The sequence below is a fragment of the Bos javanicus genome, chromosome 11, assembly GCF_032452875.1.
Source record: "Bos javanicus breed banteng chromosome 11, ARS-OSU_banteng_1.0, whole genome shotgun sequence".
Taxonomy (NCBI): Eukaryota; Metazoa; Chordata; class Mammalia; order Artiodactyla; family Bovidae; genus Bos; species Bos javanicus.
Genome location: NC_083878.1, coordinates 66,726,125 through 66,870,303, shown reverse-complemented (window position 1 = coordinate 66,870,303; position 144,179 = coordinate 66,726,125). Strand labels below are relative to the sequence as shown.

At 37.4% G+C, this 144,179-nt stretch overlaps 2 protein-coding genes across 7 annotated transcripts; one reads left to right on the top strand and one right to left on the bottom strand.

Moving 5' to 3' along the window:
• Nucleotides 1-26,196: 26,196 nt before the first annotated feature.
• On the bottom strand, nt 26,197-121,865 carry APLF (aprataxin and PNKP like factor). 3 transcript variants are annotated; one of them, XM_061432840.1, is made up of 10 exons: nt 121,745-121,865; nt 106,340-106,411; nt 95,405-95,577; nt 88,682-88,826; nt 88,226-88,352; nt 79,748-79,932; nt 63,496-63,851; nt 57,087-57,212; nt 41,057-41,103; nt 26,197-29,771 (listed from the first exon to the last, which is right to left on the bottom strand). In XM_061432840.1, exons 1-10 carry the CDS (start codon nt 121,775-121,777, stop codon nt 29,569-29,571), a joined length of 1,467 nt encoding a protein of 488 aa, XP_061288824.1. In that variant the 5' UTR covers nt 121,778-121,865; the 3' UTR covers nt 26,197-29,568. The 3 variants fall into 3 exon arrangements, with proteins under 3 accessions (XP_061288824.1, XP_061288825.1, XP_061288823.1); XM_061432839.1 differs by lacking the exon at nt 121,745-121,865 and adding an exon at nt 121,348-121,646 and having other exon boundaries at nt 26,198-29,771; XM_061432841.1 differs by lacking the exons at nt 106,340-106,411; nt 121,745-121,865 and adding an exon at nt 121,348-121,646.
• Nucleotides 121,866-121,881: 16 nt separating this feature from the next.
• FBXO48 (F-box protein 48) lies at nt 121,882-127,544 on the top strand. 4 transcript variants are annotated; one of them, XM_061432842.1, is made up of 4 exons: nt 121,882-121,985; nt 122,666-122,808; nt 123,884-124,225; nt 124,796-127,544. In XM_061432842.1, the coding sequence occupies exons 3-4, from the start codon at nt 123,920-123,922 to the stop codon at nt 124,955-124,957; spliced, it is 468 nt and encodes a 155-aa protein (XP_061288826.1). In that variant the 5' UTR covers nt 121,882-121,985; nt 122,666-122,808; nt 123,884-123,919; the 3' UTR covers nt 124,958-127,544. The 4 variants fall into 4 exon arrangements, with proteins under 4 accessions (XP_061288826.1, XP_061288828.1, XP_061288830.1 ...); XM_061432844.1 differs by having other exon boundaries at nt 121,885-122,133; XM_061432846.1 differs by lacking the exon at nt 121,882-121,985 and adding an exon at nt 122,180-122,331.
• Nucleotides 127,545-144,179: the final 16,635 nt, after the last annotated feature.

The following is a 144,179-nucleotide window of genomic DNA, read 5'->3' as shown; positions in this document are numbered from 1 at the left end:
TGAGTGTCTTGGGTCTTATCTCCCCCAATTTGATGTCATGAGACCCCTTTCCTCCTTGCTTAAAATAATGCAATTTTTTTTTGGCTGCCCTGGGTCTTCATTGCTGCATGCAGGCTCTCTCTAGCTGCAGCAAGTGGGGGCTTCTCTCTAGTTGCGGAGTGAAGGCTTCTCCATGCATGGCTTCTCTTGTTGTGAAGCACAGGCTCTAGGGTGCACAAGCTTGAGCAGCTTAGGTCATGCTAATATTGTAAAAAAGACCCATTGATTTTTATGTGAAAAAGACTGAATTACTGTGTTTCCCTCATTTCTTTCTCTATACAATTATTTATACAAAGAATAAAAGCTTTGTAAAGTTCTAAGTCTATGATCTTTTAAATCTATAATGGGAGTGAGTCCCATACCTCATGGCGAAACCTTAGAAGCAATCCGTTAAAATCAGGAACAAGGTAAGGAATCTGGCTACAAGTTCCCATCATTCAACACTTAATGCAACAAGAAAAATAAGTGAAGTGCCAACATTGGAAAGGAATAAACAAAGCTGCCATAGTTTGTAGATGGTGTCATGGTCAAACTAGAAAATCTCTCAGAATGTGTTAAAAATATTCTAAAACTAATAAGGCTCTCCATTAAATTGGTCTGATAAAAGGCCAGCACAGAAAATGTGGGTTGTTTTCTTATTCACAGCAATAGCCATAACCAATTAGAAAATGCAAGGGAAATATATGTTCCCTTCACAAAGGCAATAATAATTATGAAGTATTTAGAAATAAAGGTGATGAGAAATATATATGCAAGGCATTATTTTAAAAGCTATAATACTAAAGCATATAGAAGAACCAAACAGATGGAGGGACTGGTATGTTTATGGATGACACTGAATTTTGTAAATATATTGCTGCTGCTGTTCAGTCACTCAATTATGTCTGACTCTTAGGGACCTCATAGACTGTAGCCTGCCAGGTTCCATGGGGTTCTTCATGCAAGAATATTGGAGTGAATTGCCATTTCCTTCTCAAGGGGTCTGTAAATATGCATTACCCCATTAAATTATAAATTTTGTGCATTTCCATTAAAAATCAGAATAGAATTCCTTACTAAGTTTGACAAACTGATTCTAAAGTTCATCTGCAAGAATAGCCATGACAACTTTCAAAAAGAACAAGGAGGGCTGTGGAAGGAAGTTTCTAAAGTGACCTCCAGTGACCCCTGCTTCCTAGTATTCATGCCACATGTAACCCCTTCTGCTTAAGCAGGCCAGTCCTAATGCCTCACTTCTAATAAATATAACATAGCGAAAGTGATGACATTACTTCTGAGATCAGGTTTTAAAAGACTGTGACTCTGTATTGGGCACACTCTCTTGCTCCCTCAGTTGATCTAGAGCCAGGAAGCTGTGATGATATGAGCTGCCCTTTGGGGCAACTGTTCATGGAGCAAGAAACTGATGTCTCTGGCCAATGGCCAGTGAAGACATAAGGCCTGACGCTGCATGTGAGGGAGCTTGGGAGCGGACTCTCCCAGCTGAGCCTTGAGATAAACACAACCACATTGGCCACTTTGGTGGCAGTCTTGTGAGAGCTCCTAACCCAGAGGCTCCCAGCTCAGACATGCCTAGATTTCTGACCCATACAAACAGAGAAATAATAAGTGTTCATTGTTCTGGATAATTTTTATACAATAATCAATAATTAACACGCCCATAAATATTCAATGTCCTTAACCACAACTGCCTCAATCTTATTCAACATCCATTAAAACTTAAGACAGAGAACAGATGAGTCACGGGGCTCTGCCATCTCAAGGCTCCTCGGAACTCCTACTCTTATTCCCATGTTGAGGAGTTTTGTGTGGAGCAGCAGGTGCATTCATGGAAAAAATGGCCTGAAGGCTGGCTTACCCTCCCAGGGCAATCTTTAACTCCCTATGTTCACAACCACTCAGCTACAGTCCTCAGCAACCTGATTTTGTGGCCAAATAATAGCTGATCCATCTCTTAAGAGGGCTCATATTAGTCAACCATGAAAGACTGAAGAATAAAATTATTTCCATTTACAAATTTAAAAGGAAAACGAGTGCACACGGAATCATGAGTATACCAGTCCCCATGAATCACCCCTTCTCTCTGGGTAAGTTTCTTGGGCAGCAGTGGAAGATGAATAAAGTCGGGAAGTTGGTTAAAGGAATCAAATTAAACATTAATCATTTTAATTATCGATTGCTACATACAAATCACCCAAACCAAGCAACTTAAAACAACCACTTTGAAACTCTGAAGTGCTTCAGAACCTAAAGTGCTTACGATGGAACCTGGCAGCTCTCAACAAACAGGGGCTATAACAGTCATCCATTATCTCTGTTCTCACCAGGGTTTAGGTACGAGCCAGGCAGCACCGAGTCTTGGACGGAACATGGGCCTTGAAATCAGATAAATCAAGGTCCACATTCCTGCACTGTCATTTATCATCTGTACTTTCTACTTGGACTGCAGGAAAGGGAGCAGCACTTTGCATCTGTCAGAAGTACTTGAGAAAGTTAGTAGATGGATAGAAGAAGTATTTGAGACCATCTCTTGAATTTGTGCATGCTCACTCGTGTCTGACTCTGCAACCTGCTAGGCTCCTTTGTCTATGGAATTCCCCAGGCAAGAAAACTGGAGTGGGTTGCCATTTCCTTCTCCAGGGGATCTTCCCGACCCGGAGATTGAACCCGCATCTCTGGCATCTCCTGCATTGGCAGGTGAATTCTTTACCGCTAGCACTGCCTGGGAAGCCCTAGATACCATCCAGATACAACAAATAGTAAATGAACCTTAGAGATGCAATGCACAGTCTTGTGTGACATATTGCACCATGATTACCAAACTTGCTAAGAGACCATAACTCAACTATTCCAACACTCCTAAAAAGAAAGGAAAACTATGCAACATGATAAAGCTGCTGCTGCTGCCAAGTCGCTTCAGTCGTGTCCGACTCTGTGCGACCCCATGGACTGCAGCCTACCAGGCTTCTCCGTCCATGGGATTCTCCAGGCAAGAACACTGGAGTGGATTGCCATTTCCTTCTCCAATGCATGAAAGTGGAAAGTGAAAGTGAGGTTGCTCAGTCGTGTCTGACTCTTAGCGACCCCATGGACTGCAGCCTACCAGGCTCCTCCATCCATGGGATTTTCCGGGCAACAGTACTGGAGTGGGGTGCCATTGCCTTCTCCCGATAAAGTTGCTAATTTTCACTAAAATGGCAATCAAATCACAATATATAACTGTATCCAATTAACATGTGATCCAAGTCAAATATGTTTCAATAATAAAAAATAAATTAAAAATAAAACCAGATAATATGCTGCTACAAGAAAAAGAAAGCAAAGAAAGAAATCATCTAAAGAAATCCAAGGATGATAAACAAAAATACACCCTTCACAAGACTGAATGGTGAAAGAATTTTAGAACCAGGAGTGCCAAACTCAAACATCTGCCCGGAAGGAAGTCTAAATAGATGATGCGTCCAGGGGCAGATAAAACCAGGTTTGAGAGTCATATAAGTCCTTCAGGTCTTCACCATTTCTGTTCCTGCCAGCTCCTTGGTAAACCAACCAGCTGTGCCATGGTCCATGTGCTGTGGCCTGTGAGATGCCCCAAGCTTCCTGCCACCAGCTGTCAGGGTCCCTGGCAACCAGAAAAAGTGATAGACAGGACTGTGGGAACAGAGGCTGACTTGTCCTGCCTTGGAGTTTATAGAGAGTGGTCTGAATGCTTGTGTTATACTCGTTTCATTATTTTGGGGACAGTGTAAATCCAGATCTGTGTATTTATTTTTGGGTTTGTGTGTTGTAATAATTCTATTACTTAAAATGGATCTTTTGGCTAATCAGTGAACAGACACAGAATAACACCATAGATAGCCATGAATGTGCAAGAGATTTACGATGTTCACAGGTCCTAGAAGAGGTAAAGGCAGCACTATTGCAGGGGCCACACAGGAGGAGTGCCAGGGGAGTGGGCCCACCCAAGCAGGTGGGAAGCCGAGAGAGTGAGGCCCTGCGGACAAGTGCCTGTACTGGGGGTTAAGGTGAAGTACATGAGTAAAAGCTGTGAGTGAATTGCACTGGGGTTATCGGAAGCCACTAGGTCACAGTCAGGGAGGGCAAGAAGGGGAAGATGTGGCAGGGACCAGTCTTATCTCCTGGTCACCTGGGCAGGGTGCTCACAGTCTATTTATGGGAATCTTCAGGCATCAGAAAAACATGAAGTTTTAAAATTTTACAATATGGTTTGGTGCCTTTAAAAAATTATTTTGCAATAAAACCTTTTGGTAGCAATGAAATTACATAAAGGAAAATACTAATTATTTTTTAAGGGAAATTGATAAAAAATGTTTACTATGGGGGCCATAGTGATATCACTGACCACATGAAAACAGGAATATACATATCTCTTGGAAAAGCATCTGTATCTGCTACAAGAGCTAGAGATTAAGATTGTGTCTAATTTGCCATCACCAACTGCAGAAGGTGCATTTACCCATCATTCTGTGAAGTATAACTTTTCATTTAGATCCAATGATCAGTCTTCTAAGTTCTTACTTTCTAAACTAACTCTGCTTTAACTCAAGTTTTTTTGATGTGTAGAAACAAAGTTATGGCTGTTAGTACATAGGCAGGCCCCATTTATCAAAGAAAAAAATTTATGTATTTTACATTGATATCATCAAATGATTCTAATTGAAAATCAGCTGGATTGATTCCAATAATGGTTTGACTACTTTTTTAAAATACTCACAGAATCATAATAAAGCTTTTGGAACTTCATTCTGGCAAAGACAAACATTTGCCATTATATTTAATGCTACTATAGAATGACATAGTAAGTTCAACATTTATGATAAAATTGTTTGAGGGGGATGTGTGTGTTTGTGTGTGTGTGTTAGTAATCTGAATTTCAGTGGAGCACAGTGTTGTAATAAGAGCTATGTTCTTATTAAATGAAAAAACTTATGGGGAGAATTCTATCTCTAGAATTAGTTTTTTGCACACATAATTCATAATTATACTCAAGCTTTCAATATTCTACAAAACCATGTAGGAGCTGCAGTTGACAACATTTATAAATATATGTGGAATAGTACAGAAAATTAAGTTACTGTTAAATACTGAAAAAAAAAAAAAAAAGCCATTTTGGGATTTCCCTGGTGGGCCAGTGGCTAAAACTCCATGCTCCCAATACAAGGGGCCCAGGGTCGATCCCCGGTCAGGGAACTAGATCTTATATAACACAACTAAAGATTCTACGTGCCATGAAAATCAAAGGCCCTGTGTGCCACAACTAAGACACAATACAGCCAAATTAACTAATTAATTTAAAGAAAAACCTTTAGCTTGGCAGAATCTATTGTCTCTATTTTCTATTGTTAAACAGATCTTATAAAACTGGGGCCCTTAAGGAATAATTTTGTAAATTAAAGTGTCTTACAATTGTATTAAATTTTAAAAAATTTTAAATTTGGATGCATTTTAAGCATAAAATAATTTAAAATCTGCAAGTCAAGTGTCACTAACTATAATACCAACATAAGTCAAGTTTTAAAGCTATTAGCAAATTACAATCATTGAAAACAAAGCTTATAAACAGAAACATTGACATTTATTCCTATGTATGCTACAGGACCTTTAAAAATTAAATGAAAATTTTAACTGATATTTTCTAATTGTGCTTTGAAATGTTTCTGCTTATAAGAATTTTCTTTTTAAAAACATTTTTAATGGGGCCTAGTCCCACAGCCAAAATCATTGCAGATGGTAACTGCAGCCATGAAATTAAAAGACGCTTACTCCTTGGAAGAAAAGCTATGACCAACTTATAAAGCATATTAAAAAGCAGAGACATTACTTTGCCAACAAAAGTCTGTCTAGTCAAAGCTATGGTTTTTCCAGTAGTCATGTATAGATGGGAGATTTGAACTATAAAGAAAGTTGAGCGCCAAAGAATTGATGCTTTTGAACTGCGGTGTTGGAGAAGACTCTTGAGAGTCCCTTGGACCGCAAGGAGATCCAACCAGTCCATCCTAAAGGAAATCAGTCCTAAATATTCATTGGAAGGACTGATGTTGAAGATGAAACTCCAATACTTTGGCCACCTGATGTGAAGAATTGGAAAAGACCCTAATGCTGGGAAAGATTGAAGGCGGGAGGAGAAGGGGACAACAGAGGATGAGATGGCTGGATGGCATCACTGACTCAATGGACATGAGTTTGAGTAAGCTCCAGGAGTTGGTGATGGACAGGGAAGCCTGGCGTGCTGCAGTCCATGGGGTCACAAAGAGTCAGACACGACTGAGCGACTGAACTGAACTGAGTCCCAGAGGCTAAAGCAGGTAGTGGCGACTGCGAGTTGGGTTGGGAAGGCTGGTGGATGCTACCATTTGGGAATTTGGGGTTGGTGGGATTGGGGAGGTGGTTGAGAGGGTAGATGAGGTTGTAGTAGTGAGGCAACTGCAGGAAGGTTGATGTAGGGGGCTCCCCAGGCTCCTCTTCTCACCCCTGCCCTCTTTCTTTTCAATTGTGTTAAAAAATACATGTAATGTAATATTTACCATCTTAGTCATTTTAGAGTGAATAGCTCACAGTAATATTAAGTATATTCACATTGTTTTACAAGAAAATCTCAGATCTTTTTTATCTAGCAAAACTGAAATTCTATACCCATGAACAACAATTGCCCACTTTCTGAACCCTACCCCAAACCCCTGGCAAACTGTCTCTATGAATTTGACTCCTCTAATACCTCAAATAAGTGGAATCATAACCCTATTTGTCTTTTTATGACTGGTTTAGTTCGCCGAGCACAGTATCTTCAAGGTTCATCTATGTTGCAGCATGTGTCAGAATTTCCTTCTGTTTTAAAGTTGAAAAATACTCATTGTGTGTGTACAGCACATTTTGTTTATTCATTAATCTGTCAGTGCACATTTGAGTTTCTTCTGCCTTTTGGCTATTGTAAATGACACTGCTATGATCATGGGTATACAAATATATCTGAGTCACTGCTTTCAACTCCTTTGCATGTATACCCAGAAATAAAATTGCTGGATCTCGTGGCAGTCTTATTTTTAATTTTTTAAGGAACCTCTGTACTGTTTTCAACATTGGCTTCATCATCTTTTACCCAACCAACAGTGCACACGTTTGTGTGCAAATTTCTCCATATCACCATCAACATTTGTAATTTTCTGGGTTTTGTTGTGGTAATAGTTTGTTTTTGGAAAGTAACCATCCCAGTGGGTGTGAGGTGATATTTCACTGCAGGTTTTATTTGCATTTCCCTAATGAAAAGTGATGTTGACCATCTTTTTATAAGTCTGTTTGGATTTATCCAAAATAATTATTCTGCTAATGTTATTTTTTAATATTAAAGAAAACCTATAAGGGAATTTTAAATTTTGATCTACTCCATACTCTTATGTATTCAAGTTTTTAAAAAGATTTTTAGTTTTGAAAAATAGTTTTGGATAAAACTCTTTTGCAGGTCTGCCAATACAATGAAACCAATTTTTTGGTTAAGTAAGTATTTTAAAAATAATTTAATTCTGATAATTTTAGCATCTCCATTCACTTTCAGAAGTGTCCCAGTGGGGTAGTATATTATACGGTCACTTTGGCTTTACATAACATGTCTGGACATCCTGTACCCCCACCACAGGCCTCTAAGGTTTATGGGCTTGTCCTTACTCCTCCTTAGACTCAATTCAGATGAGTTCTCAGAAATGGAATCACCCTTTCATTTACAAAGGAGGTTTCTTCCTTGGAGTCAGCTGAGTTCTTGGAGGTGGAATCTTCCAGTATTTGGAGAGGACTGGAGAAATTTCAGGGTAAGGACTAACCAAAGAAAGAGTCCCAGGATGTTCTGAAATAGCTAAACCAATGCTGATAAAGGAGAGAGGGGAGTTTTCACTCAAGAAATTGATTCTCTTTGAAGGATTTGAGAAATGTGCACAATTTTTTTTTTTTAAAAAGGAAGGGAGACCACATACAGCAAGAGAAATCAAGGTCATAAAGAAGACTTTGGATATGTAAGAAAATAGCAGCAGTTACACGGATCCAGCACCTAACCACAACATGTGCCAAGCACTTGCTGGACACATTACATACATGGTTTGACCTCATCCTTTGAATACATCTATGAGATGGCTATTATTCTCTCTTTTACCCTTGAAATCCTGAAATTTACTCTTTAAACCAGAGGGCTCTTTACTGCTGCACCATCAGGTCTTCCCCAGTAGAGGGGTATGGAGAGCAACAGGGAAACAAAGGAAAGACAAGGTGAAGACAGGCAAGAAAACCAAGACTACAGCTTGACAAAACTATTTGATCATATGAACCAGCATGAACAAAGACCTTAGTAAAACATGAAAAATCTAGTGTTCAAAATAAATAGGTTTTGAAGGCTCTTGAGAGCAGTGGTCAGCTAGAGCCTTTATGCATCCAATCAAAAACAAGCATGCCCTCTCTTAGGTAATGAATGTGCAGATAGCCAAAGCTCAGAATTAATTACAGAGAGGCTACAATACCAGTCATCCTCTGGAAGTCTGCTGTGAAGTGGAATGTAGAAATAGCACAGGTAATCAGATCCACGGTTTGCTGGGGATGATGCAAACACATTATTTCCCCCAAATTAAAGCACTCTGTTCATGTCCAGAGCTTGAAGACTCATTTCTCGGTAAAGGTCAAGAAAAGCAAACACTCCTTGAATTTAATTATTAAGCCAGCTGTCAGTCACTGGCAGCGAGAGAGACAGGAAGACATTTCGAGGCAGGAAATTGGCTGAAATTAGCAAGACAGGGTCCCTGCATCTTTAATCAGAAACTCCTCTTTCAGAAATATTTTATTTATCACTGAAAGAATGATGCCAAGTTGGCACCTATTTTATTCTCTTATAGTGCTCATTCTTTTAAGTAGCAAATCTAGCAAACAAGACCTTAGTTCACTAAGAGGATGGATTTCAGTAGGGCTGATAATAGTATTAATCTGCCAATGACTGTCCACATCCTAAAGTAGTGCCCTGAAGCAAGATCAAAGCTTGAGATAAAAACCTGACACTATGGCTTTGTTTTGTTTATAAGATTAGGTGTGAGAGAGTTGGTTCAGGCATCAGGTGAACAAATTCTATCCCTAAACCAATCCACTACTACCTAGAGGGCACTTCAGAAGGTAGAAAGGACTCTAGGCTGGAAGGGAGAACTTGAACTATGTAGAGCGAATGACAAAAAGGCCTAAATCATCTGCCATCCCCTCCTAGAACTACCCTTGCTACTAATTTTTCATTTGTAACTTTGGAGGATTCACTTAACATCTCTAATCTTTAATTTACCAATTGTAAAATGGGAATAGGATACTCTGAAAGAGAGGTAGTAGAGATGGTCCGAGGTGGTGGTGGTGATTATGGGGGCCTTTTATGTTATTCTTTCTGCTTCTTTGTTTTCTGATTCTTTGGAAATAAAATCTTAAGCATATTATACATTTAAATATTATTTGATCTTTACACATTGATATTACTAATATTTCCTTAGGGTGAGGTGACTGCCTCCCTACTGATGAATGTTCTATATTTTCTGATGGCTCTTCACACACAGGGTCATAACAGAGGAAACAAGCTCATCACTGTCTCAAATTATAGTCAACATTCTTCCACAGTCTACGTTGCTTCTCAATAAATTCTCAAGCTTTTTCCAGCAATAAAATTAAATTATAATGATACCTTAACTACTTTCAACCAGTACATATTCTCCAGTCATTACAGTGAAACAGAAACGCTTTCTGGGGTTAATGTCTGGCTGGGAGTTAATGAGCCCTACAGAAAAGTTCAGGAATATTAGCTAACCTCTCATCAATTCAAGAAACTGCTTTACAGAAAGGGCATGATTAGTCACATTTTCAATAGCTTTTAATTTTTTTCCAGCATAATGATGGCCAGAGAAGAAATTATGTTTTTAAGTTAGATTGAATTACAGACAAGACTTAGCAACTGAACAATTGGATAAAAATGATATGAAGGTTTTTCTCTTTTCCTTATGGAGGAAAACAAAAATTCAAATACACACTGAACATCAAAGAAGGTTTTAAGCTTAGTATCTCTTCTACACATATCAACACATGTATAATAATACATGATTTATTAACATGAATAAATATCTCTTATACACATAATACATGTAAAATAATACATGTTTTATTAATATGCATAAAAGCCTATTGTTTTCATTTGAAGTGTTTAAATTTTTAATATTATGAGTGTTATTAATGGTTATAATAGAAATATTCATAAGGTTTCTTGTGTTGTGAATCTATCTTTCTCTCAGATATGGATTTGGATTCTGTTGTTGTTCAGTCACTAAGTCATATTCAACTCTTTGTGACCCTATGGACTGCAGCACTCCAGGCTTCAGCTTCTCTTTTCTTCACCATCTCCCGGAGTTTGCTCAGACTCATGTCCATTGAGTCTGTGATGCCACTCAACCATCTCATCCTCTGTTGTTCCTTTTTCCTCTTGCCCATAAACATTCCCAGCAATGTTTCCCTGATCAGCTCTTCAAATCAGGTGGCCAAAGTATTGGAGCTTCAGCCTGAGTCCTTCCAATGAATTCTGTTGGCTATAGTGCAAGTCACTTTCTGTTCTCGATTATTCATCTCAAAGTCACAAGATCTAAATTCAATTCACTGGAAAAAACACTTAGTGAAAATCAGCTATGTATACAGCAAGGGGCTAAGAAATGCATAAGAAAAAGAGAACATAGTTCTCACCCTCAAGGAAACTGGACCCGCATGACCATCCTTCCCTGCTGGGACTGGGCCTTCAGTTAGAAATAATGGAACTCTGATGAGTTCTGAATGGCCCTGGTAATGTGCTTCCTCTTCCTCTCCTTCAGGACACCACAAAAGACTCAGCTGCCCATAGACAAAGCCTAATTGGAGGCTGCAATTAGAGCTAATTATTTTCCATCAGATCCATCTCATCATGCCCCACAGCCCTGTTTGCTACAGTCAGGTCTAAGATCACTTCTCAACTAGTATCTTATATCAACCTCACCTCAGTTCAGTTCAGTTCAGTCGCTCAGTCGTGTCCAACTCTGCAACCCCATGAATTGCAGCATGCCAGGCCTCCCTGTCCATCACCAACTCCCGGGGTTCACCCAAACTCATGTCCATCGAGTCAGTGATGCCATCCAGCCATCTCATCCTCTGTCATCCCCTTCTCCTCCTGCCCCCAATCCCTCCCAGCATCAGAGTCTTTTCCAATGAGTCAACTCTTCGCATGAGGTGGCCAAAGTACTGGAGTTTCAGCTTTAGCATCATTCCTTCCAAAGAAATCCCAGGGCTGATCTCCTTCAGAATGGACTGGTTGGATCTCCTTGCAGTCCAAGGGACTCTCAAGAGTCTTCTCCAACATCACAGTTCAAAAGCATTAATTCTTCGGTTCTCAGCTTTCTTCACAGTCCAACTCTCACATCCATACATGACCACTGGAAAAACCATAGCCTTGACTAGACGGACCTTTGTTGGCAAAGTAATTTCTCTGCTTTTGAATATGCTATCTAGGTTGGTCATAACTTTCCTGCCAAGGTGTAAGCATCTTTTAATTTCATGGCTGCAATCGCCATTTGCAGTGATTTTGGAGCCCAAAAAGATAAAAAGTCTGACACTGTTTCCACTATTTCCCCATCTATTAAACCTATGTGTTCAACATATATGCAAATCTCAGTTTCTCACTCCTTCCCAACTCCAAAACGTACTCTCTGTAATTCACAGTCTGTCACCTCCCAGATGCCCTAACTGTTCACACCTTCTCTGAACATCCCCATGATCTGGCCCTCCATGATCTGGCTCTGCCCTCTGCTAAAGGGAGAAGTCTCTTACCCCTCCTGGCCTCCCACTCCCCTCAGCCTTGCTCATTCTACCTTAAGCACTCTGGTTTTCTTGATGGTTCTGGAACAACCAAAGCTCCTTCTTGCCTGTGGCCTTTGTACTTGTTACCTCTGTTGGGAACACTCTTCCCCTAGTGACCACTACCTTGCTTCACTCATTTCTTGACTCAAGTATCATTCCTCAAGGACACCTTCTTCTACCAATAATCTGAATGGTTTCACTTATATGTATATACTCAGAGACGATGCAAATATGGCAAAAGTGTTAATTAATGTTGAATTTACATGGTGAGTACCCAGATGGTCATTATACTATTATTTTAACTTTTCTGTGTTTTTTTTTTTTAAACTTTCTTTAAAATCTTAGAATAAAGGCAAATAAAACATGGGGGTAGTTTCTTAAATTACAAAAGAAAGTGATACATAGCTATCCTAGTTAATCTGAAGACAAAAGAATCCTGTTAAAAATATTATTTCAAGCTGACCTCATTCTTTAAATTTTCTGATTTTCTGTTTTACAGTGCATATAATATATTATCATTTTATTATCTTTCCATGAGCCTTAGTTCCAGGAAACACTGCAGCCAGAGCCATAGGGAGCTCAGCTATAGGAAATTTCTTGATCATATTACATAGACTTCAAATTTCCAAGGGGTCAAATAAGTCGTTGAAGACAGAGAAACACAGTCTAGAGAGCTCTCTGCAATTTTGCTTGGTACAGCCATAATTTTAACTTCTGAGGCTTAAGTGAGACACCCCTCACCAAACACTCCCAATCTTGATTGAAGCCCCCTAGCAAATTCTTGCTAATTGATTGCTTACTTTCTGCTCTACAAACCCACAAGCGGGTTATTCTACCTGCCTCGGTAGCAGTTCAAAATTTGACCTGAAAATATGAGTAATTTTAAGCATAGAAGTGGTCTACAAATGTTTTTGATTGCACATTGCATCAACAAGAAGTTTTGAGCATGTATATTTTTTAAATCAAGTATCCACATAAATACTTGACATAAAGTATTTATATGTACCACTATATTAATATATTAATTTTATATGCACTACAAAATACAAAAAATGAAACATTTTAAAGGATGAGATCAACTTGAAATACTCCATATTTTTAACAGAATTCTTCTGTCTTCAGATTGACTAGGACAGAGCTATGCATCAATTTCTTTTGTAATTTAAAAAATCACCTCCATGTTTTATTTTCATTTATTCTGTTCTAAGATTTTTTAATTTACTTTAATTGGAGGCTAATTGCTTTATCATATTGTAGTGTATGGCAAAAACCACTACAATATTCTGTTCTAAGATTTTTAAAGAAAGTTTTTCAAAACACAGAAAAGTTAAAATGATAGTACAATGAACACCAGGATATATATCACCTAAACTCAATATTAATTGACACTTTTGCCATGTTTGCATTATCCAAATGTTGTTCAGTCGCTAAGTCGTCTCCGACTCTGCAAGCCCATGAACTGCAGCACACCTGGCTTCCCTGTCCTTCACTATCTACTGGATCTTGCTCAAACTCATGTCCACTGAGTCAGTGATGCCACCCATCATCTCATCCTCTGTTGCCCCTTCTCCACTTGCCCTCAATCTTTCCCAGCATCGGGGTCTTTTCAAATGAGCCAACTCTTGGCATCAGGTAGCCAAAGTATGGGAAGTTCAGTTTCAGCATCAGTCCTTTCAATGAATATTCAGGGTTGATTTCCTTTAGGATTGACTGGTTCAATCTCCTTGCTGTTCAAGGGACTCTCAAGAATCTTCTCCAGCACCACAGTTCAAAAGGATAAATTCTTCAGCATTCTGCCTTCTTTATGGTCCAACTCTCACATCCATACATGACTACCATGGCTTAAACTATATGGACTTTTGTCGGAAAATGATGTCTCTGCTTTTTAATATGCTGTCTAGGTTTGTCATAGCTTTTCTTCCAAAGAGCAAGTGTCTTTTAATTTCATGGCTACAGTCACCATCCGCAATTAATTTGGAGGCCAAGAAAATGAAATCTGTCATTGTTTCCACATTTTATCCTTCTATTTGCCATGAAGTGATGGGACCAGATGCCACAATCCTAGTTTTTTGAATGTTGAGTTTTAAGCCAGCTTTTTCACTCTCCTCTTTCACCTTCATTAAGAGGTTCTTTAGTTCCTCTTCACTTTCTGCCACTAAATGGTATCTTCCACATATCTGAGGTTGATGATATGTCTTCTGGCAATCTTGAGTCTAGCCTGTGTTTCATTGAGTCCCGCATTTAGCATGATGTCCTCTGTATATAAGTTAAGTAAGCAAGGTGACAATATAGAGCCTTGACATACTCCTTTCCCAATTTTGAACCAGTCCATTGTTCCATGTCCGGTTCTAACTGCTGTTTCTTGACTTGCATACAAATTTCTCAGGAGGCAGGTAAGGTGGTCTGGTATTTCCATCTCTTTAAGAATTTTCCACAGTTTGTTGTGATCCACACAGTCAAAGGCTTTAGTGTAGTCAATGAAGCAGAAGTAGTTTTGGGGGGATTCTCTTGCTTTTTCTATGATCCAGATGTTGGCAATTTGATCTCTGGTTCCTCTTTTTTATATCCAGCTTGTACATCTGGAAAATCTTGGTTCACATGTTGTTGAAGCCTAGCTTGAACAATTATGAGCATAACCTTGCTGGCATGTGAAATGAGCACAACTGTGTGGTAGTTTGAGCATTCTTTGGCATTGCCCTTCTTTGGGATTGGAATGAAAACCGACCTTGTCCAGTCCTGTAGTCACTACTGAGTTTTCCAAATTTGCTGGCATATTGAGTACAGCACTTTCACAGCATCATCTTTTAGGATTTGAAATAGCTCAACTGGAATTCCATCACTTCCACTAGCTTTTTCATAGTAATGCTTCCTGAAGTCCACTTGACTTCACATTCCAGGATGTCTGGCTCTAGGTGCGTGACCACACCATCATGGCTATCCAGTTCATTAAGACCATTTTTGTACAGTTCTTCTGTGTATTTTCACCACTTATTCTCTTCTGCTTCTGTTAGGTCCTTGCCGTTTCTGTCCTTTATTGTGCCCATCTTTGCATGAAATGTTCTTTTGGGATCTCTAATTTTCTTGAAGAGATCTTTAGTCTTTCCCATTCTATTATCTTCCTCTATTTCTTTGCCTTGTTTACTTCACTGTATAAATGGCAAAAAGTATAAATGGAACTGTTTGAAAATAAGCTAAATATTGATATATTATGCCACTTCAGCTATAAATACCTCAGCTTATATCTCCTACAATTAAGAACATTCTTCTTCAGCATCAAAATGTTATTATCACAGCCAAAGGAATTAAGAATTTTCTAATATTCAGGTCATATACCTGGGTCTCCTACATTTCAGGTGGATTCTTTTACAGCCATGCCACCAAGGAAGCCCTCAAATTTCTCCAATAGTCCTTAAAATATCTTTTATAGCTGTTTTTTTCCCCCAAAGAAAGATACAATCCAGATTTGTGCACTGCTTGTGGTGCTCATGACTCTTTATTCTCTTTAAGTCTAGAGTGGTCCCCCGCCAATTGTTTTACAACATTGTCTTTTTTTAAGAGATCAGGTATAATGTCCTACATTTTGTGTTTATCTGACTACTTTATTGTGGTGTCATTTACCATGGTTCTCTATCCACTACATCTTCTGTATCCTGGGAGTTAGTTTCAAAGGCTTTATTAGATTCAGTAAAATATTGTGGTAAAGCACATCACTTCAGGAAGCACATAAGGTCATGCTGCTGGTGACACCTTACCTCCCATTGTAAAGCTATATTCATTCTCTCATTAGTAAGTTCTCTACAGGGTGATACTTTGCAGGATGTGTTGATTGTCCTTGACTGAATCTGTGATTACTTGGCAAGTCAGAAAATGGTGATTTCCTAGTTCTCTCATTTCTTCTCCACGTATCAGCTGGCATTCTACAGTGAAACAAGATTTCCCTCCTCTACTGAGGATGAAATGCAGTTCCTCCTCAAAGGCAGGATAAATGTTGTTTCAAATTTCCAGAGCACAAAGTTAATGAAAATGACTTTCCCTTGTTTTAATTTGCAAAAATATTTATTATTAATATTAGTAACAGTAGTATTTCTATGTAATCATAAATTCATATTTATGTAATGTTTTATTATGAAATAGAGCCACTGTTTTTTTTTTTCCTTCACTTCCAACTTTGGTAGTTTAAAGCTATTCTTAAATCTCTAATCAGGTGAATAAATGCTGGTGTACTGGGGCCTTCCTTTAAAAAGATCCTGTACATATTTGAGCTTAGGAAGCATTGAAATAGCACCTGTATAACAGAATACATTTTGAGACTCATTACTTGACAAAATGCCAAGAAGTTCACCTGAAAGCATTATGTCAGATGTTTTAAAAGACAGACAATATTTTTTTTTCAACATTTCTATCGCAGCCTACCTCTTTAATCACTGACTTTTGAAGAAAATAGAAGAAAGATTGTAACAATGATTAAAATTCCCTTAATTAAATGAAAACTGTAGTTGACTACATAGCTTAATCATAATGTATAGGGTAATAATTAAAAGGGTTTTTTTTTTTCTTCTTGCTGGATGCAGCACACATCAATTCCAGCTAGCTAAAAAAGACCCTGTGGCAGTTCAGTCAAAGGTCTGGAGACCCGCTCTTAAGACAGCCACAGTACCAATGCCCCAGCTCTGACTCTCCTCTCTGTCTTCATCCAGGACAAATTTCCTAGAAGGAGCACCTGATGGGCCTGGTGGGGTCTGAGTTCCCCCTACATCAGTGGCTGAGGTTAGAGAGGTAAGATCATAGAGTTGGGGTGTGGTCCCCTGAATCACTCCTGGACACATTCTCAGAGCCTATAGACCATCACCAGTGGGCAGCCTCCACTAAGAAAACTTCCGATGTTTTTTAAAATGAACCAAGAATGTGTTGAGTAAAAATGTGGGAATTTCATTAACTTTGTCATTCTGATAGAGCTGATAGTTTTGTTTTGTTAAAACATCTTAGGTAACTTGGATTTTTTTAGTATTTAGGGGAATACAGATAGGGTGCCAGTTTGGAAAAAAAGTTTGGGGGGAACAAACATGTGTCATTGATTAGGGAAAATTTATCCAGTCTGCTCATTTCAAACACTATTTCACAGACCAATCAACCTGCTAAGTCATAAAAGAGCCATCTCTTTACCAGGTGGCATGGTTAATATTTAGGCATAGATGATTTGCTCCAGGGGCTTCCCAGGTGGCTCAGTGGTAAAAGAGTCTGCCTGCCAATGCAGGAGACACTGGAGATGCCGGTTCGATCCCTAGATGGGGCGGGGGGGGGGGGGGTGGAATCCCCTGGAGGAGGAAATGGTCAACCCACTTGGGTATTTTTGCCTGGAGAATCCCATGAACAGAAAAGCCTGGTGGGCTACAGTCCATGGGGTCACAAAGAGTTGGGTTAGACTGAGTGAATGAGCACACACACAAGCTAGCATTAATACAATTAGGGAATATTCTGGACTTCTCACTTAAGCACTGGAAAGGGATGGAAATTATTTGGGGTCTTAATTAGGTCACATTCTTCAATGTGCATTTCTTCATCCAATGTTCAGGACCAAGAGGTTAACCCTCCTGGCTTTTCACCTTGCTCTGTGATAATACATAGGATATCAACGATTATGGGTGCATGCTTGCTGACCTAATGATGCTGACACAGTGGAAGAGCTCAAGCACCAAGACATCTAAGAGAATCCAGTCATTCAGTATTTATGATGGATGCTAAACACCATGGAATGCCAAGAGATTGCCAGGAGGAGGGGAAAAGATTCCTTCTAGGATGAGGATATATCACTGAGCTGATTCATCCTGTCACACCTTACGATGCTCCTTCTTCGGTAGCTTCCTCCAAACTCCTCATCCAGGAGTTATATTGGTTAAGTGCTTGGAATTTGGAGGGAACTGGGAAAATTTAGCTTAGTTTTTTTGGTAAAATCTCTCATATTTCTTCATTGTTTGACACCCATGGCATAGAGTATACCTTGAATCTGTAAAAGCTCTTAAATTTCTACTAGTTAAATTGCTTTTATTTGAATTTATATTTTGGTAAAACCTCAGGGGCCATGGGCATAGGAGGGATTTGTCCTGGTCATTAAAATAGCTTTCATTGACAGAAATGTTCTTGACAGCAGCAGAAATAAAGCATGTGTCTGAGGGCTTTATCTTGGGACTGCACCGCTGTCTCTTTCACTTTCACCCATGGGGATCCTCAGTAATGATCTTTTTTTTTTTTGACACAAGTGGTACTTGAATATATTCTTGTTATAATATAATAATATATTCAGGCAATACATCAGTAAGTAGACCGAATTTGACAATCTACCCTTAATCGCCTTCCGTTCCCACATCCATTCCCAATCTCACAGGTAAGTACTATTAACAGTTACCTGTATCCTGGTTTTTTTTTTCTATTCAAATGTACATAAATATACACAGTACTTCTTTGCATAAATGTGGTCATACTGGCCTCATTATTCAATTATTTATTTTTTTGAAATAGCATTTCTTGGCGAGCTCTTCATATTTGTACAAAAGTCAAACACATTCTTCTTCATGGCTGTATAACACTCCATAATATGGTGGCTTCATAATTTATTCAACTATTTCCCTATTGATAGTTGGAAATTAAGGGTTTTTTCCTTTTCTTTTTTTTCTTTCTTATTAGTGACAAAACTGCAATGGACTTTGTGGAATATTCATCTTTACACCTGTTTACATCTTTAAATTTGTTACACAAATGTTTTTGCAGGACCATTTCCTAAAATAGGAATATATTCAAAGGGCATGCATTTTAAATATTTATACTTATAACTACAGCTAAATTGTCTTCCAGAAAGACTTGACCAATGAACCATCCTCCTTATCACTGAAAGCTGTCAACATTTTTAGATTTTAAAACTTGGCAGTCAAGAACTCTTTCATCATATAAAATGATCTTAAAGGATACATCCATCCCAATGCTCATTACAACACTGTTTACAATAGCCAAGGCATGGAAGCAACCTAAATGTCCATTGACAGAGGAATGAATAAAGAAGATGTGGTACATATATACAATGAATGTTACTCAGCCATTACAAAGAATGAAATAATGCCATTTGCAGCAATTTGGATGGACCTAGAAACTGTCATACTGAGTGAAGTAAGTCAGACATAGGAAGAAAAATGTTATATGACGCCACTTACATGTGGAATCTAAAAAGAAATGATACAAATGAACTTACTTACAAAAGAGAAATAGTCTCACAGAGAATGAACTTTAAGTTGCTGGGGGGAAGGATGAGGGGACAGGATAGGGAGTTTGGGATGGATATGTACACACTGCTATATTTAAAATGGATAACCAACAAGGACCTACTGTATAGTACAGGGAACTCTGCTCAATGTTATGTGGCAGCCTGTATGGGAGGGGAGTTTGGGGGAAACGTGTGTATATGTATGGCTGAGTATGTGTGTGTATATATACAAATAAGTATATATATAAACACATGTGTTTATATACATATAAACATGTGTGTGTTTATATACATATAAACATGTATATGTAGAGCCCTTCACTATTCACCTGAAACATGTGTGTATATGTATGGCTGAGTATGTGTATGTATATATACATATAAATATATATATAAACACAACATTTACATGTTTATATACATACACACGTGTACATGTTTATACACACATGTACATGTTTATATACACGTGTGTACATACACACATGCATATGTGCGTATACATATACACATGCATTGTGTGTGTACATATACATATGCATATGTGTGTTTACCTATACCCATGTATATGTTGTATACATATACACATGCATGTGTATATACATATAAACATGTATATGTAGAGCCCTTCACTATTCACCTGAAACTATTACATAATCAGCTATACTCCAATACAAAATAAAAAGTTAAAAGAAAACCTCATTAATTTGCACCCATGTACACTGAGGCTGAATACATTTTCACATACACATTCTAACTTGTTCCTGCATATAGAAAGGGAAGCTGTTAATTTTTGCTGACCTTGTATCTAGCCAATTTTAAAAATATCCTTGTTAATTTTAATAATGTTTCAATTCATGTGTTTCCTAAGTAGCCAAATATGTTGCAAATAGTAACAAGCTTTTTTTTCTAGCCAATACCGAAAACTATTATTTCTCTTCATTTCTATTACCAGGGGTGGAATACTCAGAACATGAAGTTGTAGAGGTGATCATGGAGACCCTTGTCTCATTTCAAACTTCTTCTCTGGGAACACTTCTAATGCTTCCCTATGAACTGGGATATTTGCTGTAAATTTTTAATATTGGGTTAGCAAAAAAGTTTGTCTGGGTTTTTCTGTAACATCTTACAGAAAAAAGTCAGAATGAAATTTTTGGCCAACCCAATAAATACTTTCATCAGTTAAAACAGTTTAATTCTACTCCTAGCTTTCCAACTGTTTTCTTTTTGTTTTCTGAAGAACACTGTTGAATTACCAAGTACTTTTTTTGGATTTTTATGAGATCATAAGTTGTTCCTTTCTTAATGTGATCAGTGATGTTAATGTGATGAATTACATTCATAGATTAACTGACACTGAACTACCCTTATATTCTCAGCATAAATCCTGCTACATCATGATATCTTAATGCACTGTTGAAGACAAGTTGAGTAATAATTTAGGATATTTATGTCTGTGTTCAAATTGAAATAAATCTGTAAGTTTTTCAGTGATGTCTTTGGCTGATTTAAAGAACTGGAGAGTTATCCATGTCTTTCCACACTTTGTAATAGTTCTTATAACAGGAGAACTATTTTCTAAACAAAGATTTAATAGCCCTACTTGTAATCCCCAGCATTTAGTACCATACTAGGAGCAGAATTTTGAATACTTTCTATTTCCTCTAGAGCTATTGATCTACTCAGATTTTAAATCTATTTTAAAGTAAGTTTTGATTATATTTTTCCAGAAAGTCATACATTTATCTAGATTTACAAATTTATTAACAAGAAGTTGTACATATTATATTATAAAAACTTTACATCATTCCTATGTATAGTTCTAACCCTTTTGGTTTCTAATATTTGTCTTTTTTCACAACAGGTCTATTTTATCAATCATTTCAAAGAATTATTTTTGTGTATTATTGACCAAGTCTACTGCTTTTCTGAATCTTTTATTCCAAGTTTTACTTTATTAATTCTGTCCTATTTTCTTTGGGTTTCTTTTGATGCTTTTGTCTTATTTCTTGAGAAAACTCTGTTCATTTTTAGTCTTTTATTTGTAGTCTTTTTCCTAATATGTATGTGCGTGCGTGGCGTGCTAAGTCACTTCAGTTGTGTCTGACTCTTTGCAACCCTATGGACCGTAGCCTGCCAAGCTCCTCAGTCCATGGGATTTTCCAGCAAAGAGTAGTGGAGTGGGTTGCCATGCCCTCCTCCAGGTATCTTCCCAACCCAGGGATTGAACTCTCATTTCTTATGTCTCCAGCATTGTCAGGCAGGCTCTTTACCACTAGCACCAATTAAGGCTACATATAACTATATATTAAGGCTATATATAACAGAAGAATTATACAAAGAAGGTCATCATGACCTAGATAACCACAATGGTATGATCACTCACCTAGAGTCAGACGTCCTGGAATGTGAAGTCAAGTGGTCCTTAGGAAGCATCACTATGAACACAAAGCTAGTGGAGGTGATGGAATTCCAGTGGAGCTATTTCAAATCCTAAAAGATGATGCTGAGAAAGTGCTGCACTCAATATGCCAGCAAATTTGGAAAACTCAGCAGTGGCCACAGGACTGGAAAAGGTCAGTTTTCATTCCAATCCCAAAGAAAGGCAATGCCAAAGAATGCTCAAACTACCACGCAATTGCACTCATCGCACATGCTAGTAATGCTCAAAATTCTCCAAGCCAGGCTTCTTCCCTTTTTCACAGTTTATGTGAACTGTGAACTTGCAGATGTTCAAGCTGGATTTAGAAAAGGCAGAGGAACCAGAGATCAAATTGCCAACATCTGTTGGATCATCAAAAAAGCAAGAGAGTTCCAGAAAAACATCTACTTCTGGTTTATTGACTACGCCAAAGCCTTTGACTTTGTGGATCACAACAAACTGTGGAAAATTCTTCAAGAGATGGGACCACCTGACCTGCCTCCTGAGAAATCTGTATGCATGTCATGAAACAATAGTTAAAATGGACATGGAACAACAGACTGGTTCCAAATCAGAAAGGAGTACGTCAAGGCTGTATATTGTCACTCTGCTTATTTAACTTTTATGCTTATTTAACTTATAAACATCATGTGAAATGCTGGGCTGGATGAAGCACAAGCTGGAATCAAGATGGCCAGGAGAAATATCAATAACCTCAGATATGCAGATGACACCACCCTTATGGCAAAAAGTGAAGAAGTAAAGAGCTTCTTGATGAAAGTGAAAGAGCAGAGTGAAAAAGTTGGCTTAAAGGTCAACATTCAGAAAACTAAGATCATGGCATCCTGTCCCATCACTTCATGGCAAATAGATGGGGAAACAATGGAAACAGTGACAGACTTTATTTTGGGGGCTCCAAAATCACTGCAGATGGTAACTGCAACCATGAAATTAAAAGACACTTGTTCCTTGGAAGAAAAGTTATGACCAATCTAGACAGCATATTAAAAAAGAGACATTACTTTGCCAACAAAGGTCTGTCTAGTCAAAGCTTTGATTTTTCCAGTAGTCATGTATAGATGGGAGAGTTGGACTATAAAGAAAGCTGAGTGCCAAAGAATTGATGCTTTTGAACTGTGGTGTTGGAGAAGACTCTTTAGAGTCCCTTGGACTGCAAGGAGATCCAACTAGTCCATCCTAAAGGAAATCAGTCCTGAATATTCATTGGAAGGACTGATGCTAAAGCTGAAACTCCAATACTGTGGCCACCTGATGTGAAGAACTGATTCATTTGAAAAGACCCTGACGCTGGGAAAGATTGAGGGCAGGAGGAGAAGGGGATGATAGAGGATGAGATGGTTAGATGGCATCACCAACTCAATGGACAGGAGTTTGAGTAAGCTCCGGGAGTTGGTGATGGACAGGGAAGCCTGGCGTGCTGCAGTCCATGGGGTCACAAAGAGTTGGACACGACTGAGAGACTGAACTGAAGTGCATAACTGTAGGATCCAAAGAATGAAGCAGGGAGTCCAAGTTGCCAGCAGTGGAAGTTCAGATATAGAGTCAAATTCTGGATATATTCTGAAAGTAGATCCATCAAGATTTTGCTGAGTGTAGGATAAAGTGGGAGGTCAAGAATAATGTCAAGTTGTTTAGCCTGATCAGGAGAGGAAGATTTGCGGGGGAACAAAAAAGGCAAATAGAATTCAGTCCCAAACATGTAAAATTCGAGATGTCTATCATTCAAGTGGAGATGTTGAATAGACAATTGCATATGTAAGTCTGGAATTTAGAGAAGAGGTCAAGGCTTGAGTTAAAATTTTAGAATTATTGTTAAAACAACAACAAAAAACAGATTACATGAAGCAAATGAATGTAAATAGTAAAATAAAGACGAAGGACTCTGCTTTAGGGTACTCTGAGCATTAAGAGCTCATGAAAAAACTAAACACCCAGCAATGGACACTGGGAGTAAGGTAGAAAAAGCCACAAGATATTCTAATTTCCTAGAAGAAAAATGAAGTGTCTGAAGGAGGTAGGAGTGACTTGTTTCAAACAAGCAGAAAGTTCAAGAAGAATGAGGGTTGAGAATTGATGACAGGATTTAGAGGAGTGATCACAGATGCTCTTGACCACAGCAGTTGCAATGGAGAGGTGATAAGGAAAGCCTGACTTGAAAGACTTTCAAAGGAGGAAAAGCAGTGGTGACACAGGTATAGACAACACACGGGGAATTTTGCTGTTACAGGGAGAAGAGAAACGGAGTAGTGAAGCTGCAGGGAAAAGTGAAACTGGTGGGAAGATTTGTTTTTAGGATGGAAGAAATACTTATATGGTGATGGGAATGGTTCAATATATAGGAAAAAAAGGATGAAATGGGAGCAAAAGGGAAGAATAACCAGTGTGAAATCCATGAGATTGTGTAAGAGGTGCCTGAAAATGGGAGGTTGGCTTTAAATAGGAACACAGACAGTTCATCTGTAATATCTGGAAAGACAACAGAGAATATGGGAATAGCTGGGGGATAGGTAGACACAGGTGAGAGTCTGGGCAAGTTCTCATCTAATAGCCTCAATTATCTCCAAGAAGTAGGAAGTCGAATCTAACCTCAGTACTTGCATTTGTATCCATTCTGCAGCAACTACAATGTTTGCTGCTTTCTCTTTCAACAGTCCTCTACTTTTAGCTTCTGCAGCACAGCAAGTTCCTGACATCCCTCTTTTTCCTCTAATTCCTCTGAAGTCTTCATCTTTCTACTACTTGAATGTTGACACTCAAGATCACGTCTTCAACTCTTTTCCCTATTTATCACTCACCCCTTTAGTGACTATAGACATTACTAGTGTTCACTCTATCTGGTTCTTGTCTTTTTTGGGCACCAAAACTGTATTTTTGAGGCCCCTTTCAGTGGGCAAGGCCATGTGACTTCCTCTGGACAATGGGCTGTGAGCATGAGGGACACTTCTAGCCAGAAGCATTTAATTAACAGGGTCCAACCCTTCACTTTCTCTCTTCCCCCTATAGTCATGATTGGTAGGTTTCATGTTCCAGTGGTGCAACTACAAGATGACAGAGCTTCTGAAATCCTGGAATGATGAGCTGCCAACATGAAAGACAGTGGCCTGAAGATTCACCCAACACAAAATCTTGGCTTAAGAAAACTTTCCTTGTGTTAAGGCGCTGTGATTTGGGGGTTAGCCCATCACAACTAGCCTAACTGAATGGTGGTTGTCGTTCAGTTGCTAAGTCATGTCCAACTCATTGCAACCTCATGAACTCTAGCATACCAGGCTCCTCTGTCCTCCACTATCTCCTGGAGTTTGCTCAAATTCCTGTCCACTGAGCCAGTGATGCTATCTAACCATCTCATCCTCTGCCACCCCTTCCACTTTTGCCTTCAATCTTTCCAACATTAGGGTCTTTTCCAATGAGTCAGCTCTTCACATCAGGTGGCCTAAGTACTAGAGCTTCAGCTTTAACATCAGCATCAGTCCTTTCAATGAATATTCAGGGTTGATTTCCCTTAGGATTGACTGGTTTGATCTCCTCGCTGTCTAAGGGACTCTCAAGAGTCTTCCCCAGCACCACAATTCAAAAGCATCAGTTCTTTGGCACTAAGCCTTCTTTATGGTCCAACTCTAATATCCATACATGACTACTGGAAAAAACATACCTTTGACTAGACAGACCTTTTTTGTTAAAGTAATGTCTCTCTGCTTTTTAATATACTGTCTAGGTTTGTCACAGCTTTCCTTCCAAGGAGCAAGCGTCTTTTAATTTCATAGCTATAGTCACCGTCTGCAGTGACTTTGAAGCCCAAGAAAATAAAATCTGACACTAACTGGTATAGTGACTTAATTAAATGGTTCTCAAAATGTTGAGACTTAAGATTTAACTCATAAAAATTATTGAGGATCCCAAAGAGCTTTTATTTATGAGGGTCATATCTATAGATACTCACCTTTTTTGAAACTGAGAAATTTACTAATGATTTTTAAAATAATCCATTATATATAAACACAATTAATATATTTTATGATAATCTTTTAGTAAAATGAGTGGCACTGCTTCACATTTTTGTAAATTCTTTAATGCGTGGCTTAATAGAAGGCAGCTAGATTCTCATGTCCGCTCTTGTATGTTGTTTTGCTTGAAGTATATAGAGAAAATTAGGGCTTAAAAAGATATGTAATTGGAAAAGAAAGTAGTTTCATATGCTTTTCAGATAATTGTGAATATTATTTTCAATGTGCCACCAAAAATAAATAACAGCTTCTGAAATGTGTTAGGCACAATGTATTATCTGAAGTCACACACTAAGTTTCGTTGGCCTATCTTATGCTTTGAGTGGATCTTTTACCCATGCCTGATTTTATAATATGCGTTGGTCATGCAGAAAACATTGGCTTGCTCAGTTTTCAAGATCTTCCAAATGTTGACACATTTCATTGTATTTTATCACCAACAATATCTCAGAACAGTTTTTAAAATTTTGGAGAGCTAACAAGCTCAGTGACATATAGAAGTTTTCTAAAACTCTAATTTTTGTTTGAAAGCTCAGTTTTACAATTTTAATATATACTGTTTGTTGTTTTCCTTGGGGAAAAAAATAGGCTAAGTTCATTTTTGAGGAAATGCCAGCCACACACTCCATTCTGAATAACTGTAGTATGTCTGCCAGTCATTTTTGAAGATAAAAGTTGTGTTCCATGAAAAAATCTACAAGTTCAGCTTGCAACTCAATCAGACAAAGGCTCTTCCTCAAGAATGAGGCTGTATTTCAATACGCAGCAAGACAGGCCATTTAAATTATACTCCAGCATTCCTTTCTCGGACTATTGCATTTCTACCCATTTTGTTATTTGCATATTTGCCTCACTGCCTTTGCAAGCTCTCTGATTGTAGAAGCTATGTCCTTTTCTTCCTTGTATTCTCCATAGTATTCTGTAGTCACTGTTGAATGAATAAATATTCCTATCTTCCCCAGTAGACTGTAAGGACATTGAAAACAGAAACTCCATGTTATTCTTCTTTGAATCACCAGCACCTAAGACGGGGTCTTGGGCACAACAGAGTACAACTGGGGTTGCTTATGATAATCAAATTTATTGTGTACATTATATCAGGATGGCCAGTAACGATCTTGGCAATAATTATTATCATTTTTCTTTCAATACCTACTGTGGAGGAGCAGCTTTGTAGGTTTGCAGACCGGCAGGAAGAACACACACACACACAGAGACTCTCTTACAGATTCCTCCTCAAGAAAGAGAAAGTAATGGGCACAAGAAGGTGAACTCAAAGAGCAGGGCTAGATGTAGATGCTGGTGTACGGTTTCTGCCTCCATGGGATGTGTTGGTGACACTGAACTTTGCACAGATAAATCAGAGGAAAGTCACTATCCATTTAACTTTACATCACCATTCTGGAAAAAGTATGCTCATAATCTATTTCTTTTCACTATAATGAATGTTTCCAATCATTAAGATCTTCTAATTCTGGAAATAGTATCAACAATGCCATCCTCAAACCTGGGTGAAAAGCAGAATCAATACCCATGTGTCACTGAAAATCTTCATGACTCCAGCTTCCCAAGGTCCCAGAAAACCCACCTCACTTCAAGAAGTCGACAAAAAACATTTGCTTTTCGAATTAAGCACATTAGTGAGAAAAATGTATGTGACCATTCTTAGCTTGAAGGAGGAGGTTAGGATATACTTTAAATTCTATGAATACCATGATAGGGATAGTTGTTTCTCAATCCACTGTTTAGGACAGCAACTAAATCAAGTTTTGTTAGCAATGCTTTTGAGCCCACCAATTTCATCACTTTTGCCTCTATTTTGAAAATCATACACTTAAATATAGTCCAAGTAGGAAATTTTCATTACAATGAAGTTAAATATTTATACATTCGTTATACTCAAAAGTGTCTCCAGGATGTTTATGCAAAGCACATCAAACTATTCTTAAAAATTAACATGAGCTATCACATAACTTCTAAGAAGAATATATTCTGATATTGAATGCCTTTCTTTCTAAAAGGCCAATGTCACCTTTTATATTCTTTATCATAGCCTTCTTGACACATATATAATTCATATGCCATAAAATTCCCCCATAGAAAGTATACAATTCAATGGATTTTAGTATATTTACAGAGTTTTACACCATCACCACTAATTTCAGAACATTTTTATCAATTCAGAAAGATACTCTTCTTCTCTCTAGACCCCGGCAACTACCAACGCACTTTCTGTCTCCACGGGTTTGCCTGTTCTGGCTATTTTATATAATTGAGCTTATACCATTTGTGGCCTTTGTGTCCGACTTCTTTCACTTACCATAATGTTTCCAAGGTTTATCCATGCTGTACCATGTTTCAATCCTTCACTTCTTTTTTTGGCCAAAAAATATTTGGTTGTAAAGATAGACTACATTTTGCTTATCCACATTATCAGCTGATGAGACATTTAGATGTTTCCACTTTTTGACTGTTACAAATGATGTTTCTACGGACACTGTGTACAAGTTTTCATGTGGACACATGTTTTTAATTCCTTTGGGATATATCTATGAATGGATTAAGAAACACTTTAAGGATTAAGTTTGTGCAAAGTGAAAGTAAAAGTAAGTTCAAAGAATTTTTTTCACAGGTTTGTCAAGCCCGGAAGACTAAAGGGACATTAGAAGAGAAAATTAGCTTCTAAATAACAACAGAGAGAAAAATTAGAATAAAAGATAATAGAAAAATATTTATCTTTTCCTTGCTGTAATATAAGTAAATTTTAATATTATGCAATTATTTGAAAACAAACTTAAAAACACTAAGAAAACAATTACAAATCTGTCCTGCTCTTTTAAGATATACATTTTTAGGTCCTCATAGAATATAAAATATTAGTGCTTAATGAGGAACTTTTAGTTTATGATTTACAATTTCAAAGCTATATTTACTGCTGTTTGTACAAACCCATATTAAAGATTGTAAACTATATTTCAAAGATTCTAAGTCATGTAAAATGAAGAGTATTACATAGCCTAAAGGAATTTAAGAACAGAGATGCAGAAATATTATACTACATAAAACTGGAGAAGGGGTTTCTTCTTGAAACAAAAGGCCAGAATCTTGAATGCTGGCAGACAACTTGCTACTGTCATCTGAGGATAAAAGAACTAATATAATTTGAGAAAATTGTGGTTAAAAATAATCCCTATATTCTTAAGAATAGCATATTGAGAGTTAAAAGCATCAGGCAGGACTTGTTTGAAAAAGAAATGGTCAAATTCTTTCAGGTTTTCTACTTTTAAACTCAGACGTATAGTAAATTAGACTTGGGACATAAAATAGCATTCCCTGCATGGTGGACATTTCTGTAGTCTAGTTGAATCTATTTTCAGTATCCATTTTGTACTAATTTCCCCAAGTTTCAAAGAATGAAAGTAGTCAATGAAATTGCAAAGCTCACATCTAGGACATTAGAAAAAATAATAGCCATTATATGATAGCTGGTATTTTTTAAAGTCTGGTTCTGCTTTAAGAATTACTTCAATAGGAATGAAAAGAAGCATGCTTTCCCACCAGTTACGTAATCTGCCTGGTTATATTTGCATAGTATTTTATCTAAAGACAGAATCTTTGGAAAAAAGAAAAAAAGACCTTTTTTTTTTTTGCAACCTATGATGTTTACTTTTTATTATAAAGTACATGGAAAAATATCAATTATTTCTTTTTAACTCTGTCTGCTTATTATTTCCAGATGTTTGAAATAACATAGAAAAAGCAAAGCAACAAATTTCATCCACTACACTGAAGGGTGACATTTCAATGTTTCATTTGTGAAGAGTCAATAGTAAAGTCATAACCATAAAAAGCAGAAAAACAATTATCCCTTAAGTGCTTCCTGAATTATTTTTCCATAAAGAAACAGTAAATATGAGCCATATATTACTGCAGAGGAGTCACTTTTTTCTTTTCATAAATTTTTTTGCTTCTTTCAAAAGCCCTTCCATATCTTCCTTCTCTAGGTCTTCCTTTTCTGGTTCCCAGTCGGAATCTTCGTCTGTTGGCTCGTATTCTTCTTCCTCATCATCTATAAAGCTGTCATTCAGGTTGTATTCATTGGGTTGCCCAACATTGTCATCTTCATCTGAAATGCTTCTCACTGAAAAACAGTTTAGTATGTAGCATGTCAACTGTCACTCAACCTGGGTTTAGAAACCTCTAACTGTAAAATATCCCTGTCAAGAAGATTTTACTTAATACATAGCTAACAATTACAAAATTCTAGAAAGGGGGCTAAAGTTTTTTTTTTTTTTTTTAACATTTGCTTAAATCAAACTTCCCCTACTATGAGGCTTCCAAGATTAAAATGTCCTTAGATTCATCATAATGGTTCCTTAATAATATCATAATCAAGCTACACCACCTTCCATAATGGTAGAATATATTTCTGTCCCAGTTATTCACTGTCCATCCTTGCAATGTGATTCTATTTACCCATTCCCACTGACGTCAGACTTGGCCAAAGAAAAGTGAGTGGAAGTAGTGGCTTCCATGGAGAAGCCTTAAGGGCCTCTGTGATTCTGCTACTGCCATTTCCCCTCTGCTAGGAGAACAGTGTGCCCCAGATAGAGGTTGATCCTTCAGCCTGGATTCAGGATGAGACACATGTGAGACAGGGCAACAGCCAGCATGCAGCTACATGCATATTAACATGAAGGAGAAATGTACCTATTTATTGTTATAAGGCACTGATATTTGAGGACTATTTGTTATCACCACAAAGCTAGCACAATCTGACTGACACACCAGTGTGTGTGTGCTCAGTCGCTCCAGTCATGTCCGACTCTTGTGACCCCATGGGCTATAGCCCACCAGGCTCCTCTGTCCATGGGATTCTCCAGGCAAGAAAACTGGAGTGGGTTGCCATTTCCTTCTCCAGGTGACACACCAGAGTTGAGACCAAATGAGGAGATATAAGCTCACAGACTTTGAAAAATTTAGCTTTACAGATCTTATAGCTCACACTTTGGTAAGACTAGAATTACTATGGTAACAACCATCAGAATTTACAGGTTTCTAAATAATATCATAATAGTAGAATTACAATTCTAAAATTCTTCTGTCTCAAAACTAATTTCTTCCCTCATCCCAGTTTTCTTTTCATAGAGAGCAACAGAGTTGGTTTAAAATAAGGCAGTGAGAGACTCTAGGATGATGTGGAATATTTAAAGGTTAAAAATGTTTGTACTTTTGAATATGCTTCAGCGGGGGTTTCCTCAATGGCTCATCACGTAAAGAATCTGCCTGCAATGCAAAAGACAAAGGAGATGCAGGTTTGATCCCTGGGTCGGGAAGATCCCCTGGAGGAGGAAATGGCAACCCACTACAGTATTCTTGTCTGAAAAATCCCATAGACAAAGGGGCCTTTTGGGCAACAGTCCAAACGGCTGCAAAAAGTTGGGCGCGATTGAGCACACACATATGCTTCAGCTAGCTTCTTCCTAAAACATTTATATGGAACAGATATAAAAAAGAAAGTTAAGAAATTTGATAGGAAAATTTTTCATGGCAGAATGATGACAAAGAAAGTAACTGATTTGTCTTTTTAACTTTCATAGCCCAGACAGTTATTTCTTTCTTAATATCACTACTCATTCCAAGGGGATTTGAGACAGCTTATAATCATGTGCTTACTGTGATTAGTCGCTCAGTCGTGTTTGACTCTCTGCGCCCCCATGGACTGTAACCCCCCAGGCTCCTCTGTCCATGGGATTCTCCAGGCAAGAATACTGGAGTAGGTTGCCAATTCCTGCTCCAGGGGGTGTTCCTAACCCAAGAATCAAACCTATATCCCTTGGTCTCCTGCACAGATTCTTTATCACTAGTGCCACCTGGGAAGCCTGTACTAATATGAGATAACACAAATAAAAGTAGAAATTAAGAACAAAGAAAGCAGAATGTAAGTATATCAACCTCAATTTTTAACGTAATCAATATAGGCAGAGCATCAAATTTCTCCCTAAGTTTCTTGGTAACAAAAAGCCAAAAAGGCTACATAAAAACTTACACAATTCTCATTAGCATAAGAAGCACACCAGTTCCTTGAGGGAAGTCTGAGATTATATTTATTTGTGTACACGTTTTATCTGCCTCTTGAGGGCATGTTTTATGTCTAACTAACCTCAATTCCTCATGTAACTTTTATGATAGAAAACAATTAAAAACCATTTAGAGGACAGTTTGCAGACGGGAAAGGGAGTGAGGAAGAAAGAACAGCAATGATTCTGATCTTGACCATTTTGCTCTTGGAAGTATCTCATATATATAAATAATGCCATCTCAATTAAGAGTCTCGTTTTAGATTCGGAAATTAGCTTAGCAGACTTACAAGGAAAATATATACAAAGCTGAAACTACTTCAGGTTCTCCTACTTTATTGGCGGCTCCTTCTCCATCTTCTTTGCTGGATCTTCCTCATCTTCTCAACCTCTAAATTTTGGAGTGCCCAAATTTAAGGCTGGGACCTCTTCTCTAAGATACTCTTTATGCTGTGTTCAGTCACCCAGTGGTGTCTGACTGCCCACCAGGCTCCTCTGTCCATTGGATTCTCCAGGCAAGAAAAATGGAGCAGGTTTGCCATTTCCTTCTCCAAATATAGTCCTCAGATGATTCCATCTAGTTGTATATCCTAAATCCCCAAATTTATATTTTAAGCTCTGACCACAGCATAAATTCCAGACTCATTTATCTCATTGCCTGTGTACCATCTCTACTTAGTGACTAACAGAAATGTGAAATGCAACACTTCCAGAACATAGCTCTTGAGGTGCTTCACCCAAATGTGGTCATTCTCTTTTCAATCTCGAACATATGTATGACTTCCAACCTTCCGATTGTTTGTTTTTTTTAAATAATTTTATTTACTTTATTTTGGCTATGCTGGGTCTTTGTTCTACGCAGACTTTCTCGAGATGCAGTGAATGGGGGATACTCTCTAGTTGCGGTACAAGAGCTTCTTGTTGCAGTGGCTTTTTCTCATTGCAGAGCACAAGCTCTAGGGTATGTGGGTTTCAGTAGTTGTAGCACATGGGCTCAGAGGCAGCAGATCCCAGGCTCTGGAGCACAGGCTCAGTAGTTGTGGTGCATAGGTTTAGTCGTTCCAAGGCATGTGGGATCTTCCTGGATGAGGGATTGAACCCGTATCTCCTGCATTGGCAGGCAGATTCTTTACCACTGAGCTACCAGGGAAGCCCCTTCCAATTGTTTCGGCAAGAAACCTTGGAGTTATTCTTGAATATCCTCCATAATATTTAATGTCAAAAGATCCTGTTGGCTCTACCATCAAAATATATCCACCACTTCTCACATCCACTCTAACACCCTGGATCCAATACCACCATCTTCTTCCTGGTCTATTCCAATATCCTCCTACCTGGATTCCCTACTTCTACTCTTATCTGTTCACAAAGAAGCCAAAAAATCTCCCAATAGCTTTTTATCTCACTCAGAATAAGATCTGAAGTCCTCAATTGTATCTCTTGGCCTCCAGGACCCTACAAAACTGATTCACTAGCTTTTCTAGTCTCACCTGCCATTCTTCACTTACACTTTGTTCCAATCCTACCCTCTCTTCACTGCTCCTTGAATAAACCAACGGGATCATCTCCAGGGCTTCTGAAGCATCCTTCCCACTGCCTAACATAGCCATCCGTCAGAGAATCACCTGGCTAGCCTTCTGCTCTAATATCAAATTATCAGAGTCCTTCTTTTACTGTCCTATTTGAAATGGGACCTGCCTTCCACCCCCATACACATCCTTGCCCTTCTGTCCTCTTAAGTCGTTCAGTCATGTCTGATTCTTTGTGACGCCATAGACAGTAGACTACCAGGCTCCTCTGTTCATAGGATTTTCCAGACAAGAGTACTGGAGTGGGTTGCCATTCCTTCTCCAGGGGATCTTCCAGACCCAGGGATCGAACCTGGGTCTCCAGGATTGCAGGCAGATGCTTTACCATCTGAGCCACCAGGGAAGCCACAGCTTCCTTCCTTCTATCCTCTTACACAGCTTTATTTTTCTTCTTAGCAGTTATCACTACATGACATCACATAATTGTTAACATGTGCACTGTCCACCTTTGTGAAATTCTACAAGAGCAAGGTTCTGTCTCTACTGTATCCTCAACTTCTTCAACAATGCCTAACACATAAAAGACACTTATAGACTCATATTTGCTAAATACATGAATGAATAAATGAACCATCTGCAAATCAACTGCTGAACACCTTCAGCAATTGATTTGAATAAATCAATAAAGAAATGCTTTATTATAACCTACACTTTTAATCACTAGCCTGCCTGTCAACACAATGAATTATACTACAGACTTTTATTTAAATCCTGATAACTGAATCAGCTTTAAGCTTCAATGAGCCCTGGGAATCTTTAGCAACTTACTGGATAGGTTCATTTGCTGAAGCAATAATGACATATTAATCAGAAGAATCCCACTCATTTCATCAAAAATTTGTTTTTATCTGTAAAATCATAACATCACACTCACATTCTTTTAGCAGGAGGTGTAGAATCTGAAATAACAATATGTAACAGAACTCAGTGTAGCTGGTAGTCAAGTTCTCTCCCCTCTGCTTCATATGAACTGGCACTCTGTGCTTTAAGTGAAAGCACCTGAAGAACTCCTTGACATGAGCAAGCAAGGCAAAGTCATGACAAGGGCAAGTCGGTGCCAGAACTCAGCTCTATGCCCCTTCCTAGTGGTCCCAGGCCCACATTTCACGACAGGATTTTGAATGCTGACATTTTTTGTGGAACCAATTAAATGGACCCTCTTGTAGCAAATTCTGTAGTAGTGACTTCAAATATTCTACAATAGAAATGCCATCTAGATGGGAGGGCTTTTTTTTTTTTTTTTAAGTGCTTAAGGTATAACTGGGCCATAGAGATGATGAAACTTTACTAGAAAATGCTGAATCGGCACACTTGATCTGAATTATTTCATGATTTCCTGAATCAGGGAATATATTACTAGCACATAATTTAGGAATAAAATGTCTGTCTTTACCGTAACAATTAAGTTTTATGCAAAGGGGCATTCACAGAAAGGAGGAATAGACACCCATGCATATATTCCCTGAGCAAGCCGAAGCATGGTATCTGAGTATCTGGATTTAAAGTGATAAAGCCAGTAAAGTTCATATAAACCTTGCTATAACACTGTTTGCTACACAAAAAGTTCAAAGAAACCCTCTCAGACAAGGAAGCATGTTGTTTAGAGAACTCAGTCATGAGGAGTCACATTATAGATGATCCCAAACCAAGACCCCAACACTGTACACAGAACACCACGGTTAGTACAAAGCTTACTGAAGTACAACAGTGAGAGCCTGAGATGGAATAATAGCTGTTTAATATTTTTAAGCAACAGCAAAAAACAATTTTTGTGGCTTTATTTTTTGTAGTTGTGACTTCCAATAGGTTTCCACAGAATTAAACAGTATAATGCCATCTTTGGAAAAATAAGAGCCTACATTTAGCATTTTCTTATATTACAAATACTTTATTTGAAAGCTAATTGTTGAGCATGTCTAAGAAATTAGAAATAAGCATGTTTCTTCCAAGTCAAGGTGAGCTCGTAAACAGTAATTTTTTTCTCTATCTTCACTTAGGTCACTTTTAAGTTTCTAGCTGGCTAGTGACTGTTTATCTGTGATGTTCCATTCCCCTCATCAAATAAGAAGTCTTAAAAAATAACATGGTTTAAGAAAAAGATATATACTAGGAGGCTAGTTTAAAGATCTGTGTCATATATCCCTTGTCAATGAACAAGGCATTTGGTGGAGTTTATCTTTTTATCTGTGAATCAAATGACATTGATTAAATGACTTCAAAGATCCTTTCCAACCCCAAAGTTCTAATTTTAAGAACAAAGCAGGAATCTGCATTTTCTCTACAGGAATATGAAACGTACAGACAGGCTGACAGCTTGACTATTTGAAAGCAGCACAAGAGAAATAAGCTGTCACTTATTTTTAAAAAGTGATGGATAATACTGTTCTACCATAATAATGAAAAATAACAAACTCTAGAAAAAGTAACAAACTCTTTAACATATTTGAAAGAACATGCTATTAACTGTTTGGTATTATCAGGATGTGGTAACTTCTGACTTTCCTTTTTTTGCAGAAGTATTTATAATATTTGTATTATATGAAATTTGTATCTTAACATTTCTTGTACAACTTAAAATTTCACCATCAAGTTCCTAGCCAAAGAACCAAGTCTGCAGAGCTACTAAAGAGTACACTGTGTTATATGCGTGCTGGAAGATGTTTATGTGGAGAAAAAAACCTTTCCAATCTGCTGATTTTCTCCAAATAGTTTTCTGGTAACAGGAAATAAGAAGACAGATGTTTCATAGCAGACTTACAGTTTAACATCAATAATTCTCCGGGTTTTATTTTCCTTTCTTGCCCAGTAAATCTTAGAGTTAGGATATTAATTTTCATTTAAGTGAAAAAATATTTTAGCCCAATATCTCTAAAGATGAAAGTTTACTACATACTATAAGAATAAAGATGTTTAAATGCCTCATTTTACTACAGAAGACTGATCTTTGTAATGAACCAAACTATTAGCTGGGTATTCATATTTTAACTTTGGAAAAGCAGTTTGTGCAGGTCTATCCACTTTATTATATTAATACATTAAGTTTATTTCTTTTTAAAAACACCACTGCATTTGCCTTTTTCATGTTCTAAAATCTCTCAGCTTTTCCCACAGTAAGCAGCAGTTTACAAAATCCCATTTAGCATCACTAACCTTACTTAATAGCTTACTTTCTAGATCTTTTAGTTTCTACTTCTGAAAAGAAAAAAGCCTATATAAGCATATGTATACAGATGATTGGAGAACTAGAGAAATACTGAAATAGTTATCAGATTGGTAGAACATTTTAAATTTCAGCCATGAACAGTACTGATCCCCTCGAATCATGACTGTCACATAATAATAAAAGCCAGAGAGAATGACTCCAATAATCAAGTGATACAACAATGATGATAATTTCTTTCAAATGTCAGCAAATAAGGTAGCTAAGAAAGTTTAAAATAAAAATTTCCTAGCATTGATTACTCTTTTATTCAATATGCTGTGCTAAAACTGTATGTAGCACTCTGAAAAAGTGTGGAAAATTAGTAAAACTTTAATTAGAGAGCTTAATAGTCAAACCTACAAAAATCGAAATATATGGCATAAATTGTTACATGTGTGGGAAAATTTTAGACTGAAGTGTTTTAGAAGTGCTACAAATCAGAAATTAAATGATAAAACTTTCATATAGTTATTTTATATTATAAAATTCTAGAGTAGTTGGTATATAGTATATGGGTCTCTATTATAACTTTTTGGAGAAGGCGATGGCACCCCACTCCAGTACTCTTGCCCGGAAAATCCCATGGATGGAGGAGCCTGGTAGGCTGCAGTCCATGGGGTCGCTGAGTCGGACACGACTGAGCAACTTCACTTTCACTTTTCACTTTCATGCACTGGAGAAGGAAATGGCAACCCACTCCAGTGTTCTTGCCTGGAGAATCCCAGGGACGGGGGAGCTTGGTGGGCTGCCGTCTATGGGGTCGCGCAGAGTCGGACACGACTGAAGCGACGCAGCAGCAGCAGCAGCAGCATTATAGCTTTTATTGTTTTATTATGGATTAATGACACCCCACCTCAAATTTAACATGTATAACTTAAAAAAAAAACCAAACCCACAAACTACCTAGTTTTTCCTTCTGATCTCTAAGCTCCTGATAATTTGTACTTTAATTTTCATTCATTCTTATTTCCTTTGATTCATCCCATCCCCCACACCATGGCCAATCACTTGGAAATTCCTCACCATTCTTCTTTCAGAATCTCATTTGTATCAAATCCTGTTTTTCCATTCTCATGGCAACCTAGTTCTGGTCCTTCATTCACCATAAGGTTTCCTCTACTCTAATTTGGACAGCTCATCATTAGTTATTTGTCACCGCAACCACATCTTTGGTTTAGCTTTCAAGAGCTTCTACAATCTGACCTCAAAGCATTCCTCTAGTATCATCCACAGTCAACAGATGGATCACAGATAAAGCAAGACACTTCCAGAAAAACATCTACTTCTGTTTCATTGACTATGCAAAAGCCTTTGACTGTGTGGACCACAATAAACTGTGGAAACGTCTTAAAGAGATGGGAATACCAGACCACCTTACCTGTCTTCTGAGAAACCTGTTTGCAGGTCACGAAGCAACAATTAGAACTGGACATGGAACAACAGGCTGGTTCAAAATTGGGAAAGGAGTATAACAAGGCTGTATACTGTCATCCTGCTTACTTAACATATATGCAGAGTACATCATAAGAAATGCAGGGCTGGATGAAGAACAAGCAGGAATCAAGATGGTCAGGAGAAATATCAACACTCTCAGATATGAGACGATGTCACCCTAATGGCAGAAAGTGAAGAGGAACTAAAAAGCCTTTTGATGAAGGTAAAAGAGTGAAAAAGCTGACTTAAAACTCAGCATTCAGAATACTAAGATCATGGCATCCAGTACCATCACTTCATGGTAAACAGATGGGACAAAAGTTGAAACAGTGACAGATTTTCTTTTCTTGGGCTCCCAAATCACTGCAGACGGTGACTGTCTGCAGCCACGGAATTAAGAGACACTTGCTCCTTGGAAGAAAAGCTATGACAAACCTAGATGGCATATTCAAAAACAGAGACATCACTTTGCTGACAAAAGTCCTCCTACTCAAAGCTATGGTTTTTCTAGTTAGTCATATACAGATGTGAGAGTTGGACCATAAAGACGGCTGAGCATTGAAGAATGGGTGCTTTAGAACTGTGGTGCTGGGGAAGACTCTTGAGAGTCCCTTGGACTGCAAGGAGATCCAACCAGTCAATCCTAAAGGAAATCAACCCTGAATATTCACTGGAAGGACTGATGCTGAAGCTGAAGCTCCAATACTTCGGCCACATGATGTGAAGAGCCAGTTCATTAGAAAAGACCCTGATGCTGGGAAAGACTGAAGGCAAAAGGAGAAAAGGGTGGCAGAGGATGAGATATTTAAGAGAGCATCACCGACTCAATGGACATGAATTTGAGCAAACTCTGGGAGACAGTAAAGGACAGGGAAGCCTGATGTGCTGCAGTCCATGGGGTCACAAAGAGTCGGACATGACTTAGTGACTGAACAACAAGAGTATCATTCATTCACAGTAACTGCAGAGACTCTCCCTGTCAGTTAAACTGACCCACCTTCGAATTCCAAACACAACTTATTATTTTCTGCCTCAATGTCCTTGACCAACCTATTACTCAATTTGTCTGGGATGTCCTATACCCACCTACCCAAAGCTAAGAAACAAAGATAATTGAAATCCTACCACCTTAAAGACCAACTTTACTTAAAATTCCCTAAGTTACCCTGATAAATCCAAACAAAAAGTACTCCATCTCTTTTCTCCAAGATTGTAGAGCATCTCACCACAAGCACTAGTGGTGAGATGCTAGTTTTCATGTATCTCTGTAGTTCTGTTCACTTGGAAGTCATATAATAAATGAATAAATGCGTGCATAAGTAAATGAATCATTACATAAATGAGCTTAAGATCTGGGTAATGTTAAACTTTAAGGATTTGGGAAATAATAAAAACACATATGTTAGAATTTTATGTCAGATATCACTAAGAAATATAGTGAGACTTATAAAATTTTAAATACCTCAGAGAGTTTAATTTATAGGTTCTATAATAAGAAGAGATATCCTGACTATACTGCCACATGACAACTCTTGAAAGTACATTAAATATATAAGGCTAAACTGTTATGTTAAAATATCCTATTTTTTTAAAAAGTATTTTCAATAAAATAAAAATTTTTCTTAAAAACAGTTAAATGTTCTAAAAATATGTTCTTCATTCAGAAGCTGCTTCAATGATAATTCAAAGAGATTTTTCGAAGAAAATTCAGATACTTTTCAACATGCCATATGATGTATATTGACAGTTTTCAGGTAAAAGGTTCCTAGTTCTACAAAGATAAACAAATCTGTCAAATGCTCTTTCATGGGAAAATGCTAAAATTTGTCAATAAAATAGAGTTTTAATCAAATATTATTATATTATTGTTCAAAATAATATTTTTGAACTTTTGAAAGTTAACTTAACAACCATAAATGCCATAGCTTCAGATACAGCCTCAGTAAGGAAAGTATAACATATAACCTCCATACCATATTAACTGAGATAAAGTAATCATATTTGTGTCTGGAGTATTAAAACACTAAAGTGTGTTTTAATAAGAAAACAGTAAATAGAATTCCCTTGTGGTGAAATTAATTATTTTAATCACTTGGTTTTATCACTTGGTTACAAGTTGGCTGTGTTTATACATATACAAACGCATGTGGGCATAACCTGGATATACAGTTAATTCCCTCACTCTGTGGGCAGAAATACTGATGCATCCAGAAATTTAGGATGCTGAATTGGCCACTGAGTTATATAAATGATATAAAGAAGCCAGAATTTATTAAAGGGAAAAAATATTAGAGTTCAGAAGCAAAGGAAACAGAAGGCAGAACAGGTTGATGTAAGCAGGACTGATGGTCATTCGATAGTTGTTTCTTTGGTGTTTGTCCCCTACTTCTCTTCCCCTAAAACAATAGTTTCTATTGAGGATCTCTGTGGTTTTGAAGAAAGAGACTCTACTTTGGTTCCAAGGGTAGAACAAACTAATTAGTGGTCACAGTGATTCATTCAAGAATAACAATGTGATTTAAACCAGTTTTTTTTTAAAAAGTTAGTTTCATGACTTTTCCTAATAGCAAGAATCAAAGCCATTTTCTCTCTCTCCTTAGGTGTAAACATGGATGCTTATCATCCCAGCTGAATAAGGATGCATATAGTTCCTTGCTGGGGAGAGCAGCCAGTCTTAGGATAAAAATCACTCCTCTAAGGACAGTATGATGGAAGGAAAGTGGGTTATTGGTGACATTATTGACATTATTAATGAGCTGAAGCAACAAATCTTGTCTAATCTAGCCCTATTTCTGGACTTTTCAGTAAAAGAAGTCAATATGCTCTCTTTATCATTCAGGCCAGTTTGAGATTTTGTTTTAAGATACCTGCAAACAAAAGAATTGTTTAACAGATACAAAGAAAAATATATATACACTGTTAGACAATGATTGCAGAAAAAAATCTATATAAAAATTTATCATTTTTAAATCTAAGAAAATCATTAAAATCAATAATTCAACAAATTCACAGAAGCAGAGATTTTAAAATACTATTAAAATAAGTGGCAATTGTCTCTAGGTTTAACAAGAGAATCCATCTGAAGGTTTCATTTTGAGTTTCCTGAAGTAAAATCACTTACCTGGAAATGTACTATGTCTATATTCTATCTTGTGCTGGGGATTCTTCCTAAAAAGAAAGAAAGAAACGAAAGAAAGCAAATATAAGGTCAGGTTTGACAATCACTAAAAATGAATAAGACTATTTAAATTAAACTAGAGCACTCACTAAACTACAAATTAGCAATAAGCCTCTTATTGAAAAACATTTGCTTTGTTACTGCTGTTAACTACAGTCACCATGCTGTACAAAGCATCTGCTTTTTAATTACATTTACTGAGTGCCTATTCCATGCCAGGTATAGTGCTAGATGCGAAGTGTGGTGAACCAAAGTTCTTCCCTCTTGACTTACATTCTACAGAAAGGCAATATGAAACAAATATAATACCATATACTGTATTCTTCAAATGTCACTATCATATATCACATAAAGATATGATGTAAATTAGTATATAAATATATAACTCAAAGTATCAAATTGTGTGTGTGTGTGTGTAATATCTGAAAGGATACTTTTAAGGCTCCTCTAGAATTCAAAACCAAAAGCATACAAGTCATGTCTCTCCAAAGGATACCAATCAACTGTTATGAGAAAATAAGAAAGTCAATATGCATTGAGAAACATATAACAACATATCCCAAAGTCAAACAGAAGCCACTGTTGGAATATCTACTTTTGATTATATATATTGACAATCTCTTCTATCATTTTATTAAACAACTGTTTGGGTACACTGTATACATATAAGACATTCTCCAGATAATGCAAAATTGCCCAGGCAGCAAAACTTCAAAGCATTAACTGGTTCATCATGCTCCACTGGTGGTTACCTTTCTCTCAGGGGACTAACAAAGGAGAGTTGGAAGGGCTGACAACAGACATATGCTGAGATGGACATATGAAGCTGTAGTGAGGATATCTTAAGTTTAAGGGCTTAGGAGGTGGTAAGTAATTAATGCTGGCCATTTGTTCTTTCATCAGTGGTTCAAGAAATAGTCGCAGGGCACTTATTACACGCGAGGCTCTGTGTCAGGTGTCAGTGACATTTCTTATTGCTAATATCTCTTATTTTGGGGTAACTTTTCCTACAATTTGAGCATAAACACAGTACAAGAGTGCAACCACACAATTAATTAGGGTCATAACTTAACAGTTTTGAAAAGTGGAGAAAGATTCACCAAAAGATTGTGTGTTTGGGGTAATTAACCCAAATCTGACCGTTTAATGAAAAAGAAACCTCAAGGTTGAAAGAAATAAACTGGACAACTTAAATGTGATGAAGGGAGCTGCAAAAGAACAAAGCTGCCATGATGCTTTGTGGGAAGATCTTTCCTTACTGAACACTCTGGCACAGGTCATTAACTTGTTTAATTCAATCTTTATTAAAGTACAATTAATGTTGGATATCAGGAGAGGTAGAAAAGAAAAATGAAAGAGATTAATACCAGAGGTAGTTTTCATCAATAATCTGGAAAAAATTGCTGATCCTCTGAGATTATTTTTGGTAATATTCTTAAAATCTTTTTGTTATTATTACTGTGGTAAAATACTGGTAACTTTTTTTTTTTTAATGTCAAACTACTGAAAAGTAGTTGATTGGTACACAGAAATTCCATATATCCTCACTGAAATTCTTCAAGTGTTAACATTCTACACAGATGCCTCATTATTATCTATCTATAGTCATTTGCGATTTAAAGGCTTTTTCTCCTTCCTTTAATACGTTTGCTTTCAGAAAGCAAGCTGAAAGCAGTCCTATCTTTCCCTGCTTTACCCTGAACAGAACAGGATTACTGAGAAGTTCAATGTGATCTTAATTGTTTGCTACTGGAGTCTCCTTCAAAAGCTGCTTTAGAAACTCTCAAGCATCTAAAAACAAGCACAGAAATGAAATCAAGTGAGTTAATAGAGATAAGTACAGTTTGTGTACCAAATACCAGTTAAAAGACTGCTGACATCAGTTCTCAGGCTAGAAAGACTAAAAAGGAAAAGTATCCTTTTTAAAAGGCCAAATGAAGCCTGGTGGGGACAGGGGTAATGGTTCAACCTTGAAGTTACAGAAGGTAACTTGGGACACATCCACAGCTGCACTCACATACCGATCTACATAATCTAACCTCACATTCGACTTAGGAAAAGGCAAGCCCTTTCAGAATAAATAAACAGGGGGAAAGATTTACACTGGTATATTCCAAAAAAGAAGAACAGAAATAAGTGTTATGAAATTTTGTGCTCAGAAAAGGAAATGATTTTCAGCTCCACGTGCAGATTTTCATCTGCCTTAGAGGGGAAAAGGGTGTTTCTCTGAGGTTTCCTTAACAATTTCTATCCTTTTGTAGGAGAACTTGATACTATTTTCATTAAAAGGCAGGTGTAAGACTGCAGTGTAGACCAGAAGAAACTAGATGTGCTGGTGCTTTTCCACATTTAACTTAGAAGTTAAACTTCCAATTTAAAATAAAAGAATTAATATCAATATTCTGCTAGTTATTTCATTGAAAATGGAGAAAAAATATCCTCTGGGACAGGTTCAAAAGTTTCCTGTTCTAGGGTATTTTCAAATATATTTTACTCTTTCTTGATGATATAACTCACAGGATAGATTTTAATAAAAAAATAAGCCAAAGCAGAAACAAAAATGTATCATCACAGGCAAAAGCATATTCAAAATAAAAACAAATTTTAGATGTTTACATAGCAATTTAAATGTAAAAAAAAATTAAGTATTCTGAATGTTAAATTCCTTAAATTATCCTCTTCATGAAGGTCCCTCATAATCTCGGTCTGTACCTTTATTTGCAGCCCAATCCTTCATTTCTTCTTTGGGACAACAGCTTCTAATTTTTTGCCATTGATAGGCACTTGCTCACAGCTGTTTTGCCAAGAATATTCTTCTAAATCTATACTACTTACCTAAGCACCTTCATCAGGAAAACAACTCTGATAATTCCTGGGTATTATCTCCAGAATACATTGCTCATATCTACTATTTAGTACTCACCACATAATTTCTTATACAGTCATTTAAATTTTCAACACAAATGTGAGTGTGTGTGTGTGTGTGTGTGTCTGCATGTGTATGTATTATCTCATCATCTGTCAAATGAGCTGCTGGAGGTCATGGCTTTTTCTTACATTATAAATATCTTTTACAGCTCCTACAAGAGTACCTTATACGAGGTGGCAGTCAACTATACTTTTCATAAATTACCTATTACAATATAATCAACTCTTTCCATTCAAAGAGTTTTTTTAACTGAGCTTTTACATGAGTATCCAAAATGATGAAATATTTTCTATTTAAGAGGGAAAAAAAGACACCTATTTTTGCTACCTTTACTATTATTTCAAAATGATTATTGAATTTGCAAGAATCATTTGCAATACAAACCAAAGTTTAAAATTCTCATTGGCTGGTACAAAAAACAGTTCCAATCATTTCTAGACTGATGAGTTTTCTTATGTTTTTTTTCTTTTTCTAGTAAATTGTAATCTATGGATCCTGATGTTTTTAGAAGAATATCCTTTGAAAGGCAGTTTTTCTGTTGGATACAAGCCTATTCTCATTTTGTTGAAGAGAATGTTCATGTGCTGAAATTGCTCTGTGCTCACACCTACGAAGTTAATAATCAAAGTACTCACGGAACCTTTTTACACAAACCTAGGACTAAAATGTGTTAGAATTTCCTGCCATTAACAATTCATATTACCTCCCCAGGAAACAATGAAAATCTGACAATCACATTAAGCAGACTCCACTGCAAACAGGTTCCTGAGATATTGATTGCTCAGCATCACAGGACACTTAGCTCTAGTCAATCACTCCAGTCAACAGGAACACAGAGTCCTTCACATACGGTTTAGAAACAAATGCCACAGTGACTTGGACCTGTTCTCATCTGGACTGTTAAAGTTTAAATCATCAGCATTATGCTGTAGAAGGAGCTCAAGGTTTCGAGATCAGAAGAACCGAGTCTGAATTCAAAATACATTGTTTACTGGTTTTGTGATTTGGGGCAAATCCTGTGAACAAGTCTCCATTTCCTGATCTGTAAAGCATGGAAAATACTGCCTACCTCACAGAGAGTTGTTTGAAGTATTAAATGAAGTGATGTGCATAAACATTTGTGGACCATTAAGCATTTTACAGGGGTCAGCTATTTTTACAGAAACAAATCAATTTTACTTTAAGATAGGCAACAATGTCTGAAAACTCTATGTAAAAGTTGGCCAGTAAAAGTAACTACCAGCTAATATTAAAGAGCTGAATTTTTTCTTCAATAATACACACAATTACTACCCTTGAATATTTCCCCCACCGCACTTCACATATTTATAGAATATTTTATAACATTTGCCCATGCATATCCTATTTTAAAATTTCAGTTATTAATAATACAGCAGAAAGTCTTTTTCATATTACCCTGGGTTAAAGTTAAGTGGCAATACTGTACAGCTCTTTGGGAACATATGAATATCTGAAATAACTTTCAAGGACAATGTAGCAAAATTCCACTCAGGACTTTTTCCTAATAGTGATTGGAAATACTTAGAGTTCATTCATAAAAAATTTACATCAACCTTTTTCACAAATAGCATTTTTGTAACTCAGCAGGCCTCAAAATCCTGTTGACATTTTTTTTTAATCTTTGGGTTTTTAAACACAGACATATACACTCATAACTACATCAGGTTTTTATGAGCTGCTACATTTTAAAATACACATTTTACAAAGCATTTGTGGTCTTATGAATGATGTGAATAACAAATATAGATCTGAAGGAAAAACATTCAGAAAGAGAAAATAGAAAACGTCTTCAAATTTGCTAAGGTCCTTACGTGGGAACAAGCTAGAGTATGTGGACAAATACAAAAAGCTTGTATAGCTCAACAGGAATGAGGGAGAAGGAAAAGAGTAGGAAATGAAGTCAGAGAAGAACTTGAGCCATGGTAAAGAGTTTTGTGTGAGGCTACTGGACAATTTTGAATAAGAAATCAACATGATATGACATTTTTAGAGAACTGCTCTGATTGCTGTGTGGAAAATGAACTATTTAAAGGCAAGAAAAGAAACAAGGATGTCAGTTAAGAAGCTACTATTGTATGTACACCAGATCAGAGATGACTGCGGCTATGACTAAGATGACTGAGGCAGAGGAATTAAGAAGTGCTCAGGTTCTTAACATATTTTAAAGGCTGAAATGGTAAGAACTATTGATGAGTGATGTGAAGAGAAGAGAAGAATCAAGGTTGCGGTTTGGTTTGGGGCCTTGGTATGAGAATGGTGAAATCATTTACAAAGGTGGAAAACACTTGGGAAAGAGTTGTTTCATGACAAAAATCAACAGTTCTGTGTTGGATATGATAAGTCTGAGCTATTTTACAACCAAGTGGAGGCACTTAAACAAGTGAGTCTGGAGCCACTACACTAAATTAGCTAACCTACGGAGTAAGAGCAGAATAGCAAAGGGAAAGGTTCAGAGAACGGCACCCCGGGGTCCGGCAATAACTACAGGTAGGAAGAAGGAGACAGAAAGAAGGCTGAGGAAGAGCAGCCAGGAATGTTAACTGACCTGACTTTATGAACTGGACTATATTTCTCTCTGTTCTAGATTTCCCTACTATTGAATGGAGGCCCCCAGAGCACAAATGTTTCAACCTTCTTGTTTTCATGAGGAACTAAGGCCCAGGAAAATCAAATGGCATGCAAAGTTTTGCTTCACAATTGGCATTACCATAACTAGAACCTAAGTCTGCTAATGTAAAAACCCATTATCTCTCCATCACAGAGATACCTAAAGATTAATTAGGCAGCGATAAGAACAGAATAATCATTTTTATTTTTACTTCCAAAAATTTGATAACTTAATACTAAACTTACCACTTAAAATTTTCAAATGAACCTAAAGTACTGTTTCACATCAACTTTTATAAAATGGACTTTTATGGAAGTCTTTTATGAAAGACTTTTTTATAAAGCATGTCTGATGCTCAATATTCACTCAATGAGTAAATGATGATACTATGCTTTTGTTTTCATTGCAAAATAATTTATCTTACACTAGTGAAATTCAACATTTATTTTAAAACCTAAAGCAAAAACATGAATCCTATGTTTTCAAATATTTAAGTCTCAAATTTAGGAGAAAAAGGAAAATTAAAAATATGATCTTACTGAAAGAGTAAGCCAACATAAAATAAGAGAAACTAGTCAATCTGCTATTTTAAAATCATTACAATTTTACAATCTCTGAAAATGTGTGTATATATATATATGTGCGTGTGTGTGTGTGTGTGCAATTAACTAAATATAACAAAGAAAAACATTTATTAACGTATAATCAAATAAAGAAGAAAGAAAAACAAAACCACAGAAGACACTCCAGCACATTTTGTCAAGGCTACATGACACATTACATATCAAGTAGCAATGTTGTTACTACAATTTCTGTTTTGATGCTTTTACTGCTACTTCATTTATACTAAATGAAGTTTAAAAAAAAAATTACAGCCATGTCTCCAGGTAAAACTGTGTAACCAGTGATTAACATTTACTCTAAGATACTTTCTTCTAAGACTGTATTCTTAAGAGGAAGAGAACATGTGAACATGGCAGGTTACTTCCTCTATATGCAGGTCCTATAAAAATGGGTGATGTTATCAGCTTTGATTATACTTAACTCGACAGCCTGACATGACTGATTCTGGGAATCTCAACTATGAGGCAATTAGAGTTTCCCTACGAAAACCCATTTATTTTGCCTCAAATAATATAGTATGAATTTATACTAAATACACATGTTCCTATTTTTATTAAGCAGCTTCTAAAAATCAGTATTTTGTAGTTTAAGGTGTACATTTGCATACATGATTAGGATAACACTGCAAAACCAAACAAAAGAAAATACTGCAATAACTTGGAAAACTTTGAAAATAAAAGAGAAAATAGCAAAAGACTTTGTATGATAGTTGGGCTTCCCTGGTGGCTCAGCTGGGAAAGAATCTGCCTACAGTGCAGGAGACCTGGGTTTGATCCCTGGGTTGGGAATATCCCCTGGAGAAGGGAACAGCTACCCACTCCAGGATTCTGGCCTGGAGAATTCTATGGACTGTATAGTCCATGGGTCGCAAAGAGTCAGACATGACTGAGCGACCTTCACTTTCATTTATATGATAGTTAAAAATCTGGATCAGCAAATAACAAAAGATAGTAATTTTAACATCAAATATATCCTTTTTAAAATGAATTATGCTTGTGGCAAAAACATTGTGTTCTTTCACAGCATACAGATCATGTCACAGATTCATTATAATGAGAACACTTCTATGGTGACTGATACACTTCCTTACGTCATCCCTCTTAGAAGGTATTACAATTTTTTTTAAAAAGTGGAGCTTTGGCTTCTGGAAAAATATGAAGGTACCAACACTTTCATTCGTATAATACATGCCTTCCTAAGGTTTTGTAAATCTAAGGCAATATATGTAAGTTTGACTTTACATGTTGATACTAAGCTGGTTGAAGATGGATTCTGCTCATTTTAGTGTATATGTATTTTAAGTTTAGTGCTTAATTTAACAAATAAAAACAGGAGTAATACATTGCATAAAATCCTATTATGCACCAGAGGAAGTGAGTCAGTGGCAAGCACAGCAATCACTGGGTTATCCTGGACAATAAGTGTCTAATTTAGACAAGTACCTTAAACTAATCAAATGCATTAAACTGAACGAGTCTTCTGACAAATTGCAGCAGATAGCACAAAAGGGAAAAAATCAGTTAAATGGGCAAGATATTGAAAATGATACCATGAACTAGTTCCTTCAAATTATCAATTTTCAAGCTGATTTAATTCTGTTATATTTTTAAAAGTACAATGTCAAAGAAAATGTTAATAACGCCTATAGTTTTAGGAAAAAATAAAATTTAACAATTAAGGATGTTTTTTTTCAACATCAACTTCCTATATTATATGGGAATTTTTATTTTTTACTACATAATATATTTATTAACATGTGATCCATATCTGTCTTACTCATTGAATGAAATATCTGAAAATTAAGTACATCCATCTACATACAGTTTTATGTTTTCATATTTGCTCTATAGTGATAAAAACTTTGACCACAGATGACAATACTTGCAAATACAAAACAATACCACATAAATTTAAGTAGCTGATGCAGTATAACATTAAGATTATTTAGTGTAGAATACAACATTTGAGATCACCTAGATTTACCAACAAGAAACTGACTTGGACTCATTCAAGGGATTAGAAGGTAAGACTGAGAAGCAAACAAATTAAAAACCAACCTAATATTTCACTTGAGGGAATACTTGTTTTTTACCTGAGAATAATTCTTATCCTGTTTTGTGAAGGCAAATTTTTAAAGATAAAAAGCAAAGATATTTTAGCTCATGAATTTCACCTCTTTCAAATGTATCAACCATCACAGAGTACAGGCATATTACAACTTTACTTTTAGAACACATATATTGATATATATTTACTTTTCTAAATATAATAATTTCTGGCTGATTTTGTGCTTTATGATCAGTGAGGCTTCAATATTTTTCTTCTGTGGCGACAGGAAAAATCTGACATGCATTTACATAAAAACTCTTTTAAGCAAGCTAAATTAGAACATCTTTCTCATTCTGAGTCAACAGGCTTATAGTCTCACACTGCTGAAATAAACATCTAGACCCAAGATGGAGCTGCTTCTGCCTAGGGTGCCATGCCAGCAAACTGAAAGTTAAGGTAACTTTCAGGTCCCTGTGAATGCTCTGCCTGATCAGAGACATAGTGGGTCCAATCAGCCAATCCCCACAGGCCAAACCAACTCTGGGCTCTATATCTATTTCCTTGTTCCTTCTCACCCCAAACAAGGTTGACTGTGTAGCCCCAGACAGTCAGATATTTTCTCTTTTTCTCTACCTTGTTCTTTATTCTTCATCCTTTAACAGCTTCCTGTCTTCTGCCCTATTCGCACTTCTCCAAACGGAGACTGCTTCATGAAGTGTTAAATAAAGTTAATTTGTATCATCCAAATTGTCTTCTTTAAATCATTTTTTAACAGCATGAAATGTGTGTGTGAGGCCAAAAAAAAACCAATAGTTTATTCTTGCAAATCAAGATTGTTAAAGAACAAACAGTTCATAATACTGTATCAATTTAGTTATCAATTTAGCAATGATACAAAATGAATCTACTAGATCCTGTTTTCTGCCTAACTAAAATTATAATGTAACAAGAAAGGGTATACAAATATATATCATGCTTCTACAATCTGGTTTCTAGGATCTTGTTGATTTGAAAAATTCACAATTTCTTCAATCAAAGTACTTTATCTGGTTTTTTCTTTTTTTCAGCTCCAAAATATTATTTTGCCATTGGGCTAAAAAGACAAAGACTAGCAATACTTTAGAAGCCATGACTAGCCACGGTGGAATCAGGCCACAGCACAGAGAAAGGCTGAACTGGAAGAGAGAAGAGACTTGGTTTTGAGCTCACTAGCTTTGGCATCTTACGCAACTAATTTAACCTTTCTTAGTCTCCATTCCCTTATCTGTAAAACAATAGTCAGAGTAAGTGATAACATCTAACATTCTCCAAGAGTCTCTCTAAACTGTAATTAAAATTAATGAGGGAAAAAAACTTAAGATTTTATCTTCAAGTAGAAACAAGGACACCAAGCAGCTCAACAGCTAAAGAAGAAAAGCACAATGTTCATACATATAAATATATTTAGATACAGACATGAAAGTTTTTGCTATTACATGTGAGTCACTGGCCTCTGAGTAATTTCTCTTGACTACTCCCTACTCTGTCCCCATTTAAAGTGATTGATGAAATAAAGGGTGATGAAAGAAAGACTGCAATTTTTTTACATCATTATTCTTAGCAAGGCTTTGCATTTTGTTTTTATTCTCCTAAAGAATAGGCATACTGCATTCTACTTCTGAAAAGGGTGTAGGACATCATGGCAGACAAATACTCTTGTTTTAACAACCGGGGCAGAGGGGAAACAACCCTGATATATTGTTAAAAAATTATTTATGAGAGAATTGTGGGAACAATGAGAATTTTATATTATCTAAAATTCCAAAGAGAAAAAGTCCTTCTTAGGGGAACTGACAATAACTCGTGCTTCTCTTCCGAAGAGAGCTTTGACAATTCTTAGCACAGGCTAAGGATAAGATTTGGACCAAATGGAGGCACACTATTTGAGGACAGAGAAACCAGTAGAGCTTATCATGGTCTCACGGGGTTGTCACCACAACAGTCTAGAAACTCAGGGAATTCCAAACACAAGGCAGATTTTTCCCATGAAATATTTGCTGAGTTCCTAGGAGCTCTGAGAGGCTTAAGGTCTGAATTTGAATTTTGAAAAATGCAGAGTAAAATTTCTAACCCAGGTAGTATCTCAGAGACAAAGTACCACTAGAAGGAAGAGATCTGTAACAAACACATAACTAGTCTCTAACCAACAATTATTAGGAAATGCAAGGGAATATAATGAATGACAATCTGGTAATGCAGTCAGCTAAATCCTGACTAAGGGATGGATACTCCTCAAAACAAAAGTCAGCTTTCTTCAACAAACGCATTGCAAGGAAAAGAGAAATCTATTAATTAAATAACTTAAGAAAAATGGCCACTTTTTGTCATAGATGGACCTTAACTGGATCCTGATATGGAGAAACAAAAGGAGGGAAAAAATGAGACTATAAGGAAACTGGGATACCTGACAGAATATCTAAGACAACTATGGATAAAATGGGATGAAAAAGATACAATGACTTCAACATAATCTAGGAGTAGGGATAAGATGGAGGGAAAGGTGATATGTATGAAAAAATACTGGCCATGACTTGATAATTATTGAAAATGAGTTACAGCTTCATTGGAACTTATTCTACACTCCCCCCGCCCCACTTGTGTATACATATAAAATCCTGCATTACAAAAGTTTTTTAAAAATGAAAAGGTCTATTATCATAGTGCCACAAATTATGACATGAGTTGTGAAAGCTGTTTTGTTCCAAAATATAGACAGACATAAATGCATTTGTTCTACAAGCAATCTCACTCAACAGTGCTTCATCAGTCCTTGATATTTAATGATTCTTTGGGAAATGTTTGTTGAATAAGTGGGAGCAACGAATTAGTTACTTCAAGGTTGTGTGTGTGTGTCTGTGTGTATGCATGTGTATGCAAGTGTGTGAAACTTCCCTGATTAGTAATGATACTGAGTGTTTTTTCATAAGTTTATTCATTCTAGATGTTCTTTTGGGCAAAAAACCTGTATATGTCACTAAGAGAAAAACAATAGCAATTTATAAGTCTACTTTCAGGATACAGAACAGTAGGATGTAAGTCTGTTGTCAACTATGTCACTGTAAATATCTTTTTCTCACTCTGTGGCTTATTTGTATTTATTAAAAATAAATAAATAATTTTAATTTTAATGCAGTAAATAATTGTTTTCCATTTTAATTACTGACTTTTTATTGAAATTAAGTGATTCAATTTTATATATATATTTTTCAGATTCTTTTCCATTATAGGTTATTATAAGATATTGAATATAGTTATCTGTGCTACACAGTAAATCTTTGTTGTTAGTTACTACTTTATATATCTTGTCTTAGGAAACAACTCCTACTTTGGGATTGTGAAATTATTCTCTTTTATATATCTTTAAAACTTTACTGTTTTCTTTCACATTTAGTTTTATGATCCATCTGGAATTCAGGTTTTGACTATAGTGTGAATTTTCTTTTTTTCGTTAAACACTTGTATCCCAATAAAATTAACTGAAAAAATTCACTCTTTTCTCACTGCCTGAGATGACTCTTTTCATGAACATGTCACCTGTGTATGCAGAGGTTTTTGGGTTCTATTCTGCTCTGGCCTTCTTACTTTATCTTTGAGCATATACTGACCTGTCTTAATTACAGTAACTGTATAACAAGTTCTGCCAACTTTTTTTTTTTTTTTTAATTGGAGGCTAATTACTTTACAATATTCTAGTGATTTCTGCCATACATGGACATGAATCAGCCATGGGTGTACATGTGTTCCCCATCCTGAACCCCCTTCCCCATCCCATCCCTCAGGGTCATCCCAGTGCACCAGCCCTGAGCACCCTGTCTCATGTATTGAACCTGGGCTGTCTGCCAACTTTCTTATTTAATATTGTCTTGGCAATTTTGGGCCCACTGCCTATTCATATAAATTTTAGAATCACATCATAAATTTGTATACAAAAACTTTTGTGATTTTGAATGGCCTTGCATACAAATCACTTTTGGGGGAAATTGCAATTTAAACAATATTGAATCTTCTAATTGTGAAAATTTCAGTCTTTATATATATTAGGCTTTTCTAACAAATTTTTTCTTTCACATCTTTTATTAGATTTATTCCTAGGAACTTGATACTTTTTGATGCTATTATAAATAAAATATTTCAAGTTTATTTTCATAATTGTTGACTGAAATATAAAAATATAATTGGCCTTGTATATTGATATTTATATCAAACAATCTTGCTAAGAACTTATTAATACTTACAATTCATTAGAGACTATTTTGCATTTTCTATCTCTATAATCAAAACTATTTGTCAACAATAAAAGTTTTACTTCTCCTTTCCAATCCTTATCCATTTCCTTTTTTTGGCTCATTATACTATCTTGATCACTAGGAAAACATTGAATAACATTAGTAAGAAAAGGCATTCTTGTCTTATTTCTGTTATCAGAAAGAAATGTTGAATATCTCACTTCTAAGTAGAAATTTGTTGTAAACTTTTTTATAGATAACCTTTTATTATATGAAAGACATTTCCTTCTGTTCCTACTTTAAAATGAATTATCATAAATGAATGGTCAGTTTTTTAAAACACCTACTGAAACAATTATATGATTTTATACTTAGTGTGATATGATTTTCTATTTAGTCTGATGTATAGTAAATTAATTACTTTTTAATATTAAAGCAAGCATTCCTTGAATAAAACCAATTATTTAATTCACTTAATGAATCTGTTTTTTTTTAATTTACATCTAAGATACAACCAGTCCATTCTAATGGAGATCAGTCCTGGGTGTCCTTTGGAAGGAATGATGCTAAAGCTGAAATTCCAGTACTTTGGCCACCTCATGTGAAGAGCTGACTCATTGGAAAAGACTCTGATGCTGGGAGGGATTTGGGAGCAGGAGGAAAAGGGACGACAGAGGATGAGATGGCCGGGTGGCATCACGGACTCAATGGACGTGAGTTTGAGTGAACTCCGGGAGCTGGTGATGGACAGGGAGACCTGGTGTGCTGCGATTCATGGGGCCACAAAGAGTCGGACACGACTGAGTGACTGAACTGAACTGAACTGAAGATCAAAAGTAAGTTTTCATTCTTATATTATTCTTGCTGGGTTTCTGTATCATAATATAAGTTGGGGAATATATTCTCTTTTACCTTTTTTAGAATATTAACACTCTATATAAAAATTGAGTATTTCTTCTTTAAGTGTTTGTGAAAGTGAAAGTGTTACTCGCTCATTCATGTCCAACTCTTTGCAACCCCATGGACTGCAGCCTGCCAGGCTTCTCTATCCATGGAATCCTCTAGGAAAGAACACAGGAGTGGGTTGCCATTCCCTTCTCAGGGGTTCTTCCCAATCCAGGGATTAAACCCAAGTCTCCTGCATCGTATGCTGATTCTTTACCATCTGAGCACCCAGGGAATTAGCCATTAGCTATTAAAGTCATATGGACTTAGAATTTCTTTAATGGAAGCCTGTTATTTTTATATACAATTTTTCTAATGGTACAGGATTATCCCATTTTCTTTCTTTTCTTGTATCTTTTCTACAAGTTGTATTTTCTACAAATTTGGTCATTTCTCCTAAATTTTCATATTTATTGACATAGTTGATGACAACATAGTCATTATTATCTGTAGGATGCTCTGCTGGAATGGAACACTTAATTTTCAAATGGTAAGGTACAAGCTTTTTGATTTTTCTTCCAGCCTCAGAAACTTACTCTGCTTTCTTATTGAAAACCAAGTCACAGAAATAGTAACAATTTCAAAAAGGCCAGCGGGTTCAGTTACCCATATTCGAAAATCACCTAAAAAAAATAGCTATCTAGAATTACAGCTCTCCAAGAATGGAATCCTACTTCTTTCCTTGGTGGTTTCATTTATTTCAAGTTCATTCATTCATTAAACAAAGTTTCAGATAGAAAAGTACTTACTGTCAAGGAACTTACATGGCCTGGAGGAGAAGCCAATCCAGGAAAGAGCCAACATAGCCTCATCAGATAAATTCCACTGTGCATGACACAAACGAGCATAAGACGCTATGGAAGGAGGGGGGGGGGTACTGTTTTCTTTGAGGGTTGAATTTCACATGTTCACAAGAACGGCGGAGTGGTAGGAGTTGAGGGAGCAGAGATAACATCCTGAAATGATTTATGTCAAACTAAGGAGTCACTAGTAAAGTAATGCTCAAAATTCTCCAAGCCAGGCTTCAGCAATACGTGAACTGTGAACTTCCAGATGTTCAAGCTGGTTTTAGAAAAGGCAGAGGAACCAGAGATCAAATTGCCAACATCCGCTGGATCATCGAAAAAGCAAAAGAGTTCCAGAAAAACACATCTATTTCTGCTTTATTGACTATGCCAAAGCCTTTGACTGTGTGGATAACATTAAACTGTGGAAAATTCTGAAAGAGATGGGAATTCCAGACCACCTGACCTGCCTCTTGAGAAACCCGTATGCAGGTCAGGAAGCAACAGTTAGAACTGGACATAGAACAACAGACTGGTTCCAAATAGGAAAAGGAGTACGTCAAGGCTGTATATTGTCACCCTGCTTATTTAACTTCTATGCAGAGTACATCATGAGAAATGCTGGGCTGGAGGAAGCACAAGCTGGAAGAAATATCAATAACCTCAGATATGCAGATGACACCACCCTTATGGCAGAAAGTAAAGAAGCACTAAAGAACCTCTTGATGAAAGTGAAAGAGGAGAGTGGAAAAGTTGGCTTAAAGCTCAACATTCAGAAAACTAAGATCATGGCATCTGGTCCCATCACTTCACAGCAAATAGATGGGGAAACACTGGAAACAGTGGCTGACTTTATTTTGGGGAGCTCAAAAATCACTGCAGATGGTGATTGCAGCCATGAAATTAAGACACTTACTCCTTGGAAGGAAAGTTATGACCAACCTAGACAGCATATTAAAAAGCAGAGACATTACTTTGTCAACAAAGGTCCATCTAGTCAAGGCTATGGTTTTTCCAGTAGTCATGTATGGATGTGAGAGTTGGACTGTGAAGAAAGTTGAGCGCAGAAGAATTGATGCTTTTGAATTGTGGTATTGGAGAAGACTCTTGAGAGTCCCTTGGACTGCAAGGAGAGCCAACCAGTCCATCCTAAAGGAGATCAGTCCTGGGTGTTCATTGGAAGGACTGATGTTGAAGCTGAAACTCTAATACTTTGGCCACCTGATGCGAAGAGCTGACTCATTTGAAAAGACCTTGATGCTGGGAAAGATTGGGGGCAGGAGAAGGGGACAACAGAGGATGAGATGGTTAGATGGCATCACTGATTCAATGGACATTGGTTTGGGTGGACTCTGGGACTTGGTGATGGACAGGGAGGACTGGTGTGCTGTGGTTCATGGGGTTGCAAAGAGTCGGACATGACTGAGCGACTGAACTGAACTGAAGGAGTCTGGATAGAATGTATAATGGGGTAGCATTGACAGTTTTTAAATTATCTGATTTGCAGTGTTAGAAAGTCAGGAAAATTTTCAGGCATTTCTAATGTTAATAATTTCAAAAATTTAGAATTCTCTAAAGGAAATAATATAATTCTACCTAGTAATAAAATAAAAACCTAATACCTATGGAAGCTTAAAAACTAAAAGTTAAAGGCTTGAGATGAGAAGCTTACCTGTAGTTTCTCCTGAGTAAGTTAACAGAGATTAAACAGAAAAGCAATGTAATCAAACATTTCAGGTTTACAAACCTATAACAAGATGCTCCATAGGGACATTCAGGCCGGTCATCAGCTTCATCTTGACACGTGATGTTTACACCTCCATAATCACTATCACCAGGGTGACTGAAGTGTTGAAAATGGACAGGATTTTTCCTATGAGAGTGACAAACATACTGTCAGAAAAAATAATTAATAGGGTATACTAGATTTCTAGATAAACTAGAAAACATAATAGCATATAGCAGAAAATCAAATAATACACATCAGATTATTCCAGAGCATGAACAACTAACATTACATTGTTAAAAATAAAGCTCATGATAACTAGTCAGTGCAGAACCCTAATAATAGCAAAATTAATTTCTGGTGACATGGAAAAAACCATGATTGTCAACAGACAAACTGCAAACATTACTTTAAATAGGATATATATAACAGACTATGTTGACTAATATATATGTAGGATAAAAGTATTATAAGCACATATAGCTTTTAAGGGTTTTCCTGGTGGCTCAGATGCAAGAATCCACCTGCAATGCAGGAGCCCCATGTTCAATCCCTGGGTCAGGAAGATCCCCTGGAGAAGGCATTGGCACCCACTCCTGTATTCTTGCCTGGAAAATCCCAGGGACACAGGAGCCTGATGGGCTACAGTCCATGGGGCTGCAAAGAGTAGGACATGATTGAGTGACTGAGAATATTTAATCTGTTAGAAACTAAAAATGAGAAATTTAAAAAAATATATTCACTTTAAAATAGCAGTAAACCCTTTACACATTATCATAAAAAGCAAATCTTAACATAAATACCTATCTTCCAAAAAAAAAAATTGATGGAGACACTGTTTTATACTTCAGAAATTTCTTTAATATCTGGCTTAACGGAGGGCATTTGGATTCTCCTATCTGCTTCTGCATTCAATCATTAACACAAATCATAAGCCATAAGCCTCTGGGAAATTCTACTGTACACTTGTGAGTGAGAAAATCAGAGTAGAAAGGCATATATGAACAATGGTTATGCATATATGCACAATGGTTATTATGAAAATGGTTTGGCCCAACAGTTTTCCTAAAAGCATCTTGGGGACCAGGCCCTGAAAGGGCCTCTGGACCATACTTTGAGAAGCAATGTTATAAAACAGTATATTAGTTAAAAATCTGCCTGCAATGTGGGAGACACGGGTTTGATCCCTGGGTTGGGAATATTCCCTGGAGGAGGGTATGGCAACCCACTCAAGTATTCTTGCCGGGAGAATCCCATGGACAGCGGAGCCCGGCAGGCTGCAGTCTATGGGGTCACAAAGAGTCGGACATGACTGAAGCGACTAAATACAGCACAGCACAGAATTGAGTGAAGCTAATTTATCAACATAAGTTGGAAAAGTGGTTGGGACAAAAGAATGAAGATGTCTCAGAGGAAGAAACACCAGCAAAAATCTTCACATTAAAGAAATTATCAGAGATATTTCACTATGAAAGATAAAATACTGGAAGCTAAGGAAAACTTCAAAAGGTATATAACAATTTTTTTTTAATTTGTAGCACACCAGGCTCTTCTGTCCATGGGGTTTCCATGGACAAGAATGCAGGAGTGGGTTGCCATTTCCTCCTCCAGGGGCTCTTCCCAACCCAGGAATCAAACCCGAGTCTCCTACTTGGCAGGCAGATTCTTTACAATGAGCCATCTGGGACACCCCAATTAGCTCAGGCATAGAGATGATCTTTGTTTCATATAATAAGTTATGTGAAGAGAATGGGACAAGTACTGTTCAAACTACTCTTGATATATTGTTTTTACAAAGAAATAAAACATCTTAGTTCCAAAAAAAAAAGTATATTAGTTTCATCTGTACTTGAATTAAAATGGAAATATATAGTATGTACTTCTTTGAGAATGACTTTTTATGTTTATATTATTACTCCATACTGTTTCATATAACAACAGTATACGTTTATTACTGTGCAATGGTCCACTGTATGATTTTTTTGTCCATTCAATGAAGATGCCAAGACCATTCTAAAAGGAAAGAATACTCTTTTTGACAAATGGTGCTGGGAAAACAGGATATTCACATGCAAAAGAATGAAGTTGGACCCTTCGCTCACGCTATATACAAAAGCAACTTAAAATGTATCCAAGACATAAAAATATGACCTATATAAAACTTTTAGAAGAAAATGGGAGAAAGCTTCAAGACATTGGATTTGTCAAAGATTTCCTGCCAAATGCAAAGGCAAGAAATGTAAAACTAGGCAAACTGGACTACATCAGAATTTAAATTTTCTTTGCATCTAAGGATGCAATTAATAAAATCAAAAGGCAACCTACAGAATGGGAGAAAATATTTACAAGTCATGTACCTAATGAGTGGTCAATAATTAGAATATATACAAAATTTGTACCACTCAATGACCAAAAAAAAACCTTGAATAACAAATGAGCAAAGGAAAGTCTATAATCCAAAGAAATTTCTATTCAATACACAAATGAGCAATAAGAAAAGATGCTCAAAATCAGTAATCATTATAGAAATGCAAATCAAAATCACAATGTATCATGCTTAATATCCATTAAAATGATCACCACCAAAAACCCAGAAAATAGCAAGTGTTGGTGAGAAAGTGTAACACTTTGAGTATTGTTGGCAGCAAATGTAACAAGTGTGGAGAAACTGTAATGCTTTGTGCACTGCTGGTAGAAATATAAAATGGTATATCTGCTATGGAAGATAGTATGATGGTACCCTGCAAAATTAAAAATAGAATTGATCCAGCAATTTAACTTCTTTATTTATATCCAAAAATAAATGAAAGTAGGATCTCAAAGAGTTGTTTTCATACCAAAGTTCACAGCAGCATTATTCACAACAGTCAAGAAATGGAAGCACCCCAAATGTCCATTGAAAGATGAATGGATAAACAAGGTATATACATAAAATTGAATATGATTCAGCCTTAAAAAGAAGAGAAATTCTGACTCATGTTACAATATAGATAAACTCTGAAGACCTACATAAAGAGTCATGTCTGACTCTTGAGACCTCATGGACTATACAGTCCATGGAATTCTCTAGGCCAGAACATTGGAGTGGGTACCCTTTCCCTTCTCCAGGGTATCTTCTTAACCCAGGGATCAAACCCAGGTCTCCCACATTGCAGGTGGATTCTTTACCAGCTGAGCCACAAGGGAAGCCCAAGAATAATGGAGTGGGTAGCCTATCCCTTCTCCAGCAGATATTCCCAACCCAGGAATTGGACTGGGGTCTCCTGCATTACAGGTGGATTCTTTACCAACTGAGCTATTTATTAGGGAAGCCCACATAAAGTTAAGACAGTCACGAAATAACAAATATGGTATTCTTCCACTTATGTAACTACAGCCAAAATTTACTTGTTTTAATCCCTGACCACTTCGGTACTATTTTCATATATTTTAATTTCACAAATATGTTACATAACACAAAAGTTATTAGTGCTTTATACAGTCATATTCAATTTTATTATGCTTCTATTTTTCCTTCCTGAATGTCTATAACTTCCATACAGGGTCTCTCCTGCTTGGCAAATACTAAACTCCATTGTTGTTGCCTAAGCTCCATGAGACTGCCCAAAGCTCTGCCTGTTCTCTTAGCCCTCAGCATGAAACATTAAAAATTTGTCAAATGTCACAAGGGAAAAAGAAGCCTTAAAGTGTGACTGCCTCTAATGTTCTCAAACACGTGTGTTCAGCTTTGCTAGTTGTTCTCAGTGGGAGGTTTGGTCCTCAGTGAGACACTGCACATGTATTAGAGATAAAAACCTTATTTTATATACTATTAACTCATAATTTTTATGTTCTTATTCAGATAAAACTATTTTAATTAAAGCATTAATTTCTTACATGCTAATAACAGATCTTTCAATTTCTGCCCAATTTTTAAAATAAGTTTACTACTGGAACCATATGCTATTAAACAAAAAAACTACATGACCCCAGAAGAACAAAAGCTTTCAAAACAAGTTTTTTGGAAACAACAGTTTCTACAAAGTTAAATGCTGTTTTGTTGTTTTCAGTTTCTCAAAGGATTGAAAGAAGATGTGACTGCTTTAGACAAGGCTGAACTTGATGTGTCTGTGATATAAACAGTGATTATCTGGATCTAAAATTTAGTACAGAAATCTCAGTTGGAGATACAGACTTGGGAGTTAATAGCATAACATCAAGGGGTTGAATAAGACTTCTCTTGAGCAATAATTTTCTATTATGACAGAACATGTAAATAATCGGTGGTGGTGATGGTGTAGTTGCTAAGTCGTGTCCTACTCTTGTGACCCCATGGACTGCAGCCAGCCAGGTTCCTCTGTCCATGGGATTTTCCAGGTAAGAATACTGGAGTGGATTGCCATTTCCTTCTCCAGGGGATCTTCCTGACCCAGGAATCAAACCCGAGTCTCCTCCAACACAGGCAGATTCTTTACCTAATGAACTATGATATTAAATATCAGATCTAACATCACACATTAGAAACTGTACTAGGAAAAAAGTTGTGTAGGATAGAAGCTGAGCAATGTAGGGAAGAACAGGCATATCAGAAAAGGATGCAAAAAGGAACTGAACGAGTCTTTCAGCAGGACAGAAGGGAGGAAAAGGGATCAGCACATCCAAAGGACACAACAACAGCCTGACGGCATGGTGCATCTGAAGAATCACTGGCAGTTCAGGGCCTTCTGGACTCTGCTAAGAAATCCAGCCTTTAGACACTGAAGGATTCTGTAAAAGAGAGTAATACTGTCAGATTTTTTTCTCTCTTCTTTTTTATCTTTGTTTTTATTTTCTCAGTCAGATCATTCAGTCAAGAATGAGGAAGAAATCTGAACCTGAGGGAAAGTGTGGAGACTTGGGAGATTATTTACTAGCTCCAGAGGAATCATGGCATGAGCTGAAGCAGTGGCATTGAGGCTGGAAAAAAGATACATTTAACTGACTGCTATGATATACATATATAACAAGAACTCAATGTAGGGTTTTTTTTCCCCTTTATTATAAATATAAGTGTTCAGTCTTCCAGATTTCAGTTGCAAATATTTCATGGGTATTAATTATGTATATCAAAATGAATGAAAAAGTAAAAAAATATTCACAAGCTATGACTGATTAATGTGTCATCATCAAGTATGACTGAATTCATTATGATCTTGATAGAACATTAAATCATGTTTAACAAAGATAAATACCAGTTGAACACTGTCACAGACTGAACTGTGTGCCCCACCCTCAAACTTATATATTAAAGCCCTAACCCCTAGTGTGACTATATATGGAGGCAGGGCCTTAAAGAGATAATTCAGATTAAAGAAATTCATAAGGGTAGGTCCTTTAATCCCAAATGACTGATGTCCTGATAAGATGAGGAAGAGACTCCAGGGATGTTTATTCACAGAGAAAGGCCATGTGAGGACACAATGAGAAGGTGGCATCTGTAAGCCAATGAGAGAGACTGCAGGAGGACTCAACCTGCCAACACCCTGATCATAGGTTTCTAGCCTCCTGAACTGTGAGATAATAAATTTCTCCTATTTAAACCACCTAATCTATTTATAAATTATGTTCCATATGCGGGACTAAGGCCATCATAAATAAGACAAAATTGTGAATAAATGCATAAATTATAATCGTTAAAATTGGTTATTCAAATGTTAAAATGGCACTGCACTTTAAAGAGATATGATGAATGAGAAATTAACAGAATATGTGATATACATATGCTATTGCATAGAAGATAAACTATACTAGAATGTATTTATAAGATATTTAGTTTGATAAGTTGCAATAGCAAAGAAAAACTTCTACAATAGGGCTATGAAACATAGAGAAAACACAGTATAAACATACAGCCTAAAACTAATTCACAAAGTATGAAATTAGAAAATATAATACAATATAATCAAATGAAGTAAGTAGAAGAGTTACCAATCAATCCAGAAAATATATATTCAGTTGTTTTAGAAGGCACCATGGTGATTTAAAAACATTTTTAGAAAAATATAAAAGAAAAGGCATAAGTATAATAAGATGCCTAAACACAACTTAGAATTCTGAGAGTTATACTGTATACATAAACTACTTATGAAGCTATCTTTCTAACACCTAAATAAGACATTAATAAGCAGGTATTTAGGTCTGAGTGATCCTGTTTTCAAGTCTGTATTCCCCAGTTTCTTGTAGTAGTCAGCGTATCTACAATGAAACATTTAATTCCCCACTATATTTTAAAAGCCTCTAGAAGGATTTGCAAGAACACATACTGAAAAAGTACAGACCAGCAGAAACACAATAAAGCTCCTAACCTTTAGGCCAATGGGTCTTATTAGTCTTTTAACACATGATAGCATATATTTACATGCTACATGCTATGAAATACTGGAATTATATGCTACCTGTAATTTTGCTTTACCTGTAGCAGTTTGCCCCATACATGCAGGATGTTCTCTGTACCTTGTTTTCTTCAGAACCATATGGAACTGAATCGGTTGCCTTCGCCTGCACACATTCAGGACTGGGCGGATTAGAGCTGGGCTCAGGATGAGATTTTTGAGGCTTGTCACAGAAAGACTTGCTCTGGGTACTGGAATAACTCTCAGAACAACTTCTCGCCATGCTGTCTTCATTTGAACTTCCCTTAGTGATGATTTTATGTTCAGAAACCTTACCAAGTGCCTCTACTGGGACTTTGCTTCTCTGTGGATTAGTCTTAGTGTTATCTATCTCTGTGTTATGTAACGTGGCTGCAGAAAATGACTGTGGCATTTCCTATAAGAAAATCAGGAAATAAATAATAAATAAAAGCATATTTCAAAGGAAATGTGTAAGTTTAAGCATAAATGCATGAAACTGTAAGATTCATGCAATACGTATATTTTAAAACTTTAAGATCCATATTTTAAAGTTATTAAAAATGTCATTGTCTATATCTCTAGTTTAATAACTTTGAAATAATCTACTGTTATTAGAAAAGGAATTTACAGTTATGTCAAACCTTTACAATCATGTCAAACATTCAGTGAAAAATAACCAGAAAAATACAAATGAAACATGATAAAATCCAACATTTGCTCATTTGAATATAGTCTTCCCCTCAAAACCTACTTGGCTCTTAAATTTCCTGTTCAACAATGTGCCACACTCTTCTGCACTGTTCTTATAATTTCTTATAAGTTACTGTAATACTTTATTTCTACCCTCTAAATCAAGATTTTTCCCCCTTCAGCTGAATGATGAAATTGATCCTCCTTCACAGAAAAATTCACATGAAAGCTATCTTATGATTAACTTCGAAAATAAGATTCCTTTGAAGTGGTATGAATAACAGTTTCAGTTTAACGAATTAAAGGTATTTTGAATCAAGTAAGTATTCTCATTAGCATTACAGAACCTTTTTAATATGTACTTACCACAAGTACAAAGAGTAAGCCTAGTCTTATCCTATTAAAAATGACCTCTTAATTACTTATACTTCCTGTGCAGTGCAGACATTGCTCAGATAAACTCCAGTCCTCAGGGTAAGGATGTGATGAAAACATATTAGATACACACGAATGTTCACCCCCACGTATAACAAGAACTCATGTATGCTGGCTGTCTTCTGGAAAAAGCTGGTTTTAATGTTATTTGATATCCAACAGCTCAAATTTCTTGAAGATATTATCAACATGACTTTTTTAGACTAATTCCTTAGGCGTTTCCATAGTTTTTTCATTTTTAAGAAACACAGTAGGCCAACTTTCAAATGTTATCCAAACTGACTAAAGACCTTGCAAAAAGAACCTAGATCAAATCATGGTTCTTGTATAGCAATAGATAACCAGGCGGAGTTGGCCCTCAGTTGATGGCATTTGTACCACATCCTGCCAACATATATACTCTTTCCCAGCAAGCTGCTCAAGTACACCCCAATCTCATCTCCCTTTACTATAGGACCCCAACTAATCAGGACCTACTGTGGGGTGGAAACAGAGCAATTCTGACCCACCTCCTTATCTGCAGTCCTCTACTGGCTCAACTCTCAGCAATTTTCTTTTTCTCTGTTCAGGTAGTGCTGGGATAAGTGAGCAAATCTTTATTGGCTAAGCAGGGCCAGTAAAATTTCAGTCTCTTGTTCCTGTTGGCATCTCAGAACTCCACAATAAACGCTCTCAGAGCACATCTCTTCTCTTAATTTTAGAAAGGGACAAAATAACTTCTTCCACCAAACACAGCACTCTCCCAAATCTTACAACCTTTTTTTGTCTCAGTTCTCTAAGTATAAAGCCTGGGGGAAGGGACAGTGAATTTCTCATCCCTTTCAAAAGATCCCACAGGAAAAAGCCTAGCCCTCACTGATGGGGGCTCCTTTCAAATATGAGATGCTTATAATTAGTACTTCTGCACTGGGTGTTGGGCCTCAGCAACAGTATGGGGACAACAGGGAAAAATATCCCACTCCTGTCATATTTATTATAGGGGAAAAAAGGACACAGGTAGGAAAGGGTTAAATAAAGGAGAATACTTTCTTACCATGAAACACTGGGCAGAGATTGAAAAGAATGAGGTAGATCTCTCTCTATATATATCTCTAAGGATTTTTAAAATTAAAATATATATACATTATATACAAACACACATACACACACACAATGATTCCATCTAGGTTGTAAAAAAAAAAAAAATTCCCTACATATCTATTTCAGTACTTACCTATGTAAATCCAAATGAAAAGATTTAGAAGGGCGTAAACCAATGTATTAGTATGCAATGAGATGGAAGGAAAAGGTGAATCAAAATTTTCATTTTACTTTAACATGTCTGAATGCATTTTTGTCAACAAGCATCTAGTATATTACCATTTAAAAAAATGAAAAGCAAACCAAGTAATACAAGAAAAGATATAAAGTATAAAGCCATCATATTTCAACTCGCTCTACTTTTATGAAATGTAAAGGATTTATTTTTTAAATATCTTTACAAGGAATATGTTTAACATGTTAATTTATTCCAAAAGAGAAAGGAGTAATAAAGTCACAGATATCAATACTATATGGATCAGGGGTTCTCAAATATTTTAAGAGGCATAAAAGCTGGAATTCATAATGTTCATTATGGAACTCCATGAAATATTGATATTCAGTAGGCCCTTGGCATTCAAGAATTTAACATTTGTGGTTTCAATTATTCATAAATGGTCCCAAAAACCCATTACATGCAGTAATTTGTAAGTTTGCTGAGATATAAATTCATACTATGCCAGTTAAAAAGCTCATGAGCCAGAACAAGTCACTGAACTGGCAAATGAGAGAAGAGGAAAGATGGAGGGTGCTGTGTACTTGGAAGAAGTAGGGGAAGGCAGAGAGGTCCATTTTTTATTTTATATCTGAGACCCACATGGCTTATGTCCCAGATTACATGAAAATGTTAAGAATAAAGTGTAGGAGGCTAGAGATTCATGACAGAAGAGACAGATCTCCTACACTCTCTATAAAAATACATGCTATAGACCTCAGGAATTGAGGAGCATGCAGCTGGTGGAAGGTGACCTTGGTGCTTGAAGTTGGCTAAAATGTATTATATTAAGGCTATTTGGGCTTCCCAGGTGGCTCAGTGGTAAAAAAAAAAAAAAAAATCTGCCTGCCAATGCAAGAGACATGGGTTCGATCCCTAGGTCGAGAAGATCCCTTGAAGAAGGAAATGGCAGTTCATTCCAGTAATCTTGCCTGGGAAATCCATGGACAGAGGAGCCTGATGGGCTACAGTACAAGGGGTCACAAAAGAGTCAGACACGACTTAGTGACTGAACAACACACTTAACAACAAGGCTATTAAAGTAGACTGTTAAGTTCCCCCAATAAGTCCTCCCTTATCCCTCAACTCTCTGAAGGTTTCTTTTTCTTTTTCTAGCTTGTGAGATATTAGCTCCTAGACTAGGGATTAAACATGGGCCCACAGCAGTGAAAGCACTGAGTCTTAACCACTGTGTCTAGACCACCAGAGAATTCCCCATCTGAAGTTCTAATATACTTCAAAGGAGAGAATAAAGAACTTCCCCCGAAACAAAGATTCCCTGGAGAAGGAAATGGCAACCTACTCCAGTACTTCTTGCCTTGAAAATCCCATGGATGGAGGAGCTTGGTGCAGGCTACTATCCATGGGGTCGCAAAGAGTTGGGCACGACTGAGCGACTTCACTTCACTTCCTGAAACAAGGTCAATGAAGCAATTTGCTGTTGTCTCCAAGCTGCCCTTGGAAAGAATGTTTGTGCTAATGAATTGTCTTAAAAGTGCTGTATGAATCCATTAGTTCCCACAGGTTAAGGACTAAAAAATTCTAAACTCCAGCCTTAACTTCACTCTTGAACTTCAAACTCATTCATGGCATACATGAACTGTGAACTACCAGATGTTCAAGCTGGATTTAGAAAAGGCAGAGGAACCAGAGATCCAATTGCCAACATCCACTGGATCATTGAAAAACCAAGAGAGTTCCTTGCTTTTATATACTGCTGCTTTATTGACTACGCCAAGGCCTTTGACTGTGTGGATCACAACAAACTGTGGAAAATTCTGAAAGAGATGGGAATACCAGTCCACCTGACTTGCCTCCTGAGAAGTCTGTACGCAGGTCAAGAAGCAACAGTTAGAACTGGACATGGAACAACAGACTGGTTCCAAATAGGAAAAGGAGTACGTCAAGGCTATATATTGTCACCCTGCTTATTTAACTTATATGCAGAGTACATCATTAAAAACACTGGGCTGGATGAAGCATAAGCTGGAATCAAGATTCCCGGGAGAAATATCAATAACCTCAGATATGCAGATGACACCACAACTTATGGCAGAAAGCAAAGAAGAACTAAAGAGCTTCTTGATGAAAGTGAAAGAGGAGAGTGGAAAAAGTTGGCTAAAACTCAACATTCAGAAAACTAAGATCATGGCATCTGGTCCCATCACTTCACGGGAAATAGTTGGGGAAAGAGTGGAAACAGTGGCTGACTTTATTTTTGGGGGCTCCAAAATCACTGCAGATGATTTCATGACTGCAGCCATGAAATTAAAAGATGCTTGCTCCTTGGAAGAAAAATCATGAAAAACATAGACCACATATTAGAAAGCAGAGATATTACTCTGCCAACAAAGGTCCATCTAGTCAAAGCTATGGTTTTTCCAGTAGTCATGTATGGATGTGAGAATTGGACTATAAAGAAAGCTGAGTGCCAAAGAATTGATGCTTTTGAACTGTGGTGTTGGAGGAGACTCTTGAGAGTCCTTTAGACTGCAAGGAGATCCAACCAGTCCATCTTAAAGGAAATCAGTCCTGAATACTCATTGGAAGGACTGATGCTGAAGCTGAAACTCCAATACTTAGGCCATGTAATATAAAGAACTGAATCACTGGAAAAGACCCTGATGCTGGGAAAGACTGAAAGTGGGAGGAGAAGGGGACGACAGAAGATGAGATGGTTGAATGGCATCACCCACTCAATGGACATTGAGTTTGAGTAAACCCCGGGAGTTGGTGATGGACAGGGAGGCCTGGTGTGCTGCAGTCCATGGGATTGCAAAGAGCTGGACACGACTGAGTGACTGAACTGAACTGAACGAGTCCCATTACTTCATGGCAAATAGGTGGGGAAAGAGTGGAAACAGTGACATTAGCGACTGAACAATAAAAACAGCTAGACATTTCTTCCTCAATATTCTATACACCTCACACTCAAAATGTCAAATTCGAAATCCACCCTCTGTATTCTGTACCATAGTTTTGGCCAAAATAATCTAACCCACTTGTTTTAGCCAGAAGATGTGGATAAATTTCTTGGATGACTATCTTTCATTCCTTCTTTACTTCCCCCAGATCTAAACAACAAGTGCTGCAGTGTGTTTCTTAAATATTCCTCTAATTCATCCCTACCATCCTTAATATTAGTGCCTCAGTCAGATCCTCTTCATAACATCGTCAATGACCTTATCCCGCTGTTTTTAATCTTATTCTCTTCCAATTTCTCCTTTGAAGAGCGGATAAGATTATCTCTGGCTGAAAACATTTCAAGGTCCTCCTTCACACTACCGGCTTCATCCTCATCTTGCCCTGCCGCCCAGCTCTGCACCAAGAATGCTAAGAACAATTGTCCGCAGCATAGTCTTTGTATCCTCTCTGCTCTTATACCTGTTGCCTCATCGACCTGGGATGGATTCCTACACCTGGTTCATGCCCGCTGCCCTGAGGATTGGCCCAGGGTCACTTCTTTCAGGAACCCCTCCCTAGAAGCTGGTTTATGGAGTCCTCCTCAAGACTGCCATAAAAATGAATGTGTTGTCACTTTATTTTAGGATTTGAATCATGTGCCCCACGAGACTATTTGCTCCTTATCAACTATGTCTTCTTCATCTTTATGCATTTAACCCCACATTCCAGCATACTGCCTTACATATAACAGAAAGACTGCTTAGTGTAATGATTATTAGAATGGTCTTTGAGCTCAATAAATGGTTTTGGGTAATTTTTCAGCCATTGTTGTTAACATGTATTACTACTATTTGTTTAATGAATGCTTATTAAATGAATGAATGAATAGATGTTTCTGTGGGACTGATCAGAGACATGCTATAAATGGTACAATCCAAATAGCCAATCAGAAGCAAAGGATATAAGATTCCTTGATGTAGTAAACCAACACTAAGGAGCTCTGGGGATACAGTCTTAATTAAGAGAGAGCTATATAAATAAGAGTTATATTCCTTACCTCTCCTGTTATTTTGGTCAGTCAAGGCAAGAATCTAGTGTACTGGAGACAAATGAAGATACTCTTAAAATATCACCTCCCTACCAGCTTTCAGGAATAAACAACCTATTTTTGGTAATGTTTCAAAGATTTTATTGAACATCTACATCTTCTGATATTCCTGATAACTTAATATTTTTCTTTCTGAACAGCCCTGATTACAGCCTTTACAGCTGGCAGAAAAGGCTTGACCTTTCTTAAAAGTTTCACTTGTGATTATCAAACTTTATGTGGTTTAAATAATACTGTATTTATAGTTTAACTACAGTAAGACATGCCTACTACAGATTTTCTTCTGGAAAAAAAATGTCTCTTCTTAGGGAAAAAAAGGGAGTTGTATTGCTATTGTAAAAAATCAATAAAAATAAAACTCAATTAGATAGAAGATGGAGCTCTCATGCCCTGCAATGATAGCAAAGCCCAACAAGAAGAAGACTCCTCATTTTTCCTGGCAATGATTCAGCCAATAAAAGAGCCACAGACTCTTAGTTGACTATAGTCCTGACAACCTCCTTTTCCTCTCTCTAAGAGTTCTCGTAAGAGTTCTCCTTCTCTTACACTGAGGGAGCTTCCAGCAGAGGCTTGCCAAGGTTCAGTTCAGTTCAGTTCAGGCACTCAGTCATGTTCGACTCTTTGCAACCCCATGAACTGCAGCACACCAGGCCTCCCTGTCCATCACCATCTCTCGGAGTTCCCTCAAACTCATGTCCATCGAGTTGGTTATGCCATCCAGCCATCTCATCCTCTGTCGTCCCCTTCTCCTCCTGCCCCCAATCCTTCCCAGCATCAGAGTCTTTTCCAATTAGTCAATTCTTCTCATGAGGTGGCCAAAGTACTGGAGTTTCAGCTTTAGCATCATTCCGTCCAAAGAAATCCCAGGGCTGATCTTCAGAATGGACTGGCTGGATCTCCTTGCAGTCCAAGACACTCTCAAAAGTCTTCTCCAACACCACAGTTCAAAAGCATCAATTCTTCGGTGCTCAGCTTTCTTCACAATCCAACTTTCACATCCATACATGAAAAACCATAGCCTTGACTAGACGGACCTTTGTTGGCAAAGTAATGTCTCTGCTTTTGAATATGCTATCTAGGTTGGTCATAACTTTCCTTCCAAGGAGTAAGCATCTTTTAATTTCATGGCTGCAGTCACCATCTGCAGTGATTTTGGAGCCCAAAAAAATAAGGTCTGACACTGTTTCCACTGTTTCCCCATCTATTTCCCATGAAGTGATGGGACCAGATGCCATGATCTTTGTTTTCTGAATGTTGAGCTTTAAGCCAACTTTTTCACTCTCCACTTTCACTTTCATCAAGAGGCTTTTTAGTTCCTCTTCACTTTCTACCATAAGGATGGTGTCATCTGCATATCTGAGGTTATTGATGTTTCTCCCGGAAATCTTGATTCCAGCTTGTGCTTCTTCCAGCCCAGCATTTCTCATGATGTACTCTGCATAGAAGTTAAATAAGCAGGGTGACAATATACAGCCTTGACGTACTCCTTTTCCTATTTGGAACCAGTCTGTTGTTCCATGTCCAGTTCTAACTGTCGCTTCCTGACTTACATATAGGTTTCTCAAGAGGCAGGTCAAGTGGTCTGGTATGCCCATCTCTTTCAGAATTTTCCACAGTTTAATGTGATCCACACAGTCAAAGGTTTTGGCATAGTCAATAAAGCAGAAATAGATGTTTTTCTGGAACTCTCTTGCTTTTTCGATGATCCAGCAGATGTTGGCAATTTGATCTCTGGTTCCTCTGCCTTTTCAAAACCATCTTGAACATCTGGAAGTTCATGGTTCACATATTGCTGAAGCCTGGCTTGGAGAATTTTGAGCTTTTACTTTACTAGTGTGTGAGATGAGTACAACTATGTGGTAGTTTGAGCATTCTTTGGCATTGCCTTTCTTTGGGATTGGAATGAAAACTGACCTTTTCCAGTCCTGTGGCCACTGCTGAGTTTTCCAAATTTGCTGGCATATTGAGTGCAGCGCTTTCACAGCATCATCTTTCAGGATTTGAAATAGCTCCACTGGAATTCCATCACCTCCACTAGCTTTGTTCATAGTGATGCTTTCTAAGGCCCACTTGACTTCACATTCCAGGATATCTGGCTCTAGGTGAGTGATCACACCATCCTGATTATCTTGGTCGTGAAGATCTTTTTTGTACAGTTCTTCTGTGTATTCTTGCCACCTCTTCTCAATATCTTCTGTTTCTGTTAGGTCCATACCATTTCTGTCCTTTATCGAGCCCATCTTTGCATGAAATGCTCCCTTGGTATCTCTAATTTCTTGAAGAGATCTCTAGTCTTTCCCATTCTGTTGTTTTCCTCTATTTCTTTGCCAAGGTTAAAGACCTCAAATTGCTGATCCCAAATAAACCCATCTTTGCTGGAGAAATATCTGGAAGTCCATTTGTTTCAGGTCAACAGTTTGGTGATCTGTACAGGGATCAGAGAAGACCTTCAACAGCTCCAGGGCTGATGAGCAAACAGGTGCAGCATCCACAATCAAGTCCACTGTGATCACTGATTTTTCTCACAGATCCTGGAGTTTGAAGGTACATGTTTCTCCAGGATGTGAGCCCATACCCTCTTTGCATTTGAAGCTCTCTTGGCTTTGTTTGGAATCTGTTTTGAGTTTTAATCTTCCAGGTTAAGGCCTTATTCTGCATGAGGGTACTCATTTGGCACTTTGGTCTGACTTTGAGATGAGACTGTTTCAACTGAAGCTGGCTAAGAAGCCTTTAGCTTGGCTTTTCCAGGACCAAGTTATTTCTTAGAACTGGCTGTTACTAGGCCTGCAAGTTGTTTGAGTTGTAAGCTGTTTGAATTGAGCTGTTTAAGTTGTAAATTATTTAAGCTGCTTGAAAATTATTATTTTATTATAGAAGAAAACCTCTGAGAAGTAAGATTCCAGTTACCTAAATATTTTGAGGCTACCTCACCCCCCACAATAGATACTTCAACTGATTCTATGCTTAAAATCTAGTCCTTCTTCATGTGCATTTCCAACTGGACTAACCTGACCAAAGGCAATTTAGAATATCAATGGCCATTGTGGGAAACTTTTGAAATCCCCAAATTTAATTCTCTTAAAGCCAAGATGGATTACAGTAACTCAAAAGTTTCTAGGACTGAATGGAATGACGATTTTGATTGATATTTTGAAGCTTCCCAATGTTATCAGAAGTTTAAAATTGCCTCTCTGCAAAATAAGATTTTAAGATTAACTGAGGCAAATGATTAAAGAAAAATAGAATGGTTTCTGAAGCTTCAGGCTCTTCTTCCTTAGCTTCTTTTTCTCAGATTCCACATCTGGTGCCATCTTGCCTCTTCCTTAGCCCCTACGCCTCTGGCACAATCTTCCTCTTCCCTTCGACACTGTCAACACCTCCTCTCTATCCTCAATGACCCCACACTCATTTTCCTGCCAAACTTCCCATTTTCTCTGAAACTCTCCCTACTCTCTTCCTCTGAAACTGCCAGAACCTGTCCCTTTAAAATTAGGCCTTCTGAGAATCCAGATGTTAAACTCTTAGTTTCTTATATTCCTTGGACTAAAGCTGAACTGTGAGCCATAGTCAAAGACCTTCCCAAAGTAACAGAAGATCCTCATTGATTTGCAGAGGAATTTAATATAGTTATTCAAACTTACCAACCTTGTTTCTGACTTATATCATCTAATTTTATACTTGTCAGTGAAGACTGGGCCCAGCACTGGATAAAAACATTTAGTTGGGAAAATCCTGAAAGGTCTCTAGAATTACAGCTCAGTGACCAGACCACTAACTTATTATATGATCATGTGTGCATGCCTAGTCTTTTCTAACTCTTTGCGACTTCATGGACTACAGCTGGCCAGGCTCCTCCATCCATGGGATTATTCCCCCAGGAATACTGAAGTGGGTTGCCATCTCCTACTCCAGGGGATCTTCCAGGCCCAGGGATCGAACCTGTGTTTCCTGTGGCTCCTGCATTGGCAGGTGGATTCTTTACTCCTGAGCCACCTGGGAAGCCCATTATATGATCCACTTCAGCAATAATGAGGCAATTTCATCAGGTGATTTCTATGGCTTTCCCAAAGCCTGTTGATTGGAACAGAATTCAGGCCTGCACACAAAAATCTGATGATCCTATTCATGACTATTACAATCAACTTCAGATTGTTTTAAAGGAAAATTCTACTCTTCTTTCAGATGTTGATTCTACCTGGGTATCTATTAACCCCATGTTTATTAATGGACTGAACTGGGTCCTTTCTTTTCTAGTAAAAAGGACCAGGATAGAATGGGGAACTATGTCCACTCCATATTTAGCTCATCTGGCAAGCCAGCTCACTCAAACTCTAGATGGATCACCCAAAAGGAAGACTACTATCTTCAAACCACCAACTAAAGACTCCAAACAAAACCAAAACCCTCCTAGTTTCTGCTATTATTGCGAAGAGCCAGGACATTCAAAAGAGATGCTACAAATGTACTGTTAAGTACTTCAGATGCCTTCAATCCTCTAACTAGCCTTTCCAACATCTGCCCAATTCTCAATGACAGTACTCTGAGAAACAACAGGGGCTCTTCCCAGTCTCCCCTCTCCGTCAACCTGGAGAAACATTTCTCCAGATTGGGGACAAGTCTGTTTTAGTCCTAACTGACCCTGAAGTCATACTCTCAGTGCTCAACCCCACTACTATAAAGCAGTCTGAACACAGCTCAACTAGTGGGATTTCTAACGAGCCTCAAGAGGTTCCTGTCTCTGAACCTATTTCCTTTCACTTAGGCCCTTTGAGAGATGCATACCCCTTTCTCCTTAGTTCCTCGGCCCCCAACTCATTTATTAGGCTGAGACTTCTTAAAGAAGTGTCATGCTGGAATTTTTTTTTCCCAAAAAGGGGAAATAATTCTAAAATTTGACAACAGTTATCAAAGTAACAAACCAGGTGAATGAAATGATCCTTTGACATCTTTTATTTGGTTTGCCTCTGATAGTACTAGAGCTAATACTGATCTAGAAATATTGATCACTTGTCTGTAGTGAATCAGTTACCACTCCCCTTATGGGTAAAATCTCCAGCTGATACTGGCAAAACTCACAGCACACATCCCAAGATTCAAATAGATCCCTCAAAAACCACTTAACCAGACTTAATTAATATTCTATAAGAAAAGAAAGCCCTGAAAGGCATAAAGACCATAAAAGAACGTTACAAGGCTCAAGGTCTCATTAATCCTTACGCCAGCCAGGTGAATAAAACCTAGGGGCTGAGGGTGGAGGTTCCTCCAGGATCTCTAAGCAGTAAACAACACTGTTATCCCTTGACACTCTGTTGTTCCTAATACCCATAATTACTAACATCCATTCCAGTTGACGAGGCTGACCAATATCCTTCTGCCCTCACTTAGGAAGAAAAGCAATTCATCTGGACAGTAATGACTCAGGGTTTTGCTGAGAATCCTTATTTCTTACAAATACTAAAGGCTGATCTGGATTATGTAAGGTTCCCTAGAGGTTCTACTTTGTTGTAATATGTGTTTCATTTGCTTCTTTGCTCTCCTTCTCAAGCCTCCTCACAAAAAGACAGTATCCACTTGCCAAAGCTTTTAGGAACATATGGTCATCAAAGAAAAATTACAGTTTACTCGAACCCAGGTTTGATACTTAGGGCATCTGATATCAGCACAAAAGCTTTAAGGAGATCCAGATACACTTCATGATATCCTAAGCTTCCGCAAACCCAAGACTACATGCTATATGCTAAGTCTTCTCGGGCTGGTTGGTTATTTCCAAAGCTGAATTTCAAATTTCTCTCTTATGGCCAAACCTATGTATATGCTTTATTAAACAATAACAACCATGACTCAAACTTACAGAAAGAACCAAACAACGCAGCCTTTAAAGCCTGAAAGTTGTGTCTCATGAACCCACCTGCCTTTGAGAATCCCAATTATCAGATTCTCTTTTTTTTTTTTCCTTTTTATATATGAAAAGGAAGAAAATGCCCTTGGGGTACTCACCCAAAACCATGGGTCCACCATCAACCCACATTGCATTACAGCCAGAAACTGGACTCTGTGGTATAGGGATACCTTGCTTGCCTTAAAGCCATTACAGCTACTGCTCCTTTGGATATGGCCACCAACAAAATCATGGGATCCCCTTAAGCAACTCTGTACATCACGCAGTAGAAGCCCTCCTGAATTCTCATCACACTTAGTACTTCTCAGTCAGGTGCCTTACGTCCTAAGAAGTAAGTCCTTTCATTAACTTCTCCTCACATAACTCCTTTATGCTATACCTGCTACTCTTCTCCCCTCTGTCACCAAAGAAGTCCCTAACTGACCACCAAAGAAGACACTGACTGACCACCTCCTGACTCATAATGATTTACAGGAAAGACCTCCTGGTAACACTGACTTCTCAAGGTTCACTGATATTCTTATTTAAAAGGTAACAATGGTAAATATGCCAGGTATGCTTTGCAACTCCTTTTGATGTTGTTGAGGCAGCTTTGGCCAAATAGGCGGAATTATATACTCTCATATGGGCTTGTATTTAAGCCAAGGGCAAAGCTGCCAATATTTATACTGATGGTATACACTTTTACAATATTATACACAAACATAATATTTACACACTATACAGTAGCTTAGGATTTTGTAATACTATGAAGCAACGTGACTTCCTTACTCCCTGCTGAAATAAAATTTTAAGTGACCCTTATGTTTACTGGATGTAATATTTTTATCTGCCACTTTAGGTATTACTAATATTCTGGGACATTCTACACTTGACTCTCTGGAAACTGAGGGAAATAACTTTGATGACACTTCTGCAGGGAATGTTGCCAATAGCAAGGGGCCTATAGCAACGGGGCCAATAGCAAGCTGTTGGTCCAAAGAGAAATTTTCCCAAATGATAACTTAAAAAAACAGACTAAAGAAGCCTAACAGCTGGCTTCAGAAAAGGAAAAACAACATTGGAAATGGAAAAATTGTTGGTTTGATAAAAGAGGAAACTCTGGTTTAGACTAACAACCCAGTCCTCCTGGACACTCTAAAATCCCCATTCTTCAGCACTGTACATGCATTAAACCACTGGTCTACTGAAAAAAAATGATAGCATTCATCAATCAGTGTTGATCTGCAAACATTAACAAGGCCATCAAAAATATCTACCTCACTTGTCCCACTTGTCTGAAATACAACCCAAGAAAGCTTGTTTATAATGCTCCCAGACAATTTAAACAGCCCAATGAACTATTCAAGGTCTCACAACTTGCTCTGGCTCATGGATACAAATATGTTTTAGTAATGGCCTGTGTGTTTTCACATACAGACAGGCATCCCTTGCAGACATGCTACTGCTTCTGTAAAGTCCTTTTAGGAAAGATTATCCCTATCAGGGGAATTCCTCTCAAATTTCATGGCCATCAAGGAACACATCTTATTGGTCAGGTACTACAAGTGGACTTCCCTGGACTTTACCTCAGACGGTAAAGTGTCTGCCTACAATGCGGGAGACCCGGGTTCGATCCCTGGGTCAGGAAGATCCCCTAGAGAAGGAAATGGCAACCCACTCCAATGTTCTTGCCTGGAGAATCCCATGGATGGAGGAGCCTGGTGTACTACAGTCCATGGGGTTGCAAAGAGTCGGACACGACTGAGCGACTTCACTTTCACTTCAACAAGTCTGTGCTATTTGGCCAATTTTCAACACTTTCACTGTGCTGAAAGTGATCCCTGTTTAGTTGAATGCACTAATGGTATTATTACTACTCAGTTGACAAAATTAGTAAAGGCCCTCTAAAAATTTTGGCCAAAATGCCTTGTCATTGGTCATTCTGAATCTCAGATCCACCCCTTTCAGAACTCATAAGCTCTCGCACCTTAAGATAGCCACAGGATGCTCTTGCTTCTTTTGACTCACAACTGGTAAAAGGAGAGATACTCCAATATAGCAAAAGCCTAAATGCTATTAAAAATAACTGTGTTTTGGTAGAGCAATCTGTTCACAGTGTACTCTTGGGGGATGATGACCTAAAATATACCTGACAACCTGGACATTTTGTCTACTGGAAAGAAGCACCTCCAGAAGAACTCTCTTCAACCTCACTGGAAAGGCCCCTATCACGTACTGTTAACCAGCCTTTGTGCCACCAAACCCCAAGGAGACTCTTGGATTCACATGACACATATAAAAATGTACCAAACCCTGACTAGATCTGCACATTATCTGATGACCTGAAAGAGAAGATTTCCCAGAATTGAAGCAGATGACATCTGATGAGACAGCTTTCTGAAGATATCCAGACCAGGCCTGTTGGCAGCTTGTTTGTCAAACCTTTGATGACGACAGAACACTTCAATATCCTCCAATCTCTATGATTTTGATAACATACAAACTTTAGATTAAAAGTGCCTGAAAATTCTTCCTCCTACCTCTCCTTGATACTTGAATGTGACTTCAATAGGTTTCCATCTGTGTACTTTCTCTCCAGTGTGAGATGCCACACCCAGCAAAGGTCCCTCCTGGCACTAAAGGACATAAAGTCACTGAAAACCTGACTCTTGATTAGCAATGCTTTCAGAGAAAAATCCTGACCAAAATGAGGAAGTGTAAAAAGTTAAACAGAGTTGGGAGACCAGAAAGTACAGTTCTCATGCCCTGAGATGACAGCAGGGCACAACTGGAAGACGAAAGAGTCCTCTTCCTTCATGGCAAAGACTCAGCCAATGAAAAACCATGAAATCTGTTTACTATCAGCTATAAAAGTATTCTTTTTCCTCTGCTGTGCAGGAACTTGCACCCATGGCTGAAGACTCCAAAATACAATTCTCTGCTGATCCCAAATAAACTCATCTTTGCTGGAGAAATATCTGGAAATCTATTTCCTTTAGGTCAATAATATGTTTAGAGAGTACAGCAGAGAATATTAGGGCTCAAAATTCACATAAAATTTATAGGTAAGTTTTTATGGTCAATATATGTGAGTTAGAATACATTTTGTTTTCATTTATTAAGCTTGACTCCGTAAGTAAGCAGAAGAGTTGAGCCTATAGTGACTAGACCCTGCTTTCTAGCTGGAAGAAAGGATCCTGTTTCTCACTAGAAAGGAGGCAGGAGTGAGGGGAGAACTATAAAAGACCTGATTCTCTGGAATAGTGGCTGAAATTTCAATCAATCCAGTCCATACAATTCTAAAAGCAATCCTATTCCTTTGGCTCTCCCTGAGACTAAACAGATGGAGACCCACACAGCGTAGCCACAGGACTACAAGGATCATGAAAATGATCTTTTAAAGCCACTCTTCTCCTGAAAGGAAGAATACCTGACCTTTTTGTCCTAGAGTCATATCTCTCCCTTTTTTTCCCCTTTCTTTCTTTTAAAATTCATCCAATAATCTCATTTTCTTAGAGTACCCAGTATCAAAGAATGCTTAAGTCAGCCATACCATTCTAATGAATTAGCAAAAACTGAAAGAGGATAGAAAAGATTTATAAATACTGCAAGTAAACCCAGAAGTAATTATGCAACAGGCTGTTAAGAACTACTCATTAATTGTTCCTCTCTTAATACTTAGCAAGAGCAAAGTAGTGAAAGGCAGCTTGAGAATGACCAAAAACCCAGAGTTTCAAAAGGAAGGTACCAAATTATGACCAGGGTCAAGTGGTCTCCACCTATTTTTCAGTTTGAAAATTTCTAAATTAAATAGCTCTTCTACATTGCAAGTGCTATATTAAAAAGCCAAACAACAAAATCAAACAAAATAACAAATCTTGAGAAACAATGTAAAAAGCATTTTTGGTTTTTCATTGATATATATAGCATATAATTATCTTAACTAGAACACTTGTCAGAGAAAATAAACAACCAAATAATGAATATTTTAAAAATCACCTTGGATGAAATGATAGACTCTTCCTGATCATCATTTTTGCACTTTTTTCCTGTGTCTTGCTCTGCTGATGTACTTTCTGAACTTCCTGATGAAATTAATCGCTTTTTTCCTGGCTGTGTTATGTTTACTTGGGTTTTATCTTTGCAGACTCTTTCTTTTTCACTTTCCCAGGTTACATTATTACCTTAATCATACACAAGCACATAAACACAAGGAAAAAGAAGAAGAAAATTATCTCCCGTACCTTCAAATGTCAATAATTCATACCCCCCCCCAAAAAAAGAAATGAAAGCAAAAATAAAAATGATAAAAGAGCAAAAACTAAAGTTCTATCTATATTAAGGTCAATCTGAAAACACATATTTCCCAATCTCAAGAAGTATTAAGCAGCACCATGGCCAAGAACTCCAGCCCTGAAGATATATATCCAGGCCAAGATGCTAATGTGGACAGGCACCATCCTTTAACTGTTTAACCTTACCTCTCTGAACTTTGGTCTCATCATCTAGAAAAAGGGAATTATAATAACTCATGGAGTTATTAGGAGTAGTAAATCAGGTAAGATACATAAATTATCAGAGTATCACATGTATATTAGTGATATACATATATGGATAGTTTCTTAATTTTAGCAGTGAATTTCTTTAACAGAAAATCTGATCTATAGAAACCAATGAATTTTACACATACTTACTGAGCCCCTACCACCCACAGTGAGAAATGCAACTTAAATTACCTTAAAACAGATTACCTTTAGATACCTTACCTAAAGACAGATTAAAAACCTAAAATAACTGAAAAGGGAAAGCAACCTCTACAAACTTAACTAAGAAAACAAATCTCCAATAACAATGGATACTGCATTGTCATAACCCTTATTTAAGGTTCAGTGTAGTGGAGAAACTTAAGTCAGTATCATATTTTGTTTAAAAATTCATGAACTATCTAATCAGAAAAGAAAAAAGATCTAAAGAAGGAAATCTTCATGGTTGTCTTTCTTCTCTAATTTAAGAGGGCAGAGGCTTCCTGTGCCTTCTTCACTATTCCCTACTTTGTGCCTCCAGTATCTAGACCTGGACCTAACACAAAGTTCAGTTCAGTCGCTCAGTCGTGTCCGACTCTTGGTGACCGCAGCACGCCAGGACTCCCTGTCCATCAACAACTCCCGGAGTCCACCCAAACCCATGTCTAATGAGTCAGTGATGCCATCCAACCAGCTCATCCTCTGTCGTCCCCTTCTCCTCCTGCCCTCAATCTTTCCTAGCATCAGGGTCTTTTCCAATGAGTCAGCTCTTCACATCAGGTGGCCAAAGTATTGGAGTTTCAGCTTCGACATCAGTCCTTCCAATGAACACCCAGGACTGATCTCTTTTAGGATGGACTGGTTGGATCTCCTTGCAGTCCAAAGGACTCTCAAGAGTCTTCTCCAACACCACAGTTCAAAAGCATCAATCCTTCAGTGCTCAGCTTTCTTTATAGTCCAACTCTCACATCCATATATGACCACTGGAAAAACCACAGCCTTGAGTAGATGGACCTTTGTTGACAAACTGATGGCTCTGCTTTTTAATATGCTATCTAGGTTGGTCATAACTTTCCTTCCAAGGAGTAAGCATTTTCTAATTTCATGGCTGCAATCACCATCTGCAGCGATTTTGGAGCCCAGAAAATAATATCTAGAGTTGGAATTTCTGGACCAAAATATGTCTGTCAAATTTTCCCTTATTCTAGGCTTCCCATCATCTTAGCAAAGTCTCCCAGAAGTAATAGAAAAATGTTTCCCCAAATTTTCTTCAAATGCCTTAGTTTCAATTTTTAACACTGGTTATTAATAGTAGAAGCTTATTTATAAATGTGACATGAGCAGTGAGTGCTCTATTATTATTTTCTTCCAGATGGAAATCTAATTCTCCCACGTTGTATTTAACAATGATGCATCCTTTCTCCACCAATTTGAACTGATAATTCCTTGTACATTAAATGTGTGTCATTCTAATTTGCTTTGAGGTGTTTCATTCTTTTTTACTGGTCAACTTAACCTAGTCCTATGGCAGAACTATCAACTACTAGAAGTAGGCACCAGGCCCAGACTGTGATAAAGGAAAGGCACAGAGATGCCAATTTTATCCATTTTTATTTAAAACTTACAGGATCTAACTTATAAAATAAGAAATGCTTTTAAAAGCAATAAATAGATCAGAAGAGCTGAAATTATCATAATTCTATAGATATGACTATACATCTAGAAAATCCAAGAGGCTAAAAACAATCGGAATTAGTTAAACCACTTAACAAGGTTGCTTGAGATAAACAGAATAACTAGTACTTTAAGTAAACACTGAACTATAATCAAACTAAACAACGTCAGTTAAATATTTATCATCTGTATTGTCACAGAGAAAATACTCAGTGTACAAAATTAAATGTAAACCAAACGGTTTGGGGACTATTTACTACTTCAACCTTTATCAGCATCTGTCACTTTTCATTACTTCATGTTGGAGGGTTAGAAGATGGGGAAAGAAGAGTACTAAAGGGTAGCATAAAGCCAGTGAAAATATAAAAGCTCCTTTTAATCTACCAAGAACATCAAACCCTAGGAGTTACACCTTGTCCTGGGCCCTAGAGACCTAAGGAAGCAGACATAAGCAAAGAAAAGGGGAAGCTCTGATAGTCTTTGCCCAAATATACTCACTTACCAATCACTAAGGGACATGGAAACAATTTTAGCTCAGGTCTAAGAAACTCATGATAACATCCAAGGGATAATACCTGGGGACCCAGAAAACTAAATAAACTAGAAGTATATTAGTTGAAAAACAGAAAGGATAGCCTGATCACAGCAAACATTCATGTACATATGTATGGCAAAACCAATACAATATTGTAAAGTAAAAAAAAAATAATAATAATAATAAATACATAAAATAAAAATGGAAAAAAAATTAAAAATAAAAGAGTTAAAACAACAGTTAAACTGAGAAAAGATCTAGAAGAGAATGCAAGGGCATATTAATAAAATAAAAAGCAAAAACAAAACTAAACCTCCAAAACATACAGAGGGTAAATTTAGGTGGCTATAAAGTGATATGGTTCAGAGCATGTGCCTTACAGTCAGGCAGAGCTACATCTCCATTATATCTCTGCCATTTATTATGATCTTAGGTAAGTCAAGTCAGTTAACATCAATTAACATTATTATTTGTCCTGTATTTAAAGACACAGATGGTTCAAAAATATCAAGATGGTTTCAGGTAGTCTACATAAAGATCAATGAACACAATATAGTATTAAAGCTGTAAAAGATTTAAAGTATCCTATACCTAAATGAGCCTAAAATGCATCCTGGAAATTGATTTTTTAAAAATCACTAGCATTGGTCTATTGACCTGGATGATAAACTACTTAAACGAACATAACAACAACAATAAAAACTACAAAGCAGAAAAAGTCAAAGTACTCCAAACTTTAATTAGCTGCATTCAAGTACTAAACTGTTATTTCCTTCTAAATCTGTCTTTAAAAAAGTTAAGTAACCTACCTTTTTTCTTATATTTCCCCAAAGTAGGAATTTATAAGAAATGCTTAAATGCAAAGACTTTATTTTGAAGCTTTAGCTTTGTGCACTATATAATGGGGGCTTCCCAGGTGGAGCTAGTGGTAAAGAACCTGCCTGCCAATGCAGGAGCCATAAGAGATAGGGGTTCCATCCCTGGGTAGGGAAGATCCCCTGGAGGAGGGCATGGCATTCTTGTCTGGAGAATCCCATAGACAGAGGAGCCTGGCAGACTATAGTCCATAGGGTCACAAGGAGTCGGACCTGACTGAAGCAACTTAGCGCACACACACTATTTAATATTCCTGTCTAAAGCAATGTCAAATTACTCTCATTTGTGTTTTCAAGGTGAGATGTCCAAAAAAGTGCTTCATATTTTATATGGTACATTTACCAAGTGAAAATAAATGAATATATTCATAATTGGAAGCAAATATATTTTGGACAATTATAATTAATGTAATAATGATAGTTCAGTTCAGTTCAGTTGCTCAGTCGTGTCGACTCTTTGCAACCCCATGAATCGCAGCACGCCAGGCCTCCCTGTCCATCACCATCTCCCGGAGTTCACTCAGACTCACGTCCATCGAGTCAGTGATGCCATCCAGCCATCTCATCCTCTGTCGTCCCCTTCTCCTCCTGCCCCCAATCCCTCCCAACATCAGAGTCTTTTCCAATGAGTCAACTCTTCACATGAGGTGGCCAAAGTACTGGAGTTTCAGCTTTACCATCATTCCGTCCAAAGAAATCCCAGGGCTGATCTCCTTTAGAATGGCCTGGTTGGATCTCCTTGCAGTCCAAGACACTCTCAAGAGTCTTCTCCAACACCACAGTTCAAAAGCATCAATTCTCAGCTTTCTTCACAGTCCAACTTTCACATCCATACATGACCACTGGAAAAACCATAGCCTTGACTAGACGGACCTTTGTTGGCAAAGTAATGTCTCTGCTTTTGAATATGCTATCTAGGTTGGTCATAACTTTTCTTCCAAGGAGTAAGCGTCTTTTAATTTCATGGCTGCAATCACCATCTGCAGTGATTTGGAGCCGAAAAAATTAAAGTCTGACACCGTTTCCACTATTTCCCCATCTATTTCCCATGAAGTGATGGGACCAGATGCCATGATCTTCGTCTTCTGAATGTTGAGTTTTAAGCCAACTTTTTCACTCTCCACTTTCACTTTCATCAAGAGGCTTTTGAGTTCCTCTTCACTTCTGCCATAATGGTGGTGTCATCTGCATATCCGAGGTTACTGATCTTTCTCCTGGCAATCTTGATTCCAGCTTGTGCTTCTTCCAGCCCAGCCTTACAGAAGCAATTACAGAACAAAACAACTAGGAAAGAAAAGAACTTGCCTGCAAGGAAGAAATTCACACTGGTCAATTTTTGGTTAAGTAGTTATTCTTTCTATATTACAGAAAATGTTCTAATGAGAGGAAGTATCTGCCCCCTCTCCACTACCATCCCCCATTCCCACTCCCTTCCAGCAAAAGGAGAGGACCCACACTTAATGAGAAATGTTACTGATAAAGATATACATGTAATGATGTGGGGAGTAGGGAATTCAAAACCACTGTCCTGGAATAAATAAAACCCTTACCAGGAAATCTTAGATTTAAATGTGAAAATGCTCTGGATTAAATCACATCTCCCTCAACACATAATATATAACCTATTCTTGCCACAAGATCGTTCTGATCCTACTATTATCCAAATTAGCATTTTAAGTAAGGAATATTATGTACAGATCCCTGAGTTGTTAACTGAGAAGGAAAGGAAGGAATGGGTTGACAAACTTAATGAAACTTCCATCAGCTCTGATGCTTCTTTCCTTTCTGGGACAATGTAGACAGAGCTAAAAGGAGTGGCATGGCCTATATGCTGCCCCTTCCACTTCTGCTGCTGCAAAGCTGTGATCGAGGCTTGCAATGAGCTAGGAATAATCCTCACTCACATGAATCTCTGGCTCTTCCATCACTGACTTCATCACACATTATTTTATACCCTGCATTTGTGTAGGTGAAAAATCATATTAAATTTTGAAAATACCTTTTTTAAAGTAAAGCATAAGATTTTCATAATCTTGGTGGGGGGAAAGAAAACAGGAAGAAAATTTCCTATTTTCTATTAGGACAAGTTAACTGACTATTAGAATAAAAATATTTATTCAGAAGGATATAAAATCAAAGTCTCTATACTGTATCATTTATAACATCCAACATCCAATAGCATAACAGGAAAATGTGACCACATAAAGGAAAACAGGCAACCAACAGAAATTAAACCTCAGATGACTGAGAAGTTGCACATGAAATGCTGACTGAATAATACAATGTAGCAAAAAGTTTAATAATCTTTAATCAATGGGAATATCCAGAAGATGACTGTGGTATCTGCCACGACTACAAACTGTGCTAGAACACTGGTCTCATCATCTTTGACTCTTTCAGCACATAATATTGTGTGCTTGTAATTTTTTAATTTAATTTGAAATGTTTTTACTGTGCTTGTCTTTTATCATAGGCATGACCCTAACGGATTAGTTTGAAAATCTATTTAATGACATCTGGAACTAAAATTAGTATAAATCAAAAAACCAGCAGAATTTAAAATAAAATAATAATAATAATTAGCAGAATTTGCAGAGGAACTAGGATTCAATCCCTGTCATTTGGGCTCCAGTGAATTCCCTCACTAATGGGTGTACTACTGCCTCTACATTTACTTTTACTATTTTTCTTACATATATAAATGGCACATATTGTTATGGGTGAAACCTAGAGTTGACAGGAAACAATTTTTCAAAATGGTTTTTTTTCACTGTAGTACAAAGGGAGTATTTTAGTAACATGTCATGATCCTTTAATACTTGTAGTTTCTGATCAAGTAATTTCCTTTCTACAATTTATACCATAATAATAAAATAATGGTAGACATTATTTTAAGACATTTACACAGTTTTTAATCACACTTAATGACACTATAATTTGGGACAGTGACAAAAGTTAAATAATAAGATATTGCTTAAATTATGATATATTAATATGAGGAGAGTGGACAAGTAAAGAGACATTAGTGTGGTCTGCAGAATTCTAAAATGAACCCTCCCCAAGATTTCCTGTCATAATCCCCAGGACTGTGAATGCAATATCATGCCCATGATTGTGTTTGGTTATATGGCAAAATAAATGTTGCACCTATTTTTAAGTTTACATATCAGTTTATCCTGAGTTAATTAACTGGAAGATAATGTACATGGGCCTGATCTAATCAACAAATTCTATAAGCAGAGATTTCTCAGTTGGTCACCAAGGAGAAATTAGATGCAAAGCAGGAGAAAGGTCTGTTGTGCCATGCTAGCCTTGAAGATGAAGTTCAGAACTGAAAAATGCCCTCTAGTAGCTGAGAGTGAGCCCTGACCAATAGTCAGCAGGAAAACAAATCCTCCGACTCAGTCAGTCAGTCAGTCAGTTCAGTCGCTCGGTCGTGTCCGACTCTTTGTGACCCCATGAATCGCAGCACGCCAGGCCTCCCTGTCCATCGCCAACTCCCGGAGTTCACTCAGACTCACGTTCATTGAGTCAGTGATGCCATCCAACCATCTCATCCTCTGTCATCCCCTCTTCCTCCTGCCCCCAATGCCTCCCAGCATCAGAGTCTTTTCCAATGAGTCAACTCTTCGCATGAGGTGGCCAAAGTACTGGAGTTTCAGCTTTAGCATCATTCCGTCCAAAGAAATCCCAGGGCTGATCTCCTTCAGAATGGACTGGTTGGATCTCCTTGCAGTCCAAGGGACTCTCAAGAGTCTTCTCCAACACCACAGTTCAAAAGCATCAATTCTTCGGCGCTCAGCTTTCTTCACAGTTCAACTTTCACATCCATACATGAAAAACCATAGCCTTGACTAGACGGACCTTTGTTGGCAAAGTAATGTCTCTGCTTTTGAATATGCTATCTAGGTTGGTCATAACTTTTCTTCCAAGGAGTAAGCGTCTTTTAATTTCATGGCTGCAGTCACCATCTGCAGTGATTTTGGAGCCCCAAAAAATAAGGTCTGACACTGTTTCCACTGTTTCCCCATCTATTTCCCATGAAGTGATGGGACCAGATGCCATGATCTTAGATTTCTGAATGTTGAGCTTTAAGCCAACTTTTTCACTCTCCTCTCTCACTTTCATCAAGAGGCTTTTTAGTTCCTCTTCACTTTCTGCCATAAGAGTGGTATCATCTGCATATCTGAGATTATTGATCTTTCTCCCGGCAATCTTGATTCCAGCTTGTGCTTCTTCCAGCCCAGCATTTCTCATGATGTACTCTGCATAGAAGTTAAATAAGCAGGGTGACAATATACAGCCTTGACATACTTCTTTTCCTATTTGGAACCAGTCTTGTTCCATGTCCAGTTCTAACTGTTGCTTCCTGACCTGCATATAGGTTTCTCAAGAGGCAGGTCAGGTGCTCTGGTATTCCCATCTCTTTCAGAATTTTCCACAGTTTATTGTGATCCACACAGTCAAAGGCTCCAACTACAAGGAAGCAAATTCTCCATAAAAACTGAAATGACCTTGTAAGTGGATATCCCATGATGCCCAGGTCAGAGCCCAGCTTGACACTTGGATTTGTCTCGTGAAAATCTCAACAGACAATTAAGTCAAATCTTCCCAGACTTTAAAATTGTGAGTTAATAACGGGTATTATTTTAAGCTGCTAAAAGATTAAAAAATTAAAAAATAATAGTAAGTAGTAGAACGGTGTTTGATAAATGGCACAAAATAATAATTTATGATTTAAATTAAACTTCATGAAGACTCCTTCCTAAAGAAATGTTATGCTAAGTTACACACATATATAACTATAATTTTATCTTCACTTGTTCAAAAACTTTCAAATTCTGTCAAATATTTCTGAAACAAAACCTACCTCCACTGATGACTGAAAGGTTCTGATCACTTGAATTTTCTGTTAACATCCATGCTGGGAGGATTCTTTTCCTCTCGGAAGGATTTGGCTGTTGCTTACTCAAGTCTCTACTTTCACCTATGAAAGACTAAAAGGCATCTACGTATTAAGTGCTAAAAATAATCCTGCATCCTTAATGAAACTTCACAATGTTTTACTTTGAAGAAAGCTACCATTAAAAAAACCCATCTGCAGCTGTGGACTGAATTAGTTAAATTTCTCAAAGGAAGAAATTCAACATTTCTATTAGCTGAAGTGTTGGTCTAGTGTGACCTTCTCTAGAGCTTTACTTAAAAACAGGAAAAGCAGATCAATGCTAGCAATTTTGTCAAGATATGTCTAACATCAGTTGTCTTTTCTCTCCTCAATACAACTTAAGTAACGTGTTATAAGTGGGTGAGATCTTAAATTTCTTACCACGTTATTTGCAGCGGCCTGGGGCTTTGCTGTTTCTGTACTTCTTTCCCGCCGTGGGGCACTGGGTGTTTTATCAGGCAAATCAGCTGAGGAAGATTTTGGTATTTCATTCAATATATCATCTTCATCAAGCATTTGACTATTTCTATAAAATACAATTGAAATTCATTTATTAACCATTTAAACTGAAGACACTTCTATTGCCTACCATGACACTATGTGAGTCTCCCAAGTATATCTAACTAATGAGTCATGCTACTTTTATCAGACTTAGGAAGACAAAAGCAGACTATGGTATACCCAAATAAAATACATAGACTAGAATATGTTCTTCATGTTCTGTCCACTGCATCACCATCACATTAATCTTCCCAAAGGATGGGCCTAGAAACCACAGCTATTTATAAAATGGGCAGTAGCCAACTCTATGAAGGATGAAGAGCTACTTACTTATTTAGTAAATAGGCAAATAAGTCCAGGTTGTCTACAAAAGTTAAGATCACCTCTAAGTTTCCAAAGAGAAAATGCAAACTGTAAGAACATCAGCTAAACTACTTAGGCTCTTGAAGAAAAAACAAAACCCTGAGGTCAAGTTCACACACAGCTGCGACTGGGTCCTGGCCATTACAGCCACTTGTGAAATCTCCCAACTTGTAGTCCAACAAAGGAGCATCCAAGGTCATATGTGGAACATACTAGAAGAACTAACTGCCTCCTACTTGCTGCAAAGTGTGGTGAGATTATCCAAAGTTCTAAATCATTATTCTTTATGTATGCATAGACAGGAATCAACAAACTTACTTTTGACAATGTGAAAATGCAGATGGAAATACTACTCAGAAATAAAAAGGAAAAAAGTACTGATTATACAACATCCTGGGAATTTCAAAGGCAGTTTGCTAAGTGAAAGAAGCCAGACACAGAAGTATGTATCACATGAATCCATTATGTGGCATTCTGAAGGCGTAAAGCTGAAAGGACAGAAATCAGATCGGTAGTCTCCAGAAGCTGGGATGGGGGAAGAGGAATGACCACAAACAGGCAAGAGGGAATTTTGGGGGGAAATTAAAATGTTCTATATCTCATTGTGGTGGTTCTTACGTGACTATATAAATTCGTCAAACTACATCGAACTGTACATTTAAAGGGGGTAAATTTTACTACGTGTAAAATGTTTCTCAGTAAAAGGGAAATTTTAAAAATTAAAGATATAAGATTTTTAAAATTTGTCTAGCTGAGAAGAGAATAATTAGTGGCTTATCTTATTTGTTTTGTGTTATCTCCTAGTAATAACCTCCCTCAAAGGCAGACTTGAATTCATAGCAGGAATCAGCCAAAATAAAAACTTAGACCAAGTTTATGTGTAACACCACAGTTTTTGTTCATTCAATAAATATTTTAAAAATACCTAGGGTATGTTAGATACTACACCAGGTATAGGGGATTTGGAATTGAAAACGTATGATTGTTCTACCCATAAAACTGCACTCCCACAAAATATTCAAATCCATTTTACTTACAACACACAGGTGTGCTTCCAAATTCTAATTTTTTCCCTCAAATTTTCTTAACATTTTATTTGAAAAATATTAAGAAACACTCTAGAGAAATGTTATGGCTTTTCACAACTTACACTGTTAGAAATTGAGCAACATCATCCATTCCATTTCTAGTTTTTCTGTTCTGGCATAAATCCACTAATATACATCCTATAGCCATAGGGAAATTTTTTAGTATTTACCAAGAATAAATATGACAAAAAAAAAAAACCCTAACCCCCTCCCCAAAATTCTATTTAACATTTAGTTCCAAATAGGTCAAAATACAAATGACTTTAGTACACTTTTATTTAAATATAAATATTGCCACTGTAATACGAACATCTTCCTATTTTTAGCCTCAAATATTAATACTTCCTCGAGCAATCAACTATCACAGATTTATAATACAGTGAACTAGAATTTGTTAAAAATTAAAAACTTGGAATTTAAATACAAAACAAAGATAAATGAATTCTCCTTTTCTTTGGCAATAGCTATCAAGACATAATTTACATAATCATGAAATTCATGCTTCTAAAGTATAAAATTTAGTAGTTTTCAGTATATTCACAAAGTTGTACAATCATCACCAATATCTAATTTTGGAATGTATTCATTGTCTGAAAAAGAAATTCCATATGCATTAGCAGTCACTTATTCTCTTCTCCAGCCCTGGCAACTGCCATCTACTTTCCATCTCTAGGCATGTACATTTTCTGACACTTCATATAGATAGAATCATACAACTTTTTGTGTACACAGTTGTTTTCAGTTCTGACACTTCATATAGACAGAATCATACAGCTTTTTGTGTATACAGTTGTTTTCAGTTCTTTTGTGTATATTCCTAGGAGTAGAATTACTGGGTCACAAGTAACTCTACATTTAAAATTCTGAGGAACTGCCAGAATGAGTTCCACAGAGGCAGTAGACTTACAACCCCACTACCAAAATATATGAGTTTCAATCTCTCCACAACCTCACCAGCACTTCTTACTATCTGTCTTACTTATCTTATCCTTAACTTACTATCTTATCCTAATGAATGTGAAATGGGAGCTCATTGTGGCTTTCATTTACATATCATGTTGAGCATCTTTTTTCATGTGCTTATCGGCCAGTTGGGTACCTCCTTTGAAGAAATGTCTACTCAAGTCCAGTATGGATTTTGGAAATTGGGTTCTCTTATTACTGAATTGTAAAAGTTCTTTATATATTCTGGATAGAAGTCCCTTATCAGATACATGACTTGCAAATATTCTCTCTCATTCTGAGGGTAATCTTTTTCCATTCTTGATGACATCCTTAGAAGTACAGAAGTTTTTAATTGTGATGAAGTCCAATTTATCTACTTTCTTGCTTGCTTGTGCTTTTGGTGTTATATCTAAGAAATCACTGCCTGATCCAAGTGTTTTTTCCTAAGGATTTCATAGTTTTAGCTCTTTTAGTTAGGTCTCTGATCTATTTTTATATGGTGTGAGGTAGGAGTATTTTGCATTTGTCTCAGCACCATTTGTTATTCTTTTCTCCATTTAATTGTTTAGGCACTCTCATTGAAAATTAATTGGCCATAGTGTAAAGATTTATTTCTGGACTGTGAATTCTATTCCATTGATCCATATGTCTTTCCTACACAAGTATCACACTGTCTCGATTACTGTAGCTTTGAAGCACGTTTTGAAATTGAGAAGTGCGAATCTTCCAACTCTTTTCTTCTTTTTAAAGACTGCTTGGAAGTCCAGTACTTGCGTGCTGCAACTACTGGAGCCTATTCATCTACAGCCCGTGGTCCACAACAAGAGAAGCCACCGCAGCATGAAGACCATGCACTACAACAAACAGCAGCCTGCACTCACCGGAACGAGAGAAAGCCCACACAGCAACAAAGACCCAGTGCAGCCGAAAATAAATACATAAATAAAAATAAAGACTATTTTGGCAATTAAGTTATTTTTAAAAATATAGTCTGTTATATTTAAATATAAGTTATATATTTTGTCTTTAATACAAAATATATTAAGGTGAATGAGCTAGACCTATAAGTTTAAAATAATTATAAATAAATTATAAACATGCATGTTTTCACACTACAATGGCATTTTCATCAACATTTCATTATTTTGTCCAAAATTAAATAGTTATTAAAAGTACCTATTTAAATGGAAACTATTAAGCACTTTAAAAATTTGAAAGAAAAAATAATTTGGTATAAATGATTTACTGTCCTTTCTTCAACAGTGTTTTAAAGAAAACAATCACTCCGGAGAGCTAATGTTGTACTTGCTTATCAGCAATGAGATTCAGATGAGGAAAGTATTATAGAGTATTTCATTCATCTATTCAAGAGACCAAGGAGGAGAAGGTGGCAATAAAAGATGAGATGGTTGGATGTCATCATCAACTCAATGGACGTGAGTTTAAGCAAACTCTGGGAGACAGGGAAGGACAGAGAGGCCTGGAATGCTGCAGTCCATGGGGTCACAAAGAATCGGACACACCTGAGCAACTGAACAATAACAGCAACAAAATGGCTGCTAAGCACCCACTGCTGGGAAGGCAACAGGAATGCAAAATTAATGCTGGTCCTTCTATATGAAATACATCATAATTTAATTAACTAAAATATGAAACTTTTTTTTACTTTCTCTTACTTTGACTTCTGAAAAAAGTACAGCTTTTGGTACAATAATTTCATAGAAACATATACAGAGTGAAAAATGAACACACTAGAGCTAATGTGTATATACCCCTACGCTCTAAGTCAATTATGAATGGGCTTTATTATACAGACTCTAAATACTACATGAAAAGCATGCTGACATGAGTAAAATGAGAACTTGAAGAAACGACAAGCTTTTGCACTGTTATTTTGTTCTTCAAACCTCTTTCTTAAATTCATAGCTGGTTGGAAGAAAAAATTTATAATGAAATCAGGGTCCTCATAACTTACACAAAGCACATAGGTTTTTTATTCTTATTCAAATTTTAAAATATTTCAACATGTATTATAAAAGTATAGAGAGATTAACTGGAGTGAGGTATCCCAGAGGTCCACATCTCCACACCCAACTGCCTGCAAACTCTACTGCTGGAAACCTCAAGCCAAAGAACTAGGAAGACAGGAACACAATACCGTTCATCAAAAACAAAAAGAAATAAAAGGCAAAAAAAAAAAAAAAAAAAAAAAAAAATATATATATATATATATATGTTACAGATGAAGGCACAAGGTAAAAATCTACAAAACATAACACATAGAGAGGAAATAGGGAACCTATCAGAAAGAATTTAGAGTGATGACAATAACATCATCTGCAAATAAAGACAGTTTTGCTTCTTTCTTTTCAATAGGATGCCCTTTGTTTCTTTCTCTTGATTTACTGGATTGGCTAGGACCTTCAGTAAATAGATATTTCTGTTTTGCCCCCAACAGTAGGCAGAGAACTTTCCAATACCTCACTATTAAGTATATTTTTATAGGATGGAAATTTCCTTCTTTTCCTAGTTTTCTCTAAGGTTTTTAAAAATTAATCATGAACATGTATTAAATTTTGGTCACAACTGCTTTTATCCATCTACTGAAATGACAGTTCTTTAATCTGTTATAGTAAATTTCATTGATTGATTTTTATATGATAAACTCACCTTGCAGTTCTTAAAATTTCACTTGGTCATAGAATATTAAAATCCTTTTTACACATTGCTGGTTTTGACTTGTAAATATTTTCTTATAATAACTTTTGGTCTATATTTACTTCTTTTGTAATGTTCTTATCTGATTTTGCTATTAAGATTATAAAAGCTTCATAAAATGAGTGGTGAAGTGTACTCTCTTCTATTTTGGAGGAAAAAGTATAATAGCAGTATCACTTATTCTTTGTAAGTTAAAAGAATTCACTGGTGAAGTTCCTTGTGGGAAATTCTTAAATTAGGAACTCAATTTCTTTGATGAATATAGGATTCATCAGATTTTCTATTTCTTCCTGTGTCAGTTTTTGTAAATTGTGTTTCTCTAGAAATGTTATGTATTCATTTAGGCCATCAATTTTACTCCCATAGAATTTTAAATAATAATTTCTTCATTATTCTTTCAAGGTCTGCAGGATCAGTAGTGATAGCCCCTGTTCCATTTCTAGTATTGACAATTTGTTTTCAATTTGTTTTCAGCTTTTTTTCCCCTTAGTAAGCCTTACTAAGGTCTTATCAATTTTATTAGTCTTTTCAAGGAACTAACTTTAGGCTTTGTTGATTTTCTTTGTTATTTGTCTATGTTCTATTTCACTGATTTCTAGTCTTATTTTTCTTATTATTTCTTTTTTGGGATTAATTTACTCCTGATTGTCTATCTTCTACAAGTAGAAGCATATAGCATTCACTTTATAGCTTTCTTCTCTCCTAATAAAAGCATTTAATATAAATTTTCCTCAAATGCCTACTGTCATAAATGTTTCTGTTATGCTTTCAGTATTATTTTGTTCAAAATGTTTTCTAATTTCCCTTGAGATTTCTTTTGAACCCATGGGCTACTTAGTACATGCTACTTAATTTCAAAACACTTAAACATCTTCCTAGATATTGTATTTTTATTGATTTTTAATACCAGTGCAATCAAAGAACATACTCTATATAATTCTGTCCATCTACTTCTATAGGTCCAGTTTAAGTATTCTATAATTTAAAAGCTAAACAAAGGCAAATAATCTGCTAATGACTGCCTCAATAAAACTCACTGCATTAATTATAACTTTACATCAGCTATTTATTGTAATACCTCATTTCACCAGTTTCCCTACTTTATATTTTCTATTATTCTTATAAGAAAGAGGAATTACACAAATATAATCTAAACCAGAGGTTAATACCTTAAGAAAATTTTAAAAGTTAAAAAAAGAAAAGATTAAGAAAATATAGTCAGTTTCATATTAATTATCCTGATTATTATTTGATGGAAAAAGCATTCTAAATACAATGTTTGTAAAAGATGCAACATATAGAAGCAACCACTACTGAGGCATAAGTTTCCAAAACCATATGTTTTCTAGAAGCACACTCACACACACACACCCCTACATCACCACTATATTTAAATTCTAGAGTGGTTTCAACTGAAGCTTTTGTGCATGACTGAGGAATTAGATTACAAATATCATTACTTTAATCACACTTCATCAGGCAATCTTACCTTAAAGTACACTCCATTTCCATTTCAGAATGTGTAGACAAGACACAGAAAATGTATTTGTCAACTAATAAAGAAAAGTGATCTCCAGGATTCAACCAGCACCATATATTTGTCTTCAATGGTAAGAGCTGGCTCTTCTCAGAAGACTGATAATAACATGGATTTCTGTGTAGCTAACAAATTTAAAAAACAGAATACAGTGATGTTATAACTCAAAATCAAGATAAAAATACAACTAAATATGAACTGATTCAAAATGTTAGTGTCAAAACAATTTTAAGTATAAATCTACTCTTAAAAGTCTAATAAATTTGGCACTTCAAGACACCATATAATTATAATCTAACCATACAAAAAAACAGTTGTATTATACTTCTGATTTCTCTAGGAATCAAAGAAAAAAGCAAAGTTATTAATTAACTGGTTAAAAGAGGCTGTGCTTGAGAGATGACTAGACACTGGAAAGAGAAACATGATAAATAATTATCAGTACGGAATCAGTATGGAAACTGAGTCCCCCAATTTTTATCCAAAATTCACTAATCCCTTGAAAATTCAATTCTGTTCATTTTCCCCTAGTAATTACTATAATTAAAAAATGAGAATCTATGGGAAGGAAAATTCTGACCAAATTTCTCAAGCAAACAACATACCTTTTTATTAAAAAAAAAAAATCCTCACAGAAGAATCTTATTTTGTTTCAATGAAACTCCCCTCTGAAGATCATCATTCATATTCAAATTGCAAGAAGTAAATATATATCACTGTCAAAACTATTACAATAGCCATTATTTTGAATTATGTTTCCACTAATTACCTCGTGTTAGCAAAGACAACATGAGCTGCCTTCATGACTAAGACCTATTGAAAGGCACCTTAAAAGTTCTAACTAGAATCAAACTGAAAGTAGCCACTTTCAGATAGCCTTCTTGTCATCCATACCATTGGGTCTTTTAAATAAATAAGCTTTAGCATATAACAAAGAAATCCACATTAATGCAGATTTTCAGGTTTATTTTTTAAAGAATTTTATATAGAGCAACTCCCCCCTACCACCCATCTGTCTACTTTATCAGTTTAAATGACATTTTTTTTCTGAAGACATCAACCATCTCTCCAGCATAGTAACATAAATATCACCTTGAGACTGACATATGCTGAACGCTCTCAATTTTTCTATTTATAATTCATTAATGTATCTTGAGACAGAAGTATATTTTCATTAATACATCAAAACCTTTTCTGACCCCAACCATTTAAATTATCTGTAGGTGTTAAGATATGTCTTATTCACCTTGAGTTTGAACAGACTTGAACTGAGTATAAATTCAAAAGGTAAAACCTTCTGTTACTACTGTAAAAAAAATTAATTACAGAAAAATAAAGGAAGCTTGTAATAGGCTTCTTTTTAAATGTATTTTGAAATTTTAAAAATGCATTAGTATTTTTTTTCTTTTTACCCTTCAAAAATCTTCTTTCCATTGGGAAATTCAGTTTAAAATTTTTGTTAAATACAGTTACTTTCTTTTTTAAAAAATCTTAATCATTTATGGAATACAAACTAAGTAAAATATAAGTAAGTTTAGAATATTATTATAAACATGAAGCAAATACTGTTATTAACTTTGGTATATTACTTTGCATTATATTTTTCATTTGTTATTTTTTAAAAATGTCTATTTCTACGGAAAAAGACTAGGGTATTTAAAGGGTAAACATAAGATATTTTGATTTAGTTTCTATATTAAGCCACAGCAAAATATCCACAAACTTTTATTGAACATCTATAACCTTTTTTCATTCCATTCAAATGTCAAACCCCAGATCCTTTTCCTCTCAAGTATACCAGGTCCATTTCTCTTACCATTAGCAGTCATGGCCCTAGTTCAAACTCTGACCCACTGCGTGCATTTCTTACTTGTGCTAACATCACATCAAGTCTCCCAGTCTTCTATCACCTACTGCTTCCCAGGTTATTTTTTACATTTTTCTACATAAGGCCTCTGATGCTTCTCCAATATAAAAAAGCATAGAAATGAAGGATCTTCATAAACCTACAATGGTTTCCAACCCCAACTCCCACATTCACCAAAATCTTCACCTTATACATACAATCTTTGGTCCAATCATTAAGACCTACTCAAAAATGCTCTATTGTTTACTACAGCCTCAGTAACGTCTTGTCCCAACCACCTTTCTGCTTGAACTATTGGAACCAGTTTCTATCAGTCAAAGATTACCTACAATCATCTGACAAATCATCACTAGACTCTAAGGTCCCTGGGCGAAGATAATTATCTACCACAGTTCTTACAGTCTATGATTAAAATGACTACAGGAGTCTCTAGTAGCAGGAAGAATCAATGGTATTTCAACTGTCAGTCATTACATGAATAATCTCAGGAATGGTTCCAAATAGTTTACTATAAGAAGTGAGGCTGGAAATCCAAAATACTTACTAAAAATGCTACCTGTTGAGTCACTTAAATAGATTCACCCTAAAATGTGTTAATTCCATTTTCTACAAGATACCATATTGTATGATCTTAAGAAATTATAATCTATACAATTAGGTAAACTAAATTTTAAACAGAATCCACTTTCATCCTCTAAAAAGCTCCTGGTAGCCAACAGCTCAGCACATGAGCTTACTAGCTTTCAAAATCCCACGAAAATTACAAGAAGCTCTATATAGTCAGCAAACACAAGACCGGGAGCTGACTGTGGCTCAGATCATGAACTCCTTATTGACAAATTCAGACTGAAATCGAAGAAAGTAGGGAAAACCACTAGACCATTCAGGTATGACCTAAATCAAATTCCTTATGATTATGCAGTGGAAGTGAGAAATAGATTTAAGGGACTAGATCTGATAGAGTGCCTGATGAACTATGGACGGCGGTTCGTGACAGAGACAGAGATCAAGATCATCCCCATGGAAAAGAAATGCAAAAAAGCAAAATGGCTGTCTCGGGAGGCCTTACAAATAACTGTGAAGAAAAAAGAAGTGAAAAACAAAGGAGAAAAGGAAAGATATAAGCATCTGAATGCAGAGTTCCAAAGAATAGCAAGGAGAGATAAGAAAGCTTTCCTCGGTGATCAGTGCAAAGAAATCAACAGAATGGGAGAGACCAGAGATCTCTTCAAGAAAATTAGAGATACCAAGGGAACACTTCATGCAAAGATGGGCTCAATAAAGGACAGAAATGGTAGGGACCCAACAGAAGCAGGAAGATATTAAGAAGAGGTGGCAAGAATACACAGAAGAACTGTACAAAAAGATCTTCATGACCCAGATAATCACGATGGTGTGATCACTCACTTAGAGCCAGACATCTTGGTATGTGAAGTCAAGTGGGCCTTAGAAAGCATCACTATGAACAAAGCTAGTGGAGGTGATGGAATTCCAGTTGAACTATTTCAAATCCTCAAAGATGATGCTGTGAAAGTGCTGCACTCAATATGCCAGCAAATTTGGAAAACTCCGCAGTGGCCACAGGACTGCAAAAGGTCAGTTTTTATTCCAATCCCAAAGAAAAGCAATGCCAAAGAATGCTCAAACTACTGCACAATTGCACTCATCTCACACGCTAGTAAAGTAATGCTCAAAATTCTCCAAGCCAGGCTTCAGCAATACGTGAACCGTGAACTTCCTGATCTTCAAGCTGGTTTCAGAAAAGGCAAAGGAACCAGAAATCAAATTGCCAACATCCACTGGATCATCAAAAACGCAAGAGAGTTCCAGAAAAACATCTACTGCTGCTTTATTGACTATGCCAAAGCCTTTGACTGTGTGGATCACAATAAACTGTGGAAAATTCTGAAAGAGATAGGAATACCAGACCACCTGACCTGCCTCTTGAGAAACCTATATGCAGGTCAGGAAGCAACAGTTAGAACTGGACATGGAATAACAGACTGGTTCCAAATAGGAAAAGGAGTACGTCAAGGCTGTATATTGTCACCCTGCTTATTTAACTTCTATGCAGAGTACATCATGAGAAACGCTGGGCTGGAAGAAGCACAAGCTGGAATCAAGATTGCCAGGAGAAATATCAATAATCTCAGATATGCCGATGACACCACCATTATGGCAGAAAGTGAAGAGGAACTAAAAAGCCTCTTGATGAAAGTGAGAGAGGAGAGTGAAAAAGTTGGCTTAAAGCTCAACATTCAGAAAACGAAGATCATGGCATTTGGTCCCATCACTTCATGGCAAATAGATGGGGAAACAGTGGAAACAGTGTCAGACCTTATTTTTTTGGGCTCCAGAATCACTGCATATGGTGATTGCAGCCATGAAATTAGAAGATGCTTACTCCTTGGAAGGAAAGTTATGACCAACCTAGATAGCATATTCAAAAGTAGAGACATTACTTTGCCAACAAAAGTCCATCTAGTCAAGGCTATGGTTTTTCCAGTGGTCGTGTATGGATGTGAAAGTTGGACTGTGAAGAAAGCTGAGTGCTAAAAAACTGATGCTTTTGAACTGTGGTGTTGGAGAAGACTCTTGAGAGTCCCTTGCACTGCAAGGAGATCCAACCAGGCCATTCTAAAGGAGATCAGCCCTGGGATTTCTTTGGAAGGAATGATGCTAAAGCTGAAACTCCAATACTTTGGCCACCTCATGTGAAGAGTTGACTCATTGGAAAAGACTCTGATGCTGGGAGGGATTGGGGGCAGGAAGAGAAGGGGACGACAGAGGATGAGATGGCTGGATGGCATCACCGACTCGATGGACGTGAGTCTGAGTGAACTCCGGGAGTTGGTGATGGACAGGGAGGCCTGGCGTGCTGCAGTTCATGGGGTCGCAAAGAGTCAGACACGACTGAGTGACTGAACTGAACTGAACGTTAGCTGTAACTTCATATGACTTCATCTGATCAAATACCATAATATACTTTTAAATTAACCACAGAATCATAGAATTTGGGTAGAGGAATCAGAAAGTATTTAGCTAAATTGAGAAAGAAAATGATTACATTTTACAAGCTAAACCATCCAAACAGTACATTTAATCCAGGCCTGTGGTTAGTGTGGGGGGTAAGGGGTAGGGGAGTAGAGGGGTAGGTAGGGTGGGGAGCAGACCTACTACAGAATTGGGAGTATTAAAGTAAAAGCTACCAGGAAAATAAGCACTGCTACCTATAAGCTCAATTCTAAATAAAAAAGAAAACTCTGAAAGCTGCAAGGAATATAATTTGTCTAGTTCCAGCAACTGAATTTCATGAGGATCTAGCCTTAAGTCCTTCCCAGATGTATCTGCAAGGGAAAACATTTCTATTTCCTGTCTGTGTTGAAAAAGATAAAAAAGCAGTAAAATAAAATTTGGAGGAAAGGATAGAATTAGAAATTAAAAATAGAGGATATATAAATTTGGTGTATGTGTGTCAGTCGCTCAGTCGTGTCTGACTCTTTGCAACCCCATGACTGTAGCCCACCAGGCTCCTCTGTCCATGGAATTCTCCAGGCCAAGAATACTGGAGTGGGTTGCCATTTCCTTCTCCAAGGCATCTTCCTGACCCAGGGATTGAACCCAGGTCTCCTGCATTGCAGGGAGATGCTTTACTGTCTGAGCTACTAGCTGCTGCTGCTGCTAAGTGACTTCAGTCGTGTTTGACTCTGTGCAACCCTACAGACGGCAGTCCACCAGGCTCCTCCATCCCTGGGACTCTCCAGGCAAGAATACTAGAGTGGGTTGCCATTTCCTTCTCCAATGCATGAAAGTGAAAAGTGAATGTGAAGTCGCACAGTCATGTCCGGCTCTTAGCGACCTCATGGACTGTAGCCTACCAGGCTCCTCCGTCCATGGGATTTTCCAGGCAAGCGTACTGGAGTGGATTGCCATTCCCTTCTCCTTTGTGCTACTAGGGAAAGCCCTTAGATTTGGTAGGTAATTATTTCACTGGGCTTCTCTTGTGACTCAGCTTGTAAAGAATCCACCTGCAATGAGGGAGACCTGGATTTGATCCCTGGGTTGGGAAGATATCCCTGGAGAAAGGAACAGCTACCCACTCCAGTATTCTGGCCTGGAGAATTCCATGGGGTTGCAAAGAGTTGGACACAACTGAGCAACTTACACTTTATTTCACTGGGTCAGAGTCATTTTACAAACTATAATAATATAAAATTTTACAAACAAGATGGCATAAGAACAGAGATGCAGTGTCATTTATGCAATATTATATTCCTAAAAAGAGCTGTGAATGTTTGATATTTTCTAAGTTATAATTTAAACTTAACCTTTCATTATGTTATCAGCCACCCCTAATTTCTCTCTCAATGTGGCACTCTGGTATACGGGTTAGAGCTTTTGAGTGCTTTTGCACGTTGCTGGGCTTAGAAATGTTCCCTGTTATTCCTCAGCCTTTTAAGTGAAGCCTCCCCTTTCTTGATATGTCATGGTCACCAGTGAGGAATGCTGGGTAGCGGTAAAGGGCAACAGTCAAAACAAGAATATACAGAGTTGCTGCCTGAACTCTAACTGAGGTTTCCTTCTCATAGGTTAAGATAAGATGATGTTCTTATTCATGAGCATTTGAAAGATTCAGATGAATCTATAAACAATATTAAATAATGATACAGCCCTAAGTTTACAAAAGTAAGATGTTAAATACAAAAGCATAAAATTCTAAGAGAAGAAAAGGTTAAATATTTAAGAAAGGAAAGTGATTATATTTCTTTAAAAAGACATAAAAAACCCAAAGTCAAACAAAAGTCAACTTGAGTATTTTTCCTCAGCTGAAAGCACTTAATACGCAGGTGGTGAAATGCTAAGCATTTAGCAAATCCACCCACAAAGAAAGTGGGCCAAGCTGTGTGGTCCATCATCACCTTCTTCTTTCCCTAAAAGTGTCCACGCCAGGAGATCCCCACTAAGCACAAGAGTGACATCGCAAGAGGTCTGATGTTTGATCCTATAATTTACATCTAAATAAATATTACTCATTCAGTCAGCTAAAATAAAAAAACTATGTCAAACTATGTACACTCCAACTAAAAAGCCATGTATACAAGAAATCCAAAAGATAGTTTTTTATAAGTAATAAAGTAGACAAAAATCTAGTGATATTAATAAAAATGGAGAATATATATGGAATATTTGGAATGAAAACAATGACATAAGTACTCATAAAATGAAACTTTTAAAAATTAATAGAACACTATAAATACTTTAATATCAATATATTTATAAATACGGCAGAAATTGACAACTATCTTAAATATACACTAAACTGACTTTTTAAAAAAAGCATGTATGTTATGTGCATGTGTGGCCTGTTTAAAAAGTGTTTAATAACAAAAAAAGACTGAATTAGACTTATATTTTAAAAATATAATCAATAACTAAAAATCTTTCCAATTCTTCCCCAAACCTTAAAGATTCTTTTTAATACTCAAACTCTTGAGACCAAAAAAAGATTGAAGGCTCTGATTCCTTCAATGAGGCTAGCAGAAAAGGGCAAGGAAAATACTGGCAAACCCAAACCCACAGTAAATAACAGATGCAAGCTACCTGTATGAGAGGTATACATGAGGTATGTGCCTTTTCACAGATCCATGTGACTACAAGTATGAACTTAAATGAATATGCTGTGTTCTTCAAAGTGATACAAAGGATGCATTATCCCTGAAAGAACAGAACTAAAATACAAATCAATTTCCTATAGCTTGCTCTTGGAGTTATCATTAAATATTAAAGAAAGATTAATGTGTCACAAAAAAAAGAGCTCTTCAATATTGTGTGATTGTTTTTTTAATTTAGAAAGTTGTTTGTTTTTTAAACTAAATGAGTTGTGGAAAAGCTACTGTAGTATCTTACAGCTATTTTACAAGTACACTCATAATTTCATGGGACGAAAACAATCACAACTCAGAAATTTCACTGTGCAATAGAAAAAATACAATCACTTAAAGCTATATATTTTGAGAACCAATATGAAATGGCAAAAAATAAATATCTTTTGCAATTTAAAGTTATAGAATTACTCCTTCAGTCATCCAAGAACCAAGAAGTAAGTTTTTATTAAAATGAAATAAAAGCACCGATAGCTATGAATTCACCCGGAGGATATAACTAACCACTGGTGATACAGTCATTTATAGAGAACATTGTCATTTTGCCTTCATAATGCATTTTCTCCCTGCTGATACCAGACTGTAGATTAAATGACACACAAAAAAGCTAACATCATCTCCTCATGAGTTAATATTATCTCCTCATGCACTATTTCCTAGAACTACTAAGTGTTACAGCCTTTTCTAAAGGGAAATATTAGAAGAGGAAAAAAGAGACAGATTCATCTAATCTAAAAGTCTAAATTAGCTCTTGCCCTAATTGCATTCATGTATCACTGGCAAAGCTACTGTTTTATTTAATTTGAAGGAAAGCAAAAAAATATTTAATTACTTAAACATAACATTACAATATTTAATTACATAAAGATAACTGTGAAATATATAACTTATGGAAGGGATCATAAAAAAATATTTGCTATATTTACTTACGCAATGTTACAAAGATTTTAAACTAAAACTTCTCTCAATATTTTATTATATGCATATATAATCTGCTTTAGTAGATCAAATAATTTGTAATTGACTAGGAACAGAGAATAAGTGATATTTAGCATTATGATAAAGACTAGAAGTTATCTGTCCATCTCGCACTCATTACTACTGACCTTAAATTTCATTACCAAAGTCTGCATTAGAATTCCTCTAAATTTCTCTACATCACCCCTTGAAGGTACAGCAACAGTAAGAGGCCGATTAAATACATAAATCTATTTCCAGGGGATAGTTATTTTATTGACACTATATTAATATAAATAAGAAACCAAGCATTACATAAAGCAAAGAAACTAGACATATATCACTAAATCCAAGAGTCAGTTTTCCTTCAACTAATATAATGTGAATTTAATAATTGTGGGAATAAAGCACAAACCCAATTAAATATTTTTCTAAAAGAGGAATCAAATTCTAGTACTAAAACTGCAGATTTCCTTAAAAAACTTTTCTTATGTCTTCCAATGTTTGGTAGTCTGGCATTACAGAAATAACTGCTGTAGTATTCATAACTTTGTTCATGTTATAAATATTCCGTAATAATTTTTCAGAGAGGTAACTAATGTGAGATAGTATGTATAGACCCACCACCCAGTTTAAGAAGAATATTACCATTCCTTTGACGCTCCCTGTCTTTCCCTATTCACTCTCTTCTCAGTTCCCTCAGACATAGCTACCCTGACTATTGTACGTTCTGGTCTCTATTCACCACCTATGTCTGACCACAGAATATATTGTTAATTTTGCAGGAGCCATACTATATATATATTCTTCCAATGCATGCTTTCATCATTCAATACTTTGTTCCAGATTTTAATCTATATTTTCTCAGCTTTCACAATATCTTCACTGTTGTACTGTATTTCATTAAATGAATATATCACAATATATTTATTGATTTTACTGTTGGTGGAAATTTCTGTCACTTCTGGTGTTTTGCTATCATACAATTTTGCTCTTCAGGCTCTTGTATATATCCTGTGTATGTGTGACATCTGGCTTGGAGGGAATACGAGCCTTTAACTTTTAGAAATAACACCAAGCTATTTTTCAAAGTGGCTGCACCATTTGAGCTCCCACCCACAGTTCATCACTACTGCACTTGTTCTACCTCCTCACCAACACTTGAAGTTGTCAGTCTTTGCATTTTGGCCAATCTCTTTTGTGTACAATGGTATCTCATTGTGGTTTCATTTATTTCCCCAGCTAATAAGAAGACTGTATGCCTGCTTTTCATGTTACTAACCATCAGATTTTCATTTCTGTAAGGTGAAACTCAAGTCATCAGCCCATTTTTCTACTGGATTATCTTTTTCTTATTGATTCAAAGCATTTGCTATAAATTTTGGATATCATTCCTTTGTCAATTTTATGTGTTTTAAATATCTTCTCCCTGTGGCATTTTTCATTTTCATTATATTTTGATCAGCAAAAGTTCTTAATTTTCATGTAATTGGCTTTTTCTTTCCAATCTTTCTTTTACAGTTTCTGCTTTTTATATCTTATTTAAAAATATTTCCCTACTCTAAGGTCATAAAGGTTTTTTCTTATATTTTCTAATAGTTTTATAATTTTGACTTTCACATTTAATCTAGCTGGAATTGATTTTTATGTATGGTTTGAGGTACGAGGTCTAATTTTGTATCTACCACAATTTGGTGCTCAAAAAACAACTGTTTACTTATATAAGCACAATCTAACTAAAGACCAAGTAAGGTGAAGAATGTTTTCTAAAAGGTGTCTTCTTTGATTAAGCATTGATTAAACTCCCATACAGATATCTGACCCACTTTATAACGGATCATGTTTAACTCAAAGAAGAAATTTTCCATTAATAAAATCACTTTTATGTATTTTACATTATCAATACTCTTTTAAATAGTCATAGAAGTTCAGAATATATCTGAATACTTTTCATCCAAGTATGGACAACTCCAACTAAACATCTTTTTTAAGCCAATTTGGAAAATATTCTAGGTCTAGAAATCCATTAAAACAAGCCTAAAACACTTAAGTGACTTTGGTTGCTGCCCCATCCCCCAAAAACTAACCATTACACCGTAGGTGCTTTCTTATAGAATCTTCTTTGTAATATCCACTCATGAACAAAATCGTAATGCATACATGAACTGGTAGTCACCTTTCATTAAAATTCTAACTACTTAAATGTAGCACTGCCCCATGGGAAAAAAAGGAGCTTAAATAGTTTAGATCTTTATCTCCCAGTTATCTTCTGGCAATAAGGGAAACACACTCTAACATTAATTCCCTATTTTCATAACTTTAAGAATAAGCCGCTCCAATCAGGAGCTGGAAAAAGGTGAGAGAGAAAAAGTTAAAATAAATCATTAATGACATATTTACCGGTTTGATTCGAAGCTTACCACCCACCACTTCAAGAATGGCATGTCTTCTGGACACTCTCTTATCTGTTATCTACAGGGGGGGAAAAAATTAACATTTCAAACACAGCCACCTTCCTTAAAACAACAACAACAACAAAAAACCCCACAGCAATGTTTCTGAAATTAGTAGACTAGATATGAAATCTATTACTCATTTGATGACTGTACATTGAAACGACTGTCCTTGCTGAATACGTATCGAAAACAACTCAGAGATTAAGGACCTCCCCAGAGTCACAGAAAAATAAATAGTGAAGCAGAGACTCAAGCTTGGAACTTAATAGATCCCAAAACCTTTCACGATCATTTCAAGACATATCTTTAGCAGGGATTATCAATAAAATTCATAAGATGAGAAAAAAACTCTATATAATATGTATCAGGAAACATTTCACATACAGAAAATATACCATGTGTTATAATGAAAAAAGGTCTTAACAAGCAGCAGTCTGGTAAATGTAAAAGGTGTGCACTTTTACATTTGGTGTGTACTTCTGCACACCAAAGTTTAAAACTTGCTTGCACTTTAAGTGTTGAAATTGCCAAGCAAGGCTTCCCTACATGGCTATTAACTCAACAGTTAAGAAGATTATCTTCATGATTTGTAGTTTTATGTAATGAAAATGTTTCAATCATCAACTTTACTTAATAGCATAATTATTTGGCCTATCTCTTCATTACCTTAGTATTTATCACTTCATCTCTAACCTTATCCACATCAGGACCAAAATTATCAGTAAAAACAGACTGCAGCAAGGCCTAAATTCAATTAAATCCACTCAGTCCAGTTCAATCCCATTAGTTCTGCAAAAACTTGCAAAGATATGAAATTTTCAGGAATCACTACTCATTTTTTTAACCAAAGAGCAATTCCACACTTATGGCTGTTCAGTTCAGTTGCATCCAACTCTTTGAGACCTCATGGACGGCAGCATGTCAGGCTTCCCTGTCCATCACCAACTCCCCGAGAATATTCAAGGTCTTGGCCATTAAGTTGGTGATGCCATCCAACCATCTCATCTTGTCATCTCCTTCTCCTCCTGCCTTCAATCTTTCCCAGCATCAGGGTCTTCAAATGAGTCAGTTCTTCGCATCACATGGCCAAAGTACTGGAGTTTCAGCTTCAGCATCAGTCCTTGCAATGAATATTCAGGACTAATTTCCTTTAGAATGGACTGGTTAGATCTCCTTGCAGTCCAAGGGACTTTCAAGAGTCCTCTAACACAACAGTTCAAAAGTATCAATTCTTCAGCACTCAGCTTTATAGTCCAATACTCACATCCATACATGACTACTGGAAAAACCATAGCCTTAACTAGATGGGCCTTTGTTGGCAAAGTAATGGCTCTGCTTTTTAATATGCTATCTAGGTTGGTCATAACTTTTCTTCCAAGGAGCAAGTGGCTGTGGTCACCATCTGCAGTGATTTTGGAGCCCCAAAAAATAAAGTCACTGTTTCCATTGTTTTCCCATCTATTTGCCATGAAGTGATGGGACCAGATGCCATTCAGATTTCCTGAATGTTGAGTTTTAAGCCAACTTTTTCACTCTCCTCTTTCACTTTCTAGAGGCTCTTTAGTTCTTCTTCACTTTTTGCCATAAGGGTGGTGTCATCTGCGTATCTGAGGTTATTGATATTTCTCCTGGCAATCTTGACTCCAGCTTGTGCTTCATTCAGCCCAGCATTTCTCATGATGTACTCTGCATGTAGGTTAAATAAGCAGGGTGACAATATACAGTCTTGGGGTATTCCTTTCCTAATCTAAAACCAGTCTGTTGTTCCATGTCCAGTTCTAACTGTTGCTTCCTGACCTGCATACAGATTTCTCATGAGGCAGGTCAGGTGGTTTGGTATTCCCATCTCTTTCAGAATTTTCCACAGTTTATTGTGATCCACACAGTCAAAGGCTTTGACACAGTCAATAAAGCAGCAGTAGACGTTTTTCTGGAACTCTTTTGCTTTTTCGATGATCCAACAGATGTTGGCAATTTGATTTTTGGTTCCTCTGCCTTTTCTAAATCCAGCTTGAATATCTGGAAGTTCATGGTTCACATATTGTTGAAGCCTGGCTTGGAGAATTTTGAGCATTACTTTACTAGCGTATGAGATGAGTGCGATTGTGTGGTCGTTTGAGCATTCTTTGGCATTGCCTTTCTTTGGGATTGGAATGAAAACTGACCTTTTCCAGTCCTGTGGCCACTGCGGAGTTTTCCAAATTTGCTGGCATATTGAGTGCAACACTTTCACAGCATCATCTTTTAGGATTTGAACTAGTTCTGCTGGAATTCCATCATCTCCACTAGCTTTGTTCATAGTGATGCTTCCTAAGGCCAACTTGACTTATGGCTGTGACTATACAAAAATAGTAACATCCAGCATCACAGTGAAATAAATTCCATATATGTGACTTTTCCACAAAGCTACAGTTAACTTTTAGGACATTTTCTAAAATAAAGTATCTTACAGGTGTGTGTGTGTTCACTCAGTTCTGTCTGACTCTTTGCAATCCCATGAACTGTATAGCCTACCAGGTTCCTCTGCCCATAGGATTATCCCAGCAAGAATACTGGAGTGGGTTGCCATTTCCTCCTCCAGGGGATCTTCTGGACCCAGGGATCAAACTGGCATCTCCTACAGCTGCTGCATTGGCAGGAGGGTTTTTTACCACTGAGCCACCTGGGAAGCCTATTTAAAATACACCCATTATTAGCTACAAAGGCTATTTCTGAAAATTAAATATAAACTGTTAGCCAATCAGAAAAGAGAGGATAGAAATTTGGAGGCTCTTATATTCTTCCCATAATGCGTCTTAGTGGGCCCAAAACAGCAGTCATCTGATAAGCCACTTCACCATTCACACAGATTTTATGATTTGCATAGAACTTTCACTTAAATGTTGAGCTACACCATAATGCTGTCATAAATGTTATTCACATTTTACATATTGGAAATTCAAAGTCCAGAGAATTTTAGTTGCTTGTGTAGGTCACTCTTCACACAGTTAGTAAGTATTCCAATTCCATAATTAACAAAAATAAATACGTGAGAAAAAGTCATGTATTATTACTCTACACCTACATGTAATCATTCAGAAATAGTTTCAAGAACTGCAAATTATTCTGAGGCGAGGAGTAAGAAGTTTCTATATATAACTTGGGGAGTAATATCTTATTGTTAACTTCAATTATACAAATTGATTGTCTAACCAACAGAGTAACAAACTGTCAAATATAAAACCATGATATATAATTATAGTTCATGTAATAGTCCAACTTGGGTTTCTTTCATTTTCAAGCCATGTTTTTGCAGAAAGCAATGATATAAAGGTTTAATGACCTCTAGTGGACACATGTTTCAACAGTGTGATTTCACTGCAAGCTGTGTATTTCTATAGTACCCACAAAAGTGCTTTAAAGAGTCTCTGAAATTAACATCATTCAGGCATTCAGCTACAACTGTCCCTTTTATGCCACACCTCTAAATAATGAGTAAGTTACAAAACAATCAGTTCAGTCGCTCAGTCGTGTCCGACTCTTTGTGACGCCATGGACTGCAGCATGCCAGGCCTCCCTGTCCATCACCAACTCCCGGAGTTTACTCAAACTCATGTCCATTGAGCTGGTAATACAAAACAGTAATTTATGCTTTTTCAATAGAGAGCTTAAAGGTTTAACAAATGATGTTTAAAGCTTATTTTAATTTCAGGATGGGGGTGGTAAGGGGTTTAAAGGAGTAAGGTCATAAACTGATTCTAAAGATCTGATGACCTGCTTTATGTAACAGCAATCACTGCTTTTTGTGCAGAGTAAGTATCCACACATTTTTATTAACATACAAACTGTAATGGCAATTATTTATCAAGACCACAGCATTGTTCTATATTTATCACATGTATTTTTTTTCATCACAAAACCTGTGGAAGATACTACCATCTTTATTTTACAGGTGAGAAATGGAACGGCAGAGAGGTTACAGAGCCAATAAGCAGAGGACAGGGGCCAGGATTTGTGATTTAAAGACACCTTCGCTCTTAGTGCTGTACTGCTTCCCTCATTATCGTTACGTAAAACATCATTTTTAGATGATTTAACATCAGCTTAACTGTCTAAACTAGAACATATTAAAAATCTAGAAATAAGACAAATGGCTATTTATTAAGCAAGTAGACATTCTGGGAAAACTCAAGCCCTAAATAAAGTTTCAAGATGCCTTCAGACTTTCATATGGTCCTGTTTATTCTAAGAGCACACCCAAGTCTAAAGAGTCATGTGAATTTCCAGTTGTCTATTCACAGTAGACAATAAAGTGCATAGAGTTTAGTAGGCAGTGCATTGACAATGGTGTTGGTCTGCAAGTGGAAAGAGGTTAAAGAAAATCCAAGAAATGTAAGGACTCAAAGTAGTACACTGGTTAGAGGCTACTGAGAGTAGGTTGAAAGACGTAACATCCTTCAAAAGGTACTAAAGGCTCACTATGGAGAACACTATGGAAGATCCTTTAAAAAATAAAAATAGAGCTACCCTCAGACTCTGCAATCCCACTCCTCGGAATATATCCAGAGAAAAACATGATCGGAAAGGATACATGCACCCCAGTGTTCACTGCAGCACTATTTACAATAGCCAGGACCTGGAAGCAACTTAAATGTCCATTAACAGGAGAATGGATAAAGAAAATGTGGTACATATATACAATGGAATATTAGTCAGCCATTAAAAAGAGTGGAAAATTGCCATTTGCAGCAACATGGATAGATAGTGTTATACTGAGTGAAGTAAGTCAGAGAAGGAGAAATATCGTATGACATCCCTAATATGTGGAATCTAAAAAGAAATGATACAACTGAACTCACAAAACAGAAAAAGACTCACAAACTTAGAGGATGAACTTACAGTTGCTAGAGGGAAGGATCGGGGAAGGAACAGTTAGGGAGTTTGGGATGGACATGTACACACTGCTATATTTCAGGTGGATATCAACAAGGACCTACTGTTTAGCATATGGAAGTCTGATCAATGGTATGTGGCAGCCTGAATGAGAGTTTGGGGGAAAATGTATACATGTATACCTATGGCCATCCCTCCCTGTTCACGTGAAATTATTACAACACTGTTAGTCAGCTATACCTCAATACAAAATAAAAAGGTTTTCTTTAAAAAAAAAAAAAAAAGATACTTACAGCTTCTCTGTTGCTAACTCACTAATTTGCAACAGAGAAAGAGAAAGTAAATGTGGCAAAATGTTAACAACTAATCTAAGATTATGTAGCCTTAATCTAAGTTAAGGCTACATAGGTACTTTTGTACCAGCCTTTCAACTTTTCAACAGGCCTGAAATCTTTCAAACTAAAAAGTTGAGAGGAAAATAGTTAATATTTTTGAGGTGTTGATACATTTTTGTTTGGTACTAAAAGGATTATCATTGGGTTATTGAAAAAGCAGTAAACATGATAAAAGCAGTGTGACATGATAATTGAAGTATGATTTAATTTACAGCTATGCCACTGAAATTAATAAGCTTCTATTAGTTATATCTACTTTTTCTCTTAACTTTCTTTGATTTAGACTAAGCACCACAAACTGGTAGCCAACACAGGAAATCACTCAGTATCTTTTTTAAATTTGTGCTCTGAAGAGTACACGTACCCTCCATCTCCTCAGAGTCCCTAGCACTCCCTATAATCTTCCACTTAGCCCACTCCACTCTTCTGCATATCTGGCTCTGCAGGCATTTCAATTTGTAACTTATGATTTAAACTACACCCAAACTTTTTAGATGCTAATTCTTGACACGTATCATGTATACCAGTTGCTACTAGTTGCTTAATCAGTATCCATTCACTTCTTCTTTTACACTAATTTTACTTAAATTTTGTTTAGGGTAACATGATATCCAGTTAAAAACATCCAAAAGCCGAGAATTCCTCATCACTGTAGATGGCTCAGATACTTAGTTCGAGCCAAGCACAAACAAAAGACTGTGTATGAACCATGTTTTCTAGTTTCTATACCTGATGCTTTGGTATCTAAGACTGCTGACTAGAGAAAGACTACTTCTAAAGAGACAGTAAAAGACTTACCTGCAAGTGCAACCTTCATATGCAAATGAACCCATTCAAAGCCATACCCCAATCTTGGCTTTACCTGATTTTTACACTGTCCTAACCACCCTGGCTAGCATCAGACAACGAGAGGTGGCCCTCATAGCCCAGAGTCCCATATAATTATTTAAATTAGATGATACTCTGTTTCCCTGCCTTGCCCATTCATTTCCAAGAAAACCACAAGAAAGGCTTTCCTGCAGTTCCCCTAGCTCTGCCTTCTGCCCTCCACCAATCCTGTGTGGTCCTGTGTGGCGCAGTGTGCCCTTATTTCTCTCTGGAATTTTAATTCTCTCTTCAACAACTATCATCTCCTGGTCCCTGGGCCTCACCATACCTAACGAAACAACAAAACTACATTTCAAAACAGAGTAGAGCTTCTAGGAAGACTCACGTGTTCCTGGTAAAAAGGAACAGGCTCAAACAGCCTACACCTTTTCCCGTCTGCCTTTCTCCTTTTCTTCCTGCTCACATGCAAACACCTCGAAGTACAGCAGCTGTCTTATGAGTACAGACAGGAAGCCATACGCAAAGCACGACCAAGAAGGAGCAGAGAACAGGGGTTCCTTGACCAGCTGCACTAGCCCTGGACCGACTGCCCCTGAGATTCTGTTACAGAAGAAAAATGAATTTGATTACACTGCTGTTTGTCACATCTGTTACTTGTAGCCAAAGTAATTATGATTAACACACACTACTCTAACAACTGTTATATTGATACTGGACACTGACAGTAAATTTCTTTATACTCAGCCGGTCAGAGAAGGAATATTAGAAAACAAAAAAGTTAACTAAACTGAGCATTCAAGTACAGGTATATTTTATTATTAAAAGAACTGCAGAGCACACAGCAGAAGCTTAGAAAAGAAATTCTGAAGAATACAATAGAAGAATACACTGAAATCACTCCTATCCTTTGTTAAACCACTTCTATCCTTTGTTAGCAACAGCCAAAATGATGGTAATTTTTCTTCAGATACTATAAAAAAAACCCTTTTGCTTAAATTCTTCATGCTGTGTCTTGAATGGGGACAAAGCTCTCTGTTTTTGTTATCACATTTGTATTTTACAGTGTGGATCCCGTATCTTTGATTTTTTGGTTTTGAATTGTGTATTTCATGTATTATGATGAAGTTTTCTCCATTTATAAGACATGGTGTTTGTGGAGGGAAAAAAGACATGAAAGCTTAAAAGAACCATTTGTGATTTCTTTGCCAAATATTTATTTTTGGCATTTACTGAAGTCAAACAAAATGAAGAGCTCCTTATGCTACCAACAGAAACGTTTAAGTGTTTTGAAACAAGGTCTCTGAACTATTTGTTTTTTCCCAAAATTCTAAAAATAAAAAACAAACCTGAATAAAGCAAAAGTAGAAGTAGAAAAGCTACTGGACCTTTCATTTTATTTTGTCCATATATAATATTTACTGACATGCTACAGTCCATGGGGTCACAAAGAGTCGGACACAACTGAATAACAACAGTATTGACTGAAAAATCAACAGCATTTAACTTTTCTGACAATGTTTCCTAGAGAAATTTCTGAATATCATAGACAGGAATAATATATCTCATGAAGTCAATGTTACCATTTAGCCTGGTTCCTATTAATGAAGAACAGAGAAGGGGCAAAATTAGTTTTTTTCAGAACAAACTACATAGCAAACCAAGGACTGAGATAATAAAAATTTTCTTGTACAATGCTTTATAATTTCCAGTACTTTCACATAAGATTATCTGGTTTGTTCTATCAACAACAGACAAATTCAAACTATCATGGTAGAAAAATACAGGAAATCATCTGCTATGAGATTTGAGCCTGTATTATGAGAAAATACATAAACCTAAAGAAGCATGGGATCTAGTTAGGCATAATTGGCATAAAATTCTTTCCCCAAATTTAAATTGTGTAGCAAGTAAGTAAAATGTAAAATTAAGAGCCAAACTGAAGACAGACTGGTTACTATAAACCAGTCGACACACCATAAACTCTTCTTATCTAGAGTGCTTCCCAGTATCAGGTCCAACACACACTCCAGAGCTCACACATCCACACCAAGCCTGCCATATATTAGATGATAAATGGACCTTATTTCTCAACAGAGCAAAAGCTAGTTGATAGAAGATGTTTAATATCATTGTACTTGCTGCATCAGAGTCCAACTTCTGAAACTAAGAAAGGACAAGTCTGAGAAAATGGACTTGATTTTAGTCAGAGGCAGACTCCAGTTTATGAATGATCTCTCTTTAAAAAGGTTATTACTATATTGCACGTGGGCTTTGAAACCTGTCAACATACTTTCTCCAATGACTAATGGAGTAAATTAGAGTTAGTTTATCAGGCTACCTCACAAACACCTGCGTAATCCACAATACTAATGAAATATGGATCATTTAGATTTTTAAAAGTAAAATCCAATACTCTCTGAGCTCCTAATTCAAGACTGCTGAATTGTTAGCCAATATAATGTAATTGTGCTGACTTGCTGCCGTTGAAATGTCAACTCACTCAACCTGTTTGGCTTGCAATTCTGCTTACACAGTGAATGCTATACAAATTTGAGAACATCATCCTCATCTTTAATATATTACGAAAGAGGCAACATAGTGAATAAAAACATAAATACAGCTTAGTAAGATAAAACAGGGTCTAAATTTCCACTTGGGACTTTGGTAAAACATCTGTTAAAGACTATTCTGTGCAAAGCATTCTACTTAGTGTGTCTAGAAGCAGTTTTCAAATCTGGTTTCTCAACAGGATCATCTTCAGAGCTTTAAAAAATACAGATACCCAGAAACTATCTACAGAATCAAATAACCAGAGAAAAGTGTTTGGACAGAGGTCTGGATGCAAGTGAGAAGGCAGCGTATTCACATCCAATAGTACACAGGGGATGATAATTTAAAGACACTGACTTAGAAATAAACACATATGAAAAGCAATTCACTACACACTTATTAGAATGGCCAAAATCCAAACCACTGACAACACCAAATGCTGACAAGGATGAGGAACAATAGGAACTCTCATCCGTTGATGGTGGGAATGAAAAATGGTGCAGCCACTTTGGAAGGCAGTTGGCAGTTTCTTACAACACTAATATTTTCACCATACTACCCAGCAATTGTGCTCCTAATTATTATTTAACCAAAAGAACTGAAAACTTGTGTTCACACAAAAACCTGCAGAAGGATGTTTATAAGAGCTTTAATCATAACTGCCAAAATGTGGGAGTAACCTAGATATCCTTTGGTGGGCAAGTAGATAAACTCTGAAACATCCAGACTGTGGAACATATTACTCATCATTCAAAAACCATGAAAATACATGAAAAGAAGCCAATCTGAAAAAAAGTCTACATACACATTCTGTGTGATTCCAACTATATTATATTCTGCTAAAAGGTAAAACTGTGCAGATTGTTAAAGTCCAGTAGTTGCTAGGAGTTGGGGAAGGAAGGAAAGATGAACAGACAGAACATTAAGAATTTTTAGGGCAGTATTCTCTAATACTACAATGGTAGATACGTGTCATTACATATTAGTCAAAATCCATGGAATGCACACCAAGAGTGAACTCTAGTGTAAACTGGGCTTTGGGTGATAATGACATGCCAAAACAGGTTCACCAAATGCACCACCATGGTAGGGCATGCTGACAGAGGGGAAGATGGTACATGCGTGGGGGCAGAGGGTATATGAGAATTGTATTTTCTGCTCAGTTCTGCTGTGAACTTAATAGAGACTATTTTTAAAAAGAAAGAAAACTAGTACATACTGTTAAATGTTTGTAAAAGTTAAACAGAATCACTGCTGTAATGTGATCATCCCACAAGTCTACTCGCTCTTATCCAATTATCCAATATGCCATACACTCTCCAAACTCAGAGTCTTAAGTCACACGTTCATTTAGCCTGAAGGGCCCTTCCCTTCCTACCACTCACTCTCCACCTACCAAAACTCTAGCTGTTCTATCACTTCAAAGTCAGCTCAATACGTCACTGATTTCACAAAGCCTTCTCGGACCTCATCTAAATTGTGGGTTCCTTCCTACATCTTTCTGTAGGTGTAGGATTCTTCTGTTTGGCTCAAGGTACTGAAAAAACTTTTAATGTGACCTTTTAAAAATCAGAGGTTATAGTGCAAGTTCAGTGCATGAAGCAGGGCACTCAAAGTTGGTGCTTTAAGACAACCCAGAGGGATGGGAACCCACTCCAGTGTTCCTGCCTGGAGAATCCCAGGGACGGGGAGCCTGGTGGGCTGCTGTCTATGGGGTCGCACAGAGTCAGACACGACTGAAGCAACTTAGCAGCAGCAGCAGAGGTGCAATGGGGAGGGAGGTAGGAGGGGGGTTCAGGATGGGGGACATACATACACCTGTGGCTGATTCATGTCGATGTATGGCAAAAACAACCAAAATATTGTAAAATAATTAGCCTCCGATTTAAATAAATTAATTTTTTAAATCAGAGGTTATACCTAAAAATCTAGATTTCTTAGTACCTTTGAGAAAAACAATGACTGTTCCCAGGTACCAACAGTTACTCCAGTACCAGGAATGGGGACAAGTAGCACAAGCTACATTACAGGTCCCTCTCCTTGTGGCCTCCCCAACCCCAAAGCAGTGCCATTCATGATACTGCTGTCATCTGTCATTGTCTCCATGTCATTTTCCTTACTGTCTTCCACTCCACTCACTGGAAGCGTCTGTCCAGCTCCCCTTTCTAGTTACTTGCTTCTGTATCTCTCGTACCCACTAACTGTAAGTTTCCTGAAAGCAAGGACTAACTTCTCTTCATTCTTCCCATCTAACTAGAGTAAATATTCATGAACTATTTTCTGAGTTTGCTAATTAGTCAACAAAATAGGAAAAATGTAAACAATCCATCATGACTGTTGCTCCTTAAGCTTTAGCGGTTGGCAGCACTGCCTCTTTACTATATTTATATCCACTTCAAAATTCTATGCTGTCCTTTTTATACCTAAGTTACGAGTAGGCTCTTTATGAGGTTTGGAAGAGTGGGTTTGAGAAATAGAAAAGAAAGAAATCATGTGTTGAAGGCCTATTATGTGCCAGGAATTAACTAGGCTCAATAACTGAGGGAGGGGCAAAAAACCCTGCAGCTAGAAGTGCTCGGCACCTCCCCAGGGACAAATCTTGTTGGACCAAGTAGAACTAGCATTCCAAGACAGCGGGTGAGGTTTGGCAACAAGGAAGAACAGTGCAGGGGCTGCCCACATGGCACTAGTGGTAAAGAAACCACCTGTCATTGCAGGAGACGAAAGAGACTGGGGTTCAATCCCTGGGTCAGGAAGATCCCCTGGAGGAGGGCATGACAACCCACTCCAATATTTTTGCTTGGAGAATCCCACGTACAGAGGACCCTGGCGGGCTACAGTCCATAGGTCACACAGTTGCACACACACAAAGGAACAGTGCAGAGTTGCCAGGCTTGGGAGTGGTTACTTTGTATTAATATAAACTTTGTGGAACACTTACAACAGTAGTCAACTGATGCCTGGTGAGCAGTCTGCACTAGAGCCCAGGATTATCCCCACACCTCACTGGGCGCCCCTTCCCTTTTTAATTAGAGCAATAGATTCAATTACATCTGCCTTCAGGAAATCTCACTAGATACCTGGTGCTGTCCTATTTCCTTGAAAGAAAATAGATCATTAAGGAATGTGCCCTATAATCCCTGCTATCAAATAAGGAAAATGTGAAACCAGAAAGAGTAGTTTTCATTAAGAGTATAATCAGATTTAATTAAAGGAAAACCACAAAGCAAATAATTTGGTCTAATGGTATTCTGCTGAGATGCTGTAAAATCTTTAAGTAATTTTTAATTTAAGATAGTTGTAGGTTCATGGTGATAAGATACTATTACAAAAAGATCTCTTGTACTGCTTACCATTTCCCCCAGCAGTAACATCTTGCAAACCTACAGTACAGCAGCACAACCAGATATTGATATTGACACAGTGAAGATACAAAACAAATTCCTCATTGCTGTTTTACAGGCACACCTGATTTGCTTCTTGCTCCCCTCACCTCTTCAGTAAGCCCTGGCAACTACTACGTTAGTCCCCATTTTTATAATTTTGTTATTTCAATAACATTATGTAAGTGAAATCATACAATATGTGACCTTTGGAATTGGCCAGGATAATTCCTTGGAGATTCATCCTGCTGCAAAACCTTTTGTTTGGTGATCAGGAACCAGAATTACAACTCAGTAAGCAAAGACCTTGGGTTCCCTGAGGATTCACACTAAAGCAAAGGGCACGAGAAATTGAAATTTCACTGTGTTCTATTATCTACAAGAGTTCTAAGCTTTCCCTCCACTGTAAAAACATGAAGACATTCCCACTGCCAAATTATTTTACCACAAAGAATGTTTAACACATTGGAATTACAAACGTAACGGTTGTAACCATGAAAGTTTGTGAAATTTGTTTCCAAAAGACATGACTAATTAAGAGAGTAAAAAAAATCATCCTATTATTAATCACTTATGATAGATATGAATTAAATTCCCTGAGTTTTCTGACTTAGAACTATGTGCTCTCTCACACACCATGAAGACAAAAAAAAAAAAAAACCTTCACTGGAATTGTTGTTTGAAACTGCAGCCCTCGTGTGGAGTTTTAAACCACTGCAGAGAAGAAACACCTGTCAGCTCCAAAATCTTGAAAACCACAAGGTGATTTGTTTGTTCTTCAAAGTTTTCCTTCAACACATCTAGTATCATTCACTTCTAATACCCATCAAACTTGGCAACAGAATCTCATCATCGAATGACTATTCAAAAAGGAAAAGCTTAATCCTGACCAGATAATTGACTTCCTATTCCTTACCATTTTAAAAAACAGAAATCAAATAAGCTTGTCTCATATTAGCAAACCTATTAGCAAACAGCAAGCTACAAATAATGAAGGGTCTGTGACCTGGTGCCAAGTTTATAAAACAGAGGCCTAAAATTCACCCATCATTTAACCCAATCCATAGTACTCTACGTTAGTTACACGATTTGTTAAGTAAATTAAAACTCATTAGTAACCAGACATAAGATTTCTAGATGAAGCAGATACTCTATTTCTAATTGAGATGAAATGAGAGAGAGAAGTAGGGAGGGAGAGCGAATGAGGAATAGAGGGGGAGGGAGGAGAGCAAAGGACAGATGGGAAGAAGAAAGGAAGGAAGACTGGAAGGAGAGGGAGAAAACCTCCCAAGCAGTTCCTCCAAAGGTTTGTATATAATAGACTATGGAGAAAATACTATTACTGTCAATTACTATTGTGATAGTATAGTATACTATACTATTACTATGTACATAATATACTATTATGTATATAATAGACTATAGAGAAAAGTAATACACATTTAAGTAAAAAAAAAAAAAAAAAAAAACCAGCAAGTAAACTTGAAGTTTCTCAACAATCCCACTACATATACATACACTCACACTCCTCTAAAACTAATTTCCCCATCACCACCTTGAACCACCTTTCTTTTTTCTGCTCCGAGAGGGGTCCTAAGTCTAATACCAAAGTTCCATTTAGACACTGGTGGTTAATCAGGCTAAGTGACCAGACTCCTTAACTCCCTGGTATAGGCTCACTGACACAGCTTTGTTCAGACAGCCCAAGAGAAAACTGAAGGGCAAGTACCCATTTTATCTCTGTGTGCCCCGCAGTGCTAGGGTCTGCAGATGCGCAGCATACAGTGGCCAGTAAACAAGACACGTCGAATGTAGAGAAAACAATATATATGTATTTAGTGAGAGATCTACAAATTTCCAGAATGTTACAGGCAAGTTTTCTAACTCCTAAACACCCCAGAGAAAGAATACATAACCCAGTTGCGCTCTGTTACCCAAAATCTTGTTGTGTGTGTCCTTTAAATAACTCGATTTTCTCATTTGAACAATGACGATAAGAGCACCTAACTCAAAAAGTCTGGAAAGGTTTAAAGAAGCTGGTACAGGATCAATGCCTGGAATTCTACACACTATATAACGGTGAGTCACTGACGTTACTAAAAAAGATTTTTACAATAAAAGTAAAGCCCAAGCAGTACCACCAGATGGACCAAAGCTTAAAAGAAATTATTCTAGAAAAACTAACATCAGAGGTTGGCAGACTTTTTCTGTTAAGGGCCAGAAACTACCATAAATATCGTGGCTTATCAAGACAACAGGCAATATTCCCAACCCTTAGAGAAAATCTTCTCCCTGAAAGGCTAATACAGGTTTTTTTGTTTACATTTTAAAATCTGAGAAGCATTCTTAGTATGTGGGTCCCAACAACTGCAGGCTGGATTTGGAGCCAGGGCCACAGTTTGCCGACCTCCGGGTAAAACGCTGCTGCTGCTAAGTCACTTCAGTCGTGTCCGACTCTGTGTGACCCCATAGACGGCAGCCCACCAGGCTCCCCCGTCCCTGGGATTCTCCAGGCAAGAACACTGGAGTGGGTTGCCATTTCCTTCTCCAATGCATGAAAGTGAAAAGTGAAAGTAAAGTCGCTCAGTCGTGTCCGACCCTCAGCGACCCCAGCGACCGCAGCCTTCCAGGCTCCTCCGTCCACGGGATTCTCCCGGCAGGAGTACCGGAGTGGGGAGCCATTGCCTTCTCCGGGGTAAAAACACTAATGACGATAATCCAGGTCAGTGCTTTTTAAAGGCAGCAGAAGGAAACGTCTGCGAGTTAGTTCAAGTTGACTGAAAAACGTGCTGCCTTCAAACTTCTAAAATCCAGAAAGGCCTGGCCGGAGCGGTGGGGAACCTGGGCAGGACCCACAGTAGGGCCTCAGGAGCCCGCCAGGACCTCGCGGTTCTCCGGGGCCGCCGAACCCCCGCCACACTTACTCCCAGAAGCGGCCCGCGGCCGATGACCGTCTCCCCGGGCGCCAAGGCCACCCGGGGGCCGCCGTCCTGCGGCTGCAGCTCGAAGCCCCCGGACATGGCGGCGAGGATTAAACAGACCCCTTCGCAAGAAGCGAGACCCTGCAACCGTTTCCGCCTTCCAACGACAGGCGCTGGGCCCAGAGAGGCCCCAAGAAACACAGGGGGAGGTAGAGCAAAGACTGCCCTCGAGTATGCCCCGGCTGCGCGGAGATGGGGCCCCACCAAGGGGGACCAAACCCCGCCCTTCCACTCCGGCCAGTGACGTACTCAGGGAATCCCTTTTCACACCGCCTCCAATCTGTTTTTTAAAAGCCCCGGTTACCCAACCCCCCAACCCCAGCCCTTCTCAACCGCCCACCCGGCTCGGAGGACGCCGGTCCTTGTAGTCCATGACGCCTTCCCTTCTCCTCCACTGACGATCTCAGGCGCCCTGAGAAAACTACCAATCCCAGGAGGCAATGCGCTCCCCTCTCTGCGCCTGTGCGAAATCCGAGTCAGCAAGGCGGGGCTAGAGTGGGTGGGAAGACAGGGACTAGAGGGAAGGATTCGAATTCTGGACAATTTAAATCGCGGATCGAGAGGTAGCAGCTGCCCAGTAGGTAGGAGACGGGTCTTCCCTTTACGCTGAGATCTGGCAGGCGTGATCCGGGGCGCGGCCCTGGCGCTCGCACAGCCTCTGTTCGGCCGACCGGAGCTGCGGTGACAGTCGGTGCTGACAGTTGTTATTGTTTACCTGTCAATGCCCAGGTATTTGGACTCCGACAGCTGCTGTCGGCTCCGGGCATGCCAGGAGGGTGGTTCACATGAGACGTGGGGTCATTCCTTCCGGCCTGTAGTGTCTGCCTGGGGTGGAGGCTCCCCGAGAGCCGGGCGTCTGCCCTGCTTTACGATTCCTCCCTCCGTGTGACACCTGAAAGAGGGATGACCTGTCACCTAATTAGAGAGGTAATTTAGCAAAGTTTGGTTTAGAAAGAAGAGGATAGGTTTCTAAACATCCAGGCAAAATGGGACTTAGAAGAAGAAACATAGTGGGGTTTAGGCACCCCCATCTGTTAAATTCAAATTCTTTCATCTGCCTCGTGGAATAATTGTAACGGGAGGACGTATTTTATCTCCAGTGAGATCTTAGGAGAAATAACAAATGTGCGTTTAAATGCACAGTAACTTTTTCCTAGTATGAGATTCTTTTCAAGAATAGAGTAGTTTGGCTTTAGTTTATATTGATGAGGGCTAGAGGGTGGAAGGGCAAAAACTTGACTTATGAACTTATTTTTTGCAGGTTGCTTTCTTACTTCCCCAAACTCTCAAGAGGAAATCTTATGTTAAACTCAGACATTAAAATTCTGACCACTGTAGCCAACTTGGATCCATAACCAAATGAACGGGAGCATCTGTGGTCTTGGCAGGTTTAGAAATATATAGGTGAGTAGCACATCTAGAAAGGGGAATTTTTTATTAGCTAAAATAAATGAAGTATTAGCTGTATCTGAAACCCCTCCTGCACCAACACCCCTCACTATAAAAGGAAGTACAAACCGGAATAAACTGATCTTAAGTAAATATGAACTGTCTTTATATGCCAAAATACCTCCATGCTTTCAACTAATATCAGGAGCCTATACCACTCACCTTAGGTAAATTAGCTCAAACTGGACTTTCAATCTTTAGTCATGTGCTTTACCTAGATGTTATAAATATTGTTTATAGTTGTTAGTCACTGTTGTTTGATGGCTTAATGACTAGTTATCTTAGTTCATAATTAACTATACATGTGGAATAGCCTCAAGAAGCTATTTCTAAAACACAACTCTTATAACTGATTGAATATTAGAGATTTTGTCAGTATAGCCCAGACCTCAACCTCTTATCCATTTCAGACAGCTTTTGTGTCAAATGTGAGCACCTACCCATTAAGTGCAAGTAGATAAACAATTCTTATATAAACTATTAAAAGTTCATCAGGTTTGTCTTTAAGTCATAAGTTATAAGTGAAAAACTTAAAGACAAGGCATTTGTTCCCACAGACTAGTATTCAGTGTGTTGAGTAGAATTGAAACATACACATTTTCAAAAGTTTTTTCAATCAATACTTGGAATAGAATGTGTTCTCACAATAGTTATTTCTACTACTAAAAAGAAATTATAGATTGAATGTGAAGAATCACATCTCTTTTTCAGATAATTTTCTTTGGAAGTAGAAAAATGTTTAGAAACAAACGCATTTACCAAAAATATCTAAAAAGAAGAAAAGGAGTAGCATGTGTTCGGTTTCTCCTGCGTGCAGTTCAGATGTAGGGCTAGATTCTTCACTCATCATCTCTGTTCATCCTTGTAAGAAGACTCACCAGAGAAGCATCACTGGCTCCATTTGACAGACTGAAGAGCTCAAGTCAAGAAAGTTAAAGTTCATTAAATCTAACCACGAAAGTATCTAACTCAAAGCGGGGTCTACAGTCTGATCTAAAGGCAGTAAATATTTTTAACCTTTGCCTTTCAGGTTATATATGAGGATAATTCACTAAAATACCAAGCTATGAAGAAAAACTCCAAGAGAAACCATGCTTCAAGAGTTTCTGACATAGAATGGAACTCTGTGGATGCTGAAAGGGAAAAAAAAGAGTGTCCAAATAATTTTGTTGAACTGCTGCCTCCAGAAGTTACTTTTAAAATTTTCAGTCAGCTAGACATCCGGAGCTTGTGCAGGGCTTCAGTGACATGCAGGAGCTGGAATCATGCAATAAGACACAGCGACTCCTTATGGAAACCTCACTGCCTGACTGTAAGAGCTGTATGTCAAAGAGAGATAGACGACGATCTAGAGAGTGGTTATCCCTGGAGGGTAAGTTTAACCTTTGAAATATGAAGTCCTCTTGACAATACGGTGGTCTGTTTGAGCCACACTCTACCTTCTGGCTTGGAGAGAGGATTTCATATACAGAATGACATACAGAGTGGGTTGGCTTTGGGAGAATGGGTTGGCTTTGGGAGTTAAAGTCCAATTATATTCTTTTCCTGCAAAAAGGATATCTCCCATCTATCCTTCTGAATTTGGGGAGCATTTACCTCATAAACCACAATGGCTACATTTTACTCCACATATCCAAAATCCCCAGCAAACTGTGTTACTCACACTGTTCTGTACGTGCGCACTCACACACACATTTAATAGACGTGTATCATTGTAAATACTTAATCTTTTCAGCCTTTCAATCAGCTTCTCTAGCTTCAAACAGACTCACTCACCAATCACTGACTACCTTCTTTAACAGTGGTGGTAGTAGTAGTAGTAAATAGTGTTAGTCGCTCTTTGCCATGGACTGTAGCCTGCCAGGCTCCTCTCTCCATGGAATTCTCCAGGCAAGAATCCTGGAGTGGATTGCCATTAACAATGGTGGTTTACTTCTTTCAGGTCATACTACTGAGGAATTACCAGAAGAGTAAAGTGAAACATGAATGGCTAAGTGGCAGATACAGCAACATATGTTCTCCTATCAGCCTACCAGAAAAAATCATGTACCCAATGGATGCAGACACGTGGGGGGAAATTCTAGAAGCAGAACTGGAAAGATAAGCAGAAAACTCTCCTAAATTTGAGAGTTTAAAACTAAAATGACTCTTAGATTATAAAAAGTATGTCTCTAACCGCCCATTTTTTTTGTTTGCCTTTTTACTATTTAACATTTAAAAGAAAACTAAATAGAAAATATAAAAAATAAAACTTTGTTTTTATTTTGCACTTTAGGTAAAATAATGTTTTACCTAAATGTTTCTGGTTTTACTGTAATGTGGAAAAACCATGAAATGTTATTTATTTAAAAATACTATACTGATAGGGTGATTTCAAAATGTATTATTTCATGTATTTGTGTTGGTCTGTTGCAGTACTTCAGCATTTTAATGATTAGAGAGTTTTATTAGTGTTCTCTGCTTAATGATAATTTGAAAATTCAAGAAACCATGTGAAGGAACTGATTTAGAGATTTATTAATTGTTAGACATAGGCCCATGGGCAAAATCCCTAAATGAAATTAATAGCAATATGTTTAAATGTATAATAAATGTATATTTTAATAACTTAAAATTTTCCATTTCAGTGCAGATTGAATTGTCAAACACTGAAAACATTTTGTGTTAAACATGTGGTTTAATTTTAAATGAGTCCAACCAGACTCATTTGTGAGATTAAGTTCCCCATTACTTGCCTACAAACCTCAGATTACTCTCAGGGGCTGAAATGTATGGAAAGTGCCATCAGAAACTCCACGCTGTTTTTCTTGGTAAAACTTATCTTCTTTCTGACATCTTATAGCACCATCTAGTGTACTCCTTGTAGATAACCAAGAAAAAGGACCAGCTCCTTTTTGGTTTTCCACATTTAAAAGAAAGGAAAATATTATTTACAAGAAACCTATATACTTGAATTTGTTAGAGTTTATAGCTTTATAGGAACCTTTAACTTTTGTTCTCTTTTACTTAAAAGTAGATGACACATTACTCGCGCTACGAGATTGTTCAGTCTGAAACTGTGATCAGCACCATAGGTAACGTGACTACAAAACATTTTAGTTAGTATGGGATTTTCTTCTTAAATTATGCTCTATTGCATGAAAAGTAAGAGTCCAGGAACTCAATATTTAACAAGTAGAAAAATATGAGGAATATGTCCCGCTCTATACAGATTCCCTTTGTTGAATCAAGTAGGTGATGACTGGTTCAGTTCAGTTCTGTTCAGTTCAGTCACTCAGTCATGTCCAACTCTTTGCGATCCCATGGACTGCAGCATGCCAGTGTTATCTCCTACTGTCTTCTTAGGGTTGGAAGGGACCTTGAAGATCAGGCAGTCCAGTCTCTAGGATTATTCAGTAATCCCCACTATAGGAATGTTCTTCTTTTCACTCATCAGCAATTTTCTTCGTAAATTCTTTTGTGCAGTGTATCATCCTAACCTGGAAACCATTCCTACTTTCTACCATTCTGCATTAAGTGACCCTTTTAAGGTTGTGTAGTTCTTTGTACATACCATTCTCAAAGCTGTCATACTACATTAAATTTCTGTTTGATTTGTGTATCTCCCCCATTAGATTGTGAGCCTCTTAATGGCAGGGACCATTTATTTATTTTTGTGTTCCCAAACCTGGAATATAGTAGATATTTCATAGAATTGTTAAGTTATTTTTATATTATTTATTTTAATCCTACCCAGAATGTAAAATAAAAATAAATCAACATATTTTAGTAGATAATATTGTATTGAAATTCAATGTACAAACCCATAAGATATATGGGATGCTTAATATTAATGCTAATATATGAAGAATTATTCTTGTTTTCTTAAAAGCTGTAAGAGAAAAATAGTAAAGAAGAAATATTTTTTGAATAAACACTTGAAAATATACTTCACCCAAAAGTATCATTCATTTTTACTTATTGTATCACCCCAGTTTTAAATATTGTTATATGAATAATCTTTGGTTTTTGTTTTATACCATTTTTATACCATTAAAATAATTCTTTGTATAATAAGTTATTACTGTGATTACAGTCTACACTGAAAGGAAAGTTTTGGAACTTAATGATAAATATATGAAACGGGTTTAGAATGAATTGTGCATTTATCAGATCGAGTCATTAGCATCTGAGAAGGTGTGTGGGTGGATTCAAATGAAAGGAGTGCTTTAACTCAGAAATTAAAAAAACATATATATACAATCTATAAAGAGGAATTTCCCGTGTTTCTTAATGTTTGATCAGTTCAAGATCTAGTTTTGTTGTTGTTGTTGTTGTTGTTTATAGAAACCTTTTCTCAGTTGCTTCTAGTTTATAACTCAGTCTTCAGTTCAGTTCAGTCACTCAGTTATGTCCGACTCTTTGTGACCCTACAGACTGCGGCACGCCAGGCCTCCCTGTCCATCACCAACTCCCAGAGTTTACTCAAACTCATGTCCGTTGGGTCAGTGATGCCATCCAACCATTCAACCATCGTCCCCTTCTCCTCCTGCCTTCAATCTTTCCCAGCATCAGGGTCTTTTCCAACGAGTCAGTTCTTCGCCATCACGTGGCCAAAGTATTGAAGTTTCAGCTTCAACATCAGTCCTTCCAATGAATATTCAGGACTGATTTCCTTTAGGATGGACTGTTTGGATCTCCTTGCAGTCCAAGGGACTTTCAAAAGTCTTCTCCAACACTACAGTTCAAAAGCATCAATTCTTTGGCACTCAGCTTTCTTTATAGTTCAACTCTCACATCCATGTATGACTACTAGAAAAACCATCTCTTTGACTAAATGGACTTTTGTTGGCAAAGTAATGTCTCTGCTTTTTAACATGCTGTCTAGGTTAGTCATAACTTGTCTTCCAAGGAGCAAGCGTCCTTTAATTTCATGGCTGAAGTCACCATCTGCAGTGATTTTGGAGCCCAAAAAAATAAAGCTGGTCACTGTTTCCATTACGTCCTCATCTATTTGCCATGAAGTGATGGGACCAGATACCATTATCTTCCTTTCCTGAATATTGAGTTTTAAGCCAACTTTTTCACTCTCCTCTTTCAAGAGGCTCTTTAGTTCTTCTTCACTTTCTGCCATAAGGGTGGTGTCATCTGCATATCTGAGGTTATTGATATTTCTCCTGGCAATCTTGATTCCAGCTTGTGCTTCATTCAGCTCAGTGTTTCTCATGATGTTTCTGCATGTAAGTTAAATAAACAGGGTGACAATATACAGCCTTGACATATTCCTTTTCCTATCTGGAACCTGTCTGTTGTTCCATGTTCAGTTCTAACTATTGCTTCCTGATCTGCATACAGATTTCTAAGGAGGCAGGTAAGGTGGTCTGGCATTCCCATATCTTGAAGAATTCCACAGTTTGTTGTGATCCACATAGTCAAGGGCTTTGGCATAGTCAATAAAACAGAAATAGATGCTTTTCTGGAACTCTCTCACTTTTTCAATGATCTAACGGATGTTGGCAATTTGATCTCTGGTTCCTCTGCCTTTTCTAAATCCAGCTCGAACAACTGGAAGTTCTCCGTTCACGTACTGTTGAAGCCTGGCTTGGAGGATTTTGAGTATTACTTTGCTAACGTGTGAGATGAATGTAATTGTGCGGTAGTTTGAAGAATAAAGGGCTGAGTTTGAATTAACCAGAAAATGACTGGAGAATACCAAGGTTGAGTCTCGTAGTGTGTCCCATCTCCACTCCCAACTCCACACCCCTCACTGAACACAAAATCGTTGCTGACTGAGTGTGACACCGTAAGGTAATCCAGCCTCTCCTCAGCCCCCCTTGGCCTAAATACCCTCAGCATGCCCCTTTCCACTCTGCTGTGGCTGCCTTGTGCATCCCATAGAATGTTATAAGACGTCCTTCTCCCATAGAACATTCCCATAGAATGTTCTACCATGAAGCCCCTCAAATGTGTCTGGGGGCTTCTACTCTCCAGAGGGTAGGAGAAGGGTGCTCAGAGGCACCCCCCTATGACTTCCTTAGACTTCTCTGACTTTCTTTCTTCTGTTAGGGGACCCACGGCCAGGAACAGCCAACCCTGGCCAAGCACCATAGTAACCATTTGCCTGAGTTGTTTTAGGATAGGAGGTCTTGGTAAGGAACATGAAACTAACAAGCCACTATCAATCAGAAGGACTCAGGAATGATCAAAAGCAAAGAGGACATGCCAGTCCATATGTCCTACCAACTTCCCAGAATCCTACTTATTGGAATCCACCCTGGCCGAGCAATGTGCTCACCACTAGGGAAGACCCTGAGTCAGGATGATTGGCCAGAGACAACCCGGAAACTAACCCCATCACCATAAAACCTGAGAGAGCGAGTCACATGGCAGAGCAGTTCTGGGTTCCCTTGACCTCCAGCTCTCCCCCCAGGCACCCCTTCCCAGTGAAGTCTCTTGCTTGGTCAGCATTACTCTGCAGCCCTAGAAGAGGTCCCCCTTCTTGCAACATTTCCACCAGCTGGCAAACACCTCAATCGCTTTTTGAAAGGGAATGCTGAACTTTAGTTGTATCTTATATCCTTCCTATTTTATGGTAGTTCAGTTAATAAACAATGTTTTTGATTTATTTAAAGTGAATCTTTTGCAATTCAGACGACCCTTTTCTCAAGTACCTGGATCTTTGCATTCAAAGCTGGCTTATGAAAACTTTCATTTCTTCTGTGATTTTTTTTCTTTTTCTTTTAGTCCTTGAAATTCAAAACAGCTCTGACTTCTTTATTCTTAGTCATATGTTCCATCCTTCCTACAAAGACTTGGACAGGTGCCTTCACAGGTGGAGAAGGCAGAGAAACAAGACTTACTGGGAATGGAAAGTACAGTGGGAAGTGATACCAAAAAAATCAACTCATTCTATTGTTACTTTTCATGATAAAACAATCTGGGAAAAGAAGGAACAGTGAGAACAGCAGAGACTGAGATGAGCCCGAAGAATGTCAAAGTACAAATGAAGGGTGCAAGTCAGATCTGGTTAGAGCTCAGCATTTTTATAGTCAGCTCTACTATAAATAACCACCCCCTTTTTTGTAGACTCATTTCACACTTTCCAACACCTTCCTAGTCCCTGACATCTGGGCAGAATGGATGATAAAATAAGATAAAACTAGAGGTTTGCAAACCACACCAATTATGCTGTTACCATAAACATTAACCTGGCAAGGAAAAATTTTTAAATAACTGTTTTCTAAGGTCTATTTTTTAGCTATGGGTCTCTGAGCCCAGTAAGGAAGAAATTCACTGCTGGTTTCCCAATTTGCTTGTTTTGATTTAGTTTTAAAAGGACAAAATCATCTACTTGATGATCAGTGAAAACCTAGGAGAAAATATATACATTATAAAAGAAGCTTTATAAAAGCCATGCTTGATAATTTTCTCAACTTAAAAGACACTTGCTCCTTGGAAGAAAAGCTATGACAAACATAAACAACATACTAAAAAGCAGAGAAATTACTTTGCCAACAAAGGTCTGTATAGTCAAAGCTATGGTTTTCCCAGTAGTCATGTATGGATGTGAGAGTTGGACCATAAAAAAGGCTGAACACCAAAGAAGCTGAGCACTGGTACTTTTGAACTGTGGTGTTGGAAAATTCCCTTGAGAGTCCCTTGGACTGCAAGTTGATCAAACTTGTCAATCCTAAAGGAAATCAATCCTGAATATCCATTGGAAGGACTAATGCTAAAACTGAAGCTCCAGTACTTTGGCTACCTGATGCAAAGAGCCGATTCATTAGAAAAGACCCTGATACTGGGAAAGACTGACGGCAGGAGGAGAACAGGGTGACAAAGGATGCCCCAGACTTCGAGGCCCATTTATATGATCCCCTCAGACTCTCCACAGTGCGGGTACAGTTCTTCGAGGCACTAGATTGTTGTATTCTCCCCTCACCTGGATGAGGATTAAAGCCATCTTTCTATTTCCTGCAAACTCTGTCTCATATTTTTTATTCGGCCTCAGTGGGCAGAGAAAGCCAAGATTTTGGCAGCAATGTCAGTTTAGCAATTCAGCTTCTTTTTTTCTTTCCTAGACTTCTTTTATTACACAATTTACCTTTTCCCTAAATGTTTTGCTTAAAAATTTTCAAACATACAGAAATTTTCATTCCAACCCCAAAGAAGGCAATGCCAAAGAATGCTCAAACTACCGCACAATTGCACTCATCTCACACACTAGTAAAGTAATATTCAAAATTCTCCAAGCCAGGTGTCAACAGTACATGAACCATGAACTTCCAGATGTTTAAGCTGGATGTAGGAAAGGCAGAGGAACCAGAGATAAAATTGCCAACATCCATTGGATCATCAAAAAAGCAAGAGAGTTTCAGAAAAAAATATCTACTTTTGCTTTATTGACTATGCCAAAGCCTTTGTGTGGACCACAACAAACTATGGAAAATTCTTAGAGATGGGAATACAATACCACCTGACCTGCCTCCTGAGAAATCTGTATGCAGACCAGGAAGCAACAGTTAGAACTGGACATGGAACAACAGACTGGTTCCAAATAGGAAAAGGAGTATGTCAAGGCTGTATATTGTCACCCTGCTTATTTGCCAGGAGAAATATTAATAACCTCAGATATGCACCACCCTTATGGCAGAAAGTGAAGAAGAACTAAAGAGCCTCTTGATGAAAGTGAAAGAGGAGAGTGAAAAAGTTGGCTTAAAGCTCAACATTCAGAAAACTAAGATTATGGCATCCCGTCCCATCACTGCATGGTAAATAGATGGGGAAACAGTGGAAACAGTGGCAGACTTAATTTTTTTGGTCTCCAAAATCACTGCAGATGGTGACTGCAGCCATGAAATTAAAGACGCTTGCTCCTTGGAAGAAAAGTTATGACCAATCCAGACAGCCTATTAAAAAGCAGAGACGTTACTTGCCAAAAAGTTTCATCTAGTCAAAGCTATGGTTTTTCCAGTAGTCATGCATAGATGTGAGAGTTGGACTATAAAGAAAGCTGAGCACCGAAGAATTGATGCTTTTGAACTGTGGTGTTGGAGAAGACTCTTGAGAGTCCCTTGGAGTTGCAAGGAGATCCAACCAGTCCATCCTAAAGGAAATTAGTCTTGAGTGTTCATTGCAGGGACTGATGTTGAAGCTGAAACTCCAATACTTTGGCCACCTGATGCGAAGAGCTGACTCATTTGAAAAAACCCTGATTCTGGGAAAAATTGAAGGCGAGAGGAGAAGGGGACGACAGAGGGCAAGATGATTGGATGGCATCACTGACCCAATGAACATGAGTTTGAGTAAACTCTGGGAGTTGGTGATGGACAGGGAGGCCTGGTGTGCTGCAGTCTATGGGGTCACAAAGAGTCAGACACGACTGAGTGACTGAACTGAACTGATACAGGAATTTGAAAGAATAGCATAATGATACAATCACCTAGAATACCCAACTGTTAACTTTAGGCACATTTGCTTTATCTGTATCAGGTTTCTAAACATTGCCAGTATTGACATTATGGGTTGTTTAGGGGGTGTCCTGTACTTTGTATGCTGTTTAACAGTATCCCTGTTCTCTACTCATTAGATTCCTAGAGCATCCCGTTCCCAAGCAGTGACATGGAAATATCTCCAATCATTGCCAAATGTCCCTGAATCAGAACTAGTCTATAGTAAAAGCACACACTGCTTCCACTGAGCTGAAATATTTGAAACTAAATTTTCAGGCCTCATATCTTACCCATAAATACCCAAGAATATTTTTTCCTTAGGACATGTAAACATACACTCCTTCATAACCACAACCCCATAATCACATCCAAGAAATTTAGCTTTCGTACAATAAGTTTTTTCTATAAGATGTTATGGAAAAACATGAATATATCATCTAATACCCAGCTCAGTTCCAAGTTTCACTCGATCACTGAAAAGTATGATTTCATGCTTTTGAATGCTTGCCAATCTGTCAGTAAGAAGTGATATCTTCATGTGGCTTTTTGAAATGACTTATTATGAACTTTTTCAAGCAAAGAACAAGGTTGAAAGAACTTTTTCATTGTAGATTTGATTTGCATTTCTCATCTCATAAATAAAGTTCATATGTTTAAAGGAGCTTGTATTTTTTGGTACTTATAAATCTTTGCTTTTCTCGGTGTTTGAGTGCTTTGTAAATACGGAAATTAGTTCTTTATCTACAGTATATGTTGCAATTACATTTTTCCCCGTTTGTCACTTGTCTTTTGATTTTGCTTATAGTCACTTTTCATAAAATTTATTTTTATTAACATAGTCAACTTTGTTGATATTTTCCACTATTGCATCTGGATGATGAGCATATTTTAAAAGATTTTCTCCACCACAAGACTATGAATAAATTAACTTGGGTTTTTTTTTTCCTAGTACATTTCTGGCTGATTTTTCCATTTGGAAATTTTCTTGAAATGTGAAGTATGTTATGGATCCAAAGAAAATTTTTTTTCGAATAGCTGTGCAGTAGTCCTAACACCATTTTTTAACAAGTCTGTCTTTAACCTCGTGGTTTGAGATGCCACTTTACTCATTAGAAAAGTTGACTTGGTTCTGTTTCTGAGTTTTCAGTTATGCCCCAGGTCTACGCATCTGTTCATGCCACACGGTTTTAGTTATAGAAGATTTAGAGTATATTTGTACTTAACAAGATTGTGTTTGTGTGTATGCTCAGTTGTGTTCAACTTTTTGCAACCCCATGAACTGTAGCCCCCTAGGCTCTACTATCCATGGGATTTTCCAGACAAGAATACTGGAGTGGGTTGCCATTTCCTTCTCCAGGGAATCTTCCTGACCTAGGGATCAAAGCCAAGGCTCCTGTGTCTCCCACACTGGCAGGAGGATTCTTTACTAACTGTGCCACCTGGGAAGCCCTTAAAAAGGTTATCTCTCCTCAGTGACTCTTCCCCGCCGCCCAGCTTCCCACATATGCATGTGTGTTCACTTTTCCATGCAAACTGCCACACGGCCCAGCAACCCCACTGCTGGGCATGCACACTGAGGAAACCAGAACTGAAAGAGACACGTGTGCCCCAGTGTTCATCACAGCACTGTGTATAATAGCCAGGACATGGAAGCAAACTAGATGTCCATCAGCAGACGAATGGATAAGAAAGCTGTGGTACATATACACAGTGGAGTATTACTCAGCCATTAAAAAGAATACATTTGAATCAGTTCTAATGAGGTGGATGAAACTGGAGCCAATTATACAGAGTGGAGTAAGTTAGAAAGAAAAACACCAATACAGTATACTAACGCATATATATGGAATTTAGAAAGATGGTAACAATGACCCTATATGCCAGACAGCAAAAGAAACACAGATGTATAGAACTGTGTTTGGACTCTGTGGGAGAAGGTGAGGGTGGGATGATTTGAGAGAATAGCATTGAAACATGTATATTATCATATGTGAAACAGATCGCCAGTCCAGGTTTGACGCATGAGACAGGGTGCTCAGGGCTGGTGCACTGGGATGAACCTGAGGGATGGGATGGGGAGGGAGGTGGGAGGGGGGTTCAGGATGGGGAACACATGTTACACTCATGGCTAATTCATGTCAATGTATGACAAAAACCACTAAAATACTGTAAAGTAATTAGCCTCCAACTAAAATAAATTAATTTAAAAAATAAAATAAATTCATCTAATTTCAAGAAAAATACTTGTTGAAATTTTATGGAAGTAGTGTTAATTTAGGGATAAGTTACATCTTTATGATATCAAGTCATCTTATCCAAGATCAAGGACTTTATCTTTCAGGGATGTTTTACATTTTTCCTCATATGGGTTTTGAACATTTGCTTTATTTTTCAAGTATTTTTATCTTTTATGCTGTTATTGTAAATGTGATTTTCTCTTCCTTTATCTTCTAATTGGTTACAAGTATAAACACACACACTATTAATTTGTCTATGTTAGTTTTGTAGCCTGTTAGCTTACTGAAGTCTTTTGTTCATATTAGTGTTATCACTGACTCTCTTGGGTTTTCCAAATGTATTATCATATTACTTGCAAATGGAATTTTCCTTTTTTTCAATGTTTATATTTTTTCCTTGAATGAATATACTGACTAATGCATCCAGTATGTTGTTGGTACATAGTGGACATTTTTGCTTTGTTCCTTACCTTAGTGGGAATGCTTCTAGCATTTCTCCATCATAACATTCCCTCACTCTATCATATATATATGATATATGAATATATTCTACATATAATATATATATGCATAATCATGTTAGGGGAATAGCCATTAATTTATATTTTATCTAATGAATATGTATTTTATTAAAGGATATTTTATTATCTAATGCATCTGTATTTTATTAAAGAGCTGTTTGGCATCTATAATTTAAGTTAAGCATTTCTCACTGACAATTTTTAAGAACTTTACAAATAACATGTTACTATTCTACATTCTTTAAGAATAGCGTCCTAGTGAAAGGTTGTTGTTGAATCACGCAAATACACCAGGATTCTTGGCCCCCGGAGGAGAAGAATTCAATCCGGGGCTAGAGACGAGGCTTGATCGCTCAGAGCTTTTGTGTAATAAAGTTTTATTGAAGTATAAAGGAGATAGAGAAAGCTTCTGACATAGGCATCAGAAGGGGGCAGAAAGAGTACCCCCCTGCTAGACTTTAGCTGGATGTTATATAGTCACTAGCAGTCTGTTAATGAAAGAAAGGAATGTCTTAAAATTCAGATGGGCCATAAAATGATTGACTTGAATCTTGAAGAAGGGCAGACCACCATACAAATAGTTTCATTTACATAGATTAGGGGAACAATATCCATACTGGTTTGTCAAGTAGGTTCTGGGCCAAGAGGTGGAACCGACTTGGAGACAGAGTTTGGGGTAAAGGCATAGTACATTAGCATAGCTTAAGACAAACATTTCCATAAGAAAAAGGCATTGGTTATCTCTAGGCTCAAGAATAGCTAACTTCAGGCGAAACCAGGTGTCATTATGGCCACACAGTATTTTAAGAGAAACCTCCCTTTAAATTTGTATAGAGAAGGAAAAAATATTGCTAGTTTGTTTCCTCCTGCCGCTTAAGAGAGATAAAAATGTCTGACACTTGCAGGCTATTTCCTCCATTTGGAGAACCCTGGCCTTCCTGCCTGTTACCCTCTCACTAGGCTGACATAACACATGTATGTTTTCTCAAATCCAGAAAATCAACAATATTGAAGATCATATGTTACAATTTTGAAAAGCTTGATGAACAAGCTGGCCTTCTCCTTATATTGTGATATTATCTTTCATTTATTAAGGACCTTTTATGTGGCAATCTACTCATAAAGCAGTCTTGAAAAGTAGTTTCTTTAACATTGATATTTTAAAGATGCAAAAATTAAGACTCATAAAAGCAAAGTAACTTGAATAATATCAAACAGCTTTTACAAGGAGAGAAATCCTGACCCCAGGTCTGACTCAAAACTGTTTCTGCCACACCATCCTTGAGACCTGGTGATAGCTAACTGTTGCCAGCAGAGGGAGCAATGTTCCTATTGAAACAGAGCAGGAGCGAGACTGCAGAGTTCATTTCACCTGTGTTCGCTGATTCGAAATTTTCAGATGTCAAACTTTGCCCAAACCCATTTAGTTGCAAATGACAGAATGGAAACTAGTCTTGCCCATCTCAGGTGAGAGGGATGGGCTGAGAGTGAAGTGAGACTTTCCTGGAAGAGAGCATTTGTCCATCCAAAAATGACAGACTCTACAGCTAGAAAGTTAAGATGTCAGGAAATAAAATACTCCAGTGAAGAGAATTCTTATCCACACCACCCTCCGTCCACACCACCCTCCAGTCCTGGCCTGACCATCCAAGAGTTGGATTTAAGGGTTGGGTCCAAGGTTGGAGATTAAGGGTTTCTACCTTAATCTCCAAAGGCACAATTAAGAACATCTGAATTTTTTTTTTTTTTTTTTTGTCAAGGAAAAAAAAAGTCCAAGTCATTATTCTGTGCAGATGTTTTTCCAAAGGGGTATTATTTCATTTTCTATGAGTTTGTTCTCCAAATCTCCAGCTCAATGCCTCCACTGATTCTGTAGCTCTTTAAGGTTGAGCGGTGAGTGTATTCTACTGAAGTAATGAATGCAAGTTCTGAGTTTGTTGGCTCCAAGAGCTTAGAATTAGACATTTATGGTTTAACAGTCTTAAGGTGTAAAGAAATTTCTCACCCTTTTACTAACATGATGAATAAATCCCACTTCTATATATGAAAAGACTATAAAAGGGATTTACCCAGAGGTCAAGACACTTCTAGAATCGTATTTTATTCTTTCCCTTTGAAACTCATTTAGGCAGAAAGATTGATCCAGGAACCTTGAGGAATTGAGCAAGGTAATAAGAATTCACATGCAAGATTCCATTTCATTTGAAAACACACCTGTCACATGTAAGTTTTGAAATTCATCTCCTGAGTTACATACTTTGTTATGTAAGAAATAGCCACATCTCAAAAGGGAAAACAAAGTGTGCCCAAGTGTGATGTAGAGTTTTGTCTCAATATGACTTAGCTTTGACTCAGTATGACTACTTTCCTGACTTTGTCTAAAGCACAGTGTATTTCTGATACAAGAATCTCCACTCCAGGCTTCCCAGGTGGCGCTAGCGGTAAGGAACCCATCTGTAGATGCAGGAGACCTCAGAGCTGCGGGTTGGATCCCTGGGTTGGGAAAACCCCGGAGGAGGGCATGGCAAAAATTACCACTCAAGTTGAACGTATAGATATTTGTAGCTACCCTAAGTTGAGTGCTTACTATGGAGAAGACGTCTTTCCGACAACCCTTGGAGATATTTCATTCCTGCTACAATTCCTTATTAACTGTGTGAGTCAGTTGTCTCTGCCTCTGCTTTTCATCTGTAGAATGAACAAAAGTATTCAAACTCGTGGAGCTGTTATGAGGATTGCCAGTCATGTCCCATCTCCATACCTCCTCCTGCCTTGCCTCAGCCACCAGTAATCTACTTTCTCTCTCTATAGCTTTGCCTATTCTGGAAATTTCATTTTTAGTTCATTTCTTTATACAGTTAACCCATAAACAACACGGGCTTGAACTGTAAGGCTCCACTTATACTTGAATTTTTTCACTAAATATTCACTACAGAATTGCATGATCCACAGTTGGTCAGACCCAAGGATATGGAATACAGAGGGCAGACTACAGCGTTTGGTGTGGATTTTGGACTCTGTGGAGTGGGCACCCCTAACTCTCACGTGCGAGGCAACTAGATAGTGTGAATTAAGGAACTTCATTCTTTTGCATGTGGCTCTCCAGTCATCCCGGCACCATTTGTTGAAAAAATTGTTTCTTCCCCATTTGAATAGTCTCAGCAGCTTTTTGAAAATCAGATGACCGTAAATGTATGGGTTCATTTCCGGACTCTTAACTCTACTCCACTGGTCTATCTATCCTTATGCCAACACTGCATTATCTTGATTACTCTAACTTTGTACTAAGTGTTGAAATCAGAAAGTGTGAGTCCTCCAGTTTTGTTCTTTTTTAAGGATTGTTTTGGCTATTCTGGGTTCCTGGAGGATAGTGGTGGTTTTGTTCTTATTTATTTGTTTTTAACATTACCTTAGTTGGCCGAGTGTTTCATAAAGAGGAGAGAGAAAAGTGTCCCAGAAAAAAAAGAGTTGGTGATTGGACTATCTCTCCTGCCAATCTCTACCTCATTTATAACTCTTTTATAGCTGAAGTTGCAAAGTTGTTAACAATTCGTTGATACTCAAGGAATATTGTGTTTCTGGTATTGTCTGTATTACACACTTCTGTGTAGTAAAAATAGAAGCAATTAGGGCCATAGAAATATTACTAACACCTGTTAATAGTGACTCTCCAGGCTGATTACTTGCTATTGACCTGTACTGGCATTAAAAAGGCACTTGAAGAATCACAGACCCTGGCATTTCAGGCCATCTCTGCCCTCAAGCTCTGCTGGAGCTCCCAACCTGTGGGAGTTACTTCAGTCCAGAGATCACTCTGAGTAACTTTGTTAGCTTCAGTCTTCTTTCTGTTTTTAAGTAACAGGTTTTACAGACCTTCATTCCACAAATGTTTGAGGACTTGGAGAATTGGAGTTCAATTTGAACAAATGTTAACATTTTGCTTCTGTACACTTCTTTCTTTTGCCACCTCCTTATTTTCGCACTCTATATTTATCCTCTAGCTTATTTTAGCTTTGTCATGGTTTTACTCTTCTAAATCTTGGGGTCAGAATTTTTACTCTTCACCATATCTGTTGTTGACTTCACAGTGTATATTTTATCCTTTTTATATCCTAACCTATAATTGTAGGCAGGATTTATGGGTCTAGAAGTAACACAGCTAAGGTGAGGTCTACACCACAAACAGAAATATTGAGTACCTTTTTCCTTCTAGCCATCTCCACGCTTACCTCTCTGGCTCTGCTTGGCAGATCATCTGTCTTAATCAGTGTTTTCCTCCAAAAATAAATGTTAACTAGGTTATACCAGAAACTCAGGAATGACAACAACTTCATATGGCTCTAAACTTTCTACTTATGTAAAAAAACATATTTGAAATGCTGGAATGAGTGCCTTTTATAAGGAGTTACATGTTCTAAAAATCTAAGGTCTATAAGACACATAGCTAGCCAATATAAGGGGCAGAGATTTAAACAAAAAGTACCACATATTCCTCCAATTTTCCCTTTTGCAGCTAACCAGGTATCAGCTGCTCAAACTAGAATCCCAGGATACACCCTGTAGTAAATTCTATCCATTCTACCCGTGTATATCCCATCAGTTCAGTTGCTCAGTCGTGTCCAACTCTTTGCGACCCCAGGGACTGAAGCACACCAGGCTTCCCTGTCCATCACCAACTTCCAGAGTTTACTCAAACTCATGTCCATTGAGTCAGTGATGCCATCTAACCATTTCATCCTCTGTTGTCCCCTGCTCCTCCCATCTTCAATATTTCCCAGCATCAGGGTCTTTTCCAGTGAGTTGACTCTTGGCATCAGGTGGCCAAAGTATTGGAGTTTTAGCTTCAGCATCAGTCCTTCCAATGAATATTCAGGACTGATTTCCTTTTGGATTGACTGGTTTGATCCCCTTGCAATCCAAGGGACTCTCAAGAGTCTTCACCAACACCACTGTATATCCCATACTTGTCCCCTAGTCTTCAGTTTCACTGCTCACCTGGGCTACTGCCTTATCATCCCAGCTTGACTTCTAATGCTGACCCCTCCATACATAAAACAGCCAAAGTGATGTGTTAATGTAGCAAACCATATCACTCCCTGAGTAAAACTGTTCGATGTCTCTCTGCCCACTGTACCTCAAGTAAGTTAGAACTCTTTACCAGATCTCCACGTAGTGACCTGGTCCCTGCCTGTCTCTTCCTCCTCACCTTGCTCTTTGAACTTCCTCCCTGCACTGACCCTTCCCTGATATGGCAAGCTCTTTACCACCTCAGAGCCTTTGTATCAATACTGATGATTCTTTCTTCCTGGAGGGCTTGTTTCCTACTCTTTGTAAAGCCAGTGCCTTCTCATCCTTCAGGTAGGGTGACTGACCTTCAGGTAGGGTGGTTTGCACAGGTCTAAAGGGATTCCAGGGATGCAGAACTTTTAGCTTTAAAACCAATAAAGTCCTGAACAAATTGAGTTGGTCAAATAGATCACTAACTTTCAATTCTCAGTTCAAGTTTGGTTCCTCAGGAAAGCTTTCCTAGCCCGTGATGTCCACAGTGGGTTCCCCGTTCAACCACCACTCATTGTTCTCATTTCAGCATCCTGTTTCTTTTCCTTCATGGGGAGGACTTACTACATATAATTTGCACTTACTCTATATATTTCTCTATTCGCTTTCTCTTTGTCTTCTTCCCAAATGCCTAAATATCATGAGTACCAACATACCCATCTTATTCCCCATTATTTCCCCAGTGCCCAGAACTGGTCCTGGCAATATTTGTTGAAAGGAGGAAGGGAATAAGGAAGGATGAGAGAAGGAAGAGGAAGGACCCCTTAATGTAACACTCAGGCTTACCTTTGTAAGGAACTATAACCTTCTTGCAAACCCTTGTGGAATGAGGCAAACATATTCCTCACAAGCCTACTTCTGTGAATTTTAATTGGATTTCTGTCCATTGTTGGGGAATTTCTTAAAGAATCTTTTAATGTCTGAAATCTACTTACTGTATGGATTTTCTTCACTCTCTACCCTTTGTATTCTTTTCAGGGTCAAGTTGTTCCTGGAGAGTTATTTGATTTCTTTAAATACAAAATTATAAACGCAAATACCTTCAGAAGTCAAATCGGCAATATATAGGAATGAAGTAGGCTGAATGTAGAAGTCAACAGAAGAAAGACATAGTTAAACTTATCTTGTTTTGATTCAACTACAGATTAAGCACACAATCTCATATACATTCATAAAATATTGGAAGTTTTATTTTGAAAATGAAATGGAAACCCCACCCAAACAATGAAAAATAATAGAAATATAATGATCCTAAATACTATCACAGGTTTTATACACAACTTACATACACATAGAAAGGTGTTTTTCCTTTATTAGCTGATATAACTGTGCTCCTTGCAAGCCCATAACCTCTGAGTTTCAGAAGGAGAAAGATTTACTATTGAATTCATTTCAAATCTTAGACCAATCCAATGACAGAAAGCATTATTAAATATCCAGCTTTTGAGAACAATGTTCACTACCTTGAACTCTGTTGCCTTATACCCTACTATCATTCAAAAAATTGTAAAAAGCTCCCAGGGACAGAGGGATTTATGTGATTTCACATCAGAAGAAGTCATATGACATTCATTCCTCTGTCATCATCTGCTCTTATGGCTGCTGGAAGCATGGTTGACTGGTACTGTCCAAGGGCCCTCTACTGACGTCAACTGCTGACTGACATCTGATGGATATGTGGTCTTTTCTGTGCAGCCTCAAGCTACTCCAGTTTACCCTTGGCTATCTCTTGGCTGTAGACCTGAGTCTCTTCCAGGTCCACCATGCAGTCACGTAGCCAGTTGGTCTTCCTCCAATATCTGTTGTGGAGCAACCTGCTCCTACCAATGGCAGGCATGATGACAAGCCCTCTGGCTGTCAGCATGGAACCAAGGGAGACTTGGTGTCTAAACTACAGCTGCTCTCTTCTTGACCATGTCCAACAACTCTCTTGGCTGTGCTGGTTGGCCCATATTGGCATGGAGCCTCTCCCACAGAATCTCAAACTGAGAGCAGGAAAAGCCACTCTCCCTTCAACTTACCTGTCTCTTCCTACTGTCCACACTAAGAGTCAAGAGGGCAATTACAACACACTCCTTCTCACCTTCCTGATTCTTTCTCTCTGCCCTTCCCCACAATCCCATAACTAGAACAGACAGGTGGGTTTCCATAATCACCAGCACTTCCTGTGCTTTAGCTTCACCACCTCACCATCCCTACTGGGGTCCCTTCTTTACAGTAACTCAGTGTTCAGGCCTTAAAAAAAACTTAAACCCTCTCTCTCACCATTAACTGCAGTTTAAGCCTACTGTCTTGCTGTAAATTTCAAAGAATGTCAGAAAAGAAGTATTACATTGTTCTTACTCTCACACAGCTTCTGTAATAGATTGAAATCTCCAAAACCAACCAGGGAGATAGTCATATATTAGAAAAGGCATAATGATACTTAGAAAAGGCATAATGGTACTACAAAAGACATAATGATACTCTCTAAATATCACTTCTATCAAATCAAGTTTTTAAAAAAGTGGTTACCCCTTCAATTTGGAACTGAAATCTCCAACATTTCCTTCCTCACTAAGATGCCGCTGTCGGGTGGTGGGGTTTTTTGTTTTTTTGCTCCAATTTGCAATGCAGGATTTAGCCTTAAAACAAAAGGGATACTTATCTTCATTTATAATAAAATCTGCTGGTCGCAAATATAGTTATTTCCAAATATGGATGCAATCTTTGCACCATGGTTTTTGTATCTTGACTTACCTCTCAAGATATTTGTAAAATTCTCCCCTTCTGAACTCCCCTTATTTCTTCTTTATGATTTTGTTTAACTGCAATTTCATAGACTCCCTTTGTAGCAATTTTCTATATACTCAATATTCAATTAGATGGTAAAAAGAATCTTAGCTCATTTTCATAAAGTTTTAAATCAGAGAACTTTTTGAAGTTTAGTTCTTAGTTTTCACAATCATACTTCATATGACAATTTCTATTTTTGGAGACTGACTTCAGTGTAGCAAAAGTGGGTCAGATTTTTATGTGCCAGTTGAGTTTCCTCAAGAAAGATTTTTCCAGGAAAGAGTAGGTTACATAATATATTTATGTCACCACTTAAAGATGCCCAGGCAAGATGATGTTCAGAGTGATGAGCTGAAATGACAACTAAAACAAACCTTTGATCCAACCTTGCTGGTTATCTAAGGTAGGGATTCTTTTGAAATAGCATGAAACAAGTTGGTTGTTTTGTTTTACATTTCAAGAAATCTCTTCAACATTTTGCAGAACTAAGTCATTCAATTGCTGCTGCCACATTGTGCAGCGAATTTATTAAACCGAGTATAAAATCATTTGGGTATTTCAGCAATACGTGAACTGTGAACTTCCAGATGTTCAAGCTCATTTTAGAAAAGGCAGAGGAACAAGAGATCAAATTGCCAACATCTGCTGGATCATCAAAAAAGCAAGAGAGTTCCAGAAAAACACATCTATTTCTGCTTTATTGACTATGCCAAAGCCTTTGACTGTGTGGATCACTATAAACTGTGGGAAATTCTGAAAGAGATGGGAATACCAGACCACCTGACCTGCTTCTTGAGAAACCTGTATGCAGATCAGGAAGCAACAGTTAGAACTGGACATGGAACAACAGACTGGTTTCAGATTGGGAAAAGGAGTACATTAAGGTTGTATATTGTCACCCTGCTTATTTAACTTATATGCAGAGTACATCATGAGAAACGCTGGGCTGGAAGAAGCACAAGCTGGAATCAAGATTGCTGGGAGAAATATCAATAACCTCAGATATGCAGATGACATCACCCTTATGGCAGAAAGTGAAGAGGAACTAAAGAGCCTCTTGATGAAAGTGAAAGAGGAGAGTGAAAAAGTTGGCTTAAAGCTCAACATTCAGAAAACGAAGATCATGGCATCCAGTCCCATCATTTCATGGAAAATAGATGGGGAAACAGTGGCTAACTTTATTTTTCTGGGCTCCAAAATCACTGTAGATGGTGATTGTAGCCATGAAATTAAAAGACGCTTACTCCTTGGAAGGAAAGTTATGACCAACCTAGATAGCATATTAGAAAGCAGAGACATTACTT

Coding starts and splice junctions, on each gene's coding strand:
- APLF (XM_061432839.1), bottom strand. CDS start 121,443: ATGTCCGGGGGCTTCGAGCTGCAGCCGCAGGACGGCGGCCCCCGGGTG. Junction 88,827..95,404: donor GAAATGGAGTGTACTTTAAG/GTAAGATTGCCT, acceptor TGTATTTTATAG/AAATAGTCAAATGCTTGATG. Junction 29,772..41,056: donor TAGACATAGTACATTTCCAG/GTAAGTGATTTT, acceptor ACTGTTTTTCAG/TGAGAAGCATTTCAGATGAA.
- FBXO48 (XM_061432842.1), top strand. CDS start 123,920: ATGAAGAAAAACTCCAAGAGAAACCATGCTTCAAGAGTTTCTGACATA. Junction 124,226..124,795: donor AGAGTGGTTATCCCTGGAGG/GTAAGTTTAACC, acceptor TACTTCTTTCAG/GTCATACTACTGAGGAATTA.